The 144,179-nt window shown below is 42.4% G+C and overlaps 1 protein-coding gene across 3 annotated transcripts; it reads right to left on the minus strand.

Moving 5' to 3' along the window:
- Positions 1–1,075: 1,075 nt before the first annotated feature.
- On the minus strand, positions 1,076–116,489 carry MBOAT1 (membrane bound O-acyltransferase domain containing 1). 3 transcript variants are annotated; one of them, XR_004245735.2, is made up of 14 exons: positions 116,277–116,489; positions 52,796–52,941; positions 51,356–51,433; positions 44,105–44,200; positions 31,631–31,686; positions 29,159–29,213; positions 26,975–27,158; positions 24,868–25,060; positions 18,602–18,705; positions 15,445–15,509; positions 12,780–12,912; positions 9,867–10,018; positions 1,745–2,719; positions 1,076–1,132 (listed from the first exon to the last, which is right to left on the minus strand). XR_004245735.2 is itself a non-coding variant. In XM_032141110.2 (13 exons), the coding sequence occupies exons 1-13, from the start codon at positions 116,373–116,375 to the stop codon at positions 2,593–2,595; spliced, it is 1,488 nt and encodes a 495-aa protein (XP_031997001.1). In that variant the 5' UTR covers positions 116,376–116,489; the 3' UTR covers positions 1,406–2,592. The 3 variants fall into 3 exon arrangements, 2 of the variants coding, with proteins under 2 accessions (XP_031997001.1, XP_058288322.1); XM_032141110.2 differs by lacking the exon at positions 1,076–1,132 and having other exon boundaries at positions 1,406–2,719; XM_058432339.1 differs by lacking the exons at positions 1,076–1,132; positions 116,277–116,489 and adding an exon at positions 111,062–111,120 and having other exon boundaries at positions 1,406–2,719.
- Between the last annotated feature and the right edge of the window lie 27,690 nt (positions 116,490–144,179).

Consider the following 144,179-nt stretch of genomic DNA (forward strand, 5'->3'; position numbering starts at 1 on the left):
AAAAAAAACAACTACAATATTTTAGATTTGGCTTTTTCAAAAACAGAACGAGAAAGTGTATTTATTTTTAACTGAAAGCTCACAATCCAATAAGTATTTATTAACTGCATCTTATATTTAGGACAACCTGGAAATCTAAGGTAATAAAAACAGTCCCAATCTTCTGTCTAAATGTTGGTCCTCAATTGAAATCTTTTTCTATGGGTAAGTGGTTTTCAGAAGACAAAGGATGCTAATCAGTCTCCTGTGTGTTGTTCTTTTTATACAGAATAAAGCCTCATGTTTGTGCCCCAGGGCCTAACACCAAGTCTGACATATAACATCCACAAGCTCAACTCCTAGAGGTTTGACTTCTCCTCATTCCATAAAGAGTAATCAATTCTGGGCAGTCACTGGTGGGACCAATGGCCCCAGCTTGCCTAGGACTGAGGGCTTGAGAGAGTCCTTGGCAAACCAGGGCAGCTGGTCACCAAAGCAGACACCTCTCCTCTCATTATCTAGTTCTTCTTTCAGACATGAGGATACTTACATTACATACAGTGAAATCTGATCATCAATCAATTTGTAAATTCAAAGACTTCCCTGTAATATGATTACTCTACATACTACACACCAATGATAATATTTTACCATTTTTGCTAGTTTGCAAGATGTACATTTTTCTTGGTCTTGTACCTCAAACTATTCCTGGTGGAGACAAACTCTGACAGATTTTAGATACCTACAACCTCCTTCCCCTACCCACTATCTAAGATTCTTCCTGGGACAGCAAAGTAGGGTTGCCCCAAGATTTCCTTGTTAAAGTGGGGTGAGACTCATGCACTAGCTCACATATACTACTTCTTAACTTCCACTGTCCCAAATAAGGACTAAAGTTTGGGTTCTAGTGCTCTCCCCCAGCACCAGGACTGTTGACATGCTTTAGAGGAACAGGCACACCACATTCACATTTCACTATCCTAAGAGAAGCAGCAGTAGGACACCTTACGGAAAGACTCACAGCTGATGGTCTTCATGGGACCATCTTGGACACAAATCTCAGCTCCACCACTAATGCTGTGATCTTACGGCAGTTGGCAAATGTCTCTCTGATTCTCAGTACCCTCATCTGTGAAAGGGGGTAAAATCCTACCTGCAAAGTTGGGAATAAAGATCGGAAATTATACCAAAACACAAGACACCCAAGGGCCTGAAATATACCGTAAAACCTTAAGTTGGTGCACATTTGTTAAAACACACACACACACACACACACACACACACACAGGCTTCTGAACATCAAGTCTCTATTGACACAGACAAAAAGCAATTATTCCCATCAGAAACATTTCCTTTATATGGGAACATATTGTTTATTAAATAAGAAACTAATTTCTTATCACTGGATTTGAATAAATTTTCTCCTCCCAAGCAATCTGATTGACAGTATACCATTGCAGCATATATTTTCTTATTATCATCATTATTATTTCCCACAACATTTAATACCACGTTTCCTTCTCTCACATAGAATATTACCCAATAGAAGTCTCCAAAAGGGGCCATAGCACATTCATAACAAAGATAGAAGAGAAAACTTTCAATGTCTGCTTCCCAATATGATGATTCAACTGAAACAAAGCTGAATTTCTCAGCTTTGAAACTGAAAAAATGAAAATCAGCCCACGTGTACATCACGGCCAGCCATGATCATTAACACCTCCACGAAATGAGGGGAGAAAAGAGAGAAACTGCTTCTTCTTACCAAACTTCTATATAACTTCAAATTACTTTTAAAAAAATTTTCCTAAAAGGCATTCTGCTGCCTTTTTGAGGCATGAACATTTGGGTGTCTTCTCAAGACCATCCTCGGGCAAGCAGGTGGCGCCTGTGAAATGGAAAACATTCAGAAAACAGCAGCCCCTCTTCAGCTCAATGTACGGGAGACTTTCTGATTTCCAATCTTGGCTCAGGTCAGAAGAAAAAGGGGAAAGTTTACATTCCTGGAAAAAAAAAAATGCAGCCTATTTGAGGGCATGTCTGACTTTCAGTCCATGCACTAGTCCTCTTGGCTTGTAGAGTTTTCAGTGCCCTGAAACCATGATCCCTCTGCCTCCATGGTCCTCTGAGTGTAGTTATTATGTCTGCAAACCAATAATGTCACAAGTCAAAGGGTCTGGGGCTTCCCAGGGAACCACCATGTCTGAGTATATTCTGATTTGAGAAACATGTGACAAGTCTTCTCAGCACTCGCCTTCTAATTTTTGGAGCCGATGCCTGGGTTCCCAGCATCCAGGTCACAGTAGCTAGAAATCATGCTGGAAGGGCAAAAAGCCAGCAGCCTGGAATGGACTGTCTCTGCAGCTCTGGCACATTCTCCACACACCGCCACACCACTCAAATGTCCTATAAAATATCAAAACCAATAACCTGGACATGGCCGATTTATCTGTACAAAAAGGCTTTATAAAAATACTCCCTGCACTTTAAAAAAGAACAAAATAAAGATGCATGTAAACATCGCCTTTAAGCCACCGGAGGAACCCTTGAAGCCTTGTCATCTCATCTTTCGAACGTTCTGCAGTTTTGCTTGTTCCGCTTCTCTTGGAGGTATCAATCTGTTTTTCTCTTATTAATAGAGTTCAGAGTCTGAGGCCGCCTTTGCGTATGAGCCTGTGGTTTCATTGGCAGAAATAGTATTATCAGGAGACTTATGATGTGCAAATAAAAGTACATGGACCTGGGAATAAAAATATACAAAAATTATATTTCAAGTAAGGATGTAGATGGGAAACATCATCTAATTATATCACCTACAGTATGACAAGTGGGAGCACTGCTTTTGGCATTAGGAGACCTGTCTACACTCAGGCTTTCCTCAATCCGCTCCACAGATAATTCCCTTTGGTAGGTGAGCGGGTCACGGATAGACTGAAACCACAAAACTGGGCAGGGCAAACCAACTGGCTCATCTGTGGATACACACGGTACTGTCCCATTGATATAATAGGCCAACCCAGAGAATTAACCCCACGACAGCCAGACACCCCCAATATTCAAAGTCTAAGGACTCCCAAGACCAAATTCAAACCCAATACTGTCATATGACACTTAATGACATTTCAGCCAATGATGGACCACATTAATGATGATGGCCCCATAAGATTATAATAGAACTGAAAAATTCCTATCACCTAGTGACGTCGTAGCCATCGTAACATCACAGTGCAATGCATTGCTCACGTGTTTGTGGTAATGCTGGTGTGAACAATACTAAGCTGCCAGTTGAATGAAAGACTAGCACATACTATTACATACAATACATAGTACTTGATAATGACAATGAATGATTATGTAACTGGTTTATATATTTACAATACTATACTTTCCCATTGTCATTTTGGAGTATACTCCTTCTACTTAAGAAAAAAAGTTAACTGTAAAACAGCCTCAGGCAGGTCCTTCAGGAGGGATTCCAGAGGCACTGTTATCACAGGAGATGACAGCTCCATGCGTGTTATTGCCTCTGAAGACCTCCCACAATGGAACAAGATGTGGAGGCGGAAGACAGTGATATTGATGATCCTGATCTTGTGTAGCCTAGATGTGTGTTTGTGTCTTATTTTTTAACAAAAAAGGTTTCAAAAGTAAAAAAACAAAATAGAAAAAAGCTTACAAAAAATATAAAGAAAAATGTTTGTATACCTGTACCATGTTTTTGTTGTTGTTTTGGTTTTGTTGTTTGTTTGTTGTTGAGATGGAGTTTCACTCTTGTTGCCCAGGTTGGAGTGCGATGGTGTGATCTCGGCTCACCGCAACCTCCAACTCCTGGGTTCAAGCGATTCTCCTGCCTCAGCCTGCCAAGTAGCTGGGACTACATGTGCCACCACACCCGGCCAATTTTGTATTCTTAGTAGAGACAGGGTTTCCCCATGTTGGTCAGGCTGGTCTCGAACCCCCAGCCTCAGGTGATGCGCCCACCTCGGCCTCCCAAACTGCTGGGAGTGCAGGCATGAGCCACCATGCCTGGCCACCATGTTTGTTTTAACCAAAGTGTTTTATTACAAGAGTCCGTTTTTAAAATGTTTAAAGTTTACAAAGTAAAAAAAGTTACAGTAAGCTAAGGTTAATTTATTATTGAGGAAAAGTTTTCTTAATAAATTTAGTACAGACTAAGCGTATGGTGTTTCTAAAGTCTACAGTAGTGCACAGTAATATCCTAGGCCTTCACATTCATTCACCAATCACTCACTGACTCACCCAGAGCAACTTCCAGGCCTGCAAGCTCTGTTCATGGTAATACAGGTGTATCCTTTTTTATCTTTGCCAGATTTTTACTGTACCTTCTCTATGTTTAGATACATAAATACTTATCATTGTGTTCAAATTGTCTACAGTATTCAGTATGGTAACATACTGTACCGGTTTGCAGCCTATGAGCAGTAGGCTATCCCATACAGCCTCAGTATATAGTAGACTATACCATCTAGTTTGTGCAAGTACACACTATGATGTTCAAACAACAATGAAATTGCCTAATGCTGCATTTCTCAACATATCCCTGTTGGTAAGCAACGTATGACTACATCCTATTCCTTAAACACAATGCAACTAACACTTTAACCCATTGCTCTACTCAAATATAAAAGGTTCTTCTTTTGTGTCTTATGAGCCAGAAGAATCCCAATTTTGAAAATCCAGTCCATAACCCTAAAAATAACTGTCATCTAAATTAATAAAAAAAAAAACCAAGTTTTGCTTTTGATGTTTGTGGACTTCTATTGCAAAGCGTAGTATTCAGCAGTATGCACAATGTAGATATCCCACAAATATTGGGCATATCAATACATGCAAGTAATTAGAAACAGCTGCATTGGCACAACTGCTCTAGATCCATTTGGAAAGGTTCAACTTATACTTTCCCTAATGTTTTTTGAAGAATAAAGGAAAATAATGTTGGGAGGGAGGAAAGCACAACTGATTTATGCATCATTCCCCAACTTCTGTGATTACAAGGTCAGGCACATTAGAATCAGATAACTCACATATGCCCCGAAACTTCCCCATCTTTGGCAGGAGGAATGCCTCCCTGACAATATTTACAGAATAGTGAAGAGCTCAAACAGAAGCAAACATACATACATTCATTTATTCTTTCAATACGCATTTACTGCTTAGGATATGCAAAACAATAAACTGGATCTACAAAAAGGCATCAGCCTCCACCCTTTCCCATGTGGGAATGGAAACAAGACAAGTACATGATTAACAGCTGTTTAACCAGGGAAGGGGTAAGCAGCAACAGCAAGTGACCATCTAATTTACTGTCTAAACCAAGACATTATTGAGCATGGAAAAAGCGCTCCACAGATAAACACGGTGGTTTAACAGGTATAGACTGGGATTCTCATGGGCACACCCTAGCCATAGGGAACTCCAGCTTTCAAAATATGCACATCCAAAATATGTTATACTTTGTTCTTGAGCTTTGTCTTAATCTTTCATATGTGGCCAAATCTACACTGGAATAATTACATTAGGTAAAATCCAGCTACTTTGAGCATCATGTGGAAAACACCTAGTGAGGTTTAGTAACCTTTTCTGACATTTCATATTTCTCTAAACTTTTAAGGAATATTTCATCTATTATGGAAAGACTAAACTAACATTTATTGATCATGTCAGGCATTGACCTAAGGACCCAGATATAAAGATGAATTAGGCAGGGTTCCTGCTCTCAAGGAGTTTGCCATCTACGAAAGTTTCTACGCAAATTCTAACGTTCTGGCCAGGTGCAGTGGCTCAGGCCTATAATCCCAGCACTTTGGGAGGCCAAGGTGAGTAGATTGCTTGAGTCCAAGAGTTTGAGACCAGCCAGGGCAACATGGCAAAACCCCATCTCTACAAAAATAAAAAAATTACATGGGTGCAGTGGCACGTGCCTGTAATCCCAGCTACTCGGGAGGCTGAGGTGGGAGGATCACCTGAACCAGGAGGCAGAGGCTAGGGCAAGCTGAGATCGCAATTGTGCCACTGCACTCCAGCCTCGGCAACAGAGGAGACCCCAACTCAAAAAACAAATAGAAAAACAAATTCTAACGTTATTACTCACTGAATTTAAGAAAGAGTTATCCAGTTCAAGACAAAATGATGTATGTGAATTTGATTTTCAAAATGATTTCATAGAAAGGTTCTTTCATAACATATTTAAGTATTCACTTGGGCTCATTTACAACTTAAAGAAGTTAGACTGAGCACTCCAAGGCTGAGATCTGAAGCCACTCTAGACTGAACACTGACTACACCTAACAACGAAGTACAAGTGAAATTTCAATGTTAAACAATGAGGATCTACTGAGAAAAGGGTTTGCATACAACTGTGGTTTACTGCTAGCTACTGAATTTAGCCCAAGGGGAGGAACAGCTCTGGAACGCAACCAGGCCTGCCTTCACTAAAAAGCTATGCAATTTTATTTCTTCACCAGATTCAGGGATTTTCTTAAAAGATTATGAAAACACTGTTTGAGGTATAATCAATCTGGAATAGCCACTGGCAACATGTGGCTGTTAAAATTCTAATTAATTAAAATTCAATAAAATTGAAAATTCAGTTCCTCTGTCCCACTAGCTGCATTTCAAATACTCAATGGCCACACATGTTGGGTGGCCAGCATCTCAGATGGCACAGATGTAGAGCAGTTCTGTCATCATAGAAACTTCCTCTTTTTTCTGAGATGGAGTCTCGCTCTGTCACCCAAGCTGGAGTGCAATGTTGTGATCTCAGCTCACTGCAATCTCCACCTGCCGGGTTCAAGCAATTCTCCTGCCTCAGCCTCCTGAGTATCTGGGGCTACAGGTGCATGCCACCATGCCCAGCTAATTTTTTGTATAATTAGTACAGACAGGGTTTCACCATGCTGGCCAGGCTGGTCTCAAACTCCTGACCTCATGATCCACTCGCCTCGGCCTCCCAGTGTGCTGGGATTACAGGCGTGAGCCACCGCGCCCGGCCATCATAGAAACTTCTATTGGACAGAGTTGATCTAGACAGGAAACTTAAATTCTATAAATAACTAGAAACCAGAAAATACACTAGGTTGGATCATCTAAAATAGGCCTACTTGACCCAAAAAATGTCAACTCCTGTTTCATCCTAAACAAAAGTGTTCTTAAAAAAATATTCTGGGTTGATTTTAAAAAGAAGTGAAAAGCTATTTGATAATTTAATTCAGCCCCTTGAGTTCCTGCCTAGGCCTAGTTGTTACGCTTTAGTTGGTTAAACACAATATTATCACTAGCAAATCGCTTATTGTGATCCCCAAGCAGTAGTTTGCATCCAAAATAACTTCTCCTAAAGAACTTTTTAGTAACACCACTACTGATATTGCTATTAAGGGAACACTGAGTCTGAAACTCAGGTTTAACATTTAGCTGCTGTGTAAATTTTGTTACTCACCCTCTCTTGAGCCTCCACTTCCTCATGCGATAAACAGGGACACTGATACGTACCGCACCGCTCTCCTCAGCTCACCTCCCTCCACCTTGGATTCTATGTTCTGCCCACATTCACGTTTCTCTGGTCTTCAGTGCTCGGAGCTTCGTGCTACACTATGGGGGGCTGCATGACGGGGCTTTTCTAGGCTGTTTCCAAGTCTGGAGCACGGCCCACAATGCCCGCCTCGCCCACCGCACTCACACATACTGAGCCTGCTTCACTCCCACTGCACAACTTCCAGGACTGAGCTCAAAAAGATGACCCCAGTGCCTAGGCTGAGGCAGATTCCTGTTACATACTCTCTTAAAACTCTATACCATTCACTCAGAGTATGATCTCAGCATGTATTTATACATTTGTCAATTACTCCCTGTCTTTTCCATCAAGCTATCACCCCAGTGAGAGCAGAAATGATTTCTGTATTTTGCTTTCCATTCTAGCCCCAGATTCTAGCACAATGCCCAGCACACTATAGGTATTACATGATACTGAGTGGAATACAGGCACTTCTGCTATAACATGATCAATATATTCCTTAAAAATCTTGTATGAGGCAATATCAGGGGCTTAGAATACTAGGGCTTACAGGAAAAAAAAAATCATGTTAGAAATAGATAACTCAAAACCTAGGAGGAGTCTGTAACAGAAACAGAGCTCTAAAGGAGACAATTTGGACAGCCCCTGCAGACAGCTCAATGGCGCCAAAGGCTGCTTCTGGGTATGTTAAAAATGCAGAAGACAAAAGGGCAAATGTTGGCTTGAGGGCACTGACAAACGGGAATGAAATTGGAGCCGGAAGCACGTGGGGCTGCCCTAGGTGGGCACAAGGAGGCAGAAACAGTCAGAATGCCGGCTTGGGGATGCGCCTCTCGGAGGAGGGAGCCCCAGTGAAGGGGGCTCCTGTTTGAGGTGTAATCAATCTGGAATAACCGCTGGCAACACGTGGCTGTTAAAATTCTAATTAATTAAAATTCAATAAAATTGAAAATTCAGTTTCTCTGTCCCACTAGCTGCATTTCAAATGCTCAATGGCCACACTTGCTGGGTTTCTCATATAGGACTGAAATGCCTCCTACCTCTCTAGCAGCTGAACTGAGGGCTTCTTTTTGGCTGAAGCTTATAATTCTCTTCCCACTCTTCTGGCACCCCTTTGCATAGAAAACTTTGGGTATAAACCAGTACAGCTTCCACGTTATATTGACATAATTTCTTATCACCTAACTCATAGTATAAAAGCATATATTGTGACAGAATGGACTTCATTGATGAGTGTTATATGGTTCCCTCAACCTTCTCTTTCTATAGCCTCAAAAAAATCATCCCACTTATAGACAATGATACACATATTGAGTAGTAAAAAATTCTTCAATCCATTCATGACCCCTCCATCGGCTATAGGGAATTCCCAACTTAGGAAGAAGGTGTGTTTGCACTGTTTATTTCTAAGTAACTTTTAAAAAAATGATACGATGTTCCAAAGTTAACCTAGAAAAGCCTGTGCAACTCATTAAATAATACAAGGTAGCATTTATTGAGTACAGACTATATGCCAGATACTGGCCAGAGCCCTCTGCACATTTACCTCATTAATTCTAACATTACAGTACTAAAGACGGTGCTCTGCGGTGAATTTTCTTCTCAGCCTCATTTTCCAGTTGAGAAAACACAGGTAAAAGAGGTTAACAACTTATCAAAGATCACACACAATCAGTTCACAAGAGCATGTGCTCAACCACTTCGCAACAGTGGAGAAATACAGTTCATTACACATAACTGTGAAAGAATAAAGGTCAGCAATTAGAGGTTTGCAGTTCACCTGGAGCACAGGTGTTTGACTATAAAGGTTGGTCTGTGGTGCGAGCCTCCTCCTCCTCCAACCTCAATTCCACATACACCCCTCCAACACATGCAACTGGCAGCATAAACCCCCCACCAGCCTCACCAGGGAGCCCTTCGGCACATCACTCCATCAGGCAATGACAGCCTCAGCTGCACTCCCCGCTCCCGCCTCAATTTCTGTCCTGCTCTCAGACACCTCATAGTCCCCAGTACAGCCTACCTCCCAGGAGAAAGAGCTAATGGCAGCAAATTTACCCTCTGAGTTTTTAATCAGGGTCCATCCCTTGAAAATATACTGCCATGAGGGGGCCCCTGAGTGACATTCTGAACGGCTTAAGGGATATCCTGTCAACAGTGCTCATACGTATTGGAATTTGTACATTGGCATCTCCAGGACACCTATTTCCTCTTAAAGCTTCTATGGACATTTCCCACACTGAAGCCCCAGTTAGAAGTGTTTAGGACTGCTTCATTCAATTTACTGCCTCCTAAGTCAAACACAGTGAAAACAGAGTCGTTTACTAGATGGCAACTGAGAACAACGGAAACTTACTTGTATAAGCTGATGGTCGGTTCAACTGCCAACATCACAAAGGGCGCCACCGTGTAAGAGACAGCCAGCTGAGTGACAGCCCAGGTGCCTGCATCATACACAGCCTTGAGAGCTCTTGAAGAAAGGAAGTAATGTCTGTAGTTGTTCCTGACCTGCAGGCCAACACAGGCAACAGTAGTGAGGAGAGGGTGAAAAACAAATGACAACTTTTACTCTGTGCATGCAGATAGTATGCCACAGGAACATGGGCTACAGAAGATAACCAACATCTGAGTTGTATTTTTGACTACAAATACCTTCAGGACTCTTTTTTTTTTTTTTTTTTAAAGAAAGAGTCTTGCTCTGTCACCCAGGCTGAAGTGCAATGACGCAATCATAGCTCACTGCAGCTTCAAACTCCTGGGCTCAAGTGATCCTCCCACCTCAGCCCCCCAAGTAGCTGAGACTACAGGCGCATGCCACCATGCCCAGCTAATTTTAAAAAAAATTTTGTAGAGATGTGGGTCTCACTTTGCTGCCTAGGCTAGTCTCGAACTCCTGGGCTCAAGCAATCCTCCTGCCTCAGCCTCCCAAAGTGCTGGGATTACAGGCATGAGCCACTGTGCCTGGCCAACTTTTCTTATTAAAATAATAATAATAATAATAATACATGTTCACTGTAGAAAAATGGTCAAACTAAGCAAACCAAAAAAAATTTTTTTTTCTTTTTTAACACCTCTCAAAAGAAAGCATCACTTAAAAACTTGGCACAGAGCCATCCAAGCTTTTTCTATTCGTATGTATCCATGTTAATATTCTTAATGGTACCAATATAATTTCTACCTCATTTTTTCATTTAGTAATATATCATGCACTTTTTTCCGTGTCAGTAAATATTAATCTCCAATATAATTTTAAGTTAATTATGGAAAAATCAGCTTGTCTTCCCATCCCATTTTGCTATTATAGATAATTATGTGATGCATATCCTTGTAAATAAATCTCTGACCTGTTTCCTAGTTACTTCCTTCAGGTAATGATAACACAAATAATATTACTATTACTAATAATACAAGCAGCTACCATTTACTGAGTGCTTACTCTGTGCCAAGCCTATGCTAATGCTTTGCATGGCTCATCTCTGGTTGATTCTCTCATCAAGCCTATTATGTTAGCATCATGATTCCCATTTTACAGATAAAGAAACTGAGACTTAGGTAAAGAGACAATTCTTCGAAATGGAAAATGCTAGGTCGAAGGATACACTCATTTGTAGATCTTTTGACACGTATGACGAGACCTGCCTCTAGAAAGACCCCCAGTTTCCAGATTCAAGTCAAAGGCAGAGCTGAAAACAATGGGAAGGTGATAGGCAGGTCAGCCCCAAAGCAGAAGACGCATCAGTGCCCAAGGTTGCCTCTCAGCCCTAAGTTCCTCAGGACAGAGACCGGGGTCCACCCATTGAGCAATGCTGCACATCAGGTATGAGATTTTACCGGGTCACTTCTAGGGCCCAAAGACACTTTATGACTGCTGAGTTCAATCGCCTTCTAGACAAAATAAAAACACTGCTCTATCAACTCTCTCCTCTCTATCCCCTACCTAATTCGTTTGCGAATAGTGTTTCCAGGCCATCCAAAAGAAAAGCTCTACACAAATCTGAGCCTTTATGCCAGTTGAGACCACAGAGTAAAAGACACCTGAGGGAATAATAGTCTGGATATATTAGCACACAGAATTCTGAGTTTTATTTCTTAATTTGGCCTGACCACTTGTTCTTTAGTTTTCTTTTGTAATCTAAACAGTTACATGAACAGGAGAGAAGAAAATGTCTCCCCTGTTTTCTATGTACAAATATGTACAATATGCACTCAATTTCAAAAGTATACCAGCCAGCATGAACAGTAATCCACTTTGTTCATATATATATATATATATATATATATATATTCCAGCACACCTGTGTCTAACTAAAATGAGATCCTCAGGGGAGGGACTCTTGTCTTGTTCACTGTGGTAGCCCAGCGCCTAGAACACTGACTAGCATACAGTAGGGCTCCTGAAATCTTCAAAGGATAAATGAATTAAAGGGTGAGTAGATAGCTATGTGGGGGCTCCTGAATTCACATCCAAAATATGGCTCAATCAACGTCAATAAAAACTCTAGGCATCAGAAATAAGGAAGGCCACAATCACAATCAAAGACTAAAACAAAATTAAATACAAAACTCCTGTATTTGGCAATGAAAGCACTGAATCGCAATTACTTCTATGCATGTTCGTCTCCTTCTTGGAGGAGAGTTTTATTCTTTATTATCCTGCTCTACAACAAGCAAATTGCAGAACAATCTAGAGAAACTACAGGCTCTTGAAAAACCCTAGAGAACCAAATTTACAAAAGTCATAAACATATACTAAGCTAACTGTGTTGGGCATGTGAACACATGAGGTTAATCTCCAACAGACTCACTTTCCGTGGCCGCTATTTCACTGACTGCTCAAGAGATTTTGTGAGTTATTTCTAGGCTCGGGGCAATGAAACGAGAAATTAAGCAAAGTATAAGCAAATTGAAGTCCTATGGTGCCTACATTAATTAATAACCATCATCATCTGTAATTAGTAGACTGTTCACAGACTTTAACAATTAAAAATGTTTTCATCTCTTAGGGTACTAAACATCGTCCCTAAAATTGCTTTTTTTTTTTTCACAAACTACGAACATACAATGGTTAACCGTTTTTGTAATGACTCCAGAGGTTCCTACGTATTGCAGTATTTCTCTAATGGGAAGACTCTGGCATATTGTTTGATTTTTCAAAACATGACTCCCACCTTCACATCCCACCCCCAACCCCTACTAGGACCCAACAGATAACAAACATGCAGGCATCAGATTACTAGGGGGAAAGACCCTAGGCCTAAAGGACACTTACCGCTCTAGCTGCTAATGTGACAAGAATTCCAGTTAAGAAGGTAAAATAGTATCCAGGGTAGACACCATGCCACAAAGCAGACAGGATGAAGGTTAGCACCGTGGGGTACCATGGAACCCGCTGATAGCACACACTGTGAAGAGAGGAAGGAATAAGACACAGGTGAAACATACCAGAAACTTCTTTTTTTTTTTTTTTTTGAGACGGAGTCTCGCTCTGTCACCCAGGCTGGAGTGCAGTGGTGCGATCTCTGCTCACTGCAAGCTCTGCCTCCCGGGTTCACGCTATTCTCCTGCCTCAGCCTCTCCGAGGAGCTGGGACTACAGGCGCCCGCCACCACGCCCGGCTAAATTTTTTTGTATTTTTAGTAGAGACGGGGTTTCACCGTGGTCTCGATCTCCTGACCTCATGATCCGCCCGCCTCGGCCTCCCAAAGTGCTGGGATTACAAGTGTGAGCCACCGCGCCCGGCCAACGTACCAGAAACTTCTAAGCACAGCTGCTGCTTCTTGGATAAGACCATGCAGAAATCATTTGGTCCGTTACTGATGGGATGCCTCCCTAACCGTCTTCGGGGACTTGCAGTGCAATCCAAGTAGCCTGGACTGCCCTGGTTTCCTTAAGCATTACCAGATAGGCAATTCACAGCTCAGCCTTTTGAGGAGATGTTATACCTTTTTAGCCTCCATAGACTAAATGATCTGGACCCCCCACACTGTATCTGTTACAGGTCTGAGTGCTCACTTTCCACCCAACAGGAGTTCCTGCCTTACAGACGCTTACTCCACCAATGGCCTCATCTACTGGGGGTGCTTAAGTAAGTGCCATTGGCATTAACAATTTTGGAATCAGGGTCTTTAGAAATGAATATCCTTATTTAGTAAAAATTAATTTACCTTTCCCACCAGGCTCCTGTGCCATCTAACCTAATCGGCACCATCACCCTGTTCATCTCTTTTGGCAATGACTCCATCACAAAATCAATGTGTCAGTTATGTGACCTCTTCAGGTCTCACAGTGTCCATCAGATTTCAATCCATGAATCTGCCTTAAAGAGTCATACTGTGACAATCAAGAAAACGTCAGCAAATACCCTGAAGGTTTTTGGCTTTCTGATTGTTTATTTAAAAAAAAGTGATAGGGAATTTCCCCCCAAAACTCAGTCTAGGAATTGCCAATGGCACTCTAAGGAAGCCACCATCTGGTTTACTAAATGAGAGGACCCAAATAAAAAATAAAATTGAAATTCAAACAGTTAACACCAACCCAGCACTGTATGGGTGGTCAACAGTAACCGATTTAAACACAGACTAAGCACTATGGTGCTCTCTTCATAGGAAGAAAAAGAATGCATTTGGAGAGATGAACACAAGACTGAGACCCCATTTGGACACAGGATGACACAGCACATTGGGAGTACTCAGTCTATAGAAATAGAAGTTCCTGCTAAAATCATTTGCAAAATTAATTAATAGCAATAATGTTGAGGCCAAAATTTCAAGATGACTATGTACAGATCAATTATCAGAAAATACTGCATGAGTTTACTTTGGAGGAATTACTACACACTGTGTCTCTTCTCTTACCCCAGTGTTTTGACCCATGAAAGATGCTGCTTATCAAAACAGTGGAATCTGCTTCAAAGCTTAATATTTTTACACTCTCCCTGTATTCATTATGATAGGCATATCACTGGTAGAAGAGCTTGCTGCTTCAAGGACAGCATATTATTATTTCTGTAGTAAATAACGTTTTAAATTTTGGAACACGTAGGAAAACAAAAGGATAGGGAAATATCAACAAAAATATAAATTTTAAAAGCATAAACATCTGGGATACCATAAAGCATTTACTGCTAGGGGTGAACACTGCAATCATCAGTGATGTGATGCAGGCATTAACCTTCCTTGACATCTGAGCAATAGACTCTCCCTTTAGGTAAGAGGCAGCACAGTAGAGAGGTCAAGAATCTAATTCTGGGCCGGGTGCGGTGGCTCCCGCCTGTAATCCCAGAATTTTGGGAGGCCAAGGTGGGTAGATCACCTGAGGTCAGGAGTTCGAGATCAGCCTAGCCCACATGATGAAACCTCGTCTCTATTAAAAATACAAAAAATTAGCTGGGCTTGGTAGTGGACGCCTGTAATCCCAGCTACTCGGGAGGCTGAGGCAGGAGAATTGCTTGAACCCGGGAGGCAGAAGTTGCAATGAGCAGAGATCGCACCATTGCACTCTAATTTGGGCGACATAATGAAACTCCTTCTCAAATAAAAAAAAAAAAAATCTAATTCTGAAACTAGACCATTCGCACTTGTATCTATCCCTTAGCTGGGTGACTTTGGGCAAGTGACATAACCTCTCTGGGTCTCACTTTCCTCATCTGCAAAATGGGGGTAATGACCCCCAACATCTCATGGGATTGATGGACGATTAAACCAGGGCCTGGTATACAGGAATGGCAGCATTCAAGGATATAAAATAAATATGCTACATTATGACCTTCTCAAATCACTGTATTTCTACTTTTTCATTTATGGGGCACAGATGTTAACACAAAACTAGAGTGTCAGATGACATTGCCACAAGCAGACTCCCACCGTTCATCTACTGACTCCCCTCCAAACATATCCCAGTGCCCTAAGTAATGAGGTCGTTTTTGTTTTTCTTACCACTTTAGCCAAGTAGCTGTCTGAATATTCCAGTTTTCCAAGTACATTTTGAAACTTGTGGCAGTCTGGAAAGAAGAAAATAACACCTATCATTAGCTTTAAAAATACCCCGAGTAATGGAAAGTTCTCCCCAGTTTCCCTGGCAGCAGGTTAGATACGGTATTTCAATAGTGACTACTCACAGTCGAGAGCAAATCAGCTGTTCCATCCTACACAGGACAATTTTCTGCTGTTTATAAGATCCACTTTGCAACTAAAACTTGGCTTGCGAAGTCTCAATTTTTTTCAACATGTATTTTCAAATTACAAGAAAACTGAAGGAACGTTTTGTGGGTTTCCCTTCTACTCTGGTTAAAATTTTTTAAGCCATCTGAATTTTATAATTAAATATTCTAAAAAGGGATTTGCCCCAGGAAAAGTTTAATCATGGGAATTTGGTGCCTTCATGGGGACAACTTAAATTTAATCGTCATCTTTTCACTGCGTAGCCCTCTAAAACTAGGTCAGTCTTGTGCAGTTAACTCTATAAATAGCTACTCAGGTTCCAATGTTTCCAATTGTTTCTGGAATAGTAAGAGATTTTATGCATGAAGGCATCACAATACAGGAAAGGAAACAACTATCACCCAACTGGCAGTGACGCAAGCAAATCAACCACTGAAGAAGGGACATCCCACAATAACCTATAACCTGGGTTTTCTCATTAGGAAAAAAAAAAAAAAAGGTCTTATCCAAGTTCTAGTGATAAAAAGCATGATGCAGCCGGGCATGGCAGTTCATGCCTGTAATCCCAGCACTTTGGGAAGCCGAGGCAGGCAGATCACCTGAGGTCAGGAGTTCAAGACCAGCCTGCCCAACATGGCGAAACCCCGTCTCTACTAAAAATACAAAAATTAGCTGGGCATGGTGGCGGGTGCCTGTAATCCCAGCTACTCGGGAGGCTGAGGCAGGAGAATTGCTTGAACCCTGGAGGCAGAGGTTGCAGTGAGCTGAGATCGCACCACTGCACTCCAGCCTGGGCGACAGAACAAGACTCCATCTCAAAAACAAAAAACAAAAGAAACCATGATGCAAACATACAAGGATCAGAATTACTAAAGAAGGTAGAAAGTCTAAGTGCCACTTTTTTCTGAAGTGTTTTCAACCATAAGAAAATCATATATAGGCCACACATTGGCCTAATGTAATATGTTTGTAAGGGACAGAAGGAAGGAGGAAGGGAGAGAAAAGTAGGAGGAAGGAAGACAGATGTAAAATAGATCTTTTTATTGTGAGTTTTTATTTCAAAACCTCAAGGAGTTTTATTTATCTATTTCTTCTGCTAATAAAATGCTATAAGCCCAGCCTCAAGGTGTCTTAAACTAATCAGACTTCCTTGTTTTTCTTTAGCTCCTTATTCTATATCAAATGTATGATGAAAATGTAAACTTTCTCCTTCTGGTTTTCTTTTATAATAAGTACATAACTTAATGACTTAGCCCTTTATCCTGAAGACATGTCCACTGTGGAAGGATTCTGTTTTTTGGCGCATAGCTAGGGGGACTAGTAAGCAGCCGAAGGTCAAGGGGGACCACTCTAAAGGACGTTTACCCAACAAAACTCCAAGGCAGCCAGTCCGTGAGTTTGGAGGGAGAGACGAATCTTAGTGGGAAAAAGGGGAAAGTCATAACACACTTGAACTCTCTCTGACATCATCTATATAAAAAAGAGAAGCTTACGGATCATGTATACTGCTTTTCCAAAACTCAGATAGTTCATTCTGAAAGCTGGACCTTGTCCACTTACAATGTGGTCCATCCTGACCGGGGACTGCTTCTTGCCTCACATGCAGTGACCAATAGTAAAAGCATTATTTGTTCATTCAGAACTGACGCTGGACTTTGGCCATGCTCCTATAGCATCTGCCAAGGCTTTCCACCCACAGGAGACCCCAGATCCTCTAGGACTATACAAAAATGAGTGTTTTGCCCACAGTGGCCCTCGATTAATATCTGTTGAATCTGATTGACCTGAATAACCAAATAGCATGATGAGTTTAAGTTGAATATATGATGTAATTTACTTAGATAACAGTGGCATGCTTCTCTTTCTGCTTGTCTGCCTTTTGAAGTAGCGCTGTCTCAATGCTAAAAAAAAAAAAGAAAAGTGAAAATATAATCCTCCCTATAAATTCCACCATGTTTTGTAGCTAAAATGTAGATCACTTTTCCTCTGGAGGCCGTCCACATGCAAAAAGCCTCAGGCAAAAGATGTTGGGGGCTTCCCCCATGTCCCCTTCTGGCCTAGTTTCCACCCAATGTAGGTGGCAGGTGGCCAGTTTCCATCTATCTCTGGCTTCTTGCTCTACACACACAACCCCTCCTGCCCAAACTCTCCAGTGGACTCTGTCTGCCCTGTGGCAGGTGGAAAACCAAAACCAACAGCAAACATAAATCACCTGGCTAGGAACGCAATGCTACTGCATGTTGAGAATCATGCCCCTCCTCCCATTCAGCTGCAAGGGGGAAAGGGTCTGCGACCTGGCATTCCTGTCTACTCCGAGAGCTAGCAATGCAAAGAAAATCCAGAATGATGTGGCCCCAAGGAGACCACCTCTGATAATGACAGCAGACCAAAAACTGTGGTGCAAGAATGAAGACAGAGAGAAAAACCACACCATTATAGTGGCCTAAAAGTTGTACATTATGACAATTTTTCTTAAAAGTGAATGGATTATAAATGCCTCCAAAGGAACCACATAGAACGTTTGCAATATTGAAATCAAAATACAGGAGCTTCCAGTCTGCATTCATCACTGAAATAGGTAGAAAGAGAAGACAGAGAGATGACATTGGTACTTTCTAGTTGAAAGAACAGGAATGTAAACAACAAAAAGATTTTCCTGGCCCTTTTTCAGATGTTTTTGTGTCATTCTTCCTTGAACCATTAAAACTGTCAAGAAAGTAGATATCTTAAAAAAAAAAAAAAAAAAAAAAAAAAGACAGGAAAAAAACAATTCTGAGATGCCAAATGTCCAGGAGGCTGCTGAGCCTGGCAATCCCCTGACAGCAGCTTTTCTTCGGACACATGGATGAAGCATTCTGGCGATACGACACTCAAAGCAAACCATTTGCTTTCTTCACTATGGAAGTTGGACTTAAAAGCATTATACACTCACCTCAATTTTCCAGATGTTTAGGTTCGAAAGCAGATCCCAATGGAAATTCCCATTCTTATCCACTCCGCTGAACCCAAAGCCAGCTGCGTTATTCACTGCATCAGCTATGGTTTTTAAAGTAACACATTAGGATATGGAACAAGAGTCACATTGCTGCTTTTAAAAAACACTAAATATCTGTCTAGCTTCAAGATGGAGATACATGCAGTAGTGTCTTTGGAAAGGAACCCCAAAATGTAAAGGACCTGCTAACATTCTGAATCAGAAAAATATATTTGGCTGTTTGGTAACCTTGATTTTTATGCATTCATTGCCTTGCATTTAGGGAACACCTGCTAAGGTAAGAGGAAAAGAAGCTAGATGTCCATATAATGCAAAAATGAGAATAAACAAGAAACGAAGAACCAAAATGAATAAGTCAACAGTAGAATTTAGTGACCAACTTGACAGGAGGGGAGAAAAGAAAGGTGGTAAAAATAGATCTGAGTTCAAATACAGAGACAAGAAGAAACAAGGGACCCAGAAGAGGTCTCAGAGCCGTCACTAAAGATAGCAGGGCAGTACCTAAGAGGCAGTGCTAAATCAGGAGGAGAACGAGCTCCACAAGAGCGACTGGAGCTGCTCCTGGACACGTGAAGCATGACCTGACTGACGGCAGTGTATCAGTTGGAGCTGCCGAGATGGGGTTAATGAAAGTTTAGGTCCCAAGACAAAGGACAGAGCCAGAAATGTGACTCTGGGGCCAGCTGCAATGGAGGCCACATGTGGACAAAATCACCCAAGCCAGCCACCCATAAAGTCCCTTTAAAAGCTCCTGTTTCTATCTTTATCTTATGTCACTGAACTATAAGAGAATGTCCTCCTGCCGGGAATATTTCATCTCTATTCAATTCCTTAATGAACTCAACACACTTTTATTATGATGACCAAGAGGCTAATTGTCTCTTTCTACTTATTTTAAAATCTGTTAGAATATTTTCTAAGAAAAAATTAAAATGAACTAATCAAAATAATTAAGTGATAGCACTGTGAAATCCTAGATCTGGAGATCTTAGAGAAATCTTTCTTTTTCTATAAAAGTCCAACTCTAGATGGCCTTTGAAGAGCTGCTCTAAAGAAAAACAACCTGCCCTACGTCTGTCTCATTTATATTTGGCAGAGATGATGATTTAACACTGCTTATCTTATGCTTGGCTTCACTGTAAGATGATCTGGTTTCTTTTAGAAGAAAGCATGAAAGAGACCAAGTCCTTCTAAGTCATTCTCCCCTCGCCAACTGGACGGGAACCCAGTGGAGAAGAAAAAGACAAAGTGAGGGTGTGCCTGTAAGAAGTGGTTTTAAATGTGTGGGAACTAATTCATGAGTGACAGAGATCAACGACACTAAGGGCCTTGAGGTCTGTGTTGAGAACTAAAACCAGAGCCAGGCTGACCGTCACTGGGATCAGCATCACCACTTCTAAATTCCTTCTTCCACCTCCAGCCTCACTTCTGGCATAGCTGGTGAGACCTAAGAGAAGAGAATAATGATAACTATCTTTTCTGTGTGTGTGCGCGCGCGTGTGTGTGTGTGTGTGTGTGTGTGTGTGTTTTCAGTGCTTATTATCTTTCCAGGACTCTATATAATACTTTACAGGCAGTTCCTCATTTAATCTTCATAACAGTGTTGAGACAGAAGGTTAAGGATGGGCTCTGGGGGGAAATTGGACAGGTTTCTACCTCAACTCGGCAGCATACTACATACACGGGCCTGGGAGAAGAATCATCTAACTTCTAGAAACCTGCTCCCTTGAGCATAAAATGGATATAATAATGGTATTCATTTTAAAGTGCTGTTGAAAGGATTAAACAAAATTAAATATGTGTGCAGTGGATAGCTCAGTGCTGGCCCAAGTTAACACTCAAGAAAGGTTATTACTATTATTATTATTATTATGCTATTAAGGGGACTGAGGCTAGAGATATTAGGTAACCATTAAGATCATGTAACCTCTGGGAGGCCGAAGAGGGCAGATCACCTGAGGTCAGCAGTTTGAGACCAGCCTGGCCAACATGGTGAAACCTCATCTCTACTAAAAATACAAAACTTAGCTGGGTGTGGTGGTGGGCACTTGTAATCCCAGCTACTTGGGAGGCTGAGGCAGGAGAATCACTTGAACCCAGGGCGCGGAGGTTGCAATGAGCCAAGATTGCGCCATTGCACTCCAGCTGGGCAAGAAGAGCAAAACTCCGTCTAAAAAAATTAAAAAAAAAAAAAAACATGTAGTTTGTCAACAATGCCAGAGTCTCAATCCTAGAACTCGATTCCACAACCTGAGCAGGTAAGAGCCACACTGAAAGAGGAAAACGGTGAAAGGTTCCCAAGTACTGACTCTCAGAACTACACTGAGCCAGTTCGGAATCCCCACTCTCCCTAGCGATCCCACAGTCATTTATCCAAGCCTGGTTTTTGTCTCAGAGCAGTGACAGGCTCTAAGTTCACCAGTCCAAAAGCGGTTTTACTTGTACTATGCATGGCTCCAATCTATTATTACAGATACATTAATTTATACGCCCACCTGTTGGACTGTGTGGTCCTCAGAAAACAGCCTGGACTAAAGTTAAGTCTCACTAACTAGTACTAGTACTAAGTAGTAGGGAGAAAACAGCCAGGACCATACACTAAGTCCAAAAGAAATAGTCTGATTATTTGAATATAAACAGTATCTAGAGCTAGGCTAACACAGTGCAGCTCAGTGGAGACTCATCAAGAGGCCAGCTTTAAGGATTAAATTTATAATCATGTGTAATTAGTATATCAATTATATGTAAATGGTGTTTTAAAGAGAGCTGGAGAAAACAATTATTCAGTTAAGCAGTTTAAATATTCCCTGATACACTATTCATTGCTTCTTTATTGGTAAATAAGACAAAGGTTAATTTCAGACCAGCCCATGCAATCTAAACTATAACAAACTTCAAATTGAGGCCACACAAATTAATGAAGTGTTTCTACTGAAGCTACCCAAAAAAGATAAAGAAAAGGGAAGCATGGGAGGAGAAAAACAGCTAAGTCCACAGAGAAAGCTCTCCACAGGAAGGGGTACCTCTACATTGTACTGCAGATGTCTGGGAAACTCCCTGAAGGGTAGAAAGGTGCAGGTGCTGTCTGTTCCCATGACACTTCCCAGTCCAGGTCCCTCCTTGTCTTGGACTTTCCCTATGGGACAGAATGGCCTTTCTTTCCTCCTGAGATCAGGAGCTGATTTAGTCCAGAAGCTAGCCCTTAAGCCCTGGGATACAGAAAATGGGAGCAGGAGGATAGGAAAAGAAAAGAGAAAAGGAAGGTGGGTGAGGCAGCAGAAGATAGTAGGAGGGAATTAGATATATTCTCTCTCTCTCTGTCTCCTACACACACACACATACACACTCACTCAGATTAGAGGAAATTAAAACTATTAATTATTTGGCCAGGAACAGTGGCTCATGCCTGTAATCCCAGCACTTTGGGAGGCTGAGGCAGGTGAATCACCTGAGGTCAGGAGTTCAAGACCAGCCTGGCCAACATGGTGAAACCCCATCTCTACTAAAAATACAAAAATCAGCTGGGTGTGGTGGTAGGCACCTGTAATCCCAGCTACTTGGGAGGCTGAGGCAGGAGAATCGCTTGAACCCGGGAGGTGGAAGTTGCAGTGAGCCGAGACTGCACCATTGCACTCCCGCCTGGGTGACAAGAGCGAAACTCCATCTCAAAAAAAAAAAAAATTATTTCACATAGAAAAAATAAGCTCAATGATATAAGTAGGGTTCCAACCATAGCAGGTCTGATGCCTGCCTGCTAAAGAAGTCATCATTTGTTAACTGCAGAACAAGAAATAAGATAAAAGAAGACTACTGAACCGTCCCCAATGACCAGTCTGTATTCATCCTTTTCTCTTTATTCCTCTCACTGGGACACTGCTTGAAGAGTATTGCCTGGTGTCTGTATGTCTGTGCTCCCAACCATGCAACAATCTTGAAGGAGAGTCAACGTCCTACCTCTCGATTCCTCCTAGCACAGAATCTGGTACTCAACAAAAACTCCTTGAATTAAATTGAAAGTGTACAGAAACAAAATTTCCCTCACTGTAAATTTTACAAAAGCTCTAAGTCAGATCTCTCCAGCCAAATGTTATATAAATACAGCATTGGACTGAACTTATGCAGGAACATTTTGGCCCTTAAAAATAATTTGGACTGGGGGAGGAAGGAATGGGGAGTTATTCTTTACTGGGTACAGAGTTTCTGTTTGGGTGATGAAAAAGATCTAGAGATAGATGGTGGTGATAGTGGCACAGTATTGTGAGTGAACTTAATACCACTGAAGTATACCCTCAAAAATGAGTAAAATGGTAAATTTTATATGTATTTTGCCACAATGAAAAAAATTATTATTATTTTTTTTTGAGGCAGAGTCTTGCTCCATCACCCAGGCTGGAGTTCAGTGGTGTGATCTCGGCTTACAGCAACCTCCATCTCCCCAATTCAAGTGATTCTAGTGCCTCAGCCTACTGAGTAGGTGAGATTACAATAGCTGGGATTTTCCTACTAATTTTTTGTATTTTTAGTAGAGATGAGGTTTTGCCATGTTGGGCAGGCTGGTCTTGAACTCCTGGTCTGAAGTGATTCACCAGCCTCAGCCTCCCAAAGTGCTAGGATTACAGTCATGAGCCATTACACCTGGCCAAAAAAATAATAACTTTTATTTTTTATTTTTATTTATTTATTTTTGAGACAGAGTCTTGCTCTGTCACCCAGGCTGGAGTGTAGTGGCACAATCTCTGCTCACTGCAAGCTGCGCCTCCTGGGTTCACGCCATTCTCCTGCCTCAGCCTCCCGAGTAGCTGGGACTACAGGCGCCTGCCACCACACCCGGCTAATTTTTTTGTATTTTTAGTAGAGACAGGGTTTCACCGTGTTAGCCAGGATGGTCTCTATCTCCTGACCTTGTGATCCGCCCGCCTCGGCCTCCCAAAGTGCTGGGATTTTTTTTTAAAAAGTAATTTGGTACCTGCAAACTTTAATTGGAACTTAAAACTTGAAGGATGAACTGAGAGAGAAGAGGAACTCAAGCAATTAAGTGCTATTCCCTCATTTGTGAGATGTGGGCTGAACCCTCAGAAACCAAGTTTAATAATCTATTTTATTTAATAAGCCAAGTCACTGCTCACTGACATCAAGTGCAGGTCACTTGCAGCTAAGATGCCCAACTCCCATCCCTGAAAGGGTTCCAGTGTAACACAGACAGGGCTTCCATGCTTTATCAACACCCTTTCCCAGTCTCTAAGTACACAGATGGGTTTATAGCTCATGTTAGTAAAGCTTTATGCAACTGCAGTCTAAAATTGTTTGAAAGGAAAGAGATAAAAGCTTAAAATGGACCAAGTTATCATGAAGGAAAAAAAAAGGTGTGATAAAACCAAATGAAGTTGAACTTTCTACCTAAAAAAAAAAAAAAAAAAATCACTGAAGTCAGCTTCTTTCTAAGACATAAAAACCTAACAACACTTCCTTAAAGAAGTATAACCTAAATTACCATGTGTGTTGGTCAAATTAATTCAAGGTGCATCCTATATTACATAAAACACAGAAAAATTACAAGAAAGCCAGATCAAGGCTGGGCGCGGTGGCTCACGCCTGTAATCCCAGCACTTTGGGAGGCCAAGGTGGGCGGATCACGAGGTCAGGAGATCGAGACCATCCTGGCTAACACTGTGAAACCCTGTCTCCACTAAAAATACAAAAAAATTAGCTGGATGTGGTGGCGGACGCCTGTAGTCCCAGCTACTGGGAGGCTGAGGCAGGAGAATGGCATTAACCCAGGAGGTGGAGCTTGCAGTGAGCCAAGATCGTGCCACTGCACTCCAGCCCGGGTGACAGAGTGAGACTCCATGTCAAAAAAAAAAAAGAGAAAGCCAGATCATTCCAGAATTTCCCCTCAACTTTCCACTGCTTTACATGGCCAACTTTGATTGGTAGAAGGAGAAGCTTCCAAGTTTTGACATCTGTTAATAACATTGGGTTTAAACAACAGCCAGGGTGTTTTTCTCCTTATCATGGAGAACTGAGTTTATGGAGGGTGACAGAGAGGAGTGCTATGTTGGAATGTTAAAACTGACCCTGGCTCAACGGCCTCCCATTATGTGTTGAGCTTCTTTGATGAAGTGATCCAAAACGTCGTTCTGGCTAAGCCATTCAAGCAGTAGCATTTTTCCCTCATTCATTTATAGCTACTCCATCAAACTTACCTAATGTCCATGCAAAGTAATACTTGGGCTTTGAGGCTTGCATGACAACATATAAGTAGCAGAGTCGAGCCGGAAAGCTTGCTTTATGGACAAACCAGTCATCCACAAGGCAGGTGACAGGAAAGGTCTTCGTGAGCGTCAAAAACAAAAGGAGAGACACCAAGGTGATGCCCAACTTGTGTATCACAGCTCCCTGAAAATGGGGAAAAATCAGTGTCACTGTGCAGAAGGCTTAGGTAGGAAGAAAACAGCTTTGGCGTGGGCCTGTTAAGGACAACACTGCTCCAACAGCTGCCTGGCATTATTCCCCAGAAGGTGTGACAACAGGCATTCTTTCTCATGAGACAAATCTGACAATGGAGATTAGGTGCTATATTTAGATACAGACCATGCCTCTGACACTTGGGGGTTGAATGTATCTAGACTGGAAGAAAACCTCCATCAGCATATTCAATGAACAAAATGTAAGTACTTATATTATCCAAAACACAAGAGAAATGGATAACAGGGTGGCAAGTTTCCATCAAGAAAAACAAAAAACATTTGCACATTTGCCTTCTATTCCTGTGGCCAGCAGAGCCCAGGAAATGGGCTTGAATCACCAGTAGGGAAGACAGAGGCTCAGGTACAAAGGATTCTGAGCAAGTGATTGAATACCTGGGCCAGCCAGGACATGGGCAGGTAATGGGGAGCTCTAGAAAGCCTTCCAGGATGGTTTAGATGTAGTCTACTCTGGGGTTAATTATGTGCTGACTTTTCAAATTCCTCTGGACAGAGTGATTTTGCCCAGCTTCCCTGACATTTCAGGGAATGTCCTTCAACATTCAACAGAACTCTAGTCTCTGACTTCACACACAAAAAAGACTTTTATTGGTAATATGGGCATAGCAATAGCACTTCTCTCAGAGGGCACCTTGGGGTTTAAGTGAATGAGTATTTGCAAGGTCCTGTGAACAGTGCCTGGATCCCAGTTAAGTGCTTAGCACGCTCAGCCACAATTACAGCTATACCACTGATAGGCACCAGCTCATGGATCCCAGCCCTTTCCCAGCTGTATGTCTTGAACTAAAACACAACCGCACCACTTCACCTTATCTGTGCACAAAAATGCAAGCGTTTCCTTGGAGAGTGGCAGAAAGACTCTCTGATGACATTATCTTATAAATAAAAGCAAGAGAAGTGTGAAAACACTAAGGTGACAGATACTGCCTAGAAACGTGGTCACTTTGGTGTCTCTCACAGCCATGGTGACTTCACTCCTAGATCGTTTTGGTAAAGCAGATGAACTTGAGATACTTGACCAACCATAAAGTGCTGAGAACTGAACTATGTCAAAATATCTAAAAACTCATACCTAATTAATAAATCCCTTAAGTTTTCAAATACTTAACTCATATTCTTTGCCAAGGCGTTAGCACTTTCAAAATATTTAACTTGAATTATCCTCATTTCCTTCCTTTTCCAATTTTCACCACTCCTTTCATTAATTACAAATGTCCCTCAAATATAGGATATTTGATCTGAATAAATTTAGCGTATTTGTAAAGTTCAATGAGTTATCCTAATATTGACTAATTAGAGATTGATAAAATTCAGGCTAAATTTTAAAATACTATTTCAAAAAGTCATCTTAAATTTTCTCAAGGTCAACATAAGCAAGCTTTGGGCATGCCAAGGTAAAACTGGTTTCCCTTGCAATAAGTGGGCTCTACAAGAAAAACACAGTAATTCCAGTTCTGTGGTCCCCCCATCACCTTCTATGACATATTATCTTTTGCCTATACTTGAATTTCAACTCATAAGGGCAAAACACCCATAGTATTCAAACATGTTAACTCCACAGTGCTGGGCACCTTGTATGCACTAAATATTGACTGATGAACTGATTGCTTTCATTTTCCTAGCCAATGAGCTTCTCAGTAAAATAAACACCCATTGCTGCAAAATAGAACTGCTGCAAATAAGTAACTATACTGGTATTTTAAATAAATGAGAAAAGTTATTGGCCAAGCTTTCTGGTAAACTGTTTGGCTTCTTAATTAGAACCATTATTAGAGAGAGTCAACCCTCGCAGCAAAACCCTATTCTCTAGACACTAAAAACTTACTGTGGGAGAAGGTTCTGGCAAGCTGTGGAAACCTTTTTGCTTCCAGTTCACCTCCAGCAACTTCATGTGTATATGCTTCCCCTCAATGAAGGCTACATAGTCCTTGAAATTGTTACAAGGACCAGCTATGACACTCATGAAATTGAGAAGGTAACTTAAGTATTCCAAAAAAGAGGGTTTCACTCTGTGAAAATAAAGTAAATAAATTGAAAAGTCTTCAGTCTTTGCTTTTTCTTCAGAATCTGTAAATAAGCAAACACAAATGTTATCTCTGTAGATTCGATACATGACATGACCTTTCCTTGTTTTGTTTCTATAAAGTCAGCCGAGGAGAAATCTTGCGGAAAGGAAAGGTTAAAGAAGCAGGTGGCTCACAGCAGGCGCAGAACTCCATGCTGCCCTCTGCTGGCCGGACACAGCTGTAGGCACTCAGAGCCGGGCGAGGGCAAGTGCAACTCAGGCTGGGAAATGTCCTTATCTCATCAACCTTCCCTGTCTACAGGACAAAACGAAGGCAATAAACATAAAGCAGGGCGGAACCTGACCTAATGTTAGCGGATCGAGATGCTTCCAAATGGGAAAACTCCCTCCCGATTGCCAACATAAATACAAAACAAATGATGGGTGGAACCAGTTTCCACTGAAAGAGGCCACGCAGAAGAGCCGCAGTAGCAGCCTGTTGTCTGCTTTGGCAACCAGGCCTGAGTTCCTGAGTAACAGACCAGGGTAGTGGAGGGAAAAAAGTCTGTAGAGAACTGTTCTGTGTGGTGCTTGAATGGCATTTTGGAAGGCCTGTTCCAGCAAGATAGAATAAAGACTCCCTGAAATGTCATTGCTAACCAGTCGCTGGAATTATCCCCTATAGCAGGGGTCCCCAACCCCTGGGACTCAGACTGGTATTGGTCTGTGGCCTGTTAGGAACTGGGCCAACAGCAGCAAGTGAGCGGCATGTGAGCAAACAAAGCTTCATCTGTATTTACAGCCTCTCCCCATCACTCACATTACCGCGTGAGCTCCGCCTAATGTCGGATCTGCAGCGGCATTAGATTCTCATAGGAGTGCAAACCCTATGGTGAACCGTGCATGCCAGGGATGTAGGCTGCACACTCCTTGTAAGAATCTAATGACTGATGATCTGTCACTGTCCCCCATCACCCCCAGATGGGACCACCTAGTTGCAGTAAAACAAGCTCAGGGCTCTCACGGATTCTACATTATGGTGAGTTGTATAATTATTTCATTATATGTTGCAATGTAATAACAATATAAAGTACACAATAAAATGTAAGGCCCTTCTGAAACCATCCCCCCCACCACCACCCGCAACCCTGGGTCAGTGGAAAAACTGTCTTCAACTAAACTGGTCCCAAACAGGTTGGAGACTACTGCCCTACAGCATTTACACCTCCATTGTCCTTAGGAAAGGGCTGATTCATTAGAATCTTTCAATAGTGCTCCACTGCTTCCAAGTCCTAATTCTTTAATGCAGGAATGAAGAAGTCAATCTCCCCTACCACCTGGAACCTTCCTCAGTTATGCCAGTTGTCCCTGCTTCTGTCTAGCAGGAACCCCCCGCCCCTCCACCATGGCTGCACCCGATGTGCTACCCCACATGCCATCTTTACTCTCAGATCAAAGTTATTCCCCTCCCACTTCATCTCCAACACTCCCCCTTCCTACTTCACATCAACACTGGCAAAGCCACCTGCAGCCCTCCTCCTGTATTTAACTCAGCTATACTCACCTCTCCTGTCCTACTTCCTATCTTTTTTCAGAGTGGCATTTAATCACACTGACATTGATCATTCACTATTCTTTAGGACCCCCAAGACACATGCCCAGTAAGAATACTTCCGGAGTAAACATAACAACCCCAGGGAAGGACAGCCTTGCAGAGGTACAGTTCTATTTATTCTTTGACCTAACGATTCTACTTCTGAGACTCTATCCTACAGTTCTACCCTAACACATTTCAAAATGACCTAGTACAAGGTTATTCATCACTTAATCACTTGTAAAAAACAAAGACTGGTAACAATGCACATGTTCATCAATAGCAGATTCATAAAATAAACGATATTATATCCATAGAACAGAATTAATGTGCAGATATTTTTAAATGAGGAAAATCTCTAGATACTGATACGCAAAGGGCATGTTAATATATCGTTACACTTCACTTACTTGATAGCAAGTCGATGTTGTTCAGCAGAAAGGTCTTCAGCTCTTCGACCTAATCCTATGAAAAAGAAAAGAGTTTAGAAATAAGATGTTTGAAGTGAATTAGATGACAAATTATAAAAGGGTCTTATCAAAGTCATTTGAACAAGGTAATCTTTGTTTGCTTCATAAATCATAAAGAGTTCCTGTTTTTCGTTTTTTTTAATGCCCTGGACCAAAAGAGCTACCCATAAGTACATGTGTGAGAAGCAAAGTCTCTGCAGGTTCACATGGAAAGGGAAGGATTCAAAGGTTTCTCCTACTTAAACCGCACAGTACGACATGGATCCCAGAGAACCCTCCCCATCTGGTGCATCTGGGAGTTCCTTGCCACTTTGTATATGTCTTCCCTGATACATCAGAGAGAGCATGTTGCCTTTCACAGGCTGCCACAGCTTAAATACCTCCCTGGTTGCACTAGATGCAGACACCTACTACAAGCTGAGAGCCTGGTTGTGGTACATAATGGAAAAACAAAGAGGAGACTTTCCTCTTCCAAAAAAATAAAAAATAAATGGGGGAAATGTAATCTTGATTGTGGGAAAATTACAAAGAAATTATCACAGTTTTCTTCTTTTTATCATTCGTCCGTATCAGAAAAACTCCCAACCAAGTCACATCCATGTTTTCTGTGAAATGTACACACTGACTTAGAGTCAAAGAAGCTGAAGTATTATCTTAAAAGCAATATGTCAACTCTAAAACTGTATATTCAGCTACGGCTGAGTAGGGTGATCAACCATGAAGGCAATTCCACATCATGCCTAAGAGGAGGCAGAATATTTCTGGAATTTACTCGTTCCTCCCACACACCAGGAAAAAAAAAAAAAAAAAAAAGGCAAGTAAACATTTTGCTGCATTTAAGGGATGTTCCAGGAAATATGGTAAACTGAGAATGCTTTAAAAAGCAAATTTAGGCAACGAGGCTGCTTAAAAAGAAGAAAGAAGCAGTGTTTTTAAAAACTCATTTTATAAGATCTCATCAAATAGTAATCTCTGGCAATCCTAGAAATTAAACTGATTTTAACTATTGATTTCAGTTGCTAATGTCTATAACTACTATCAAGGGGACTTTCCAGCTACAAATAGAGTGACTAACTCACCGTGCTTTGCTCAGGACTCTCTGATTTTGGCACTGAAAGTCACATCTTGTGAAACCTTTTAGTACTGGGCAAATCAGGACAGTTGTTTATCCTAGAAAGACTCCATCCTTGGTATAAAACTACCTGGTTCTCTACAGAATGACTAAATTACCAAGTATGAACTAGGGATACACTGGGTCAAATGAAATTAAATCAGTTCACAAGCTTTAAGGAAAAATAAGGAAGCTAGCTGTCAGAGATAAATTTCAACCTGTCAACATTTTTAAAAAAGTCAATAGTCAAAAAGTGCTTGTTAGAGCAGTACAAATCCACAGAATATACTTTTACTAATTGCACCTGGCCTCTCTAAAGCCCATATTGAAATCTTCCGCCCAGCTGAAATAATCTTCCTCCTTTTCTTGGAACCCAGTTTGAACAATGTAAATCACTTTCTGGCCATTTTTAGGCAGTGCCTGAGTGAAGAAAATGTTCAGTTTTATACAAACAGAAGATTCTTCCTTTTCCCAGCTTTTTTTGTTGTTGTTGTTGTTGTTGTTGTTATTGTGATGGAGTCTCACTCTGTCACCCAGGCTGGAGTGCAGTGGCGCGATCTCGGCTCACTGCAACCTCTGCCTCCCGGGTTCAAGCGATTCTCCTGCCTCAGCCTCCTAAGTAGCTGGGATTACAGGCACGTGCCACCATGCCTAGCTAATTTTTGTATTTTTAGTAGAGACGGGGTTTCATCATGTTGGTCAGGCTGATCTCGAACTACTGACCTTGTGATCCGCCCACCTTGGCCTCCCAAAGTGCTGGGATTACAGGCGTGAGCCACTGTGCCTGGCCCTTTTCTCAGCTTTTTATAGGGAATTATCATTAGATAATTTTCCAAGCAAAAAAAAAACAACAAAAAAAAACACAAAAAAACAAAAACAAAAAAACCAACCTAGCATTTAAAAATGATTAACCAGCCAATACTATTTAATCTTTCATTAGCTTCTGAGCTTCTCAGAGATTAAACCAAAGCAAAAAGGATGTCATTTCAACAGATTTGAAAACAAAGGTCAGAGAGTGTCACAAATTAACTTAAATTTAAAACATTGTAAGGATAAACAGAAAACACAGAGTTCTCGGTACAAATACATCAGCAAATTTAGACTGCTGATTCCACAGGAAAATGGTGAATCACGCCTGGAAAAGTGAAAGGCTATGATTGACGAGGCCTGGAAATTTTGAACAAGACAAAGCAAGATCTGCCAGCATTTGTCCAAACTTTGGACAGTGTACATAGTATAAAAAGAAGCGCTCTGCATGTCAGGCTCACTCTGAGAACCAAAAGGAAGGTTGCTATTCTCACCATCATGAACTTGGAATGCCAAGGTTGTGATCTTTTGAGTGACAATCATCAGAGGCCTGGAAGGAAGATAGAAAATAATCAAGATTGGCAAGAAGGCCATTGATGTGGTCTGGCTGTGCCCCCACCCAAATCTCATCTTGAATTGTAGTTCCCATAATCCCCACATGTTGTGGAAGGGACCCAGTGGGAAGTAATTGAATCATGAGGGCAGTTACCTCATGCTGTACTCATGATAGTGAGTGAGTTCTCACAAGACCTGATGGTTTTATAAGGGGCTTCCCCCTCTCCCTTCACTCTGCAGTTCTCCTTGCTGCTGCCATGTGAAGAAAGCCATGTTTGCTTCTCCTTCTGCCGTGATTGTAAGTTTCCTGAGGCCTCTCCAGCCGTGAGGAACTGTGATTCAATTAAACCTCTTTCCTTTATAAATTACCCAGTCTTGGGTATGTCTTTGTTAGCAGCATGAGAACAGACTAATATAGCCGTTGGAAAGAAACTTTTATTGTATTTCTCCAGATGGTGGTTTTTTCATGTCAAAGCTTATTAAACAAAATACAAAAATAATGAATTTGAAATAAACCATTTTTATTTCCCTTCGAAATCACTTTACATAGGTAGCTATAACAACACTGAGTAACAAGATCACATTAGACACTCTTGTGCCATTACTTGGTGTGGCTACTGGACCAGCACCATCAGCATGCCCAGGAGCTAGTTGGAAATGCAGACTCCATTCCAGACCTAGAAAATGAGAATCTGCATTTTTTTTTTCACTCTGTTGCCCAGGGTGGAGTGCAGTGGCATAAACATGGCTCACTGTGGCCTCGACCTCCTGGGCTCAAGCAATCCTCCCACCTCAGCCTCCCAAGTAGTTGGGATTACAGGTATGTACCATCGTGCCTGGCTAATTTTTGTATTTTCTGTAGAGACTGGGTCTTACTGTGTTGCCCAGGCTGGTCTTGAACACGAGCTCAAGTGATCCTCCCACATGAGCCTCCAAAAGTGCTGGGATTACAGGCGTCAGCAACCATGCCCACCTAAGAATCTGCATTTTAACAAGATTGCCAGGGAATTCACTCGTTAAAACGTGAGAAGAGCTGGTTTGGGAGATACCTAATCCAGTGCCTGATTCCACCTGGATAGACAGGTACACGGGCTCCTTCATCTAAAAATGCTCTACTATGCTTTGTTCTATAAAAGGCAATTCTTCCATACACACAAAGTAGAAGATACATTTGTAAAATGCAGCTGCCTGTAAATAAACCATTTATTGGCCAACAATAATACCAACTTTAATTTGGAAAAGGCCATCAAATAAAAACTTGCCTGAGAAGTGGCACCAGTGTCAACAAGGCTGCCAAAGTATCTTAATGAGGGGAAGAAGAGTCTTTTTAACAAATGGTATTGGGACAATGAGATGTACACATGAAAGAACAGAAAAATCAATTCAAAATGGATCAAAGACCTAGATCTAAGAGCTAAAACAACATAACCCTTAGAAGAAAACTTAAGTGTAAATCTTTGTGACCTCAGGTTAGGCAGTGGTTTCCAAAAGCACAAACAATAAAAGAAAAAACAGATTAAATGAATATCATTAGAATTTAAATGTTTGTGCTTCGAAGGACACACACCACCCAAGAAAGTGAAAAGATATTTCAAGGAATGCAAGAAAATATTTGCAAACCATGTATCTGACAAGGGACTTTACTAGACTATATAAAAACACTCTTACAACTCAATAATACAAACCACTTTTAGGCCACATCTGACGTTGTCAACGACACTCATCCACTTCTCTATGAGTCTATTTTCTTGTCTCATTCCTCTCATCCTAATTCCCATTTTCCACCTCTTGAAAATAATGAGGATATATTTTAAACTATAAATATATGTAAATAAGATAAACTCTTTTGAAGAAAGTATCAACAAATACCCTTTGAAATCTTAACCACAATTACCCATATTTATATCTTATTTGCAATATCTTTATATCTTAAAGCCCAATGGCCAGTGTTCATTATTTGAAACAAGATTGCTAATGTTGTACATGAGGCTGAGAGAGGGAAAGAGAATTTGGCTGTGAAAGAAGAGAAGGAAGGTCATTTGCTCCACCAGATCTGGTGAGGCAAGTGTAGCAAGATGTACTCACAGATGACACCCATTTACACCATGCTCTTTTATACTGAAAACAAAATTGCTCTTGCAGAAGCATGAGGTTTTGGTCCTAGTAATAAGGGCGACATTAAAGCTTTTTTAGACCAGACTGTAACTAACCCTCCTGACAACAAGACTTCTGACCCACAACACGCAACACATAAAGAGGGCTATTTTTCTTGAAAGAGATTCACTCTAAGCATCACACTCAAGGTAGTTTCCAAACACGCCCTTCAAAGCACAAGAGTTTTCTTTCCAAAGACTTTTTGTCTTATTTTGCTCTTTCTGAATGACAAAAAAACCCTCTAGGAACCAGCCTTCCTTATACAAAGCCCAGTGTGCCAACCATGCTATTTGCAAACCAAGTAAGTTCCTATGTTCAATTGATAAAGAGATAAGATATGTCATGGTATTAGCCTACCTTTCTGTCTCTGTAGAAAGAGAACATTTGTTTTCCTCTATCTGGGGTTAGACCTAATGTATTCCATGATTGGGTGGCACACGTTAAGCAAAACATTTAGTAGCCTGATATTTACATGTGCTGTGGCCATAGAATGTACCTCTCAGATCTGGTGCTGTGGGAGTGAGCTGGCCCCATTGCTGCGATTTTACCCATGATCACACTGATGCCATGCCTCCCTCGGGCTGCTCCCAGCTATGACTGAGTGCAGTAGGGACACTTAGGCAGGCCCCTCCCTACAAACTGTGATCCTCATCTGTCCAAGAATTTTATCTCACTCAAGGACTCTCTACTGAATTTGCCAAAACTGTCTTAGAACTGCACTCCAATCCAAGACCTTTTTTCTTCTCTTCCTTCCCTTTTTCCTTCTCAGGCAAACCTGCATTTCAATCTGTTGGCTTTTCCAGTCTCATCCATTTCCCTCTCCAATTTCCCTAGCAGGCATTTCACCAAACAAATATCTTACATGCCTGTTTCCAACTTGGCATCTGCTTTTCAGAGAACCCAGACAAATGCAATACATAATACTGAATAGCTAGAGCAAAGTCAATAAATACTAATTATTCAATATAAAATCTGTACCATTGGGTCTATGTAAAAGCCATACTGTCATTCCTCAGAAAAGATGTCCTTTTTATAGAAAAAAAATTAGAAGCTATGGGTAAAATGTTGTCACACATCATCTAGACCATACTTTCAACAATATATTGCTTCCATTTTAAATATCTAAAGAAGTTAATTTAAATATTTAAATTTAACAATCTAAATAAAAAGAAACAACTCACATATTCACATATGACAGTGAGTTTGTAAAACACGATGAACTAGTAACTTGTAAAAAAGCTGATCTAAAAGCAACTAAAAGGAAAAGGAGTTTAGAATCTTCCTACATACTTACTTTTGTGCAGTGCAAGGAAAAGCACCATACTGTCTTTCTCAAAACAAGTTCTCTCTGAACACTTTTTAATTTGATGAATTTATTTAAACTTATGGACAGATCTGATATGAAAATTTACTTTGTCCAAGTTACTAAGACTCGAGAATCAAATCCTTAGAGTTACTGACTTAAGATAAAACTTAAGTATCATCTATGTCATACTTCAATCAAATCATAAAACAATCCTGAACACACTTATTGGTTTATGACTGGAATTCATGTTTTTTTTTTTTTTTTTGCAAAAAAATACAAAACTCAGTACAGGAGAACATACTAAAAGCACAGGAAGGACAAAAAAAAGGAGGAGATCCATAAATGGCTCCTTGATGCAGCCCAACAATTTCCTTAGGATTATGAGGCCTCCGAACTTGAGCTTCCCTCAGATTTTTACCTCTCCAACCTTGGATTTAAACACACCTGTCAATCATAGGATCCAAGGAAACCATCGGACCAACCTGGAGTTGGCTAGACTCCAGCATGGATGAAGTAAGGCTATTTTCCTTTTGTCCTATAAATTTTTTTTCATTATTAAAAAAAGCCAAAGAAAAATCTTATGTTTCTTCTTGAAACTAAGATCATTAGTCAAGACTAGACAATGAAATATAATAGAATAGGAAAAATTAAGAGAAAACAGGTAGCTGAAGATATGTTTGAAGTAAAAAGAAAGCTAGAACAATGCCAGCACCCCCCATTATTGCCTTCTGATACACTCTAGGCAATTCACCAGATGTGGTACCCATTCATTCATTCATTCCCAACATCAGCTCCTAACCAAAAATAACTTATCTTTAAAACATTAAACATAATCTTAGATTTGAGCAATATTTCAATAAAACCTACCGATTTTACCTTAATCTTTGGATCTAAAGTGGTAGAGTTCTGATGTCCCAGTAAAGGTAGGATGGGACAATGAGATAACCCAGCAATCGGTTATTGGTGTCAGAAAAGCCAACCAATCACACGTCTGGCTGGCCAGCATCGAGATGAACTGACATTCAAGCCTCTGATATTCTCCCAACAGGTAATTTTAGAACCAAAAGGCTCTACTTCGTATCTTTATTACTTCCTTTGTTTATAATAAAAATCCACTTGTGGTACTTGGACAGTAGAAAAGCAGGAAGTCAGGCAAGCAAGAAGTTTGGCAGGGGAAGAGAATGCAGGCTCAACAAACTTCCACTCAACAGCAGCCTAGACCACTACTGCCATCTTGCACAACTCCAGTGGGTGCCAAGATACAATGTGACTTGTATAACCTGTAGCTCGGACCTGGTGGCGAGGGACAGAGAAAGCTCAAGTAGCATTTCCTCACCTCTCTATTGCTTCTGCCTCTCCTATACCCTCCCCACACTCCCTGAATGACTGCAGAGGAGGAGGAGGAGATTACAGCTTCAGTGGAATGCTCCCAATTCCTATCAATTATGCCAGCATGAAGGGAGAAAATAAGCGACTCCAGAAGTTGCAGCAAAGGAAGTACATAGTTCTACCAGGCTTCCTAGGGATGCAACTAAAGGCAGAGATCACGCCTCTGGACTCATTTCAGTGTTCATTGGTATCTATTCAGAACCATCCAGGGGTGAATTAGAGTAGGAAAGCTTCTACTCTTTTAATTTCTCCAAAAATTTAACTTCTATATTTTGGCACTCAACAACAAAATCACCAATTCTCTATTTGAATATTCTCTATATTTGAATATACTTGGTATAACTTATGTCTGCAGAATTAAATTCCAACTGACTGTGTTAGTTATTGAAAAGCTGGCAGCAGCATGAAAAAGAAACATGAAATAAACAAATCTTGAAATCTCTTTGCAAATATCCTCTTTTTTCCCCTATTATAGAACCCAATTATTTGAATGTACTGGGCTGGTCAAATGGAGTGACCAGGATGTCATAAACCAACAGAGGAAAACATTGTCCACAGAACAACAGGACAAATGATCTCCATCACTAGCAAGAGGTACAGGCAAGTAATATTTCTATTACACCCAATTAAGGCAACAAGGAACACAAATGGCAGTTGTTCCAATTCTCCTAGCTTCAGTGCACCATAACCTTTTAACATGCATACAAATATACTGAAATAAAATTCCAGGATGTTCTCTCATTATTATAGTAATATAAAAGAGTAGAATGAGTATTAAAATCAGCAATACTGTTTTCACACTTTCAATATTTCCTTTCACTCTTTTTCTATACATGTCCACATTAAAAAGAAAAATGCAATCTTGGGACATGTATTTGTCTTGCGGTTTTTATAGTCTTTGAAAATATCATTTTCAGTGGAGGCATATTAGCACCATAATTTAATCATTCATCTCTTTTAGACCATTTAGGATGTTTCTGGTTTATCACCATTATTGAAAACAACTGAACATCTTTATGAATAAATTTTGATTTCCTTATGGTAATTAAACTCCTAGGAATGTATCCTATCATAGGATATGAACTTTTGATTTCCTTATGGTAATTAAACTCCTAGGAATGTATCCTATCATAGGATATGAACTTTTGATTTCCTTATGGTAATTAAACTCCTAGGAATGTATCCTATCATAGGATATGAACTTTAAAAAAAAAGTCTTGCTTGAAATTGATGGTGAAACTACCTTCCAGAAGAGTTATGCCAGTTTACACTCCCACTAGCAGTACATAAGAGTTCTCATTTCACAGTGTTTGCAACAACATGTGGGCAAATCAACCTGCCATCCTGAAGGGAGAGCAATCATCTGCCTGAATCTGGCCTACCATGGCAAAAGGAAATAAGAGTTCTTGCTGGGGCCCTCCAAAGAAAACTGGATGTGTACCCTTCTGTGAGCAAAAAGGAAGAATCAGTTTGCTCTCACAAACCTAAAAGGAACTAAGTACCAGCTGTATTACAAGCAATCATTGAGCTTCCCCCAGGAGAAAAGGAAATATTCTAGTGCTTTTAACAGCCCACATTCACAGAGAAAACATAAAGGACATTCACCACCTCATGTATTGATATGAATTGTATCAGCAGCACCAATAAAATTGTATCTTGTTTGTTTCCCTTACCATTAATTCCAGTCCAGTCCATGAAAACTTGATTACTCTTGGAATGAAAAATACAATTTCAAGTCCCAGAATAATCTAAAATACAAGTTTATGTGTTCTCCAAAATTAAACACACACACACACACACACACACACACACATATATGCTGTTTAACACAAACACTAACCTCATCCCATCCCATTCAATTCCTATCTGTGCTCTTATTCTGAAGGCATAATAAAGTATGCTAAACATTTAGGTCTGCATGCTTGCTCAAAAGAGAATGGCTATACATCAGCCTGCTTTAAAACACCAGGTTCAACTTCAAAATACTACTTCATCTCTTGACAAAATCCTAAACAAGATATTTCAACTGCAATAGTAGAGTTAAATCAATTCCATTCTGACGAACTTGTGGTTTGCTTGCATGCCTGTAATGAGAAGAAACACTGGTAAAGAATCTCTCTAATTGGCAATTTGTGATTTAAAACATTTTGTCAATTTCAGGTTGGTATGTAATCTCCATGGATGTTAACTGACATTACCCAGGAAGAGGGATTTTTGGTAGTGAGGGAGTGTGCCTTTATGGTGGTAGGGAAAAATAATGCTGCTTAATAATGATAAAAAGAAAAAAAGACAACATACCCTTCAAGAACTAGATAGTAGGGCCACTCAGTAACTAGAGAACTGAATCACGTGCAATTTTCAGGCAGATTTTTTTTCTGTATTATTTCCCTGACAACACTGTCGTTTCTGGTTCAAACATTCTGTAGTTTTGTGGGTAACATCAGAGATTTCTTAATACAAGGAGATCCAAAAAATGCCAGAGAATAAACATCTCTCGAGGACATTTATCAAGACTATGTGGCTGAAAGTGAGGTTGACAGGAACTGATTTCCATCCTTCTCTGGTGTCAAACCCCCAAATCCACGATGTTCAGAAGCACGTGACTGTTTTCCACAAATTGCCTTTATTTTTTCCCTTTGGTAACTTCAGAATTCTGACTCTCAAAATGATGTAGAAATTATTCAAGAGTTTATGGTTTTAATAAAACAAATGGAGATGTGACAAGAACAGCCAGAGATGCAGACGGTAGAGGCATCCTTATCCTGTATGATCAGGATCAGGGGACGATTTTAATTCATCAAAAGGTGGGGAATCATAAAACGATGCGCATGAGCTTCCTAGGGCTGCTGTGAGAAGTTACAAGCTGGGTGCCTTACAACAACAGAAACGTTCTCTCACAGTTCTTGAGGTTAAAAGTCCAAAATCAAGATACCTGCAGGACTGGTTCTTTCTGGAGGCGCTGAGAGAGAATCTGTTCCATTCTCCTTCCTCGCTTCCAGTGGCTGACGGCAACTCTTGAGCTCCCGGGCTTGTGACTGCATTACTCCAATGTCAGCCTCCATCTTGACATGGCCGTCTTCCCTCTATGCATGTCTGTTAGTCTGTCCCTCATGGCTTTCTTACCAGGACACAGTCGTACTGGATCTAGGGCCCACTCTAATCCAGTGTGACCTGATCTGTTTGTTTGGGTTTTTATTTTCTTTGTTTGTTTTGAGACCAGGTCTCACCCCGTCGCCCAGGCTGGAGTGCAGTGGTGTGGTCTCGGCCCTCTACAACCTCCACGTCCTGGGTTCAAGCGATTCTCCTGCCTCAGCCTCCCAAGTAGCTGTGGGACTACAGGCGTGCACCACCACGCCCTGCTAATTTTTGTATTTTTTTGTAGAGATGGGGTTTCACCATGTTGGCCAGGCAGGTCTCAATCTCCCAGTCTCCCAAAGTGCTGGGATTACAACTGTGAGCCACAGTGCCCTGCCCAGTGTGACCTCATCTTATCTTAACTAATTGCATCTGCAAAGACTATTTCTAAATAACAACATATTCTGAGGTGCTGGGTGGACATGAATTTTGGGAGGGCAATATTCAACCCAGTACACAACAATACACTCACATTTTAACCTTTTTTTTTTTTTTTTTTGAGACGGGGTCTTGCTTTGTTGCCCAGGTGGAGTACAGTGGCATTATCACAGCTCACTGCAGCCTTGACCTCCTGGGCTCAAGCGATCCTTCCACCTCAGCCTCCTGAATAGCCGGGACTACAGGTACACACCACCACACCCAGCTGAGTTTTAAATTTTTTGTAAAGATGGGGTCTCACTATGTTGCCCAGGCTGGTCTCAAACTCCTGGACTCAAGTGATCCTCCCACCTCAGCCTCCCAAAGTGCTGAGATTACAAGCATGAGTCACCGTGCCCAGCCTTAACTTTCTACACAAACTTAAAATATGTAACTAGACATTCATTCTGCAGTCTTTGCTCGCTTCTGTCTCCTATCACTGTGCCTGGTATACACAGGGTTCCCCAATCACTGCCTCCTGAATAAGGAACTAATGAGCCTTTGACACAGGACCAAAGCCTTTCCTTGGAGTGAAGATCTGCTGAAGGACGGCATCTCTCTCACATAAACCCCAGCCACTATCTCCAGGGTCATTCCCTTTAGCACAGGCTGAGAAGGTAAAAGAAAGTAAAGATGCTTGCAAAGCCATCTGAGTGAAGAATCCTTCATGTTTATACTTCCTTCCCCCAACCCCCAATCCTTTCAGCATTCTCACTCACATTTAATTCAATGGCAATTATTTTTAATAGACTAAACTTATCTTGGTGGCTTTCCAAGGGACCCAACCTAGATTCAGAGAAACTATTATCTCTCCTTTCACATTCACATATCATCAGCTTACATGTAAGTTGTGATGGTCAATTTTGTGTGTCAACTTGACTGGACTCAGGGATGCTCAGATAGCTGGTAGAACATTATTTCTTGGTGTGCCTATGAGGGTTTCCGAAAGAGATTAGCATTTGAATCCATGGATTGAGTAAGGAAGATCTACCCTCGTCAATGTGGAAGACCATCATCCAATCCTTAGAGGGCAGGAACAGAAAGGCGAAAGGAAGGACTCATTCTCTTTCTCCTTGAGCTGAGACATCATCTTCTCCTGCCCTTAGGTATCGGAGCTCCTGGTTCTCAGGCCTTTGGACTCTGGGACTTACGCCCCTAGTTCTCAGGCCTTCAGCCTCAGACTGAATCATACCACCAGCTTTTCTGGATCTCTAGCTCACAGATGGCAGATGGTGGGACTTCTTGGCCTCCATAATCACATAAGCCAATTCCCATAATAAATCCTCTCACATAAAAATCCTATTGGTTCTGGGTCTCTAGACAATCCTGATACTGATACATACATACAACCGCAATAAACAAGTTTGGGAATAAACACATGTAACACTAGCTCAAGCGGTCCTCCTCCTCCTCTTGCCCGCTCAGCATCTCAAAGTGCTGAGATGATAAGTGTGAGCCACTGTGCCCAGCCTAGAACCTCATTCTGTTGAGTGTAGAGAGCACAGACTGCAGACGAGGCAGGGCAAAAGGAAGGACAGCCAGTCAGGAAGGCGTTGCAGGCTTTGGGTGGTCCAGGGTGGTGGCAGTGGGCATAAAGGGCAGTGGGCGGATTCTAGTGACAGACAGGCTGTCGCACTGAGAGGACCTGGTGACACAAGGATGTGGGTGGTAAAGGAAAGAAAGGCTTTCTGGTACCTCCACAGGCACCTGTCTTGCATTTCCGTGCTCTTGCAAAGCCCTCTCTTCTGCCTGGAATATCCTTCCTCCTGCCTAGAATGCACAGTGTCTCTCAAACCTGGCATTTACCTAACATACTGGCCACTCAAAAGTTGTTGCAGAAATGAATAGCTGCTTCCTGCCTTAAAAAGAGAAGAAGATATATACAGGCAATAGGTATTAATGTCATTTCAGCCAGTCAGCAATTTTTGTTTAATATCCCAACCAATGTGGATGGAGGGACTCCAGTCTCCTGGAAACCTTAAAGAAAAGAATAGTAAATACTAGAGTATTTAATGCATTCATTTCTTGACCACCTATTAGGTGTCAAGAACTCTTCTAAGTATAAGGGGCTCTGGGGTGAAACCAAAAAAGTGGTTTGTTGATTGAATGCTATGGAGAGTTGCAATCCACATTTAGAGATTCCTTTTAATACTATACCTGCCTGGCTATTTTGTTATCATTGTTGTTCCCATGTTTTCCATATTTTACTAGCAATGCATGTTGGGCTTTTTGTTTTTTTGTTTTTTGAGACAGGGTCTCGCTCTGCCACCCCGGCTGGAATGCAGTGGCACGATCTCAGCTCACTACAACCTCCACCTCCCAGGTTAAAGTTATTCTCATCCTCAGCCTCCTGAGCAGCTGAGATTACAGGTGCCTGCCACGACACCCAGCTAATTTTTGTATTTTTAGTAGAGATAGGGTTTCACCATGTTGGTCAGGCTGGTCTCGAACTCCCGACCTCAAGAGATCCACCCACCTCAGCCTCCCAAAGTGCTGGAATTACAGGCATGAGCCACCATGCCGGCCTGCATATTGTTAAAACACAAAGTCTGTGAATTTCTTTCTGAAAGATTGAGAAAGCGCACTGCACAATGTGGGGGAGAGGGTGCACCACTGGAAGAAAAAAACAGGTAAAATCCCAAACGCCTGAGGGTAAGAAGAACTTATGCGTGAAAAACCAGTCTGAGACCAAATCACGGTCATAAAGATTTAAATGCAACCATCCCTGGGTCCTAAAACAACACTCTTTGCCTTCCTGAGCCCTTTGAAGGTGGGACAGTTGAGTTGCACAACTTGCAAAGTTCATGAGCCATGAGCGGTCACTCCCTCATTTCACTGCATGGTTGCCAACAACTCACTGAAGGATGTACAGTCCAACCTGAGTGGGGAGCTTGGGTTCTCCCTGACCTCAGGCTGCCCGCAGAGAACACAACCAAACTCCCAGGAAGTAACGTGGATAACAGGTCACACGTCACCAGGAACAGCTCTGCTGTAATGTTCAATACTCAAGATTAACAAAAAGTTGCTCCTGAACTAACCTCAACAGGGCATAGAATTCTCAGTGTTCCATCCACAGTCTTTACCGTGTGACCAAACAGAATGGGGGGGGCCCACCGCATTAAGGCCGTGGTGATAGAAAAAATGTTTACAAATTATCCTTCTAGTCGCTGAAGGTCAAGGAGACCTGGGGGCCAGGACAAGGGCAGCCACGAACACTCAAAGGGGTCAGGGTAGTAAGTATTTATCAGCTAGTATCAAAGAATTTCTATATTATTAACTAGTGAGAGATGAAAACCCTAACACAGGGATAGAAAACCAAATACTTCATGTTCTCACTTCCAAATGATGAGACTACGTGGATACATAGAAAGAACCACAGACACTGGAGCCTCTCAGAAGGTGGAGGATTGGAGGAGGGAGAGGATCAGGAAGAATAACCAATGGGTACTAGGCTTAATACCTGGGTGACGAAATAATCTGTACAACAAACTCCCACGACACAGGTTTGCCTATGTAACAAACCTGCCCATGTACCCCTAAATTTTTTTTAAAACTTTAAAAAAAGAGAGATGAAAACCAACCCTGAGTTAAGAACCTCAGAACAGGGGTTGACAAAGTTTTTCTGTAAAGAACCAAATAGTAAATATTCTAGGCTTTGCAGGCCACGTGGTTTTTCACAACTACTCAACTCTGCTGCTGTAGTGCAAAAGCAGTCATAGACAATACATAAATGAGTAAGTGCCTGGTTGTGTTCCAATATAACTGTACGAAGACAGGCCGCAGGACAGATAGGGCGCACAGGCTGTAGTTTGTGATTCCTGTCTTACAGCATAGCAGAGCCAGCAGTCCTACCAATCAATCAAGTCTCCAGCCTGAATCTTATTAGCAGTGTCTTACCAACTGATTTCACCAAGCACCAATGATTCTTTTGTGCACCCTTGATGTTTACAGACCCCAAGACACCAAGTCAAAGTCAGCAGTCAAACCCCTCTCCCTAAAGTAAGATACTCACCCAGAAAAATCCGTAGTGAGAATTCCATAGTGGAAGATGTATATTCGGCTGATGTGGCATATTGTAAGATATCCCATTGCTACAAAAAAGGAATATCTGAAAGCAAAAACATAGATGATCAGATTATTATGCATAGCAATAATGCACTCAATTAATGTTCCCCTCTTCCTCTCTTTCATCCTTCACATGCAATTGGTCACAATGTCCTATCTGGTCCAACGACATCCCAGGCCACCTCTCCACCCACTACTCTAGCTGAGCCCCTCATCTCTTCTCACCTGGACCACTACAGTGGCTGTCAGCCTTAGCTCCATAATGGAATGGAGCTTTGCAAACCACAGATCCCTGGGACTTGCTCCCAGCTATTCCTGTTTAATTCCTGCCACATCTGGTAGGTGTAATGGCAGTGCACAGCCAGGGCTGGGAATCACTACCTGTAAGGCCTCACACTCACGATTCTCCTCTTCACAGCCCTCATGTTTACATAACGATTTTTGTAAAGTACAAATCATCACCATACTGCTGACCACTTCGTCTTTAAACACTTTATTCTCTTCGCTTCCATTCTCCTGTTTTCTTCCCACCTCTCCGGTTAATTCCTCCAAGGCTCCTTGCTCAGCTTTCCTTCCTCCACCTACGCCTCAAGTGTTAGCATTTCCAAGCTCAGCTTGGGACCCTGCCCTTCCATGCCTCAGGCTTCAATTACCACTTACTCATGAGCATCCCCTGGCTTCCTTCAGAGATGTGTTCCTGACCGCCTTATAGTGTACACTAGCAATACACACACAAGCCACACAAACACACACATCCACATATAAGTACTTGTCAAATGTGTAATTATAAATATAGGTGATAAGCTGTGCAATGAAAGTTTATGTCTCCCTAAAATTCCTATGTTTAAATCCTAACCCTCAACATTAGGAGGTGGGGCCTTTGGGAGGTGTCGAGGTTATGAGGGCAGAGCCTTCATAAATGGGATTAGCCCTCTTACAAAAGGGACCCCAGAGAGCGCTCACTCTTTGTGCTATGTGAGGATACAAGAAGACGGCAGTCTGTAACCCAGAAGAGAGTCCTCACCAGAACATGCTGGAACCCTGATCTCAGATTTCCAGCCTCCAGAACTGAGAAATATTAATACATTTCTGTTGTTTATAAGCCACCCACTCTACATACAGTACTTTGTTATAGCAATCCCAGCTAAGACAATCTGATTAACACCCATCTCCCTGACCAAACTGTAAGCTCCATGAGGGCAAAGATGGTCACCTGTGCTTTGTTCACCATATTCACCTACTGTGTGTCAAATGAACAAACAACTATGTGACTGCTACTCTTCTTAGAAGTCTCCAGTGGATCCCACTATCTAGTGAAATTGCAACCCCTGAACACAGCATGCAAGGTGCTTCACACGCTAAGCTCTACCTCGCCTTTCTGGACTCATCTCCAGCCATGCTCCATGTTTACCTTACTCTCAAATGACACTGCACTGCTCATGTTCCACAATGAAACCCTATATTTTCAGGCAAGATGTCTTTCTGCATGCTCCTTCTTCTGACTGCAATTCCCATCTCCATCCAATAGCCTACCTGGAACCTGCCTAATTTTCAGATAAGGCTCAGCTCCAAAGTCACCTCTTCTATGTTACTTGGCTTGGTCTTACTCAATGCATCCCACCACATCTCCTGTTCCCCACCCCCAGCACCATTCATTGCTCCACTGTCTGTGTGTCTCTAGTACTACATGCAAACACACATAATTACAATATCAGAATTATTTGTGTATGCGTCTGTTTCTCCAACTCATTGTGACCTTGAACGTCCCCACCCTTGACCTGACACATGGGAGGGGTTCAGTTACTGCTAGTCGAAATGAACTGAAATGAATACATTACACATTTTAAGTGGTTCAGGAGCCCATCGGATATAGACATAAATTCAGAAGGTATAACTTTTAAATATATGCCATAAAACAGTGAATAGGTATTTTCTGATATTAAATTATACTGAAATCACATATTCACATTAAAATAACTCATGAAGACTAGATCAGCCTAAGGAACAGTAAAGTAGGGATAATAAAAATTCATTTGGTAGCAAGGGATAGCCAGACTTTAAATAGCATGAAGGAGTTCTGTAAACTCGAAATCACTGTGTAACTTTTATGTGCTCTTTACCATTATTTGCAAACAAAGTAGTTACTATGCAGAAAAGATTTTTTCTCTATTGTGGGTTCATCCTAAACCACTTCCAAACCAGGAAGATGGTCAACAATGCAAATGACTAACAGAAAATAACTCCCTTAGGAGTTGAAGCAGAAGTGGAATGAAGTTAGGCCTTGTCATCTCCAGCAACTGTTCCCTTTCTCCAGCCAGTTCATGAAGCTCAAGGCAGAAACACAAAGTAGACTCAAAAGATAGATTCTTCCAGAACCCACTCCAACGCAGCTATGCCTGCTGCTTCCCCTTTGTCCTCAACAGGAGTTAGATCTGTAACTTACCCTGGCCCACAGAAGAAAGAAAGCAAGTTCAACTCAATTGTAGTAAGACCCCGCCTGCCCAGGTTGGTGCCAAGTGCTGAGTCCCAATACAACAGGGCAACGCATTCGTGCCCTGGCCAAACCTAAAACATATAAGGAATCAAAAAGTAGTAGCAAGAACATGTATTCTACAGACTGACTGATATGGTTTGGCTGTGTCCCCACCCAAATCTCATCTTAAATTGTAGCTCCCAAATTCCCACGTGTTGTGGGAGGGACCCAGTGGGAGGTAACTGAATCATGGGGGCGAGTCTTTCCTATGCTGTTCTCATGATAGTGAGTAAGTCCCACAAGATCTGATGGTTTTGTAAAGGGGATTTCCCCTACACAAGTTCTCTCTTGCCTGCTGCCATGTGAGACATGCCTTTTGCCTTCCACCATGATTGTGAGGCCTCTCCAGCCACGTGGAACTGTGAGTCCACTAAACTTCTTTTTCTATACAAATTACCCAGTCTCAGGTATGTCTTTATCAGCAGTGTGAAAACAGACAAATACACAGACCAGAATGAGCTCAAATCCCAGCACTGGCAGAAGTAATCCATGGTGGGAGAAGTTGGCAAAGCAGTTATTCTCGGAAGGAGAGGTGTGGTAGAGATTGGCACATGAGGCCGGGCACAGTGGCTCATGCCTGTTATCCCAGCACTTTGTGAGGCCAAAGTGGGCAGATCACCTGAGGTCAGGAGTTCGAGACCAGCCTGACCAACATGGAGAAACCCTGTCTCTACTAAAAATACAAAATTAGCCAGGGGTGGTGGAGCATGCCTATAATCCCAGCCTCTTGGGAAGCTGAGGCAGGAGAATCACTTGAACCCAGGAGGCAGAGGTTGCAGTGAGCCGAGATCGCACCATTGCACTCCAGCCTGGACAACAAGAGCAAAACTCCATCTCAAAAAAAAAAAAAGAGAGACTGGCACATCAGACATGGTGGTAACACGGGTGTGTTCACTTTGTAGAAATTCATCAAACTGTTTACTTATTTACCTCTCTGAGCTTTTATTGTCTCATCTCAGAAAAAACCAAACTATATTCCATAGTGTTGCCCTAGAGTTAATATATTTGAAATAATGAAATATTAAATAACAAATTAAATGATATATTACATAATAGTTTATGTGTTAAAAATGAAATAAAGTATACTAAAAAGAGCTTGGCTTAAGACTTGGTACAAAGCACAGACTCCAGCATTGATAACTGCATCACCAAGTTCTCACACTAGGCCCTCTGCCCCAGGAGACACAAGCCATGTTCTGCTCTAGTTGGTTCACGTAGGGTAAACTGATGCCTGTGACTTCTGCCCAACGTGGCTTGGGAAGGAAACACAGGAGGTATCCCCAAAACTCTCTAAACAAATGCTGAATAACAGTCCAGAAATGGGTTAGTTTTGGCCAGGCATGGTGGCTCATGCTTATAATCCCGGCACTTTGGGAAGCAGAGGCAGGCAAATCATGTAAAGTCAGTTCAAGACCATCCTGGCCGGCCGGGCGCGGTGGCTCACGCTTGTAATCCCAGCACTTTGGGAGGCCGAGGCGGGCGGATCACGAGGTCAGGAGATCGAGACCACAGTGAAACCCCGTCTCTACTAAAAATACAAAAAAATTAGCCGGGCGTGGTGGCGGGCGCCTGTAGTCCCAGCTACTCGGAGAGGCTGAGGCAGGAGAATGGCGTGAACCCGGGAGGCAGAGCTTGCAGTGAGCCGAGATTGCGCCACTGCACTCCAGCCTGGGCGACAGAGTGAGACTCCGCCTCAAAAAAAAAAAAAAAAAAAAAAAAAAAAAGACCATCCTGGCCAACATGGTGAAACTCCATCTCTACTAAAATTATAAATATTAGCTGAGTGTGGTGGTAGGTGCCTGTAATCTCAGCTACTTGGGAGGCTGAGGCAGGAGAATCACTTGAACTGGGGAGGAAGAGGTTGCAGACGAGCCAAGACCACGCTATTGCACTATAGCCTGGGCAACAGAGTGAGGTTCCATCTCAAAAAAAAAAAGGGTTACTTTCATATGGCAGCAAATACTAATCTTTCCCTCCTCTTCTCAGCCATGTAGCAGAACTCTTATCACTGATTCAGTGAAGTAAAGAGGAGAGCAATTCACACAGAATCATGACATCATGGTACTGAAGGGAACTTGCATTCAAACTGCTGCAAACACAGCATTTTGCAGGTGGGAAATCTGACATACGGAGAAGCTGCATGACTGGTCCAAATTCACACTGCTAGGAGGACCTTGATTTCCTGAATCCAGCCTAGAGCTCTTTCCATAAACAGGAAACAACATTGAGATTTTTTAAAAATTTACATTGAGTTCATCCAAGGGGAATTGTGAAACAATTTCCACTTCGGCAATATTGGCAGCCACAAGAGCAAACCAAGAGGAGCATCAGTCAGGCACGGTGGCTCACACCTGTAATCCCAGCACTTTGGGAGACTGAGGCAGGCAGATCAGGTGGTCAAGAGATCGAGACCATCCTGGCCAACATGGTGAAACCCTCTCTTGACTAAAAATACAAAAATTGGCCAGGTGTGGTGGCACACACCTGTAGTCCCAATGACTCAGGAGGCTGAGGCAGGAAAATCACTTGAACCCAGGAGGTGGAGGTTGCAGGGAGCCAAGATCGCACCACTGCACTCCAGCCTGGGCAACACAGTGAGACGCTGTCTCAAAAAAAAAAAAAAAAAAAAAAAAAGGAACATTTTGTGCTGGCCTCTTTCCTTCTTGGTCTGATGGCAGAGCCCCCTGCTACCACAGTAATACTGTGGTGGCACCATCATACCCTGTCTGTAAACCACATGGCTCTGCCAAGGCCAGAGTATTCCATTCCTAGACACTGGAATTGAACACAGTGAACCTAGGCCTGATATGAAACAAGTGTGCATGTCAAGTTCCTGACCCTCTGAAAAATGGACCACATCCCATCAGCATCACACAAATGTGGGAAGAGCTGACAAGTTACAATTTGTAAGGAAGTTGGGAATGTGCTATACAGTTGCACCAACATTATTATTAATCATTTACTATGTAATTGCTTCCAAAACCAAGTTTTGGAAAAGCCAAGCCTTTTCATCCTCTAGTTAAAAAATAAAAGCTTTTATAATAATTTTGTCATCATATGAAACATTTCCAAAACCTGTTCTTTCCAAATTAGAAAAATGGATTTCCTATTTCTTTTCTAGAAGAAGTGACACTATCCCCTTCAAGCAGGGCACTGAGAAGAGCGATGATTAGAATTCAAATTTTCAGAGCTCCTTTGGATTCTATGTTGAATGACTATAAAATGTAAAAGCAGGAAGAAATATTTTCCCTGGGAAACCAAAAATGTGTTATAACTACAAGATCATACAATGAAAAGTTAAATGTCAATGTTTTTAAGAAGGAAAACTATTGTGCTAATAGTGATCAATCAAAAGCCTTTCTGAAGCTGAAATAAGGCACCTGCTTTTCAGAGAGGCCGTCAGAAGCCATAAAAGGACAAATATCTTTTAAAAGTAATTCAGTCATTCATTCCATAAATATTTATTGAGCTCTTACTTGTGCCAGGTATTGTTCCCAGCTTGGAGGATACAACAGGGAAAGAGAGAGAGAGAAATCTTTGTTTTCATAGAACTTACACTGCAGCATTCCCAAAAGGCAGAGCTAACCCTGAGTTTTCAGAAAGACCATGTGAAACAGAGACCACGCAAAACAGATACCCAGGTATCTCAGTTGGTTATCAAAGCATTTTGCCTCCAAGGTAGACTTAAACTACTTCTGTACTTTGAAATCAAAACATCATCGTAAAAATATTTCTTTTTTAACAGTTTTAGTGTACACATAGAAAGTATACAATTTAACATTTATATATTTGACATATATAGATACTCAGAAAACCATCAGCAGATTCAAGAAGGTGGAGACACCCACTGCCCCCCAGAAGTTTCCTCATGCCTCTTTGTGATTCCTTCCACAGCTCCCTGCACCATCCCAGTTAACTTGTGAGCTTTTGTCACTATAGATTAGTTTGCAATTTCTAGAACAGAATTTGTGTGGCTTCCTTCATTCAGCATATTTGTTTTGAGATTTATCCACATCGTTGCGTATACTGATCTTTCATTATTTTCTTTTTTTTTTTTTTTTTTTTTGACAGAGGAGTCTCCTTCTGTCACCCAGGCTGGAGTGTTGTAGCACAATCTTGGCTAACTGCAACCTCTGCCTCCTGGGTTCAAGTGATTCTCCTGCCTCAGCATCCCCGAGTAGCTGGGATTATAGGCGTGCGCCACTACGCCCAGCTAATTTTTTTTTTTTTTTTTGTATTTTTAGTAGAGATGAGGTTTCACCATGTTGCCCAGGCTGGTCGTGAACTCTTGACCTCAGGCAATCTGCCCACCTCTGCCTCCCAAAGTGCTGGGATTACAGGTGTGAGCCACCACGCCCAGCCTTTTCATTATTTTCATTGTGTTGAACATTTGAGTTGCTTCCAGTTTCGGGCTGTCACAAATAGAGCAGCCTAGTCATGACATATTCTCTTCCACCTGAGGCCCAATTTGCACTGATCTTTTTCATAAAGCCTTCTCTGAAGACCCCAGCCTTTGGGGTTCCCCATCCCTCCTGATATTCTAGATAAACTAAGATATACCACTTGTGGAAAATGGGTAAGGTACATCTTTACACTGGAAATATATTTCAAAGTTCACACACACAAAAAAATCTCACCTTGTATTGTTCATTCCCGGTATCTTACCTGTGAATATTGGATACACTAGCAGTGACCATGATTGCATAGCACATTAACACCAGCACAAAAAGATGCACAGAGTACCTTTAAGACATAATAGGTAGGGGGAGAAGTAATGAATATATTTCATATGAACACACCTATTGGTCACCCAAACTGTGAATCCATCACTACCCCCGCCAAAAACACAAATGATCAATGATCAGTAACTCGTGTTTATGTGACAGAAAATAAACCAAATATTTTTCTTCTATGTAATTAAGATGCTGTATCTTAAAATGACACAAGGAACTCATGACACAGTTTGCCAACTGCAAGGCTAATAATGTCAGGAATCCATAAATGGAACGCTTACACTTTTTTCGCATATGCAGCTGAGAGTCCAGAGAGATGAGTTCTTTCTTTAAGACTTTATTTTTTAATGGGCTTCCTCAGATACCAAGACTTCTACCTGGTGGCTGATTTAAAATGCTCATCCTTTCTCAGATACTTGTTGAAGGAATAGGGGCAGAATTCTAGTATAATACCCAAAACAAATTCACAAAATTCCTGAAGGTGTACTTCTAAATATGTTGGTCTCCAAAGCTTCTTCCCTAACACCTTTCAGGGTATTTGGCCGGCTTACTAGTAGAGGAAAGTACAACTGACCAGCTTTCCCAGTTAAAGAATGATTCACCTTCCCCAAGATCTGCACTAAACGCATTGTTCTACTCTGGGGAAATCCAGGACTTACACCCACGACTCTAGCAGTAATGCAAGAAATACACCAACATCTACAATAGTTAGGAAAGGTTCCTTTTGGGAAAAATTAAACCTTACAGCATCCCATTTACATGACTGGGAGGGATCTGTAGAAGTCTAATTTTAAGAAAAAATGGGCTGGGCATGGTGGCTCATGCCTGTAATCCTAACACTTCGGAAGGCCAAGGCGGGTGGATTGCCTGAGCTCAGGAGTTTGTGACCAGCCTGGGCAACACGGTGAAACCCCGTCTCCACTAAAAAAAAGACAAAAAAAAATTACCTGGGCATGGTGATGTGCACCTGTAATCCCAGCGACTCAGGAGGCTGAGGCAGGAGAATCACTTGAACCCAGGAGGCGGAGGTCGCAGTGAGCCGAGATTGCGCCACTGCACTCCAGCCTGGGTGACAGAGAGGGCAATTAAAAAAAAAATTAAATTTAAAAAAAAAGAAAGAAAAAGTGAACTATACTGCCTTCCAATGGATGGTCAATTTATTGGCTCTTACAGTAAATAGAGATTCCAGGTTCTTACAGTAAATGGAGATTCCTGCAATGTCCTCATTATCCTACTATAAGGTATTTACAATATAAAATTTTACAATACATATTTTATAATACCGTCTATTTCTTGCTTTAGTGCAATTCCAAGGACATTGCCACAAAACATCCAAATGACCAATATTAGAATATATGAGGCTCATACTCACCAGCCGAAACAAAAGATGACAAAATAGATGCCAAAAATGGTGGCAACCGCATGCCGGACATCAGAGCTGGTTGTACCAGGACGTAAATAGATGCGAAACCAGAAAGCAGCAAACAGAGCAACAAGCTGGCATACCACAAAATTCACCTGTGGCAGGGGAAGAGAAAATAAAAACCTTTGTGTGAATTTCCTCTTGGTTTTTTGTTTGTTTGTTTGTTTTGTTTTGTTTTGAGACGGAGTCTCGTTCTGTCGCCCAGGCTGGAGTGCAGTGGCGCAAACTCGGCTCACTGCAAGCTCCGCCTCCCAGGTTCACGTCATTCTCCTGCCTCAGTCTCCCAAGTAGCTGGGACTACAGGCACCTGCCACCACGCCCGGCTAATTTTTTTTGTATTTTTAGTAGAGGCAGGGTTTCACCTTGTTAGCAAGGATGGTCTCCATCTCCTCACCTGGTGTTCCACCTGCCTTGGCCTCCCAAAGTGCTGGGATTACAGGCGTGAGCCACCACACCCAGCCTTGCTCTTGTTTTTTGCAGATTTCCACATCTAGAGGCTTCTCAGACTTGGATTTGTTCTTTCTCTCCAATAGATTGTTTGGAGGAGGAAATGAATATAACAGAACAAGATAACTATACCCTCGTGTGGTATAAGATGTGACAAACCCAACAGTTTCTTCTCTAACCTTTAAGACTGGCCAAGGTTGCTTTCCCACCCACAAGCAGGGGGCTTTTCATGGAAACAGCCTAAGCTCTGTTTAGTGGGTCTCTTTTCTCACCCCCAGCAGGACCCTAAGACAAAGAGGGTGTTCTTTTAGAGATGCAAAGTTTGACCAAAGAGCTCCCTTATTTGGTACCCGGGAAATCAAATTGTTCTCCAAAGTGATCACCAGTTGTTTTCTGACTCTGCGAGTGACTCACATTCCCTGATACTGGTACTAAACCCATTGTTCTACTCTAGCAAAATGCAGGACTTACAACAATGTCTCATTTTAAACTGGCATCCAATAAACAAGACCATTTCTCAAATTCAAGGTGTGACACTGAAGATCTACAAATAGTGACACAGCCCTGCATTTAACATCCAGTGCCAAGCCTGTCCAGTTATGCAGGGTAGACACCAAATTTCCTTAGAAAAATCTCAGGGGTCTACCTCTTGAGAATATTGTACCTAAAAGAAAACATTTAAACATTTCCTGAAATCTATAGAAAAGGTCATCCGATTTTAAAAAACAATAAGCAAACATGTACATCTGCAATTTATATTTACCCAAATCAAATTCCAAATATATTAAGTAGTTTAACCATTCATTAAAACTAGAAAAGTAACTTAAACTCTTCAAAGTATTCAAAACTGAAACCTCAGTATGAATTCACTTTTAGAAGGCACTTAATTGAAAAGAGACCAAAGACACAGACACAACTTCAGCATTGGTTATTTCATGCTTCAATAAACTGCTGCTGATAACAAAACTCATTAGGGCTGAGCTGGGAGGTAGGGCGCAGACACCAGCTTCATTTGAGCTCATTTTGTTTGCCCAATGAAAAACAATACTTTGGACCCTTCGTAACTCGTAGAAAATAATCGCTTTCAGAAAATGTTTGTTTTGATTTTTTTAATGTTGACTGTTGGCCAGGCGCAGTGGCTCACTCCTGTAATCCCAGCACTTTGGGAAGCCGAGGCAGGCAGGTCACCTGAGGTCAGGAGTTTGAGACCAGACTGGCCAAACATGGTAAAACCCTGTCTCTGCTAAAAATACAAAAATTAGCTGAGCTTGGTGGCAGGTGCCTGTAATCCCAGCTACTTGGGAGGCTGAAGCAGGAGAATCGCTTGAACCCGGGAGGCAGAGGTTGCAGTGAGCTGAGATTGCACCACTGCACTCCAGCCTGGGCAACAGAGCAAGACTTCGTCTCAAAATAAAAATAAAATAAAATAAGATAAAAAGTAAAATAGAAAAGTTGACCTTATTGAATTTCACCTTTCCAAAAAACCTGTTCTCACCACTGCCCACCTTCACTTTCTATCGTGAAAGACAGAGAAGCGACTTGTGAGCCTGTCCTGCGTGATTTGGTCATATCTTTTCATCTAGGCTGAATGAACAGCCAATGAACATGCACAAACACAAAACGTATATAGAAAAAGAATCACCATAGCAAGGTTCAAGACTCACATTCTCTAAAACTGGTACTCAACCCATTGTTCTACTCTAGCAAAATGCAGGACTTACATCAACGTCTCATTTTAAACTGGCATCCAATAAACAAGAGCATTCCTCAAATTCAAGGTGTGACATTGAAGATCTATAAATGGTGACACAGCCCTGCATTCAACATCCAATGGCAACTGGAAAATCCAAAACTTATAATTGGTGACAGATCACATGTTCTTTCATTCTCACAGCCCAGCCTGCAGCCACAGAAGAACTCAGGAAAGTGGCCACAGGGAAATTTCCTGCATTCTTTTTGATTTGGCCAGAATTATTGAGCATGTGCACATGAGGAATGATTTGGAGGATAGAGTGTGGTTCTCAAGAGTGTAGTCCCCTGACCAACAGCATCCATGTACCCTTGGAAACTTGTTAGAAATGCACGTTCTTGGGGTCCACGCTAGACCTACTGAATTAGACATTTCCTAGGCGGGATCCGGCAATTTTTGATCTAACCACCCCCAATGCCCAGGTGATTTTGATGCACACTCAAGTTTGAGAACCACAGGGATAGAAGAGAAAGAAGGTATGTTCCCTGCCTTCAAGGATCTTATCATCTAACTGGGGAAACAACACAATTAACCTAAAAGTAATTGTGAAATAAGAGTAAGACATGGTCTCTACCCTCAAATCAAGAAGAGAAGACTTACACGCTCTGGGCTTCAATTCCTTTATTTCTAAAATGTGTGCTTTGGGGGAATTGGTGTCTAACGTCTCTTCCAGGTCTAACGGTCTCTGATTCTATATCTAACCTGTATTTAAAAAAAAATTAATTGGGAGGCCAATAGGCTGAGATGGCTCCAGTGCCTTGGGTTCCCACATAAACAAGCCAAAACCTAATTCAGAGGGAATAGTCATAGCCCAGAAAAACAAGCTTGACCAATCAGAAACTACCAACTAAGCTCCAACTAGAGGCTTCACCAATCAGAAACTACCTACTAAACTCTAACTAGAAACTTTACCAATCAGGAACCACCAAATAACCTCTAAGTAAGGGCTTTAACTCATCAAATATTTTCTTGGGTTTTGCTTCTTTGAACACCTTATAAAAGTTTTCCCCAATCCCTTTTGGTGGAGCCCAAAGTGCTTGCAGTCTGGTGTTGCCTGACTCATGAACCACTGAATGTTCAAATAAATGCTTTAAAATTTTAGGGCCGAGCGTGGTGACTCACGCCTGTAATCCCAGCACTTTGGGAGGCCGAGGCGGGCAGATCACAAGGTCAGAAGATCGAGACCATCCTAGCTAACATGGTGAAACCCCATCTCTACTAAAAAAAAAATACAAAAAATTAGCCAGGAGTGGTGGTGGGCACCTGTAGTCCCAGCTACTCGGGAGGCTGAGGCAGGAGAATGGCACGAACTTGGGAGGCGGAGCTTGCAGTGAGCCGAGATCGCGCCACTGCACTCCAGCCTGGGCGACAGGGCGAGAATCCCTCTCAAAAAAAAAAAAAAAAAATTAATGTGCATAAGTTTATCATTTTACACCAGAATCCTTTCCTTGACTGTTCATGGTAAATGCCTAAACTCAAGACTTCTTCATGGATTAAAAGCTGCCCTCTACGTACAGACTCAACCTGCTCCACCACCCTCTCCCCAGGAGGGAATCCTGGATGGCCAGCAGAGTGCTCCACGGCAAACTGCTCTAAAGCAAAAGTAGAAACACACAACACTGCCACGTAGTTCTAGCAGGAGGGTTCTAGCAGATATAGGATTGCTTTTCAGTGACAACACGTGTGCATCTTATAAGGTACAGGCTGAACCAGACTGAGATGCCACTTCACAGCTATTAGTATGGCTATTATATATTTTTATAAACCAAACAGAAAATAGTAAGTATTCACAGAGATGTGAAAACATTTGAACCCATGTGCACTGCTAATGGGAATGTGAAATAGTGCAGCCAGTATGGAAGACAGTATGGAAGTTCTTTGATATGCTAAACATAGAATTACTAGATGATCCAGCAATCCCACTTCTAGGAATGAGCCCCAAATAACTGAAAGCAAGGTTTTTAAGAGATATTTGTACACACATATTCATAGCAACATTATCACAATAGCCAAAATGTGGAAGCTACCCAAATCAATGGATGAATAAACAAAATGTGGTATACACATATAATGGACTATTCAGCCTTAAAACAGAAGGAAACTGATACATGCTACAACATGTATGAACTTTCAATGCATTATGCTAAGTGAAACAAGCCAATCACAAGGTACAAATATGGACAAGTATGCTTCCACTTACATGAGATTAACCTAGAGTACCCAAATGCAGAGACAGACAGTAGAATGGTGGTTGCCAGAGACTAGAGAAAGAAATAGAGTTATTGTTTAATGGGTATGGAGTTTCTGTTTTGCAAGATAAAAAGAATTCTGGAGATGGATGGTGGGGATGGTTACACAACAGTGTAAATGTACTCAGTGCTACTGAACTGTATGATTAAAATGGTTAACATAGTAAATTTTGTGTTATGTACAGTTTGTCACAATTTTTTTTTTAAAGTCCAGGATGGAGTGTGATATGAATTTCTTTGTGTTGGCTGGCTCATATCTACACTGGTGGCTGATGGAGAATATAACCACCTCTGCAGCCAAGTGCAGCTGGCTCCTATCACAATTCATATAGGCACATAGTTCGATTTTTGTTCCTTTCCTCTATAAAGGGTCAACAAAATCAGAGGCCTGATCTTTTAGACATACATCCTGGAATTGTTTTTGATTTGATGATAGATGGGATCTGCTTCAAATAATCTAACGGGATCTAATGGGGATGGGTGAATGGGGTGAGTAGAGATCGATAGTTCTCAACTGAGGCTCATGTGCTCCCACGGGGACATTTCTGGTTGCCATAACTAGAAGAAAGGGTGAGTGTACCACTGGCATCTAGGGGACAGGGATCCGCGATGTTGTTAAACATCCTAAAAGGAACAGCATAGTCTCCCACAACAAAAAAATTTCCAGCCCAAAACGTCAGTAAGTGCCGAAGTTAAGAAACTCTGGTGGAACAGTTAGATGAACCAGATTGGGTATGGATTGGAAATTGTTGAAGCTGAGTTTTGGGCACATGAAAGTTCATTCTACTAATCATTCCACTTTGATGTATATTTGAAATTTTCTATAACAAAGCCTTTTTTTAAAAAATTACAAAACTCTGGAAAGCAAATTACTGACCTAAGATGATACAGATTTTAAACTCTGGTGATTCCAAGCACTTGAAACTGAAAAGTTCTTTTTATCCACATCAGAGAAACACTTAAGTTAGGGAGGTAATATACGTAAGTTAAGAAACAAACTAAAACAAAAAATGGGATGTCTTAAATAGGAAAAGAACCACCTTTTATGGAATGATCAACTACCCATTAAGAAATGAACCAAATCATAACAAATACAAGAGAAAAAGACCTATCTTCAGTAATAATTAACTAATTGTGATCTCCCATCCTGTGACCAACAACACAGCAAGTGGTTATAAGCAAAAAGTCAACATAGAGTCAGGCTCCCTGGCTACAAGACCTAGACCCACCACTTAGTGGAGAGTTACAAAAGCTCACTTTGTCTTGGTCCTCGTCGATAAAAGGGAGGTAATAATAGTAGTACTACTTCACAGGATTGTTGTAAGGTCTAAACAAGTCAAAAATGTAAGGTCACTAAAAACAGTTCCTTGCACTAATAAGCACTTGCTATTAATATTATTCTACATCTACTAAATTAACACTTGCATACATTGTGCATAGAATAAATGCATTAACTGGTAACTACTGCTGAGCTGTTAAGACCTTGCTTCCCCAGCCTCCTCCCTGCTTGCCTTCTACCATCTCCTTTTCCACCCAACATTTAGACAGCAGCCTAAGTCTTTTGTGTCCTTTCTTCCATAGGGAGAGGCAATATACCCTGGGACAAAGAATCAATCTCTGGGTTGCCAGCTCCTAAGCCAAGTTCTTTGGGTTTTTTGTTTTGATGTGTCTGGTTGTTTTCTTTTATTTTGTTTTGTTTTATTTTGTTTATTGAGACAGAGTCTCGCTCTGTCACCCAGGCTGGAGTGCAGTGGTGCGATCTCGGCTCACTGCAGCCTCAACCTCCCAGGCTCAAGCCATCCTACCACCTCAGCCTCCTGAATAGCTGAGACTATAGGTGTGCACCACCATGCCCGGCTAATTTTTTTTTTTAGTTTTGTAGACAGGTTTCACCGTGTTGCCCAGGCTGGCCTTGAACTCCTGGGCTCAAGCAATCTGCCTACCTTGGCCTCCCATAGTGCTGGGATTATAGGCATAAGCCACCACACCTGGCCTCTAAGTCAAGTTTTATAAACCTGAAGTAGAGACAAATCTGAAAGTCAAATCAGTTTCCAGAAATTAGGGGAAAATCTTTTTTTCTTTTTAATTCTAAAAGTTTGTCTTCATAAATCAAAAGCAAAGCTGAAGAAATTAACACAAAGAGTTTGTACCATAATTATGGAGGGAAGGAAAGCCCTGAATGATGGAAGGGCTAGTTTTCTGCACAAAAGGAGACAGCAAGCTTGGTCCACGGGCTGGAGGAGGGATGTCTCCAGTTTCAGTGGGGACAGAATGGGCCCTTAGATACATGTGTGAAGACTCACATGACACATGAGCACAAAGGCACTGAAACCATAGAAACTGATGGTCTCCCTCAGGAAGTCTAGGATGATGGAGGTATCCCAGTTGAAGAGACAGTTGCCTGGCTTCTCAGAGTGCAGCCAAGGGAGGTGGCCAGCCCTGCAGGGAAGTGCTGCTTCTGAGAGGCTGAGTGGCTGTCAAGGTACACAGACCCGGGTACTTCACAGCCTCTCTCCCAGGCTCTGGGAACAACCAAGGGGCAGGATGAGAGCTGGCGGACCTAAAGAGGTCTTGAAATTGGATGGAGGAGACCATCAAGTGTGAACCATCCACTTGGAGCCATAGAAGGAGCTGCAGGAAGCAGCAGACACAAAAACAAGAGGCCAACGCCAGGACCACAAGGATGTGCTCCACCAGCGCAGAGGAGAGCCAGGCCCCAACAGCAGGACCAGCTGCTCTTGCCAAGGCCAGGAAGGACTGTAAACTCCTCAGGGCTTAGTTCCTCCCCAGGTGAAGAGGTGCGCAAGCCTTCAATGTAACCAGCCCTACACTGGAATGGGTTGCCTAAAACTGCCCATGTAGTGTGAAAGCTACATTAAATTTAGTTGGGAAAAACTTAAAAGTTACATTTGTAGCATCCTGGGTCTGTGGCTGTACATTTCAAACCCACTACTATTGCCCTTATGGGAAATATGCACGAAAATTCTGTATGAAAAATATTCATCTCAGCGTGATTTCAAGTAGCAAAAGGAAGAAGGAATTTAAAAGTTCAACAATTAGTAAAGACACTGGTTAGCACAGGAAGCATAAAGGACATGCCCTGCATCACTGTCCCTTTTTGGTATCATACGGTAGTGTTTGCTATAAGCCATAACTTCCGACTGATTCTTGGAAATTCATTCATTGGGTAATAAAAAGCTAAATGCTGAAAAAATATTGAGGCATTATTTGCAAGACAAAATGATGTAAAAGCAACCTAAATAGAGGACAACAGAAGGATAGTAATCAATGGTAAACCCATTCAATAGGAAAGTATGCCATCATTAAAAACAGGTATTATAGGCTGGGCACAATGACTCCTGCCTACAATCCCAGCACTCCAGGAGGCTGAGGTGAGAGGACTGCTTGACACCGGGAGTTTGAGACCAGCCTGAACAACACAGCAAGAACCCCATTCCCCCCCCAAAAAAATAAAAAATAAAAAAATTAGCTGGGCATGATAGTGAAAGCCTGTAATCCTAGTTACTTAGGAGGCTGAGGCAGGAGGATTCCTTAAGCCTGCAGTTCAAGGTTATGGAGAGCTATGATCATGCTACTGCACTCCAGCCTGGACAACAGAGTGAGACCTTGTTTCTTTAATTTAAAAAATGGGCAGTTTATAAAGTATCTGCCATAAAATGAAAAACATTTGAGATAACTAATGAATAAGAAAATATAAAAATATATGTATATTTATAACTACGTAAAAAGGGTAGCATATAGAAAATGTTGCAAAAATAACGTGTAAAATGGAATACGACTATTTTATCAGGATGGCAGGAATCTAGGCAAATTTTTTTGTAAATTATTTTCATCATTTGGAAAGGTAAAATTACATGTAGAATTGCCCACACATTCCCTGCACTACCTATGCACACTCACATACACAAACTGTGATACTCTAAGAAACTTATAATGCTTATGACTGGTATCCCCAAAAAATCCTCATTTAATACTACTTACTGTATCCTCAGTGTTGCAATTCTTAGCACCCACTACAAATAAAGTTTAGGGAGGAGTTGGGTATAAATGGAAGATGTTACACTGTAAAAAAATAACTCATCTTAAAGAAAAAAGACTTTTTATAGACAGCAAAAGAAACAATGTATAACAGTTAACAGTAACAAAAGTAACAGTCAAGAGTAACTATGTGGGTGGCCAAAGAAAATGAAAACATGAGCCAGCCTGCAGTGGCTCATGCCTGTAATCCCCGAACTTTGGGAGGCCAAGGCCGGCAGATCAGCTGAGGTCAGGAGTTTGAGACCAGCCTGGCCAACATGGTGAAACCCTGTCTCTACTAAAAACACAAAAATTAGCCAGGCGTGGTGGCATGCACCTGTAATCCCAGCTACTCGGGAGGCTGAGGCAGGAGAATCGCTGGAACCTGGCAGACACAGGTTACAGTGAGGCAAGATCATATCACTGCACTCCAGCCTGGGTGACAGAGCAAGACTCTGGCTCAAAAAAAAAAAGAAAAAAAAGGGAAGAAAATGAAAATATGTACCATGATTACTGGCCTAAAAACAACCACATTAACCAACAGAATAGGACAGAGAGTCCACAAATAAGCCTACTCTTCTATGTCCGTTGATTTTTGACAAAGGTGTGAAGAACACACGATGTAAAGAGGATGGTCTCTTCAATAAATGGTGTCAGGAAAACTGTATAACCACATACAGAAGAATGAAAATGGACTTTTATCTCATCCCTTATACAAGAATCAACTCAAAATGGATTAAAGGCTGAAATGTAAGACCTGAAACTATAAAACTGCTAGAAGAAAACATAGGAGGAAACTACATGACACATGACACTGGGCAGTGATCTCTTGGATTTAACCCCAAAAGCACAGGCAACAAAAGCAAAAATAGGTAAATGAAAGCACACCAAACTAAAACAGCTTCTGTGCAACAAAGGAAAAAATTAACAGAGTAAAGAGGCAACCCACAGACTGGGAGGAAATATTTGCAAATCATAAGGGGCTCATATTCAAAATATACAAAGAATTCTAACTGCTTAATAACAAGAAAATAAATAATTCTAATTACCAATGGGCAAAGGATCTGAACAGACCTTTCTCAAAAGAAGACATACAAATGGCCAGCAGATATGTGCAGAAATGCTCAACATCTGTAATCATCAGAAACATGCACATTAAAACCACAATGAGACAACACCTCACATGTGTTAGAATGACGATTATCAAAAAGATGAAAGATAACAAGTGCTTGGAGAGCTTGTGGAGAAAAGGGAACGCTTGCACACTGTCAGGAGAAATATAAATCAGTGCAGCCATTATGGAAAATGGTATGGAAGTTCCTCAAAAAACTAAAACTAGAATTTGCCACATGATCCAGCAACCACACTTTTGGGTACATGCCCGAAGAAACTGAAATCAGTATGTTGAAGAAATATCTGCACTCCCACGCTCACTGCAATTCTAACTCAGGGGTCCCCAACCCCCCGGCCACAGACCAGTACTGGTCCATGGCCTGTTAGGAACCAGGCCACACAGCAGAAGGTGAGTGGCAGGTGACCGAGAGAAGCTTCGCCTGTATTTACACTACTCCCCATCGCCTGCATTACCATCTGAACTCCACCTCCTGTCAGATCAGCAGCAGCATTAGATTCTCATAGGAGTGCAAACCCTATGAGAACTATAGCCAAGATATGGAAGCAACCTAAGTGCCATCAAGGGATGAATGGGTTTTTAAAATGTAGTCTAGATGCACAATGGAATACTATTCAGCCTTTAAAAAGCAGGAAGTTCTGTCATTTGCGACAACATGATACACCTAGAAGACATTGTGTTAAATGACAGAGAGACAAATACCGTATGATCTTAAATACATGTGGAATCTAAAAAAGTCGAAAAAGCAGAGAGTTTAACAGTGGTTACCAGAGGCTGGGGGTGGAAGGAAGCAGAGGAAGAAAGGGTAGACATTGATCAATGGGTACAAAGTTACTGTTTGAGGTGATAGGTTATGTTAATTAGCCTGATTCGATCCTTCCACAATATACACATGTATCAAAACATCACACTGTACCCTATAAACATACACATTATTTGTCAATTAAAAATAAAACTTAGAAAACATATGTATCGTGATGTTCCTTAATAAACCCTTCACATTTAAAAGGAATATATGCAAAGTTTACTTTTCTACTGATCCACTCCCTCCAGAGCAGCAAATAAAGTTGCATTTTCATTCGTGACATCCAGCAATGTGCTCTCAACAATTAAAGTATTGTGTGGGCCTTTATGCATGAGGGGACAGTAGAGCATAGCTATTTTGATCAGATTCTTACAAACAAGCAAGGCTGACATAGCTCAGATTCAGCAAAAGCTCAATTTCCACAGCTCTTGCAAGATTTCAAAGTCACTGCAAGGAAATAAAATACATGCCCAAGTGTTTGACTTCTTATTTCATCAAACCACAATCAAACTGTGTTGCAATTTTCAAACACAAGTCTTAAATCTACTCTAATGTGCTGCTAGTAAGACATTATTTGGGGATTTCTGTTCCATGGCCTTCATACTCTTCTAACAAAACAACACACTTTGCCAGGAGTTAAAAACACTGCCTTTCTCCTAATCAAGGATGCAAACAGGCTATTTTTAACAAATAGCAAATATTAACGGTCCAAAAGTATTTCCCCTACTGCAGTGGTTTACCAGTGGCTCACCAATGAGCAACAGGCAACTGTCCAGGCCTGGAATGTCCAGTGTAACAAACTAAAAGGCTTCTGTACAACAAAGGAAAAAATTAACAGAGTGAAGAGACAACCCACAGATTGGGATAAAATATTTGCAAATCCTAAGGGGCTCATATTCAAAATATGCAAAGAACTCCAACTGCTTAATAACAAGAAAATAAACACTCAGCAACACTGCCTTATACGCTCCAAGGCAAAACCAATCAAGTTAAACAATTCCTTATTTAATAGCAAGCCATTCTTCCACCACAAACAGTACTCTTTTGCATTGCCCCCTACAAATAAATGTAGCTGGGAAAGAGTACTAAAAATGCTATTCCTTCCTGTACCACAGAACAAAAAGTGACTGTAGAATACCCTTGATTTACTTCACACTTTCAAAGGGATCCTTTGTTACACTTTCATTCCACACTCCTCAGAATGTCAGCAGGAACTATTTTTAAATCTCTAAAGAGCCTTCTTTTTCCCAGTTTGTGGATAAGCAAATATTATTTAAGACTGATAATCAATGTACACAATTTATAGCCCCAAAGACCTCTAATTCAGGGGTTCCCAACCCCGCCGGCCACAGACCAGTACTGGTCCATGGCCTGTTAGGAACGAGGCCACACAGCAGAAGGTGAGTGGCAGGTGACTGAGAGAAGCTTCATCTGTATTTACAGTCACTCCCCATCGCTTGCATTACCACATGAACTCCACCACCTGTCGGATCAGCAGCAGCATTAGATTCTCATAGGAGTGCAAACCCTACGGTGAACCATGCATGCCAGGGATGTAGGCTGCCCCTTCTTATAAGAATCGAATGCCTTACGATCTGTCACTGTCTCCCGTCACTCCCAGATGGGACCATCTAGTTGCAGGAAAACAAGCTCAGGGCTCCCTCTGATTCTACATTTTGGTGAGTTGTATAATTATTTCATTATATATTACAATGTAATAAGAATAGAAATAAAGTACACAATAAATGCAATGAGCTTGAATAATTCTGAAATCATCCCCATCCCCCACCCCCACTCCATGGAAAAGTTGTCTTCAAAAAAAACCAGTCCCTGGTGCCAAAAAGGTTGGGGACTGCTGCTCTAATTGATATTGTGCCTTGTCATAACAATAAATGCCGTTTATCCAGTGCCCACTGTGTTGGGCACAGTGATAAACCTTCCATAAATGACTCCACTGAAGCCTTACCACACCTTAGGAAATAGCTCACTCCCACTTTACACAGGAGGAAAATGAAGAACAAAACGGTTAAGTGCATGGCGCAAGTCACAAAGTCAGGGAGTGGTAGAGCCGGGGTTTCAAACACAGCCTGAGTTCTCTTTTGGTATATTCCCCTGCTTCACTTTAACTCCCAGCATTCTCCCCAGAAATAATAGCACTCAGGGAGAACTTAGGAGTGGCCTGTATTCATTTTCTAGGGCTGCCATGACAAAATACCAAAAACTGGAGGGTGGGGTGGGAGGCAAAAAACAACAGAAATTTATTTTCTCACAGTTCCGGAGGCTGGTATCTGAGATCGAGGGTGTCGGCAGGGTTGGTTTCTTCTGAGATCTCTGTCCTTGGCTCCAGATGGCCGTCTTCTCCCTGTGTCTTCCCTGTGTGTGTGTCTGTGTCCTAATCTCTTTTTACAAGGATACCGGTCATCTTGGATTAGGACCCACCGTAATGACTTTCTTCACTGCTAAGTTATTAAGTAATAACTTAATGACTGCTTTGAAAGCCCTGTCTCAAATACAGCCACATTCTGAGGCACTCGGGGTTTAGGGCTTCAACATTTAAATTTTGGGGGGACACATTTGGCCCACAACACTGCCCAATAAAAATCCTCTACTCAAACCCATGGAATGAAACAGACTTCATTTTCTTTGCACCTACATACAGCTAGGAAGCAGGTAAGACTCAAAGCAAAGGCTGCATGGGATGCTGGGAGCCTCGGAGCCTCCCATCTGCCTGGAGGTGCCTCAGCCACTACAAACAGCACCAGAGAGGGTTCTCCCAGCTCCTGTGTGTGTCAGGAGCTTGTTAACCTATAATGGGTACAATGGGCTTACACATGCTGAGAAAGTTCATTATCCTTTGACCTTTGTTTTAAACATACAAGTTTTAAAGCAATAATAATCAGCATTTATTAAACACATATTATGTGCTGGAGTCTCCACAAATGTTGGCTGTTATTCTGCATACTTCACATCTACTGTCTCATTTAATCTTCTTGACAACTCTCGGTGTGCTACTGAGAAAACGTGCACAAAGTCAATGGCCCCAAAACCCTCAGCTGTAGGGCAGCTCCATTAGTCAAACTAAGAGGCTTAGGTTGCCTGCAGTGGCCTCTCAAGATCTCATTCTTGTACAAGGGAAAATCTGAATTAAACTGATAGAGCTGAAAGTCCTTTCCAACAACTGTTCTTTGAGGCACGTGTAAACCTTCTGTCTGTAGTTTGTATAGTCATGAACCAAGCTTCTTTCCATCAGTCCAGGGTACATCCTCCAGTCCCTCTAGAATGGGATAATCCCTCCTTTAATGCTCAGAGAAAGAGGCCTTATACACTTGGTTAGAGATTAAATTGTACAGGGAGACTTTTGGCTTACCTTATTCTGCAAATATGATGTCAGGTGGATTAGTTATGATTTAGAACGAAAGCCCTTTAAAAACTTACTCCAATGGCTGAAAGGTGGAAAACGATTGTGCTGTCTCTTTAGGCTTCGAGGCAAGAAAAAATCCTGAAGTACATAGGTGATATCTACATATTTCAGCCTGCCTCCCATCCCATAAATCCAATCCTTATGATTCTTGGCCCAGCAGGCAGGGAAGACTGTATAAAACTCAGGACCATTTAGGACTCTTAAAAAACCCTGTCCACAAGCACGCTGTTACTCCCCACCTCTGGAAATAAAACATTCCCATTAGAGTTAATTCCACTGTTAACCAGTTAAAAATGTTAATATTATTCATACTTTATTGTTAATAATATTAACATTGGCTAGCATTAATGTGCGGACTACCTCCCAGGGACTGTTTTCATTCCTTCCGCCTGTAGAATTCCTTTTATCCTGACAACTTTTGATGTGCTTTTAGGCTTCCATTTTACAGATATGGAAATTCAGTCATGGAGAGGTTAGAAACTTTACCCAAAATCATACACCCAGTCAGTGGCGACGCTGGAATTTAATCTCAGGGAGTCTGGTTCTACTCAGGCACAACCTTCTCGCATGATTCAATATCTCACTTTCCAGATGAAGAAACTGGAGCCCCGAGCCAGTACGTGACCTGGCCTGGCACACAGCCTCTCAACATCAGAGTTAAAACCAGAACTCAGGTGTCCTGACTCCAGTCCAGCATGCCTTCTGATGATTCCCCAGCAGCCCTGGAGGTGGGGTGGGAGTAAATCGGGGTACAGAGGGTCAGAAGGGGCCCATCGAGAAAGAAGAGCCTGAGTAAAGAATTCTGGGCCTCCATAGGGAGTGAGGGGCACACACTGCTGAAGGGACCCCACTGAATAAGGAGGTGGAATGTTAGGGGGTGATTTTCTAACCTTGACTGGGGCCCGGGATGTCAAGTTTTATACAGATAGAGATCACCACCAACGGCATGTTTGTATGTGCATGTGTCTGAATAATGTGTGTGCATAATATATATTTTTAATATGTGTATATACTTATATTTACTGTATAATGTATATGTACGTATAAAATCTACATATAATATAAACATATGTATTTATATAGAATGTATGTGCATGTACACACACACACACACACACAAACACACCCCATATATATGTAACCTGAAATTTTTCCTGTGGCTCAGGTCCAACCAGCTGGGCCTGGAGTCACTTTCTTTCAGTCTGGTTCCATCATGAAAAGTAACCTCAAATAAGAGATCACAACCACTTACAAGGTTAAGTGGGTATGTGGGATACTAATAACATCTACTTTACCAGATTGTGGTGGGCACTAAATGGAACGTGAAAGTACTATAAAGGTACTTTACACACTACTTTAAAAGAACTATAAAGCTTCACAAGTATTAGACAGGCTACAAAGTGTACGGTAGCTAACTAGCAGAACCTCTCAAGATAGCAGCTCTCAACACTGGAATCAACCAAAGTTCTGTTTTTTTGAAAAATTTAAATTTAAAATGACTGATTTTAGAATCCTAATCCAGATCAGAATTTGGGAGGGGTTGGGCGGATAAGGCATCTTTTAAAAAAAATTTTTTTAAGTTCCAAGGTGATTTCAATATTCAGCCAGGGCTGAGATCCACAGCTTCAACTTATAATGCCAACCGGGAAGAAAGAGGCAGTTTAGTGAGTGTATGTTAGGGTACAGACAGTCCCTGACTTATTTATGATGGTTCGACTTACGATTTTTCATCTTTAAGATGGTGTGAAAGTGACTTGCATTCAGTAGAAACCAAACTGAGTAGCTATATGACCATTCTGTTTTTCACTTTCAGTACAGTATTCAACAGATTACATGCGATACTCAACATTCTATTATAAAATAGGCTTTGTGATAGATTATTTTGCCCAACTGTAGTGTTCTGAGCATATTTAAGATAGGGTAGGCTAAGCTATGATATTGATAGGTTGGGCATATTAAATGCATTTTTGATTTTTCTGATATTTTCAACTTAGGGTGGGTGTTTTAGGATGTAACTCCAGCGTAAGTTGAGGAGCATCTGTAATTAAAGATTTAAATCAGGCATAAAATAGACAAGAGAAGCTAAGACTATTAACAATTACCTGGTCCAAGCCCCTCATTTTGTGGGTAAGGAAACCGGTCCATAGAGGGGAAAGGTTACTGTGGCCAGATTCTCCTGACTCCGTGGTCCAATATGCTTCCACTTTATAAATGGATTCAAAACTACATGTATAACATTAACTACAACATCTGTATCGCTTGCTACTTTTTTGAGAGCTTGTCCACATGTACCGGCTGACAGACTGGGACTGCATCTTGGCTCTCTAACATTCCCTTACCACTCCATACACCCTGCTTCACGAACCTGCAGAGGGGCTATGAGAAACTTTTGGCACACTGTCTACCCAACTCTACGCAGAAGGCTTAAAAATGAATAGTGGACTGGGTGCAGTGGCTCATGCCTGTAATCCTAGCACTTTGGGAGGCTGAGGTGGGTGGATCACTTGAGGTCAGGAGTTCAAGCCCAGCCTTTCCAATATGGTGAAACCCCATCCCTACTAAAAATACAAAAATTGGCCAGGCATGGTGACACACACCTGTAATCCCAGCTACTCAGGAGGCTAAAGAAGGAGAATCACTTGCACCCAGGAGGCGGAGGCTGCAGTGAGCCGAGATTGTGCCAGTGCACTCCAGCCTGAGCAACAGAGGGAGACTCTGTTTCAAAGAAAAAAAAAGAATAGGGAAACCAGTTTGGTTAGAATAGGTAAAAGTCATCTAAGCTAATTAACCTAACATCCTATATTCCAAAGATGGAATGAAACATACAAGAACTGCAGGTCCTTCTTCCAGGCATCTAGGAGAAGTACATACAAATGAAGTCCATTAAAAGAAGCCGTAGAGTTCATTTTTAGCTAATTTCATTTTATTATAAAATTAATGAATGCTCATTTTTAAAAAATGAACAATACAGAGATGTACATGAAAGAAGCTCACAGATCCCTCATAATCTCAACCTTCTATATCTACCATGCATCTTCCTTTTTAGCAGATGGAGCATATACTTTAATACTGTTTTCTATATTTACTTTCAAAATCCAAAAATATACCCATATGTATTGATTTCTCCTTTACTTTATCATAACCATGGTATAAAAACTACACTGTAACTTGTTTTTCATTCAACAAAAGATGGACATCTTTCCAAGTCAACTCATATTGAGCTAGCTTGTACTTTTTAAGGCTGCATAATATTCCACATAATATGGCGGGTGTGGTGAACTTTCCCCATGCCTTAGATTTTCATAGACAGAGGGTTATCTTTACTCCATCCCCTAGGAGGGAAAATATGGAAGGAACATTTCCCCTTTTTCTCCACCCTAACTCCCTCCCACTCTCCTCCCCAGGGAAGGAGGAATGACTTAATTAACCAGCTGCTAAATTGAGAAGAGGCACTGAGCAGGCCCAGCTCAGGCCTTTGGGGACTTCTCTCTTTGGGAGCCAGCCTGCCTTTAGACAAAGGTATTCTCTGTTCTGTGCTCCCTGCGCAGAGTTGTTGCACATAATGTTGTCCTGCCTGCAGTGGTCTTGGAGTGTCTGCTCAGCAGCATCAGTAATTGGGTGGCCAAATCAGTGTCACTCAAGGATAAAGAAGTAGGAAATCTGCCAGGCGTGGTGCTATAATCCCAGCACTTTGGGAGGCCGAGGCAGGAGGATCGTTTGAGCTCAGGAGTTCAAGACCAGCCTGGGCAACAGAGTAAGACCTCATCTCTACAAAAAATTTAAAAAATTACCCAAGCATGGTGACTTGCACCTGTAGCCCTAGCTACTTGAGAGGCTGAGGTGGGAGGATCACTTAAGCCCAGCAGATCAAGCCTGCAGTGAGCTGTGATAGTGTCACTGCACTCCAGCCTGGGCGACAGAGTGAGACCCTGTCATCAATGAAAGGAAAGGAAAGGGAAAGGGAAAGGGAAGGAAAAGGAAGGAAAGGAAAGGAAAAAGGAAAGAAAAGAAAAGAAAGAGGAAACCCATTGTGGTCAATCAGCTTTATCATTAATGAAGATAATGATTTGATCTCCCCCATCTGTCTCTTGGGTCTTATTTCCAAATTGGTTCCACATCTAGGAGGAAAGCAGAGTGTTGTCTATTAGTTGCCCGAAACTCCAATACTATGGATGTGACATAATTTACTCAACCATTCTACAACTTCCAAGTTATTTTCAGTTTTTTTGCTATTACAAATAGCACCATAAAAATTATTGTATCTGTATCTTCATGTACTGGTAAATGTATGTCTATAAGATAAATTCCTAGCTTGATCAAATAGTATATATTTTTTAAATTTTATAAATACCACCAGATCACATTCTCTAAAAGTTAAAGCAATGTTTTATTTCCCCCAATAACATGTAAGAGTATGTTCTTCTCACCCTTGCCAGCACAGGGTGCTGTTAATCTGTTAAATTTTTTCAGTGAGATTGTGAAAAACTGATACTGCATTAATTTTAATTTGCGTTTTCCTTACTGCTGGTTGAGTGCCTTTTCATTTATTATTGGCTTTGGCCAATGAGTTTATTACCCACTGAACTAACGTTTCTAAGTACTTGTTATAAAAAGGGTGGAGTTACCCAGATTAATTAGATGCACAGATTTTAATCAATGGTAATTGAGAACTGGTATAAAGTTAAGAGAACAAGCTATGAGGTTAGACTGCTTGAGATAAAGTCCCACCCTAACCCCCTAGTTGTACAACCTTAGCCAAATTATTTAGCCTGTGTCTCCAATTCTTATTCTATAAAATAGGAATCATGTAACTACTCTCACAGTATTAAGTGAGTTAATACATGTCAAGTGATTAGCACAGTGCCTGTCACAACATTAACTGTACAATGCATGCTAGATATTATTAGTATCTCTTTTGTTCCATCAAACTCTTTACCCAACACAGTGGCAAGGAGAAAAGCTCAAAGACACTAATTAGAGTTGATGAATTTCCCTGCACATCCTCCAGTAAGAAGCATATAAGATGAAAAGACCTCCCCAGAAACCCTACCTGGCCTACCAAATGCATAATAAGTTCCAACATAGTCAAATAACTGATGTGTCCTAAATCTAAAAACGCAATTAGCCCATCTTCTTTCTCAAATGAGATTTGGGCTGTTAATTGTGCTTTAAAGAGGCCACATTCATTACTCATTTTTTAATCTCTTATTTATTTTAAAATTCTTAGACATATACATTTGAAATAGTAAAAATTAATTTAAAAAAAGCCCAAGCAGCATGAATCAATTATGCTCTGATGCTATAGTGTCATGTTTCTTATTAAAAAGTAACTCTGAAATAGCCAGGCATAATGGTGCACGCCTGTAGTCCTAGCTACTCGGGAGGCTGAGGCAGGAGAATCACTTGAGCCTGGGAGGTGGAGGTTGCAGTGAGCTGAGATCATGCCACTGCACTCCAGCCTGGGCCACAGAGCCAGACTCAAGAAAGACAGAGAGAGAGGAGAGAGAGAAAGAGAGAAAGAAAAAGAAAGAAAGAAGAAAAGAAAGAAAAGAAAAGAAGAGAGGAGGGGAGGGGAGGGGAGGGGAGGGGAGAGGAGGGGAGGGAAGAGGGGGAGGGAGGAAGGAAGGAAGGGGGGAAGGAAGGAGAGAGGGAGGGGAGAGGAGGGGAGAGGAGGGGAAGGGAAGGGAGGGGAGGGGAGTGGAAGGGGAGGAAGGAAGAGGAGAGGAGAGGAGAGGAGAGGAGAGGAGAGGAGAGGAGAGAGGAGAAGAGGGGAGTGTATTTGGTTATTTCATATCACTAAGGAGGCAGTAAGTATAAATATCATCAGGGTTTTCCCAATGGGTAAAATAAAGAGGTTAAATAAGGTCATTTAAAGAGACAGAGGAAAACAGATGAAACAGATTCCCAAGTAACTAATGTCTTTTCCCAACAACCTATGTTGTCTCCTAAACAACAAAAACAACAACAAAAACTGTCTTGAACAGTTATTTTCCTGGTGGACTTAGGTAAAAACTTTATCAGTCCAAAGTGATAAAAACGTTATCACTCCATAGCCATATACACTCTCCTATATACCAATAATACTACTTGCTATTTAAGATGCTGCCATGAGTAAGATCTCTGGGGACAATGGAAAATGCAGAACCAGGGCTATATTTTCTTATGCAACACCCCAGGGTGTGACCAATTATCTCAGAGTGCATTGTGAAATTCTCAAAAGTCTCCAAACAAAATTAATTTTAATTTGGTTTAATTTGAAAATAAAACACACTGCCATTTAGCTTTTCCAAAACAGAGATCTTATGGGGCAGGCTGGGATACAGCACAATTGTCACAACTCCAAGAGTACAGGGACCCAAAGTTTGGTGACCATTGTGCAATGTGGGACTGACGAAATAGGAATATCTGTGATTCTGCCTGGTCCCTAGGAACTGAACTATTTTGAGCTTCTATTATGTAATCACCTTCTCCAAAATATGTGTGTCTATTAAAAAGGAAACTCTGATGTGGACCAAGAGTCAAAGTAACTACAATTCTCCGTTCAAAAAAAAAAAAAAGAAAAAGAAAAAACTTTACCCTACCCAACAGCAAACTAGACAACAGTTTTCAAAACTGGGAAACAAGTTACCAATTATAGGTTTTAAAAAACTTAATAATAAACACGTTTTCCTGTGGTGCCTATTCTCCCATCCTCCCATCTCTTGATAATCATAGGAGGAAGGAAGGGGGAGAGATTTGTATCTTTAAAATTTAACCCCGCAGAATCTCTAGTTATACTCCATTTTTAACCTCCCCCTTGTGCCATAAATGGCAACATATCCCTAACACGCCACAACTACTCCAGCCAAGTCATCGACTGCCTCCTTGCTTGCAAAGCCAATGAACAATACCCAGTCTTGGCCTGCCATGATCTTTTGGCAGCCTGTGACACTGCACATTACTCTCTGCTCTTTCTTCTTGAGTCCCTGACACCACATTCCCACGGCTGTCTTCTCTTACCTCTGACCAGGCTTATCCCTCTCCTTTGAGGGTGGTCCCCCTGTTGCCCACCCCTGCAATGATGGTGCCCTTCTAGGGGTAATCCCAGGCCAGTGTCTCTGCTATGCCATGTTATATGCCAAGGTAACCTTTCTCGCTCCTATTCCTCCAAATACCATGCCTTCCAAATCTTGATCTCCAGCCCAGATGTCAATCCTGAAGACATACAGTGAACCCTAAGCATATAGCCTAATGCCTACAGAAATCCTCACTTGCATAAACCATAGACACCTAAATTTCTCTGTCCTTAACAGAGTTCATCATCTTCCTCCTTGACTATTCCTCCCCCAGGTCTCTTAGCTAACAGTGGGGTCGTTCAACCAGCCAGCTGTTCAGGCTAGAAACTAGAGTTGTATCTCCCTCTTAACACCCCATTAAATAGAATCAATCATCTCATATTATTTATTTTGCCTCCTAAGTCTATCTTAAATCTATCCATTTCCCTCCATATAGCTACCTGAATTCAGGGCACCATTCATTTCACCTGGACAACTCTAAAAGACAGCTATGCCTCTGACTTTGCACAACCCTCCTGCTCCTCCCCCTTAGTCCTTCTGATCTCAGCTTAGAAGTCACCTCCTCCAGGAAGCCCTCCCTTCTGCCCAAGTGCAAGATAGGTGATCTGCTGCAGTGCTGTGGGAACACCCTCAACTTCTGCAGTCACAGCACTTCTCACTCTGTATTGTAATGACCTCTTTACCTGGGCAAAAAACTTCAAGAAGGCAGAAACCATATCTATCCTTTTCACCAATGCATCCAGAGTGCCTAGCATATATTAGGGTCTCAATATTCTGAATGAATGAATGAATGAATGAATGAATGAATGAATGAATGAATGGTATGCTCAGGAGCAAGGGAAACTGGCCAGCATGCTAGGGAAATTTTTAAAAGGTAGAAAAAGGAAAGATAGAGCAGAGAACAGGTAATAAAGGCCTCTAAAGACCGTGCTTACTATTTATTCTGTAGGAAATATAGTTTTGGTAACTTCCTGCTGGCAGGGATTTAAAAAAAGAAAAAGGAAATACAGTTTCAGGCCTCTACCAGACATTGAGGAAACCTTTACAGAAAGGCTGATGTGTAAGAATGGAATGTTTTAGAGCTATAGGTGACTTCAGTAAAAGTGTTCCTCTCTAATATATAGGTGTCATTTTAATAATCAGAGTTAGGTTTAGGCTGGGTGCAGTGGCTCATGCCTGTAATTCCAGCACTTTGGGAGGCCGAGGCAGAAGGATTGCTTGAGCCCAGGAGTTCGAGACCAGCCTGGGCAACATAGCAAGATGCCATCTCTACAAAAAACTTAAAAAAAAAAAAAAAAAAAAAAAAAAAACTAGCCAGGCATGGTGGTGCACACCTGTAGTCCCAGCTACTCAGGAGGCTGAGGCAAGAGGATCACTTGAGCCTGGGAGGTCGAGGCTGCAGTGAGCTATGACCGCACCACTGGACTCCAGCCTGCCAAGACCCTGTCTCAAAAGAATAATAACAATAATGATGGTAATAATTTTAAGGTTATTTCATGTACATCTATTGGAAATGATTAATTCAGACCCAATCTGATGATCTCTTTCCAATCAAATCCTCACTCCCAACTTAATGGAAAACATTATAGCTAACTCCATTTATCCAACCCCAGCAGTAGCACTGACAGCAGAAAATCATTTTACATCCTTATAGAAGTAAAAAGAAGCCAGGCGCAGTGGCTCATGCCTGTAATCCCACTACTTTGGGAGGCCAAGGTGAGATAAATGCTTGAGCCCAGGAGTTCAAGACCAGCCTAGGCAATAAAGAAAGAACCTGTCTCTACAAAAATTAAAATAATTAGCCAGATGTGGTGGCGCTCACCTGTAGTCCCAGCTACTTGGGAAGCTGAGGCAAGAGGATCACTTCAGCCCAGAAGTTCAAGGCAGCAGTGAGCTATGATCACACCACTGTACTCTAGCCTGGGAGGCAGAGTGAGATTCTGTCTCTAAAAAAACAAAAACAAAAACAAACAAGAAGAAGAAGAAAAATAAAAGGAAAAGAGAGAGGATAGTAAGTATAATGTGACTGATAGAAACAACTGTAAAAAATTGATTCCTAGGGGCCAGGCACAGTGGCTCAAGCTTATAATCCCAGCACTTTGGGAGGCCGAGGCAGGCGGAGCACGAGGTCAGGAGACTGAGACCAGCCTGGCCAACATGGCAAAACCCCATCTCTACTACAAATACAAAAATTAGCTGGGCATGGGGTGCCTGTAGTCCCAGCTACTCAGGAGGCTGAGGCATGAGAATCTCTTGAATCCAGGAGGCAGAGGTTGCAGTGAGCCATGATTGTACCACTGCACTGCAGCCTGGGCAACAGAGCAAGACTGTCACAAACAAACAAACAAAAAAATTGTTGATTCCTAGGGATGGCTAAAGTTTCTCATACTATCTACACCCTCCAAATCACAGGAGGGCCTACTGCCTTGCTTCCTCAACTCTTGCTCTTAAAACCAAACAGAATGTGAAGTCAGCCTTTTTGCCTGCCCAAATCTGTAGTTAGCAAATACCCTAAGTTTTTGTGCGCTTAAGGTTTTTTTTCCAAAAAAGACAATTCCAAAGAGAAATACAATGAAAAGGCATGCAAGCAAATAAATACAAAATATGTATATGCACATATAACACTGATCTACACAGACCATCAATAGCATATTTAATAAATGTTTCAACATGACAGCATGCTCAAAAATATAGGGGGTAAAAAGACAGAAAGCATGCTTTAGCTTCCTTGGATGGGGATATGAGTTGCCTCAGTGTCCCCACCAAATCTTATGTTGAATTGTGATCCTCAGTGTTGGAGGTGGGGCCTGGTGGGAGGTGGCTGGAATATGGCCATGGATTTCTCGTGAATGGTTTACTGTCCATCCCCTTGGTGCTGTTCCCGTGATAGTGAGTGAGTTCTCACAAGATCTGGTTGTTTGGAAGTGTTTAGCATCTCCACCCTCACTCTCTCTTGCCACTCTGGCCACATGACATGCCTTTTCCCCCTTCACCTTCCACCATGATTATAAGTTCCCTGAGGCCTCCCCAGAAGCTGATGCCGCCATGCTTCCTGTACAGCCTGCAGAACCATAAGCCAATGAAGCCTTTTTTTGTTTTGTTTTAATAAACTCCCCCCTCTCAGGTATTTCTTTATAGGGAAATACCTGAGTGAGAATACCTGAGTGAGAATGGACTAATACCTGAGTGAGAATGGACTAATACAGATGGATTCTATGAAGAAAATGTGAGTTTTCATCCATATCACACGAAACTGAAACTTGCGGCCTCTGAATAATGGAAACTGGTGTCTTCTAGACGTCTGCATCCATGAAAGAAAAAAAAACTTCTGGAAGTTAATCTAGAACTTAAATCTCAAAATTCCATGAATCATAAAAATTAAAACAGGTTTTTAATAGATACCACATTGAATGGAAATATTTGATCAGAAATGATTAAACCCTCATTTTGGAAAATACCTGAAATAGAGTCAAAATACATTTGGCTGTTCATGAATAGAAAGACATATAAGAGATTTATGAAGAAACAGACCAGAAATCAGACAACTTTTTAAATCTGAGTACTACATGCAGAGCTAGGCAGTGCAAGTATTTCGGAATACCAGGTTTAAATAAGACAGGGCCAGGCACAGTGGCTCACTCCTGTTATCTCAGCACTTTGGGAGGCCGAGGCGGGTGGATCACTTGAGGTCAGGAGTTCGAGACCAGCCTGGAAAACATGATGAAACCCTGTCTCTACTAAAAATACAAAAATCAGCCAGGCATGGTGGCAGGTGCCTGCAACCCCAGCTACTCTGGAGGCTGAGGCAGGAAAATTGCTTGAACCAGGGAGGTAGAAGTTGCAGTGGCCGGGATCATGACATTGCACTCCAGCCTAGGCAACAGAGTGAGACTCTGTCTCAAATAAAGTACAAAGAAAGGAGAAAGAGAAACATGTAGGGAATGGGAAATAAGTACGAAGAGGAAAGACAAAAAGGATGTGGTAACAGTTGGTTCCTCACGAGACAGTTATAAAGCTCAGATAAGGTCTTAGCACCGGCTGCACAGTGTAAACAATAAAACCTCTGGACAGAGTCTAATTACTTTTCCAATTGAATGTGAGGGTCTCATGGACAGAAACATAGTGGTTCATTACTCTGGATCCCTGGCACCTAGCACAGTGCCTGGCACATACGAAGTACAATCCTGCGTCGCTTAACAATGGGAATACGTTCTGAGAAACACGACATTAGGCAATTTCGTCATCATGCACACATCATAGAATGTACTTAAATCAACCTAAATGATGTAACGTACTGCATACCTAGGCTAGATGATAGAGCCTATTACTTCCAGGTTACACATCTGTACAGCATCTTACTACACTGAATACCGTAGGCAAGTATTTGTGTATCTAAACATAGAAAAGATACAGTAATAATACAGTAGAAAAAATGTAAAATGGTGCACCTGTCCAGGGCATTTACCATGAATGGAGCTCGCAGGACTGGAAGTTGCTCTGAGTGAGTCAGTGAGAGGGTGGTGAGCCTAGGACACGAGTGTACAAGATTTTTTTGTTTTAATAAATTACAACTTTTATACAACTGGCAGTGTGGTAGGTTTGTTTATACCAGCATCACTACAAACACGTGAGCAATGTGTGCTATGACATTACGACAGCTAGGGAATAGGAATTTTTCAGCTCCATCGTAACCTTACGGGACAACTATAGAATACATGGTCCATCATTAAGCAAAACGTCGTTATGTAGTACATGACTGTATTTGAAAACAGTTCCACTCACAGGATCCACACTGATTGCAAATTGTATCAGCTAACCAATTTTCGAAGAGGACTTTTCAAAGCAAAAAGTTAGTTATGACTTCTTAAAGTTCTTTGTTATTTTCACATCTGACATTAGGGGTACCTGTCAGAAGTGAGGCAGTATTAGTCACAAGAGGCAAATTAATTCACCCTGGATACACCATTTAATAAGACAGTCAAGAAAGAAAGTTTGTAGAAAAGCCACTGCCTGGTAAGATACTGAAGGCAGAATGAAGACTTCTGCAGGCAAGCAAAGGAAACAGAAACACCTCAAAAAACATTCTCTCTCCTAAGTGCTGATCTCCTATAAGATCCCACAAAAGAAAAAAAAATTAATTACTAAAAATAATACAATGAGAAAGGATCAAGAAGAAAAATTGTCTTTAGCATAGACATTGCTTCTTTTTAAGTCAAGTATTTTAAGCTCAGTTTCTTTTTCTCTTAGAGATGGGGTCTCACTCTGTTGCCCAGGTGGGAGTGCAGTGGTGAGATTACAGGTCACTGTAACCCTGTAACCTCAAACTCCTGGGCTCAAATGATCCTCCCATCTCAGCCTCCCGACTAGCTAGGACTAGAGGCATGAGCCACTGAACCCAATTAATCTTTTAATTTTTGTATTTATTTATTTTTTTGAAATGGAGTCTCACTCTGTTGCCCAGGCTGGAATGCAGTAGCACGATCTCGGCTCACTGCAACCTCTGCCTCCTGGGTTCAAGCGATTCTCCTGTCTCAGCCTCCTGAGCAGCTGGAACTACAGGTGCATGTTGCCACACCTGGCTATTTTTTTTTCTTTTTTTTTTTTTTTTTATTTTAGTAGAGATGGAGTTTCACCGTGTTGTCCAGACTGGTCTCAAACTGCTGAGCTCAGGCAATCCACTCGCCTCAGCCTCCCAAAGTGCTAGGATTACAGGCATGAGCCACTGCACCTGGCCTTTTTATTTTTTTGTAGAGACTGGATCTCACTATGTTTCGTAGGCTGGTCTCTAACTCTTGGGCTCAAGTGATCCTCCCACCTTGGCCTCCCAAAGTGCTGGGATCACAGGCATGAGCCACTGCATCCAGCAAATGCTCAAGTTCTTTAAAAAATATATATACTTTTCTCTTCACAAGAAACTGAAGAAACAGTATCACCTGCTGACAATGATATATACAATTAAAACAAGGTGGGGCACAGTGGCTCATTTCTGTAATCCCAGCACTTTGAGAGGCTGAAGTGGAAGGACTGCTTGACGCCAGGAGTTCAAGACCAGCCTGGGCAACAAAGTGAGAACCCGTCTCTACAAAAAGTAAAATAATTAGCTGGGCATGGTGATGTGCACCTGTAATTCCAGCTACTAAGGAGGCCGAGGCAGGAAGATTGCTTGAGCTCAAGAGTTCAAGGTTACAGTGAGCTGTGATTGTACCACTGCAGTTAATCCTGTGCAACAAAGTGAGACCCTGTCTTTAAAAAAAAAAAAAAAAAAAAATTACAACCTATATCATACAGGCCAATAGATGGAATGACTGTCTGCAAAGAGCTATTCAGAACTTCACCGTGAGAGCCTGTGCTTCCGTTTCTGTTTGAGTTAATACAATATAGTGTCATGGCTATAAGCACAGGATCTGGAGCCTGCATGGATCCAAACCTGGAGTCCACTACCCACCTTCTTCTTCTAGAAAATAGACGTATGCCCTACCTCATCAAGTATTTGTGAGTTTTTAATATTTTAATATGTGTAAAATATTAATACTGATAACAGTGCTGGCAAAGGACTCTCAAAGTGTTTGTTATGATAATGATGATGATTTTTACTTCAGAAATAGCTAATTTTTTATTTTTTTGAGGCAGTCTCACTCTGTCACCCAGGCTGGAGTGCAGTGGTGCAATCTCGACTCACTGCAACCTCCGCCTCCTGGGTTCAAACAATTCTCGTGCCTCAGCCTCCCTAGCAGCTGGGATTACAAGCACGTGCCACCATGCCCAGCTAATCTTTGTATTTTTAGTAGAGGTGGGGTTTCATCATGTTGGCCAGGCTGGTCTCGAACTCCTGACCTCAGGTGGCCTGCCCACCTCAGCCTCCCAAAGTGCTGGGATTACAGGTGTGAGCCACAGCGTCCAGCCTACTATTCGTTTTTATTCCATCTCAAAGATTATAAAGAGGTCTAGCTTCATAATCATTCATTATAATTATGGTCAGAACTCCACAATTTACACAGCTACTTCATACATATTAAAAACACTAAATATTTCATAATGGTCTAACCTACCATCAAGAATGTCCTGCCTACAGTCAGTACCCTGAAGAAAACAGCACTAAAGACCTCCCAGGGTGGTGTTTCAACAATTAAACATAGGCCAGAACTTTGTCACCTTTGCCAGTGCTTGGCCTTGCATCTTCAGGAAGGTACATTTTCTCCTGATTCATTTTCTTAAGCAGCCAACAGATGGGTTTAGACCTATCTTGGGGATGATAACAAATATATCTATTTTAAAACCCACCAAGGTCCTCAGATATGGACAATAAAGTGAAGCACAGCATCTGGGGTTTTTTGTTTGTTTTAATTCATTTTTATTTTTTGTAGAGACGCAGTCTTACTTTGTTGTCCAGGCCAGTCTTGAACTCCTGGGCTCAAGAGATCCTCCTGCCTCAGTCTCCTAGAATGCTGGGGTTACAGGTGTGGGCCACTGTGCCCAGACAAAGCACAGCATTTTGATTTCTGTAATCTCAGCACTTTGGGAGGCCGAGGTGGGCGGATCACGAGGTCAGGAGATCGAGACCATCCTGGCTAACATGGTGAAACAGCATCTCTACTAAAAATACAAAAAATTAGCCAGGCATGGTGATGGGCGCCTGTAGTCCCAGCTACTCTGGAGGCTGAGGCAGGAGAATGGCGTGAACCTGGGAGGCAGAGCTTGCAGTGAGCCGAGATCACACCACTGTGCTCCAGCCTGGGCAACAGAGTGAGACTCTGTCTCAAAAAAAAAAAAAACAAAAAAAAAAACTTGGCAAATGTTTCCAAGGCATTATCCTAAAATGTCTGCTTTCTCTGACACTTTTCTTTTCTCACTTTTGTCTCTTTCCCTAAAGCTCAGCCTAACTGCCACCAACCCCTACCACCTCACTTCCCTCTTTCCCTTTACTCTGAAGCCCGTTCCCCTAAATTCCTCCTGGTAGAATGGATAACTGGGGAGACTCCCTGGCATTGAGTGTCACTAGCAAGACTCATGTCCCACAGGTACCTGAAAGGTTCTCAATGCTCTGTTCTAACATTAACGTACTCTATCCCCATGTGGAAGGAAATGTACTTTAGTTTTATGTGTAAACCTCTTAGCCCTATACAGTATACAATTAATTTTTTCAGTGGCGTAAACTTAAAAAATCTACTACTTTGGAACCCCACTAAGCCAAGATGCAACTTTCTGTCTCCTACTGTGGTTTTTTTCTATTTCTGTTTTACATTTAAATTGGAGCATTCCAAGTATAAGCGGAAGTCACTTTCTGCTGCTACTAGTTAGTCCCCAGGGATATAAGTTCTGTGGGCAAGGGGGTTGGAATTAGGCAGAGGGGCACTCAGGAAAGTTGACGAAGTTGATAAATAAAGTTGATAATAAAAAAAGTTGATAAAAATAAAACATGTTCATAAATAAAACATGTTGATAAATAAAAATAAAACATGTTGATAAATAAAAATAAAACATGTTGATTCAATGAATAATCCTCTAAGCTGTCCCACAGAACACCACTTCCCTTTAGAGCATAGGCTAAGCTTGCTATGGCTACCAAGTTCAAAGAAGATCTCATCCTTGCAATCCTTATCAAACGCCAATCCCTGGAACACATGTTAGAAAAGCATCATAGAATTCTGGGAAATAAAGATTTTAAAATTAATAGTTATTGTTATTGTTGTTGTACTAAACATGACGGTCCTTCCAGGAATACCTCAAGTACACCTGGAGTCAGAGCGAAGACATTCATTCCCTGATTCTGGACCAGCCACCAACTAGCTCTGTGACAAGCACACCATGGGATGCAATCATTGTCTGGTACAAATTGAACATCAGACAAGTCATCTAGTCCCTGAGGGGCTAAGCTTTCTAACTAGGAAAATCAGAAGATCGTATTAATGATCCATAAGATTCTAACTCAAAAATTCCTATAAATGTTTTTAATGGTTTTTTTTTTTTTTTTTTTTTTTTTCAGCTTTTAAGTTCAGGGATACCTGTGCAGGATGTGCAGTTTTGTTACATAGGCAAATGTGTGCCATGGTGGTTTGCTGCACAGACCATCCTATCACCTAGGTATTAAGCCCAGCATTCATTAGTTATTCTTCCTGATGCTCTCCCTCTCCCCACCCCCACACCCCACAAATGTTGGCTGTTATTCTGCATGCTTCAAGTCTACTATCTCATTTAATCTTCTCAACAACCCTCAATGTGCTACTGAGAAAACTCACACAAAGTTAATGGCCCCAAAACCCTCAGCTGTAGGGCAGCTCCATTAGTCAAACTGAGGTGCTTAGGCCGCATGCAGTTGCCTCTCAAGATCTCCTTCTTGTAAAGGAGAAAATCTGAATTAAGCTCCATTGTGTGCTGTTTCCCTCCCCCCCACCCCCACCATGTGTCCATGCGTTCTCATAATTCAGCTTCCACTTATAAGTGAAAACATGCAATATTTGGTTTTCTATTCCTGCATTAGTTTGCTGAGGATAATGGTTTGTAGCTCCATCCATGTCCCTGCAAAGGATATGATTTCATTCATTTTTATGGCTGCATAGTATTCCATGGTGTGTATGTACCACATTTTCTTTATCCAGTCTATCCAGTCAACCTAAATGGGCAGTAAGGTTGATTCCATGTGTCTGTTGTTGTGAATAGTACTGCAATGAACATATGTATGCATGTATCTTTAAAATCACTTACATTCCTTTGGGGATAGACCCAGTAATGGGATTGCTGGGTCAAATGGTATTTTTGCTTCTAGGTCTCTGAGGAATCACCACACTGTCTTCCACAATGGTTGAACTAATTTACACTCCTACCAACAGTGTAAAAGTGCTCCTTTTTCTCCACAACCTTGCCAGCATCTGTTGTTTTTTAACTTCTTAATAATAGCCATTCTGACTGGTATGAGATGCTATCTCATTGTGGTTTTGATGTGCATTTCTCGAAAGATCAGTGATGCTGAGCTTTGTTTTCATATGTTTGTTGACCATATAATAGAAGCAGGAAGGCTATCCCACCAAACATCCACTCCTCCTCAAAATTCAGCTCTCCAGAACACACACAGGTGTCTAGTAGGTACTGGGGATTTGCCGGGGGTTGGATTAAAGAAATAAAACAACAGTAATTTCCCCACAAGAACCAGAAAAAGGCAAGCTCTGAAACTTTCCCTCCTTTAGGTGACCACTGTAATTTGCTTCTGTCAGCCTACTGCACCCATGACATGTCTGTCTTCTGCCACAAGTAACTGTGGATATGTCATGTCCATTACTAGCCTGGCTCTTCTCTGAAGAGGACCCTTACCCAGTAGACCTTCGCCTTGCCCAGAGAACAGACACTTTCATGGGCTCTTTTCAACAAACCCTGATAGCTCTTGATGTCCTCCAACTTGCTCCTATTTCCCCTTCATTCCTTTTCCCAACCACTTCCACTCACCCTTGCCCTCATTACTTGCCGTTTTCCCCTCCCTCAGCCCTGCTATGTTCCCTTATTGGCTCACCCCTGCCATCTCCTGAGGGCCTACCCAGTGGGGACTCTGGGGCCTCTCGGACAGCTCGCTAACCCCTTTCTTGCTCTAATAAACACCACGGCTCTGCATCACTCATATCCTACTCTCTGACCCTCATGGAATGAGCTGCTCCATTTTTTGGCACTCAGCTCAAGACTTGTCTACACTTGAGGAACCTGACAACAAAATCCCACTTTGAGCTGCTCTTAACCTCATGAGAATTGCTGGACTTTAAATATGAATTTCTGGCTTTTAAATTTGACACCATCTCTCTCTTTTACCACTTAGCAAATACCAATTACTTGATACTTTTGATGTTTTACATTCAGAGACATACAATGTATCCATGGGCAAGTGCATTTAATTAAAACTTTCATTTAATAAATGGCATCTCACGTAAACTTGCAACATGTTTTCCAACTGGAGACCTAGAAAGGCTTAATTAGAACTTAAAATTTAAGAATTAAAGAAAGTGAAATAACCAGGAACCAGTTTGATTTAGCCTAAGCTGAGTTTAATGAGACATATAATTAAAATAGAAATACTAGCAAATGATTACCTTGAGCCAATCAGTTTTAGGCAGTGCTAATAGCAGGTTAAAAATAGAAACAGGATGATTTCATCTTGCCTACTTCTCAGCTGCCAAAGTACTTGCCTGTTGAGGGCATTTCCCGTCTTGTGGCTGCAGTGGGGAGAGATGAATTATGAATGACAATCTGGCCACAACTTCAACTGTTATGGTAACTCCCCGCTCCCCAGGTACCACCCTAAGATGAGGAAGCCCAGGCCACCTCTGGATGGCCAGAGCATCTCAGAAAGGATAGAACCACCACAGGTGGAGGAGGAAACGCCATACCCTGGCCCACTTCACCTGCCCAGGGTGAGACCTTTCCTTTCTTAGATTTCTTTTCTTTCTCCTCCTATTACCATCTCCCTTCTGCCTTCTTCTTCTCCTCCCCTTTCCACCCCCACCTGATTCTATTTTCTCCTGCTGGCCTTTGCGTCCATCTGTTTTCTTCTTTCTTGAACTCCAGTATGGATGGAAAGTAGTCACAGACTCATTCAATTAAATAAAAATTCCCAGAGAGCCTCTCTCTGACTTCAGGGACTGTGCTACACCGTACCGTGCTTACAAAAATGGCAGAAGCTTTGCTATCCACCTTCTAGAGAAAGAAGTAAAACAAGCACAGCAGGCCACTTACACATAAGGCGGCCTCGGTGCCCACGTGTGTGAAACACACACCCTGTGGGCGTCCAAAGGGGAGGGTGCACGCCTGCATGGAGACCAGATGACGAGGGAGGGATCATTCTAAGTGGAGACTGTGTTTCCCAATATACAGCACTATGAAAGGGCAGGGTATATATGTTTATAATTTAGTGCCTCTGAATAATGAGAGAGTAGTTTACATCTATAGTAAATTTAAGGAAGGGCTACCAGCACACAGAACTTCTCATAGACAACACTATGGGATACCAGAGCCTGGGCTCTGGAGTCGGAACAATTCTGGTTTAAATCCCTGCTCATCTACAAAGATCACAGGATAACCTACGTAGATGCCTGGGTCACCCTGGATAAATTGCTCAAATTCCTTGGTTATAAAATAGGCATATAATGCCTATTTCCAGAGTTGTCAGGAGAATCTGAGTAATGCATGGAAAGTATTTGACATTGTCTTAGTCCATTCAGGCTGCTATAACCAAATATCTTAGACTAGGTAACTTGTAAACAACAGACATGTATTGCTCACGGATCCGGAGGCTGGGAAGTCCAAGAGCAAGCAGACTGGTGTCTGGGTGAGGACCCATTCCTCATAAATGGCACCTTCTACGTGTCCTTACACAGCAGAAGGGCCAAACAAGCTCCCTCCAGTCTCATAAAAACACAAATCCCACCCAAAAGGCCCACCTCTTAATATTATTGCATTAGGAATTAGGTTTCAACATATGAATTTTGGAAGGACACAAACATTCAGACCATAGCAACATCTAACAGACTGCTAATCTTCCTCCTGGGTCCATACATAATTAAGGACTTCTCATTTCTGGAATATTGGGAAGAGACTTTCCTCTATTCTCTCCCTCAGTCTGCCCAAGGGAACGGAATGAGTGACTCTGAGAAACCCTTTCTCCCAGGTGAGCAATGTGTTGGGTCTGTTCTCTGGCCTCTTTCCTAAGCTGCCAGCCCACAGACTGCCCCTTGCCCCTTCCTTCTGCCCCCAGTGAGCCAAACCCCTGTGACACTGTGCAGCTGCTCCAACCACGGCAGGGGTAAATCAGTACCATTCAGGTTGCAGGAGCTCCTCCCTTAAACCAGGTCCATATTGACATCTCCATTTTAGCTTCCTCCACATCAAAGTTGATATCTGGGACCCTGGCTGACACCTGTGTGTGTTTTCCAATTGATTGTCAACTCATAGGAGAGGGTGACAATGGAACTCTCAAACCCCAACCATTATTATAACTATGGGAGATGACAGGGAATTTTTCACAGATAGACACAGTTTCAGAAAACACAATGGAAAGGATTGGCAGTACATGCATAAAAAGAAAGAGTAATATAAAGTGCTCTTCAGACAGAGAAGCTCCCCTAGCCTGATCTCCCACTCCTCTCCAGAGAGGCCAACCTGTAGCCACAGAGAACTCCCTGTCCTCTGAGTCACCTCCCCTTCATGACTCCCTCACTCAAGGCACCTGGCAGGCTGCCCTGTCCTCCAGGCTGGAAAGTAACTAAAATAAACTGTAACCTAATCCATGGTATGATCTACCTGGAAAAAAAAAAAATGTGTTTACAGAAAGGAGAAGTCTGCAAGGATTCTACTAAAACAAACCAAAAAATAAGTTTACTAAGACTACGTGAGGATATCCCCAGCCCTCTACAGGTGAGCAGGTGCCACAACCAGCTGAGTCAGGTACAGCCACATGACACACCTGGGTGCAGCTGACCCGCTTGGCTCAACCACCATGACTGTGATGCCCACCCAGCTAACTCCCTTTGCTTCTGATTATACTTTGAATCTGCCAGGAAAGTCTCCTAGACAGGATATAAAAGCAATGGCTAACCAACATCAGTATTTTCATCCTGTTTATTAGCTGTATAAGTCAAATGAAATGGATAAAATGGCATTCCGTCTGGTTGGTATCCATCTCTAAGCCCTGCGAAGTGTTTAAGTCCACCAACAAAAATCAGATTACTTAGCAAAGCTAAGGACAGTACCCAGAACAGTTGTGACTGCACAAAAATATTGCTGCTGGCAAAACCCTGCCCAAAAGGCTTGCCAGCCCCAAAATGTCATTGATATCTCTTTGTATTAGTCTGTTTCCACACTGCTGATAAAGACATACCCAGGACTCGGAAGACAGAGAGGCTGAATTGGACTTACAGCTCCACATGGCTGGGGAGGCCTCAGAATCATGGCAGGAGGCAAAAGGCACTTCTTACATGGTGGCAGCAAGAGAAAAATGAGGAGAAGTAAAAGCGGAAACCCCTGATAAACCCATCAGATCTCATGAGACTTATTCACTATCATGAGAATAGCACAGGAAAGACCGGCCCCCATGATTCAATTATCTCCCCCTGGGTCCCTCACATAACCCGTGGGAATTCTGGGAAACACAATTCAAGTTGAGATTTGGTGGGGATACAGCCAAACCATGCCTGTCTTCCATTTAAATTTAATGGTATTTTAACAATGCATGCAGTCTTTGGACAAGAACTCAAAGCAAGAGGGGCAGGAAGAGGCAGGGACCTGCATCAGGCCCACCCATGAGGGGAGGGTATGTGGGGAACGACCCAGGTGCCAGCGCTGATGTGGAAATCCAGCCTGGCTGGCAAAGCTAGTACAAAGGTTGGCAAAACCCCTAGTCCCCATGCAGATGGGGTTGGTAAGTGGGGACAGGTGGAGGACAGGACACTAAGGCAATGTCATGTCACAGCAGGTGGACAGAGAACAGTGGGTGATTATCTAGTGTAGCCCACACTGGCAGACAGGTGGGCAAGGGAAGGACAATGACCCTTGGGAGTGGATCCTAGTCACTAAGCCAAGGTTCAGACTACACCTCAAGCTCTTGAAGGATGACAAGCCCCTGTATGTCTATAAGCCCCAGATTTTGTGGTGAGCAGTTAGCGTGTCCCTCCCCAACCATCCTCCACCAAATGAACCATGGAGGACACAAATCCAGCCTTGCCTCTCCCAGGCTGAAAGCCCTTTAGGTACACCCTCATTCCCTACAGAATGGAACCCTGCCATCATCTTACCATTCTCCCTCTACTCCCTACCTCTCTCCCCTTTTTAGGAAACCTTCCCCTTATCCTTACTCTCCTGCCCCCAACCCCTGAGCACACACACATGCTGGGCTAGATGTCTGCCTCGAACTACCTCTGTACCACCTCTATACTACCTATATGTACCTAATATTATAACTGCAGTGTGTGTGTGTGTGTGTGTGTGTGTGTGTGTGTGTGTGTGTGTGTGTGTGTGTGTGTGTGTGTGTGTGTGTGTGTGTGTGTGTGTGTGTGTGTATTCTAGCTAAATTTGAGTTCTCTGAAAATAAGGACAAGTTTTCTTCATCTGTGTAAGGGCAGGCATAGTGGCTCACACCCATAATCAGCACTTTGGGAGGCTGAGGTGGGAGGATCGCTTGAGGCAAGGAGTTCAAGATCAGCCTGGGCAACATAGTGAGACCACATCTCTACAAAAAAAAATGTTTTTAATTAGCTGGGCACAGTGACACATGCCTCAAATCTCAGCTACTCAGGAGGCTGAGGTGGGAGGATTGCTTGAGCCCAGGGGTTTGAGGCTACAGTGAGCTATGATCACACCACTGCACTCCAACCTAGGTGACAGTGACAGAGCAAGACCCTGACAATCAATCAATAGTAAATGTGATGGTTAATTTCATATGCCAACTTGGCTAGGCCAAAGTACCCAGATATTTGGTCAAACATTATTCTAGATGTTTCTGTGGAGGTATTTTTAGATTAAATTAATATTTAAATCAGAAGAATTTAAGTAAGGTAGGTTACCCTGCATACTATTGAGGGGCCTCATCCAATCAGTTGAAGGCCTTAATAGAAAAAGACTGACCTCCCTGGAAGAAAAGGGAATTCTGACCATAGACTGCCTTTGAATTTGAACTGCACATCTTTCCTGGATCTCCAGACTTTAGACTTGTCAAGCCTCCATAATCTTTTGCTCTCTCCACACTTATATACAAATACACACATACACACCTGGTTGGTTCTGTTTTGTGTGGAGAATGCTAGCTAATATCTTAAGCCTAGCACCCATGACAGTGTCCAACATATGGCAACAAAAATTTATTTTATTCTCTAGGGTCCAAGCACTTTCCATATTTTTTCATGCCACCTCTTAACAAACCTATAAGGCAAGTATTATTACCTCCACTTCACAGATGAAAAGACTAAAACACAGGGGAAGGTTTGGTAACTTGCTCAAGGCCTCATAGGTAGTTAATATCAATTCTACCTGCCGTCTCCCATCAATAAATGATTTGGGGCCAGGTGCGGCAGCTCATGCCTCTAATCCTGATGCTTTGGGAGGCTGAGGTGGGAGGATCACTTGAAGCTAGGAGTTCCAGACCAGCCTGAGCAACAGAGCAAGACCTCACCTCTACAAAAAATACAAAATATTAGCCCAGCATGGTGGTGTGTACCTGTAGTCCCAGCTACTCAGGAGGTTGAGGCTGGATGATCGCTTGAGCCTAGGAGTTTGAGGCTGCAGTAAGCTATGATAGTGCCACTGTACTCCAGCATGGGTGACAGAGTAAGGCCATGTCAATCAATCAATCAATCAGTCAGTCAATGATTTGGGAGGAAAACAACGGGAGTAAGAGGGCTGAATTTTGCTGAAAGCAAAAGTCTTGCTTATATGCAACGTGTAGGAACAAAGAAAGCAGCACAAGGAGGCAGTGTCTTCACCTGCTTACGTGCGTCATCTCCAATAATGCTTCTGGTATACCTATTGACTGGGTCCTCTCTCTCCACTCTACAGCCCCAGGACTTAAAAACCCATGTGCCCTGGGTGTTGTCACCTTTCCTGGAGTCCAGGGTGAGGGAATCAAAACCAGAAAGAGAAATGAGAGTGTGTGAGATCTTATGTAGAATGGAGAAGAAACTGTTGCCTTGAACCAAGTTGACTAGCAAGCTCTTCCCTGGGGCTAGTAGGTCTCTGAATCTGGAGGGTCCCTAACAAGGCCAGCCTGAAATGTCGCCACTTTGGGGCAGAGTCCTGGGGGAGCCTTTGAAGAAATAGCACATATGGGAATATTTTATCAAAGGTACGCCTGTGGTGATGTAAAGAAATAAAAACTGTATCTAGGTCTGGGACTTAAGACAACTACATGAGAGAGAAAACGTGTACTTCTGAAAGTAAATAAACTAACCAGAAATTCAGAGGAAAAGCCACAGAGACTTGGGTCAGGCTCAGTGATCAATTTCTAGTTAATTTAACAGGTTCTACACTCTGCCATGGAGAAAGCAAAGCATAAGCTGTGGGCATCTGAGCCTTTCAGCTTTAAGCAAAACCTGCAGCCTATAAACACGGTTAACGAAACAAATTTACCAAGTTAGGTGGAAACGTTTATTGCAAAGTTAAACATATTGGGATAAAAATAACCTTTTATGTTTATTCCTCTAAAACATCTTTGACTACCATGACTTGCTCGTTCAGATATTAAGTCCTCCCAAAGACATGAGACAGGATTCCTAAACTGCCTGGAATGTTTAAACGCCGACCAACAGCTCTACTGGCACTAAACGAATTCAGATGTCTAGCCTTCTTCCTGTGCCACATTTACTGATTCTGAAGGGTGAGGAAAGTAGCAAGCATGCCATCTTGGAAAGAGCATGGACTTTGGTGCCAATCAGCTTTGCCTTGGGCAAGGAATCTAATCTCGAGTCTAGGGCTCATCTATAAAGTGAGGGAGGGAAAAGGATTATTATTAGGATAATTCTCAAAATTCCATAACAAGATACACACAACACATCCTGCACAAGCATCTAAATGGCCCCTCCACATGCAACTAATGCACATGGTGGGTGTTCATGGGGAGTGTGCCCCAGGGCAAGTCTCTGCTGTGGTTTCAGAGAGTTCACTTTCTCCTTCCCACTTTCCTACTGAAAATAGTTTCAAATTCTAGTTTTACAAATGTAAAATCATTTACAAAACCAGAAAAGATTCAGCTATCTCGATTTTCAACAAAGAAGAGAAGGAGGAAAAGAGAGTCACGTCACTAAGTGGTAGACCCTGGATTCATTAATATGAAAGAATAAGTCAAAAAAGAATAATGCCTATGGTCAGGTCAACAAGGGAAGGAGGCCGGTGGTGCACACCTGTAATACCAGCACTTTGGGAGGCCAAGGCAGAAGGATCACTTGAGGCCAGGAGTTTGAGACCAGCCTGGACAACAGGGTGAAACCCCATCACTATCAAAAATACAAAAATTAGCTGGGTGTGGTGGCACATGCCTGTAATCCCAGCTACGTGGGCGGCTGAGGTGGGAGGATTGCTTGACCCCAGGAGGTCAAGGCTGCAGTGAGCCAAGATTGCACCACTGCACTAAGTGACAGAGCAAGACCTTGTCTCAAAAAAAGAGAGAGAGAAGTGTAAGAGGGCGCAGGTTTTCTACCTACGTTTAAAAGTAAAGTTACAGCACTATATGGATCATGCGTAAGAGGCAACCCTATGAACTACAAGGGCATCTAACGAGAAGGATCAGAGGGTATTCAGAGATGCCTCAGTCTTTGTAGAGACAAGAAACTGCAGGCTAAGAATGCTAAATAACAAAACGCATACGTACACACAAAAGCTGGCTTGGCCTTAGAAATAGAAAGTTGCCTAATCATCATGGAAGACATGAAATTCCCATGTGAGCAAAAATTTAGAACGAGTCCCTAAAGGAGTAAATGCTCAGACAAACCCTACCATACACAGCATACTTACACCCTAGAAAATCCTGCTTCCTCCTAAAGACCCTCAGCATATTCCAGGTAGTTCTGTTACAGTCTCACCAATGCACCACAATGTAGTAGTTTCTCATTCTGAGGTATTACGCGGAGTTCTTTATCTCACGACCAAGAGAATTAAGGAGTGTGGACACAAAGGGTGAGGTGGGAGTGAAAGTTTAACAAGCAAAAGAAGAAAGCTCTCTGCTGCACAGAGAGGGCCCAGAAGAGGGTTGCCATTTTTATAGTTGAATGCAAAGCCTTTTATAAGAAACTGATGAGGGCTGGGTGTCTCATTTGCATAAGGTGTGAATTTCTGGTAGCTCCATGTCATCCTCCTAATGCACATGCGTGCCGTTAGTTTGAGTTACTCCGTATTGCTTTGTTCCCCTTACTGCATATGTATCAGGGGACGGAACTTTCCATTGTGGGTACGTCTGGGCAAGTCACCTGTGTAGTCTTTCTCATCTGTGCGGCCGTGGGCATGTCTTAGGCAAGCTCCCTGTGCAAGTTTCCTTATCTGTGCCTGCAGGTTGTTCTTTTGTTTGAAAGAACTCAACCAAGGACCCATCCTAAATGCATGCCTGACCAGTTTCTTCCTTTCCCACCTCTCAGTTCCTGAGGGGTAGATTCCTTCTTTATATTCCCTCAGAGTCTTGGAATTCTTAGAAAATTCCAACTAAGAAAGATCACACACAGAGCCCAGGAACCCATGTGTTTAAGAGCTGCCCAGAAGATCCTGATGGTCATCACTGTTTTCAGAATCAGTGCTGTAAATCATGGACATTTTGCACCCCCTAAAAATGCCTTAGGTCCTTAGGACATTTTGAGACTCATCTACCATTTGATCATTTCCATCTACCTGGCTCCTTCTGAAGGATAAATTGGGATAAATTAATTTTCACATTTTCACTTATTCTTCAGTTGAATAAAAAACATTTTGAAATACACATACATTGTGGAATGTCTCAATCGAGCTAACTACCATATGTATTACCTCACACACATCATTTATTTGTGGTGAGAACACTTAAAATCTACTTTCTAAGTAATTTTTTTTAAGAGACAGGGTCTCACTATGTTGCCCAGGCTGGAATGCAGTGGCTATTCACAGGTGCAATCATAGCACACTACAGCCTTGAACTCCTGGGCCCAAGTGATCATCCTGCTTCAGCTTCCCAAATAGCTGGGATTACAGACATGCACCACTATACTCAGGTAGCAATTTTCAAGAATACAACACATTATTATTTTACCTATCATCACCATGTTGTGCAACAGATCACTTGAACTTACTCTTTCTGTCCAACTGAAATTTATACCCTTTGAGCAACATCTCCCCACCCACCTTCCCAACCCCAGTTCCTGGTAACCATCACTCTACTCTCTGCTTCTGTGAGATCAACTTTTTAAGACTCCACTTCCAAGTGAGATCACATGGCATTTGTCTACCTGTGTCTGGCTTATTTCACTTAGCATAATGTCCCCCAGGTTCATCCATGTTGTACTAAAGGGCAGGATTTTCTTCTTTGTAAGGCTAAGTAGTATTCCACTATTTATATATTACATTTCCTTCATTTATTTGTTGATGGACACTAAGGTTGATTCTATATTCTGGCTATTGTGAAAGCTCTACGTTTTTTTTTTTAATTTTTTCTTTTTTACCTTTCTCGAGAGAGTCTCACTCTGTCACCCAGGCTGCAGTGCAGTGACGCGATCTCTGCTCACTGCAACCTCTGCCTCCTGGGTTCAAGCGATTCTCCTGCCTCAGCCTCCCAAGTAGCTGGGACTACAGGCACCCACTACCACGCCCGGCTAATTTTTGTATTTTTAGTAGAGATGGGGTTCCACTATGTTGGCCAGGCTGGTCTTGATCTCCTGACCTCATGATTCACCCACCTCGGCCTCCCAAAGTTCTGGGATTACAGGCATGAGCCACTGTACCTGGCCGCTCTAAGTTTTTAAATATGAAAATACTATGCTTGTTTAAAAAATATAAATGTAAAAATTAAAAAGTAAAAGTTTTCTTCACCCTCCCCAGTAAGCCAGGTGATTGAGAGAGTCATGGTCAACATAACCTCCGTCTTTATTTTAATGACTGCCATTTCAGAACTACTTAGATAGGAAGATAAAGTATTTTTACGTTTTAAATTTAATGGGACATGAGGTCATAATACACACTGCTCTACCACTTGTTCTTTTCACTCAGTATGATGAATACTTTTCAATGTGGCCTCATTTTCTATAATACTTGTATATAATTCCATAGCTTGAGTATACCATAATTAAATCTATTCCTCTACTGCTTCACATTTAGGAATCTTTCTATCTTTAAGTGCCCACTGAGAAAGGCCACTGCTTAAACCACTTACTTGTCTGTCAATACTAAAACAAGAATCGTTGTAGACTGGCAGCTGGATAAAAAGCAGAACTTCGGGCAGATAGGTAGGGACATCAGGCAGCCAGGAAGTAGTTTCTGTCAACGGCAGTCATCACCAGACAGCCTCTGCCTGACCACCACCAGGGACAGGGGATTCATCAACTCCAGCAGTGATCAGAACTGATCTACACAAATCTCATTAATAAGGAACTCTACTTTATGATGAGTTGAAACCTACCTTCCTAAAGTTTCCATCCATTAGGCTTAATTCTGCTAAGGACACAGAATAATTATTCTCCTCAAACAGCCAATAATTGCTATCATATCTGCTGTGGTTTGAATATGTCCCTCAAAAGTTCATGTGTTGGAAACTTAATCCCCAATGCAACAGTGTATGAGGGCAGAATGGATTAATGTCATTACTGTAAAATCCAGGTTAGTTATCTCGAAAATAGGTTGCTATAAAGCAAGTCTGGCCCCTGGTGCCTCTCTGTCTCACATACTCACTTCCACCTTCTAATTTCCACCCTGGGATGACCCTTGCCAAAATGCTGGCACCATGCTCTTGAACTTCCCAGCCTCTAGAACTGTGAACCCAATAAACATCTATTGTTTACAATTTACCCGGGCCATGGCATTGTGCTATAGCAGCAGAAAAAGACTAAGACAATATTATATTGAAGGTTTTCTCTAGTTTAACATCCCCCGCTTCCTCCAACAATGTCTCCTCATAAGAAATAGGTTCAAGGCCACACTTTCATGCTCACTTTCCTTTGGCTATATCTCAGTTTGCCAGTGTCCCTCCTAAAAGCTAACACCCAGCTTTAAGCCACTGAACACTTGGGAAAGTTACGACTTGACCAGCACAGAGTGGACCACTGTGGCCACCTGCCTGCCACAGTATCACCTGCTGCAGACAGAACAGCAAAATAAGTCCTCTGGGTCATTTCACCACATTGGACAAGCCCAACAGGGCAATTGCAGAGATGAGATAACCCATGCATTTAGCTCGATATAATAATATAGGACGCACTCAATTTTAAAAAGCATATTTATAGCTTTTATAGCTATATTATTGCACTATAACTGGAAGTTGAAGGTAGAAATGCTCCCACATGATAGAACAAATAAGGGTACCTATGGCCCATACCTTTTCAGGAGTTATGCATATTTTCCTTTACATTGGAAGAGACAGAAAGAAGTTATGTCTTTTACATGTCCAACCAGTTGGAAAATAAGTAAACATTGTGGCTCAGCATCTGTTTTAGAAGACAACTAATTCTTTTTTTTAATTCCCACAGATGAAGCCACTCAAGTGACTAAGAATACACCCAAACTAACAACCTCTCATTCCACTGATAAGAACTAACGTTTACCTGATAAAAAGTCATTCCTTTGCAAGGTTCTTTCACACTTCCTGGGTACACTAAACTTATTTGCATTTCAGATTAGATTTCCACCCTCCCATTTCACAACAGTCAAAAATTTTCTTTCCATCTGTCATCTATTTCTCACTTATTGCCTCCTTCTGCCTCATCTTTTCTGCCCTAAAGTAACTGAAGTAACTTTATCATCCCCTTGTTATCCTCCAAGTTGAGTCTCTTCTTTCTCTTCCAGCTACTAACTAAAAACCAAATTTTCCTTCCAAACACCACCCACACCCTCCTCACTGCCCAGGCATCCTATCTATTCATTAAGAGACTCCCAAGAACACATTTAAGTCCAAGACATGTCAGTGGAGTCTGACAATTGTCCAACTTAGACCTTCAGAAATAAAGTCCTACAAGACAGAAAATGTGTATTTCTGACATTCAGTGCTGTAACAATGAAGCCTCTTTTCTACTGGCTTCAAAAATCTGATGGGGCTGACAACGGGAAATAACAGGAAACAACGCCTATCTGTTGCCTAAAGAGCGCACTAAAACCTTTCCCACGCTTCCCCAACCTCATTTGATATTCATAACAACTCCTTCATGTAGGTATGATTAGCTCATTTTGCAGATAAGGAATCAGGCTCCAAAAGTTTAAAATAGCTTGCCCAAGGTCACACACTTAATAAATACTGGCTCCAGGCCTAGATCCCAGCTCTTCCTAGTCCTATGCCAGTGTTTTTCCCATTACCATAGCAAGGTGAGCTCACAGGACACACCTCAGGAGGAAACGCAAACATCAGTCACGCAACCTGGATCTGAAGATTGGTCTACTTTTATTCAGCTGGTATGCTATAATTTCTTTTTTTTGAGACGGAGTCTTGCTCTGTCGCCTAGGCTGGAGTGCCATGGCGAGATCTCAGCTCACTGCAAGCTCCACCTCCCGGGTTCACGCCATTCTCCTGACTCAGCCTCCCGAGTAGCTGGGACTACAGGCGCCTGCCACCGTGCCCAGCTAATTTTTTTGTATTTTTAGTAGAGACGGGGTTTCACTGTGTTAGCCAGGATGGTCTCGATCTCCTGACTTCGTGATCCGCCTGCCTCGGCCTCCCAAAGTGCTGGGATTACAGGTGTGAGCCACCGCGCCCAGCCTATAATTTCTTATAAGCAGATTTTTGCATGGATTCTCCTGGCTTAAACAAGATAGGCTTAGAATGATTCTGTAATAAGGAGAGACTGAATCTGGTACCTGAGAGGCAGAATAGTATTTCCAAGGTCGGAACTTAATGAGAGGCTACCTCGGTGAGCAATGGTATATGCATGAAGATTTTCATTTGGGTATGGCTCTGATGTTTGATGTTATGGGGAGAGAAAAATATTTCTCTTATTAGAAAACCATTCATGAAAATTACCTGTGAGGAGCCTAAAGAGTCAAGAGGAACCAAAAATCCTTTATCTGTTTTTTTTTTTTTAAAGATGGAGTCTCGCTCTGTCACCAGGCTGGAGTGCAGTGGCACAATCTCGGCTCACTGCAACCTCCGCCTCCTGGGTTCAAGAGATTCTCCTCCCTCAGCCTCCCAAGTAGCTGGGACTACAGGTACCCACCACTACACCCAGCTAATTTTTGTATTTTTAGTAAAGATGGGGTTTCACCATGTTGGCCAGGATGGTCTCGATCTCTTGACCTCATGATCTGCCCGCCTCAGCCTCCCAAAGTGCTGTGATTACAGGTGTGAACCACCGCTCCCAGCCAATCCTTTATATCTTTACTGAAAATGAATTAGAATACATGCAAAGATTTTAATAAAGCTAAATTTAAAAAATAAATAAATCGAATCACAAACATATAACAGTATAACTGCATATGACCTCTCCATTTTCTGACTAGAAAATTCTCTAAATGGACGGCCTCAATGTCTATTTCTGACAATATTGTAAGCTCAATGTTTACATAAATTGCACAGCCAGCGATCCTAAAACAAAAAAAAGCACTCATTTTTAAATAAACTGCATTTTTAGAATAGTTTTAAATGTATGGAAAAATTATTAGAATAACACAGAGTTCCCATACATTCTGCAACCAGTTTCTTCTATTATTAACATCTTCCATTAGTATGGTATATTTGTCACAGTTAATGCACCAGTGGTGATATATTAACTTTATTCAGATTTCCTTAGTTTTTACCTAATTCCAGGATTCCATCCAGGTCACCACACTGCATTTACTTGTCACATCTCCTTAGGCTTCTTTGGCTGTGGCAGTTTCTCAGAATTTTCTTGTTTTTTTTTGTTTGAGACAGAGTCTCGCTCTGTCACCCAGGCTGGAGTGCAGTGGCGCGATCTCGGCTCACTGCAAGCTCCGCCTCCCGGGTTCACGCCATTCTCCTGCCTCAGCCTCTCCAAGTAGCTGGGACTACAGGCGCCCGCCACCACGCCCGGCTAATTTTTTGTATTTTTAGTGGAGACGGGGTTTCACCATGGTCTTGATCTCCTGACCTCGTGATCCGCCCGCCTCGGCCTCCCAAAGTGCTGGGATTACAAGCGTGAGCCACCGCGCCCAGCCCTTATTTTTGATTACCTTGGCAGTTTTGAAGAGTACTGGTCAGGTATTTTGTAGAAACCCTCGATTGAGATTTGTCTGATGTTTTTCTCAGAGGCAGGGGTTAAGGGTTATGGGTTTTTGCAAGGAAGACCACAGATGTAAAGTGCCATTTTCACCACATCATATTAAGGGTAACACACTATACACAGAGCTACCACCATTGATGTTGACTTTGATCACTCAGCTGAGGTAGTGTCTGATAGGTTTCTCCACTGGAAAGTTATTCTCCCTACTCCCCTTTCCATACTGTACTCTGGAGGGAAGTAACTATGCACAGCTCACATTTAAGGAGTGGAGAATTATGTTCCACCTTCTTAAAGGTGAGTGTCTACATAATTATGTGCAATTCTTCTGCAGGGAGATTTGTCTATTTTCTCTATTTATTTGCCTATTCAATCATTTATTTATATTGGTATGAACTCACAGATGTTTATTTTATACTTTGAGTAATAACCCAAAATTTCTATAACCTATAGATTATAGATCTATAATCTAGACTTTTTTTTTTAGACAGGATCTAGCTCTGGCACCAACACTGGAGTGCAGTGGCTCAATCATGGCTTCACTGGAACCTCTGCCTCTCAGGCTCAAGGAATCCTCCCACCATAGCCTCCTGAATAGCTGGGACCACAGGCATATGCCACCATGCCCGGCTAATTTTTACATTTTTTATAGAGATGGGGTTTTGCCATGATGCCCAGGCTAGTCTCAAACTCCTGGGCACAAGTGATCTGCCTGTCTCGGCCTCCGAAAGTGCTAGGATTACAGGCATGAGCCACCGTGCCAGCCTAGACTTCTCTATCTAATCTATACTTCTATAATCGAATGCTTTTTTATTTTGTTGCTCAGATTGTTCCAGCTTTGGCCACTGACAGCAGTTTCAGTTGGCTCCTATGTCCATTTGACATACTCTTATGACTTTTGGTCTTTCTGTTGGAGTTCTTCCACACACTCTACCATACAAAATGTTCCAGGTTCATCTTGTATATATTCTGGCCCAATCCTAGAATCAAGCATTTCTCCAAAAAGCCTGGATTTTACTGAAAAATGGTCTTAGAAACCAAGATCCAGGCTTAAGTGTACTCGTTGCTAATGGAATGTCACTTCTTGTAGACCTCTCAGCTGACAGGGAAATAAATTGCCTGTGTGTGTGTGTGTGTGTGTGTGTGTGTGTGCGCGCGCATGCACACTAATCCTTGAATATACACAGATCTATAAGTGTTTATATGTAACCATCTGTATCTACATTAAACTAAACATGAGTTCATACTGATACACTGATGATTTTCATGCACCACCAAACTGTCAGAAAATAAGAAGATTCCTCAGATGCCAGAAATGCAAGAAAAAGCAAAAATCAGAGAGACAAGCATGCCTGGAGCTGGCATTTTTCCCTGGGGTATATACCCATCCAGGTGGCCTAGAGTTTCGGCAAAGGAGACAAAGCAGGCAGAGAAGGGAGAGGTGGAAGGAAGAAATGAAGGTTGTGCATAAAGCTAAGATTTATCTCGAAGCCAGGACCCCTCCTAAATTCTGAAGGGAGACACCTCACAGGCATGAGGTCCTCCCCACAGAGGGAAACAGCAGATGTATTCTTATTTGGGCCTTGGCTCTGGACAGAGGGACAAAAAGTACAAAGACTCCCCTGAGAATGAGAGTTTGGGGGCCTAAATTCACATGGCCTGTGTGGCCAATAAAAATCTAAAGCAGCAAATGCAATTTAAGTGAGCCTGGATTGGGAATACCTCAGCTGCAGAAGCCCAAATTCTATCAAAAGGATTCCACTTTAAATCTGGTCTCAAAATATTCCCACAGATAACGCACAACAGAACATAAGCACCCAATCAAAAATCACCAAAGACCCTTGGAAATTTAAGAAGCTAGTCACAAAGACCACATACTGTATGATTCTGTTTATATTAAATGTCCAGGAGAGGCAAACTGAGTGAGAGAAAGTAGATCAGTAGTTGCCAGGATTGACAAAGAAGGGGGGATAGGGAGGTAGAATCTGGGAGGAAAGGAGGACTACTAATGATCCAAGGTTCCTTTAGATGGGATGAAAAAGTTCTAAAATTCAATACCATTGTCACAATCTTGTGAATATACTAAAAAAACAGTGAACTGGACTAGGTGCAGTGGCTCACGCCTGTAATCCCAGCAATTTGGGAGGCCAAGGCAGGTGGATCACCTGAGGTCAGGAGTTTGAGACCAGCCTGGCCAACATGGTGAAACCCCATCTCAACTAAAAATACAAAAATTAGCTGGGCATGATGGTGCATGTCTGTAATCCCAGCTAATAGGGAGGCTGAGGCAGGAGAATCACTTGAACCCAGGAGGTGGAGGTTGCAGTGAGCCAAGAGAGCACCACTGCACTCCAGCCTGGGCAACAAGAGAGAAACTCCATCTCAAAAAAAAAAAAAAAGTGAACTGTACACTTTAAATAGGGGAATTACAAGGTAAGGTATGAGATCCCAGAGTAGAAAGAAGACATTAACGGAAAAATTGGTGAAATTCAAATTCTGAAGTTTAATGGTTATATACCAATGTTGGTTTTGTAGTTTTGACAAATATACCATAGTCATGTAAGATGTTAACACTGGGGTAACCAGGGTGAGATGTATATGAAACCTCTCCATACTATCTTTACAATTTTTTTTTTTTTTTAAAAAGAGATGGGAGTCTCACTATTTGCTTAGGCTGGTCTCAAACTCCTGAGCTCAAGGGATCCTCCTGCCTCAGCCTCCCATGTAGCTGGGCTTAGAAGCACGTGCCTCCCGTGAAAGGAAAATAAATTTCAGGACCCCAGAATCACTAAGCCAAAGGGAAGTCAGACTGGGAACTGCATCAGGTAAACCTGCCTCCCATTTTATTCCTAAATAAGATAGCTACAAAGATAAAAAAGCTACATACCACCCTCACAATCTGCCCACAAGGAAATTCCTCGTGGACAAAGGACAGGCAGAACTCAAAGCCATCCCTCTGCCCACGTGACACAAATGCGTACCAGATGGCTTCCTCTGCCCTATGGTTTCACTAAGCCAGACTAAGCAAAAGAGACTGTTCCTCTACGCTCCCCTCACATGTAAATTGTGTATTCAGTGAAAGGCTAATCAGAAACTCAAAAGAATGCAACATTTGTCTCTTATCTACCTATGACCTGGAAGCCCCCTCCCCTGCTTCAAGTTGTCCCACCCTTTAGGACAGAACCAATGTACATCTTACATATATTGATTGATGTCTCATGTCTCCCTAAAATGTATAAAACCAAGCTGTGCCCTGACCACTTTGGGTAAATGTCGTCAGGACCCCCTGAGGCTGTGTCACAGGTGCGTCCTTAACCTTGGCAAAATAAACTTTCTAAATTGATTGAGACCTGTCTCAGATATTTTGGGTTCACATTCCACACCTGGCTATCTCTACAACTTTTCTGTAAATCTAAAAATATTACAAAATTAAAAGTTTATTTTTTAAAAATCAGCTGGCTGATCACAGTGGCTCATGCCTGTAATCCCAACACTTTGGAAGTCTGAGGAGGGTGGAACACTTGAGGTCAGGAGTTTGAGACCAGCCTGGTCAACATGGTGAAACCCCATTTCTACTAAAAATACAAAAAAATTAGCCAGACACGGTGGCAGGTGCTTGTAATCCCAGCTACTTGGGAGGTTGAGGCAGGAGAATCGCTTGAACCCAGGAGGCAGAGGTTGCAGTGAGCCGAGATCGTGCCACTGCACTCCATCCTGGGCAACAGGGCGAGACTCTGTCTCAAAAAGAAAAAAGAAAAGAAAAGAAAAGATCACCTAAGAATGTGCTCCATCTAATACGAAGCAAATAGCAATCTTTTAAAATCCTGCAAGTCACTTCTTGAAATGCCCGTGAGACCCTTGGTACTTTCACTTGAGGTAAAGAAGGTTCATTGCAAAATAACAGAACAAAGGTGCTCTCTAAAGACCATCAAGTACAAGACCCTCTTCAGGAAATGAGATGCATTAGTGGCCCACCCTATCTATCACTGCCTAACTAGCATTTTCTAGTCTTCACTGATGGTCACTCTACCATCTTGTGACTTTTCTTGGTCAATTCGTTGACATTTAAGTTCATTTCCTTTCGTTTAGCAATTTTCAGCCTAGTTGTTCTTGTAACCATTTTTCTTGCTCTTTTCTAACTTCTCCAGTTGTTCTAGAAACTTTGCAGCAGGGAACCAAATCTGGACACATATTACTCTAATAAACATTTGAAGGTTGCCAAGTATACAAGAGGTTTTTCAGCTCTCATAAAAAGTCATAAGCAGTCAATTTCTAAACTGTTTTATAGCCCACTAGCTTCCTCAGGATTCTCTCTGCAATTTCAACCAACTAAGATAAACAGCCATAATTCATTATTCATTGTTAATGTTAAATCAAGTTTAGCCTAAAGTTGCCTCCTTACATATTTTAAGTTCAACCTAAATGTTCTTCTGTACATCGTAAACTTTAACAAGTGGAGGTGTAAACAGACCGTACCTACATACTAGTGTCAATCACCGAGTTTTGGCCAATCAAATGTAGCCAAATGTTCAAATCCTCTTCAAACAAGGCAAAGGCCAACCTGTAACCAATCCAGCTGTTTCTGTACCTTACTTCCGTTTCCTGTACTTCACTTGCTTTTTTCTGTACATAAATCTTCCACCATGTGGCTATGCTGGAGTCTCACAGCCTACTCCGGCTTGGGAGGCTGCTTGATTCGGGAATCATTTATTGCTCAATTAAACTCCTTTAAATTTAACTTGGCTAAAGTTTTTAGTTTATCATTAAGATGAAACAGAGCTTCACCCTCTATCTTGATGAAATGATTGTTTTAATATACAGCCTCACTTTGCCCTTCTTTTAAACTAACAAAACTGGTAATGAGATGAATATATTTCTAAAGACACTCTGAATACATCTGCAGAAAGAAAAAAACCTGTGTACATCAACTTTTGCACCACAGTAAAACTAAATATGAAACTGGGTAAACTTTAACTCAACAAGACTGAAAGTACCAAAAAAAAAAAAAACTTTAGTCTTTTACTTCCTTTTTGTAAACTCTTTGCCAGTCTGTATACATGAATAAGAAAGAAGAAAACCCTCTTTTTGTCCTCCTTTCCACAATTTATATAAAGTGGCTTTCTGAATTTAATTCTGTATAAATGTTCATTTGCCTCCTTTTTGTTGAATAATATGCAGGGCCAGGTGTGGTGGCTCATGCCTGTAATCCCAGCACTTTGGGAGGCTGAAGTAGGCAGATTACAAGGTCAGGAGTTTGAGACCAGCCTGGCCAACATGGTGAAACGCTGTCTCTACTAAAAATACAAAAATTAGCCAGGTGTGGTGGTGGGCACCTATAATCCAAGCTACTTGGGAGGCTGAGGCAGGAGAATCGCTTGAAACCAGAGGGCGGAGGTTGCAGTGAGCCAAGATCGTGCCACTGTACTCCAGCCTGGGCAACAGGGTGAGACTCTGTCTCAAAAAAATAAAATGATAAAATAATACGCAGGTAAGTTAACATTTATTGTTTGGAGACAATGAGCAATTATCTTTTACTAGAATGCAGAAAGGAGGCTATAAACACCTCAACATCCCTAATGGACAAAAAATAGAAGCTCTTTGCAAGATCTTTCTGCCAGAGTATAGTTCACATGTTCCTAAGGCATCCTGGCCTTACTCTAGGTGAGGTGAAAGAAGATAGAAGATTCCAGAGCCCCAAAGATCAACTGAGTTCACCCAACATGCGCTGAATTGTACACATTTCATTTGGAGAAATAAGAAAGCAAATTATACAGGTGCAATCTTTTTAGCTAAGTCTGCTGAAATTGGAAGAAAAAATAGTCTTGGTTTGTCATCTTTACCTTCAAAATGTGTTATTTTACAAGCTAAAACCAACCCTTCTGCACTAAGGCTGAAGGTCTTGAAATTCCAGAGCCAAACTGGTCTTAAAGAGCACTGTTTCCAGGAGATGGGGATATCAAAAATTCTGGAGAAGTCTACTGCCACCAGGCCAGTAGGAGGCAGAGCCATTTTAAAACCTAAGGCACAAGAGATGAGGGAATAGTTAATGTCCCTTACGTCCATGTCCCAAGTCACTTCTCTCCATTTAAGGGGACATTGGAAACGAACCCCAAGTCTTCTGCCTCCCCCAGCTCATTGCTCTTCCCCTCACGGGTCCCATTGTAAGTAGCACTCTGGGGTGTCCATATTCCTGGGGAATGTGAGCAGAGCAGGCAGTGTCACCACGGAAGGACCCCTCTCCAACCCTCTCGCTCCCCCAATACCATAACTTTCAGCATTTGCTAAATGAGTATCTGCGAACATATCCAAAAAAGGAGAAAGGGTAGGGTGACCAGTCCCCCACCAGGTTATTTAAGGGTGTATGTCCGCTGCTTGAACCTTGAAGGGTGGGCCGTCAGCCAAGGTCATGGTGCTCAGCCAAGGAGCAGGTGTCCCTGAGAATCTAAACATCCCAGAGAGTATCTGCGAACGTATCAAAAAAAAAAAAAAAAATACACAGTCGCATCACTCAAACACAGGAGGCAAAAAGCCAGAAAGTCATCTCAAAAGCAATTTAGACACAAGAGGTGATGAGGGTCTCTAGAGCTATCCTGCTGCCACCCATGAGTGTCCCATATATAAGTCCTAATAAATTCATCTACTCGCCAAGTTGGACTTGTCTGAGTCATTCTTTGGTCTCTCAGCTCCTTCCCAGTTTGTGGAGGAGTTATAATTCCAGATTTTTCTCATAACACAAAGCCATGGCTGGAAGAACAGAAACAAAGCCTTCAGAAAAGGCAGAAAGGAAGTTCAAAAGTCACCAGAGCTCTGTACATACAGACATGAATCAATCCCTAAGAGACACTGTTAAGTTGAAAGGAAGAAAGGAAGGGAGGGAGGGAGGGTGGGAACCATACGCTATCACTTATGTCAGAAAATAAGACAAAAAGATTCTGAGCATATGTAGACATAGACTAGCTCTGAAGTCATGCAACTGAACCATGGAAATCTGGCCAGCTGGAAACAAGAGAAGCAGGGGTGAGAGAGACGGACCTTTCCTTATATCCCATTTTCTGCTTGTGACTTCGATAGTAAGTGCCTGTACTACCTAATCGGATAAGTGATTTTTTTTTTTTTTTTTTGAGATGGAGTCTCACACTGTCGTCCAGGCTGGAATGCAGTGGCGTGATCTCAGCTCACTGCAACCTCCGCCTCCTGGGTTCAAGCAATTCTCCTGCCTCAGCCTCCCAAGTAGCTGGGACTACAGGCATGCATCACCACATCCGGCTAATTTTTGTATTTTTAGTAGAGATGGGGGTTTCACCATGTTGGCCAGGCTGGTCTCGAACTCCTGACCTCAAGTGATCCACCCACTTTGGCCTCTCCAAATGCTAGGATTACAGGGGTGAGCCACCCTGCCCAGCCGGAAAAGTGATTTTTGTTAACTGTATCAATATAAAATAAAAGCTTTAAAAAAATCAATAAAAAATAAAAATTTAAAAGAATGTAATAGATAAATAAAATAAAAACAGAGAGCAAAAAGTAATACCAGGGCAGGGGGTGGGGGAGTCTTAGGAACAAAGAAGTCTCAATCTAGTGACACTCACAGTTAAACCACTTCGTGTAATTTCATGAAATGACTTTTGAGTTTAGCAACTTCCTGTAAGCCTTAGCAACCTTTTGCTGTGTACCTTTGCTGACTCATCTGTTTCAAGTCAGCCACAGAATGATGAATGAGACAAAGTTAAAAAATAAATAAATAAATAAATAACAGAATATTTTAAATGTTTAATTCCTTGTTTGAAATAAGAGTTTAGGACAACTTGAACACAAACTTTTCAAATGTACCCTTGCTCTTCTCCAAATTACATTAGAACCTGAGTTCCCTGGTTTTCCTTTTGTTTTGTAAATAAACCTGAGAATGGAATATTTATAATAAAATGATAGTTTGCTGGAAATCCCCAGCAATATCAGCCCAGAAACCTTCATTTAACTTTAAACTCTTCAAGGTGATTGTGGACTTTCAAATCCATCTCTCATATTAGTCAGTTTTACTAAAGCATAAAAGAAGATTAACCCCTGATAACTTAAAAAAATTAAAAACAGAGCTCCACTAATATAAGGAAGTTGGTAAATGATTTATCAAGGGCCTTTTTTTTTTGATAACTAAAAATCACATTGCAAATAGGTTAATGAATTAATCTTTTTGCAGATAGTTACATTTGTTAAGCCCAAAGAAATAGTTATCTTTTAATAAAGCACATTTTTAACCAGTACAAACAATTTGGAGTTACTTTTCCCACTCATGACTCTCTATCCTTGTGTTTGCCTGGCAAAACTACTAGAAATTGACATTAATGAGACTGCAGTAAGTTATCCCTTTATCTTGTTTACTAAAAGAGCTGACTTAAAATAGAAAGCCTTTGAAAAGCACACACAGCCACTGTTACTAAGTGACATAAACTGAATTCTTTATACAAGTCACTGGTACAAAAGATATTTCCAGATTTTATCTCTTTAGATATAATCTTTTCATGAAATTTTCCTTTATAAATGTAATTCCTGGCTGGGTGTGGTGGCTTCTGCCTGTAATCCCAGCACTTTGGGAGGCCAAGGCAGGAGGATCACTTAAGCCCAGGAGTTCAAGACCAGCCTGGGCAACACAGTGAGACCCTGTCTCAATAAAAAATAAAACTAAAATAAATAAATGTAATTCCAAGGCCAAGCTACAGAATACTTGAGAGTATTTGACTATATGGCATCTTTCGTATGTATGACTTGACTTTAGACTGCTAAAGGAAATTTCTACATGTTCACAGAAATCTGAAACAACTGGGCCAAAAAAAAAAAATTATACTAATAGCTGCATTTATAACTGGAGATGATGAATATATCAACTGCACACAATGAAAATGGGAATAGAGTATGTCATCTTTAAATAACTCAAGATAAACATTTCATTATCAGCAACTGAGCCATGAATTAACTTTCAAATTAGAAATTAGTCCCATTTAATCTGATATTCAGGTTCCAAATAATAAACAGGCCTAATTCAGTTGGTAAAAAGAACTGGCTCCCAATTTTATCTTAATTAAGTCATTCATTCAGATCCAAAAATGTAAATAAAATTCCATTTCAATTCAACAAACATGTATTTAGTTCCTACTTTGTCCTAACCATACAAAGATGACGAAGATTCATCTTCAGTGGTGTTAAGTAAAATTAGTAAGGAGCAATTATTTTTGACCGAGCTCCTGCACTAGGCCCCAACAGACCAGACCAAACCAGAATGGAGTCACTGGTGCCAGGAGCTATATAAACAAACAACTTTACAATGGGCCTGTTTAAAACGACAACAACAACAACAACAACAAAAAGAGGAGATTCACAGCAACCAACAGAAAAGGGGCCCAGTCTACCTGAGCCAGCATAAGGAAGTCCCATCTTTTTTAACCTTATAAGGAAAGTAACTTTGCTTCTTATTCTTTGCTTCTGCTTTCCTCAGCCTTTTCTACCTGTAAAGTCCACCTCTTAGCTCAGCTCCGCCTTGCTGTTTTACAGATGGGATGCTGCCTGATTCATGAATCACTAATAAAAGACAATTAGATCTTTAACTTCAACTTGTTGACATTTTCTTCTTTGATAATGATCACTACCCACAAAGAATGTGACTCTCTTCTCTTCCTCCTAGAATATTCTGACTGTCTCACCTGACCCCTCTCTCCTCTAATTTCCCTCCTGCTTCTAAAGTAGCTGCTCCCAGGAAGTTCTCCCCTACCACGATCTCAGGAGCGGCCCAGAGATGCCAAGGCTCTGTGTACTCTGGCAATGGTGTGTGCATTGAGCACATGTATTTCAAGGCTTACAGGCAAACAGCAGTTTACCAAGTAGCTACATGTTTGTCTCACAGAAGGCACAGATAACTCACTAATCTCTGTATCTCCATTTAGCCCACTAGCATACAGTGCTCAATAAGTAACTATGGAAAGAAGCCTCTCAGAGTCAGGCAGGACAGAGAGACCAATAAATATCTAAGACGTAAAGTAAAAGGCAGAGCAATGTAACATGGATAGGATGCTATGGAGAAACAGAGAGAAAGAAGGCATCCATTTGGCCCTGGTGGGGAGGGAGGACTGGGTTACAGAGGGAAGACGAAGAGAGGATTTTAGGGCCCAGCCTGAAAACAGGAATTGAGGAACAGGATGAGGAATAAACCTCCAAGGAGAAGGAAGTGTGTGTGTGTGCAGAGGCTGGAGGGTGTGAAAGACACACTGTGTTTGAGAGATAGGAAGTGAAGAGTTCACTGTGCTGAAAGCACAGCATGCAGGGAAAACGGTGCTGGGGTGCAGTGCAGCAACCAGGAGCACAGCCTCCAGTGACAGACCTGAGTTCGAGTCCTGCCTCTGCCCTGTCCCAGCTACAAGCAAGTAACATAAGCCCTGGGGGCTGCTTCCTAACTTGAAATTTGGGGAACAGGCTGGGTGTCATAGCTCAAAACTATAATCCCTGCATTTGGGGAGGCTGAGGTGAGAGGATCGTTTCAGGCCAGGAGTTTAAGACCGGCTGAGCAACATGGCAAGACCACATCTCTATAAAAAATACAAAAAAATTAGCCAGGTGGGGTGGTATGCACCTTTAGTCCCAGCTACTTGGGAAGCTGAGGCAGGAGGATTGCTTGAGCTCAAGAGTTTGAGACTGCAGGGTGCCATGTTCAAGCCAGTGTACTCTAGCCTAGGCAACAGAGTGAGATCCCATCTCAGAAAGAAAAGAGAGAAAAGGGAGGAGGAAAGAAGAAAAGAAGAAATTTGGGGAAAGAAGGAAGAAATCTGGAGAATAACTTTTAGTGCTGTATTAACTGAGAGAATGTATGCAGAGCAGTGCTGACAGCATAAGCATTCAATATATGGAGTTGCCAGTGTCCTTAAGCCAGAGAGGTAAACTGAGGCCAAGCTGTGAAGAACCACCTCTTGTTCCACGACAGGAAGGCCTTTGCTTCAAATGCCAGGGAATATATGGCCATACCTGTGATCTCTCTGTCCTCCCTTCAATTATTGTCAAATCTAAGCCACTAGACTGTGACACCAGCCAGCAGTTTCCACTAGGCCAGCCCATCTTCTGGACTTATCCAGAATCCCCCAGCATGGAGACCACCCATCTTCACACAGGCTCTGAGGGACAGTCCCCAACTCCACCAGGCCTGTCCTCTGCAACTGTGTGGACCTGGGGGTTTATACCTCACCATGTTACCCCCAACACATCCACATTCAATGCCCTCAGGCTGCTTCCAAAAGGCCCCCCCACCTGCCAACAGCAAGCTCTTCAGAACCACAGAGGAACTTTCCACCACATGAATGTGCAGCTCCAGGAGGGACTGCAAAGCTCAGAGTCAGTCACTGGACACCACCTCATCAGGGCTCTGAGACCTTAGGGGGCCACCCTACCTGCCCAGACCCCTCCCACTCCTCCCCAACCCTCACTCGTGGCTCGCAAGCTCCACTTCTCAACTTGCATCCATGTGCTGCCCCTAACTTCCTTCTCCCCCTCCTCTGTGACTCATCTTCCCACTGCCTTCCTCCCTCCACTGCTGACCTTCTTCACAAAGCCCGCCCCTCTGTTCTCATTTTACCACCACGACAGCAAAGCCAAGGTCAGAAGCAGCAGGTCAGGGCTTTTCCAGACCCCCCACTGCTGCTTTGCACTGTTTTCTTTTTTTCTTTTTCTTTTTTTTTTTTTTTTTTTTTTTTGAGATGGAGTCTCACTCTGTCACCCAGGCTGGAGTACAGTGGCACAATCTTGGCTTACTGTAACTTCCCCATCCTGGGTTCAAGTGATTCTCCTGCCTCAGCCTCCCGAGTAGCTGGGACTGCAGGCATGCGCCACCACACCTGGCTAATTGTGGTATTTTTAGTAAAGATGGGGTTTTGCCATGTTGGCCAGGCTGGTCTCGAACTCCTGACCTCAGGTGATCTGGACACCTCGGCCTCCCAAAGTACTGAGATTACAGGCGTGAGCCACCAAGCCCAGCCGCTTCATACTATTTTCCTTCCACTATCCTCATAGGAAAGCTTTCCTCCCTCCAGACTCCCTCACACTCCTAATATTATGTGAGAGGATGCAGGCAGAGGCATGGGCTGAGTGCATGACAGACAGCAGGCCGAGTCACACCCCCTCTACTCCCTCTTCCTGCTCTCAGAATCTGCCTACCTCTGGTGACTCCTCCGTATTCCTGGACATCTTAGGGACCTCATAGTCTTCTCCACCACAACTCCCCAAATTCACCTGGGTACCGTCAATGTCAAGAGGGACAATCCGTCAACTATAAATACCCCAGTTCACCTGCTTGCTACACTGAACAGACTTTCACCCCTACCCTCAGGTGCACACCCCGATTTTCATCATCACCCAGAAAGACTTCACTAGAAATCCTTCACTCGCATATCCCAGCCCTCCAGCTCTCTCACTTCCTCTGCACCTGCCCCTCCACGACCCACCATCTCAAGAAATTTTCCTCTTCACTCTTATCACCACCAACTACTTGTCAGCATCTTTCAATATCCGAGCTTCTTAACTTCCCAACAACCCTCTCTGAAAATTTCTGTTTCACTTTTGTTTCTGAAAGGAGCTGCTGAAAGAAAAAAAGCACATATTTGTGCATATTCATCCATCTAAAAATGTATAATTGACAGGTTAATTATACTCAACGGCTCATTCAGTTGACCTTGTCAGTGCTCTCTCAATTTCCCTTAAATACTTCTCTAACCCTGCACCCATCCGCAAAACCCCTGCTTCCTCCTCCATCCCTACCTCCTTCAGTGAGGACCTTCCGTACCCCTTCACAAAATGAAAATCTTTTCACAGCTTAAACCCTGCGATGTCCTCCCTTGACTATAGTAAGGGCTCTCAAACTTTAGTTGGCATAAGAATCACTCGGGAAGTGCCCTCACACCCTGATATTCAAATTCAGCAGGACAGGGCGGGATCCCAGAAACACCCATGGCAGAAGATTCTGATGACAATCCATGCACCATATTTGAGGAGATAGGATTATCAGGCCAAATCCAGCCCACTGCCTGTTTCTGTGTGGCCTACATGCTACAAATGCATTTTACATTTTAAAGGGTTAAAAAAAAAATCTATGGAAGAACATTTCAAGACATGTGAAAATTACATGAAATTTAGATGTCAGGATCCATAAATAAAGTTGCATGGGAACTCAAGACTTGACTACAAAGAGACTTTAAATTAGTTTGGAATTAAGCTTACAAACCCAGCAAGATAACTAACAATATAAGGTAACATTTACCAAGCATCAAATGTAAACAGTAAATTCTGCATGAGTCCAGCATGTCCTGTGGGCATCCTTTCTCTGTTCTACCACGGCACCATCTACAAACCTGTACAGTGCCTACACAGGTCTGTGAGCATACACAGCCTATATACTTATATGGGCCTTTTGTTTCCTCTAGAGTATATAAGCCCTTGTAGGATGGGGACCTTGATTTTTCCTCATCCTTGTATTTCTACCACATGGCCAGGTACCTGGCACTAATAGCATTAAATAAATATTTAATTGATTTAACAACGACTGGAATGTGAGCTGAGCTTTTAATGAAGGACAAGACTTAGATAAGAAGAGAACTGAAGCCTGGGCTTTGCAAACATGGCCAAGGGAAGCAACCAGGACTGACAGATCCAGGTAGGTAAAGAAACTCTGTAGTCGGCCGGGCGTGGTGGCTCATGCCTGTAATCCCAGCATTTTGGGAGGCCGAGGCAGGCGGATCACAATGTCAGGAGTTCGAGACCAGCCTGACTAACATGGTGAAACCCCGTCTCTACTAAAAATACAAAAATTAGCCGGGTACGGTGGCGTGCTCCAGTAATCGCAGCTACTCCGGAGACTGAGGCAGGAGAATCGCGTGAACCTGGGAGGCGGAGGTTGCAGTGAGTCGAGATCGCGCCACTGCACTCCAGCCTGGGTGACAGAGCTAGACTCTGTCTCAAAAAAAAAAAAAAAAAAAAAAGAAAAGAAAAAAAAAAGAAACTTTGTAGTCATGGGCCCAGGTGAAATAATCAAACTCACTCCTGGTATCACCATTAGTCTGGAATGCCACGTCTTTAAAGCTGGTCTTCATTTATCCAGACTTTTAAATGGTGACACAAGCTTACATTAATAATCCTAAACTTTCGCTGTTCTAATCTCAAAATTATTTCCTGGATTCTTATCTCCTGGTCTATTTTCCCCTCGCCCCTTTTTCTGCTGATGCTAAATTAGGGGGAAAAAGAAGTACCTCAGAGAGTCCTAGTGTAACACTGAATTCATACTTCATGCACACACACACAATTTGGGGGCACCATCAGGTAAAATAGCCCAAAAATGCTTTGGTGGTGGGTAGAATTTCCAACCACCAAATTGGAAGTTCCTTAAAGCCTGGAAACACTTTCCATTTCAGCTTTCACAGCTCCTAGGACATAATGACATAACTGTGCACTACACAAATTACTAACATCAACATTATCATATCTGTTTTGGCAACTGAGTCAGTCTTGCAAACCTTTAGTTTAAAGGCACATCAAGTTACACTCCACAACCAAAACAAAGTGGGGAGGACAGGAGCAGATGATTCCTTGATTCCCCCAAAACAGGAAAGAAAAGTGCTTGCCCAATTTATCCTGTGAAGGTTTTCACTGGAGTAATCCTACTACGTACCATAGCTCCGTATTTGCTCACTGGACAGGGGCCCATCATTTAGAAATAAAGTTTTCAACAAGCTTATCTTTGAAGCACCTATAGAGGCCCCTAAGTCATCATCCCATTTCCTGTATTCTGCATCTGAATTACTATGCTCCATTTGTCTCTAATTAAGGGAGATAATTTTATATTTCACATCTTTAGGAGGATGTCAGACCAATCAAAATCCCTGGAAACAAAAACCATAGACTTTTCCTGAGTATAGTCTTAACCACACACAGGCTTTCCTATTTAAGGATGCCACGAAGTTAACAGAACAGATAAATGGAAGAATCAGATGAAAAAGAATGAATAAAGAGTTCTTCACATACAAAGCAGAATGCTTACCAGGTATTTCCATTTTTGCTGATAATAAACTACTTGACACAGGATCCAGAGGCTAAAGACATTCACAGGAGTGCAATCAATCAGGAATTAGGATGTTAAGACATTAGGAAAATGATTCAGTGTCCTTAAGAGGCAAAAAAAAAACTATTTGAGTAACTTGAGATAATTATTTTATAATTTTGAGCATATCCCAGGCCAATCAAAAGTCACTCTCTAATGGGACAGGAGCAAACACGTATCAAGGCCTACACTCTTATCCTCAGGTTACCCCCTAGATCTGGCTCCACCTTTATCTTCCCTATCCTGTGCCACAGGAGGAGCCCCTGCAGGCTGAGGCCAGTAACCCTTGGGGGCCACTGTGAAGAGATGGAAGGGCTACAAGGTAGGAAGAAGGGCTGAGGTTCTCTCTCTGATTCTTCATGACCTCCAGGCAGGTCCAACTCTCACAAATGGCAATGAAGTTCCTCCACTTTCCCCTCCAGCTGCCCCCTACTTCTGATCTCAGCACCTCAACATCCTTTGTTGATTCCCTTAAACTTGCACATACCCCTCTAAGTAATTCATTCAAGTCTGTTCATTTCAGCCAGTGGGGTTGGTTCCTGTTTCCTGCAAGGACCCTGTCTGATACAAGAACCTTCCTAATGTCAGGCACTTTACATCATATAAAATTTCTCAACCTCAGAATGTAGGTCTTATTGTCATCTCCCATTTTACACGAGGATGCTGAGGCTCCAAGAGGGTAGAGTACAAGCTGGCAGTCACAAAGGGAAGTTTGCTGGCAGAACTGGAATTGCACCCAGGTCAGTCTGACATCTAAGCCTTTAAAAAGCCTTAAAAATGTGAAAGGGAAAAAACACACAAAGCTTCCAAACTCGCAAGCCACAACGTAGCCTCAAACGACCTTATTTATGGTTTGGGGATTTTCCTTGGGCCTAAAATAAGCTAGCTCGGGCACTGCCTTTTAAGTGCTTCTTCCACCAAGGGTCATCCAGACTCACTCCTGCTGGAGGGTGGTCAGACTGACCTAAGAGCTAAGAGATCTCAGGTGCTCCTGGCCATGGCAAACATTTCTCCTTCGGTTTATCCCAGAAGTCTCTCCCTCCCTCCCTCCCAGTCTTAAACATCCCTAAGGCTCTTTGTTCCTTTTTATGAATTAAAACCAGAATTACCTTTATAGGAAAGTAGGGGATGCAACTGAAAGACGTTAAAAACATTATTCTAGCACCTCCCAGACATAACTTGCTGTGGTCCTTTAGCCATACAAAAAGCCTTCCTGGAGTCTTTCTAGCTGTGTAGAAGAGCTTAGAAGAGAAAATGCAATTAAAATACCTTCTGATAGGGAGTGGAGAGGTAAGTACAAAACAAACTCCCCTTAAGGAAATTCAGCTGAGTTTTATTTAATTTCAGAACTAAAGAATTTGCTATTATGTCTGCCTCTGCCTGGGTCCCTGGGTTTATTTCATCCTCAGCAGAAACTAAAGAGTAATTTACAAAAGCACAAATGCTTTGGCACCTGAAACTCTTCCTAAGTTTCTGACTTTCTGGATTTTGCAACTGATGAGAACGCAAAGGTCGCATCAGGTGGACTTCTCAGTCAGGTCCTCAGAGTGAGCCAGGTACGAGGGTGGCTCAGTAAACAGGACCCGAATAAGGCAAATGTCCAGGTCTCACTTTCTCATCGCTGAAGGGGTGTGCGGAAAGGGCAGCAGGTGTGCTGTTGTTAAAAGGAAAGGAAAAGGAGCACTGGTGAGAGGAAGGGGAAGAAAACCAGGCAAAAAGCATGAAACAAAACAGGAGCGCAGTGGGTCCTCCCCGAGCATGCCCTGCCCAATTCTATTTAAATCAACATTTACTGACTGGGTCACTACTAAGTATCCCGCAGATCTAGCCTGCAGCACCTGAAGAGACAAGGAAATGAGTTAAGACGGGCTTCATCTTCAGGAAGGTTTCTTGCCAGGAGTCACTGTTGTTGCCATTTTTAATTTTAATGGTTGTAGATAATTCCTGGACAGTTCAAATAACTTCACTGGGGCCCCTCTCCTCCCCCTAACCTGTCCTACTCAAGCTCCAGCCCCAGGCACATGAGCCAACCGAACCCTGGGAAAACCAAAGTGTCCTTGTGTGTCCCGCATCACACACGGTACAAAATAACTGTCACCCCTGAACAAGCCTCGCCGCAGAAGTCTAAAACCCAGGTCTTGCATTCAATATCTATAAACTACAGTCTACAGATTAATCGCGCTTATTTTTTAAGTAGGGTCATCTAAATTGAAAACAATAACGACTTGAGGACACTGATGAAAGAAACACTGGTTTCATTTATCAGACTACTTCAGAACTTGATTACAGGAAACGAGGCAATCCCAAACTTAAAGAAAAAAAAGTTCAGTAGAACTTGCCGCGCAGGCTGTACCAATATTTTTTCACACTTACAAGGAGAAAAACACTAACACCAACTCAAGCAGCAAAAAAACAAACCAAAAAAAAAAAACCACAAAAAAACCCAACTGTCTAGTGTGTGGCTATAAAATACGCCATGGAGGCGGAGGGACGGTGGATAACACTTTCGCCCGCCCCATGCCCGCGATCGCTGGGGAGCTGGGGTCGCTGCGCTCCCGGCCCGCAGTTACCTGGTCCAGCGGGATGCCCAGGAGCTCGCTGAGCGGGTGCAGGCAGGTGGAGCCCGTGGTGCGGTAGGAAAGGCTGGACGGCTGCGGCTCTGCTGCCATCCTGCATCTTCGGGAGGTGGCTGCCCCGGTCCCAGCCCGCAACACCCCCTGCTCGGCGTCCTCCCGCTCGGGTGCTCTTGGGTGGTTGCCCCGAGGGGCGCGCGTCCGCCTGGTTCGCGGGGGAGCGAACGGGAGGCCGGGAGACACGAACCGGCGCAAACTCTCGAGGCGCAAACTTGGCGTTGGCGCTGGCGCTGCAGCCACGGGCGCCGTAGGAGGGCCGGGCCGAAGGCGCCCCGCTTCCCGCTCCCTTCCTCTCCGCGCCCATTGGCCCGGCTGCTCGGGACGGCCCCGAGAGGAGGGAAGGAGGGAGGAAAAGTGGGGACTCCGAGCCCGGCCCCTGAGCGCCGCCCGGCCCGCCCAGCCCGGCCTGCACCGAGGCCGACCAGGAGAGGGAAAGCGACGCCAGCGGGCGCCGCCGCCTGGCCCTGCAGCTAGAGGCGGGACGCGCCTTTCCTCCTCCCGGGCTGACCGTCCTAGCCCCCCGCCAGACGCAACGACCTCACCCAGCGGGCGCCTTCCACTAGAGAGCACCACCCACCCCGCCCCACCCTGTTTTGGTTTCGCCGCGGCAGTCGAAGCGGCTGAGTGGCTGCGTTTCCCTTTCAAGCCGTAGAGGGTTCCTCAGCCAGTGGCTGGAAGCTGGAGAGACCGTGCGCTGCTAGCGAGCGCCGCAGCCACCAGACTCCCTACTTCCTTTACCCTCCTCTGCGCTAGGCATAGTTTCCTACATCCTGATCTGACATGTTCGGTGTCACACAAGCAAATATAGCTTCGGGTCACTTCCGTCTCTGTGGAGTGAGAATTATTTCACCTCTGTAAGAAACGGTGTTTACTATTATACTATGTGCATTCTGATAGGTCATTTGCATGCCACGGGTCCTCAAAAAGGGTGCCTTGCTCCTTAACTTGTCTGCCCCCAGACACCCACGCATTACTGTTACTTGGAAAACTTTTCCAAGTTATTGCTAGGTTCTGAGAAACATAAAAATCTTTAAGATCCTTTTCAGGAATCGCTAGCTGTTGAAAAAGGGTTTCAGGAAGGCAATATTCCGGGCTGCTGGGTAGAAAACCAAAGAAAGTGAGCTCACGTGGCCCCCAGCCTCTGCCGGGTAAACCGGTATTCGATCAGACAGGCAATGACTTTCGGGGCAGACTTTATCAATGCGGCCTCCAGCTTCAAATTAAACCGAAGGCCTGTCAGGCACTGGCAACAACTTACTCTCCAAGACTCAGGCCTCACTCTTGCCTTCTTCAGGAGTTTTATAACCATCAAACTGCACTGAGCATTAAATTACCAGGCCAGAGTTTCTCAACCTATGTCCCCTAAGGAGGAGGAAAAAAAAAAATTATACCACCACTCCCACAAGCTAACCGAATGGAGATGTCACCACCAGATGATAACCTCTACCACTCACAAGCAAACCCACACTACAGACAGACACACGCACACACGCACACACGCACACAGGCATATACTTGAGGATCACTAGGCTAGATAGGTTTATTTAATATCATATAGTCCTGGAAAATGACCAGCATTGGAGCAACATTCATCTTATCTGGAGCTAGATGACAGCTGAAGTGAGGTATATGAGAGCAGACGCAGCTTTGTTTAAAAGGAAAAAAAATCAACACTCAGATATGAGTTGCTGGAAAACAGAAGTAGGTCAGTTTGGGAAGTATTTCTGGAGCAAGTGCCTCAAACCCTTTATAATTTTCACAAAGCTATGCCTTTCAGACTTCAAAGAATAGTCCTCACATAGGCTATATATATATGTGTGTGTGTGTGTGTGTGTGTGTGTGTGTATATATATATTTATATATAAATATACTAATTTATAAATATATGTATTTATATCTGTAAAGTTGTATATGTACATATATTAGCCTTACGCAGGTTTATATATACATATATTACACAGTTTTTATATATATATTACACAGGTTTGATATATACATATGTATATATGCATATGTAAAATATATACATATATTAGCCTTACACAGGTTTTTTTCTCCCTAACAAAACACAGTTCATAACCTAGTCTAAATTTTTCTTTTAAAAATGGCCAGGTGCGGTAGCTCATGCCTGTAATCCCAGCACCTTGGGAGGCCGAGGCGGGCAGATCACCTGAAGTCAGGAGTTCGAGACCAGCCTGGCCAACATGGTGAAACCCCATCTCTACTAAAAAACAAAAATTAGCCAGGTGTGGTGGCAGGCACCTGTAATCCCAGCTACTCGAGAGACTGAGGCAGAAGAATCTCTTGAACCTGGGAGGCGGAGGTTGCAGTGAGCCAAGATCGCGCCATTGCACTCCAGCCTGGACAAGAGTGAAACTCTGTCTCAAAAAAAGAAAAAAAAAAAAAAGTTTGTCATTGTACTAAACTATGCCCAGAGAGGTACACTTTCTCAACTACTGTGTCTACTTTCTAGTTTTTCCATCTCCCCTTCTGCTCTTGTATTTCACTTGTCCCTGCCTTGCCTGCTGCTTTGGTTCTCCTGTGATCTGGGGAGCTCTATAAATTGCCATAGAGTCACTCGGCTTTGGCAGAGTGCCTAAGGAGTTCCTAAAGAAGTAAAGTATTTTTATTTTAAGCAGATAAACTCCATGCCATTCTATCCTCCACACCATTGTTTCAGAGGCACTTTCCATACTTCCTACTTCTTTGACAGTGTTCCAAATAGTTACTATTGCCAAAGAAGTGTCCTATGAATAACAAAGTGTGATTGAAGATAATGTTGAGTACATAAAGACAGACAAAAACCTGTGCTACCCAGATTCCATGGTTGGCTGCAGTAAGAAAAAAGAGCAAGCTGGGGCTTTGCCTAATGCCCTGGAGCCGCTGGGTATTGGGAGATGCTTGGCCCCACCCTCCCTGTCCTCTACCCTAGCTCCACCTTGGGTGTTGTTGCTGAGGTCACTGTCACCTTAGGCTTCAGGGAGCTGCACAGTGTTAACCCCTCAACCCAAGACTTTATATTTGCCTTGGAGACCAATTGGAATCTCCCTCAACTCTTGTATTTTTCCCTTACTCTCCACTCTGTTCTGCGGCCCGCTTCCCAGGGCCAATGATAGTACCAAGCACAACAGTGTTTTGGAATGAATGGGTGGATAGTTTCCTGGCAATCTATGCAGCCAGCTGAACTCATGACTGTCTCTTCTCTTCTCACTTAAGTCCTCATGACCCAGCTTGTTGTTCTGAGTCTGCGTGGGCTTCCGTCAGCACATTAGACTGGCCAGCTCTAAATGCTGAGTGTACAGTGAAATGTTATTTATAGCACTAAAGTAGGTATTTACCCCTATTCATTAGGCTCTCTTCTTATACTCCTAATGTATCATTGCTGCAACTTTCATTTCATCTCTAAACACTTTTCCATCATTATTGGTTGATCTCCTTGAGTATCTTGTAAAGTAAGTTTTGATATTCACAGAGATCACAAAAAATCTACTAATAAGCACTTATGTCAGTTTCAAAGAAGGGGCCATCAAAATTAGCTAACCATAGGATTTGTTTTGTGTATATCCTTTAGAAGAAACCTTCCCGAGATTACTGTTCGGGAAACAGTGCTCTTGCTTATGAAAATGGACTCAACGTTCAGCAAATATTTATTAAAGAACTATTATTTATAAACACTGTTCTAGGTGCTTGGGATACACATCAATTAACGAACGAAATCATTCCCATCACAGAGCCTACACTCTGCCAGGGAAAGACATCAACAAAAAACATTTAAAATAATATTATGATGTTAGATGATGATAAGTGCATAGAAAAACAGAAAAGCACAGCAGAGTAAATACTGCAGCCCACATGTTGCAGTATTTAATAGGGTGGTCAAGGTTGGCCTCATTGAGAAGGCCACATTTAATCAAAGACTGGAAGGAGGTGAAGGAGTTAACCAAATAGATTTCTAGGTAAAGAACATTCCAGAAAGACGAACCATCTAGAGCAAAGGCCCTACAACAGGAGCAGGCTGGCAAAATGGAAAAACATTTGTCTGGCCAGTAAGGCTGGAGCAGAGTGACTGAGGACAGAGAGAAAGGAAATGAACCCAAGAGGTATGGGGAGGCAGCCCATGGGAGATTGGGGCCATTGCAAATGGCTTGAGCTGTTCCTCTGATTGCTATGGGAGTTATTGCTGGGATATGAGCTGAGGATTATATATTATATCTGGTTTATATATATTTTTTTAAATCACTCTGGCCACATGTTGAGAACAGACAGTGAGGAAAACAAAGAGTGAAGCAAGGGAACCAATTAAAACGCTATTTCAGGACTCCAGACAAGAAACTGGATTGGGAGGAGTGGGGATGGTAACAGGAAAGAAGGTGAGAAGTGATGAGCTTCTGGCTACAAATCTTGGGTGATAATGTGTCTTGGTTCGTTTGGGCTGCTGTAACAAAATACGTTAGACTAGGCCGGTAAGGTGGCTCACGCCTGTAATCCCAGCACTTTGGGAGGTCAAGGCGGGTGGATCACTTGAGGTCAGGAGTTCGAGACCAGCCTGGCCAACATGGTGAAACCCCATCTCTACTAAAAACACAAAATTAGCTGGGCGTGGTGGTGGGCACCTATAATCCCAGCTACTTGGGAGGCTGAGGCAGGAGAATCACTTGAGCCTGGGAGGCGGAGGTTGCAGTGAGACAAGATCGTGCCACTGCACTCCAGCCTAGGCAACAGAATGAGACTCCATCTCAAAAAAGAAAAAAATATATCTTAGACTAGGTAATTTATAAACAGAAATTTATTGTTCACAGTTCCGGGGGCTGGAAAGTTCAAGATCAAGGTGCCAGCAGATTCAGTATCTAGTGAGGCATTGCTCTCAGCCTCAAAGAAGGCACCTTTTCTAACTGTGTCCCCACTTGTCAGGAGTGAACAAGTTCCCTTGGGGCTCTTTTATTTTATTTTTTAATTTTTATTATTACTATTTTTTTTTTGAAACAGGATCTCGATCTTTCACCCAGTCTGGAGTGCAGAGGCACGAGCTCAGCTCACTGCAACCTCCTCCTCCTGGGTTCAAGTGATTCCCCTGCCTCAGCCTCCTGAGTAGCTGGGATTACAGGCACCTGCCACCACACCCGGCTAATTTTTGTACTTTTTTTTTTTTTTTTTTTTTTTGAGATGGAGTCTCCCTCTTGTTGCCCAGGCTGGAGTACAGTGGCAAGATCTCAGCTCACCGCAACCTCTGCCTCTCAGGTTCAAGTGATTCTCCTGCCTCAGCCTCCCGAGTAGCTGGGATTACAGGCATGTGCCACCACATCCAGTTAATTTTGTATTTTTAGTAGAGACAGGGTTTCTCCATGTTGGTCAGGCTGGTCTTGAACTCCTGACCTCAGGTGATCTGCCTGCCTCAGCCTCCCAAAGTGTTGGGATTATAGGCGTGAGCCACCGTGCTCAGCCTTGGGCCTGTTTTATAAGGGCACTAATCTCATTCATGAGGCTGGAGCCTTTATGACCTAATCACCTCCCAAAACCCCATCTCTTAATACTACGGCATCGCAGATTATGTTTCAACATAAGAATTTTGGGGGAACGCATTCAGACCAAAGCATAATGACTATGTCCTACCACATTGGAATTATTGCCAAAAATAGAACTAACCCTACCCACTTTGGACTCCTTTTATTGCTTTTTCTTTTTTTTCAACCTCTGCATGTAGTATTCAAACCTTTATTGCTTAGAGTCTTTTATTACAAGAGGAGGCAGAGGGGAGCCAACTTAATCACTTACATGCTTTTGAGCATTATACTTTAAAAGTTATTTCAGTTAATATTAAACACAGTAAAGGAGAATTATCTCACTTTATACCTACCAATAATTCAAGACATTTTCCAGCATATTCATTTGCTAGCATCTTTGGTTAGCATATTTATTTATTAAGTTGAAGTTGACAGAGGCATATTTTGCATACTGCTTGTGCAGACACATACGTCTCCTAGATCCCACCAAAGCCACTCTGTCTTATGGAATTCAGATAAATTAACCCAAGCCAAAGATTGTATATTGTATGCAAAGTCCTCTGCCAGCTGCAAGATTTTACCAATGCCTGGGCATTTCTCTCATCTAGACCCCTGTTCCTGGTCCTTCTGGGTCCTCACTTGCTTCTCTCTTTCCCACCATCCACATTTAGCATCTGTGTGTGACCATATATTAAAGATGTAAAAGGACCAGGGAATCCATGTTGCAGACATTCAAAAGCCTTAACATTCCATATTGGATGTCACTATTTCTAAAAGATGCTTCGGCATCCCTTCTACCAGCAAATTTTGCACTTTCTCCTTTCTCTGTAGGTGCAGCCCCAGCTAGGTCCCTTGGTTACTCCCTCTCACCCTATTCTCTTCCTCACTCCTCTCTGCTTTCCTCTATACCTAAATTCTTTCATGTTTAATTTAAAACTACTAACCTATCTCTTTGCCTACCAAGCTGCTTAAAATCCAGCCCCTAAAGGAGCCTATTGTTTTCCTCCATAAACAAGACAGTTCTGAAAATTCTGCTACTAGTTGTGAACATTGTACATTTTCCTCCAACTCTCACACTGATAGAGTTCAGGTCATATCCAACAAAGCATCTTGGCATTTGAGAAGATGACAGAGGCAGAAGGTCACTCTCACTTTCCCTTTACCTTTCTTTGCTGACGCAGGTCATAAAACCTTCATTCAAGAGGTGCCCTCCCTGAACCTGGGAGAAGACACAGGGACACAGAGAGGAATCTGAACGCACGTGACTTGCTAAGTTCCCCCAGTTTATTTCCATTAGATCAGACCCCCTTTGACCAATCACACTTCCACAGGACTATCCACTTCATCAAGCCTAAGCATAAAAACACACAGGTTTCCCTGTGTCTTTGGGTCTTTATTTCTTAAGGCTCCTGTGTCATGTATAACTTACATTAAATAAATGCAGATGCTTTTCTCCTGTTGATCTGTCTTTTGTTATAAATGCCTCAGCCATGAACCTAGTAATGAGTGAGGAAAAGAAATCCTTCCTCCCCTACAGTGCCTATAAACCCAAACTTCCTGGGCTACAGCGTTCATGTGTGTAAAATAACACTGCCCCATGAACTTTGTAGATTTCTTTAAACTTTATTTAGTGAGAGATATATCATATGTGTAAGTGTAATCATATATATAATATAAACAAAAATAGACTATTAGTTTAATAGATTTAGTAGATTTTTTAAAACTTTAGTGAGAGACATATCATAATAATATATATAACTTAAACAAAAATAGCGTGTTAATAACATAATATATATAATTTGTTTGTTTGTCTGTTTTTTTAGATGGAGTCTCACTCTGTCGCCCAGGGTGGAGTGTAATGGCGTGATCTGGGCTCACTGAAACCTCCACCTCCTGGGTCAAGCAATTCTCCTGTCTCAGCCTCCCGAGTAGCTGGGATTACAGGCGCCTGCCACCACGCCCAGCTAGTTTTTGTATTTTTAGTAGAGACGGGGTTTCACCATATTGGTCAGGCTGGTCTCAAACTCCTGACCTCAGGTGATCCACCCGCCTTGCCTCCCAAAGTTCTGTAATTACAGGCATGAGCCACTGCGCCCAACCAATTGTGTGTATATATAGGTGTGTGTGTGTGTGTGTGTATATATATATATATATATATATATAAAATATAATTTAAAATAGTCTAATGGTCTATTAACCTGGCATGGTGGCACACACCTGTCATCCCAGCTACTTGGAAAGCTGAGGCTGGAGGGATGCTTGAGCCCAAGAGCCCAGGAGTTTGAGGCTGCAGTGAGCCAAGATCATGCTATTGCACTCCAGCCTGGGCAACAGACCAAGACCCTGTCTTAAAAAAAAAAAAAAGTCTAATAAAACAGACACCCATTTTAAGAAGTAAAACATCAGAAATTCCATCCACAGTGTTCTTCAAGCCAAGCAAGCACCCCCCCCCCCCCGCCCCTACTGCCCCACGTACGCAAGGACTTTCTGAGGGCACATAGGCATCAAACATTAAAATGGTTGGTGTTAGGAATCTACTAGGAATTATTAGATACCCCAATTCCATATATACTCTTTCCTGCAACCGATTTGCCTGACAACTCCTGAGTTCACAATATCTCTCCTTGCACTCGACCAAGGCATTCATTGTAAATCTCACAATAGAACAGGGGCACTGGGTGAGAACTGGCTCAGCTCCAGATGATCCCTGTCTCCTGAGGGATTAAGTAAGGCCCCATAAACCTACAGGACATTCTGTGTCTCCCATTTTATACATATTCCTGTAAAGGGTCAAGCATGGTTTTTAGAATTGAGTATCTGGGGCCCTGTTAAGATGTTCTGAATTCAGACGTATGATGGTGACGAGGACAAAGGCGTGGGGGATGACTATGAAAACGTTCACCTCTTCCTTCCCCAGCCCATTTTCAAAGAATGAGGAAGTGTCCTGGGAGAGAAAACAGAAAGAGAGGGGATAAGAAATACTCAGCACTAAATACTTGGGCTTTTATTTTCTGTATATTTAAGTAGAAGAACTTTTCAGCTATGCTCAATACTTTCTTAGGATGTGTCATTTACTGGAAATAAAAACATCTTGATCAGCTGAAACAGAAAGGGTGATTTTGGTTTTTTTCAATGTAACTGGAATATTTTTGGGAACTGCCAAAATTTTCATGATAACTTTGGATAAAAATCCAAAGATAAAACTTGTATGGAATTTCTTTCAGCTTTGGTATGTGTTATTCAATGTAGTAATTAAAACCTATTTTAGCAATTAAGAAATGTTTGTAATTAAAGTGATTTTTCATTTTATCTCATCCTATAAAATGCTTACCATTTTCTATCTCTATGAATAAAAAAATTTTAAATAAAGTAACCCCTAGTCCCTGCAGTTCTTACCAGTGTAAACTTTTCTTTGTTAAAACCATTTTCTTACCATTTTCTACCTCCTCTGAATAAAATATTTTTAAATAAGGTAATCCCTAGTCCCTGCAGTTCTCAGCAGTATAAACATTTATATTTGTTAAAACCATAGAAAAAGCAAAATCATTATTCTTCTCATCAAGAGATGTATTTCCATTAAATTTTACTTTTTATGTTTAATGATTATCAATATTTAGAATGTTTTTATGGATTTTTGATAAAATGTGTACTGATAATAATTATAAAGATAACTCAAAGAATTTTTATCCTAGAGCTTTCTAACTTCAGGAAATGAGATAAATGTTAAGAATTACAATTATATGCATATTTTGTTTGGAATAAATATGATGGTGTTAACAGAAGACGTTCAACCATAAAATGTATTATATTAGGATAAAAGTCTATGGAGAAATAGACTAGAAATAGGATTCAAGTAGAATAGAAGAAGAATTACTTTTGTAATGCTAAAGAGCTTATTCATGAATGTTTTCCACTGTTGGATGGTAGTAGTATCAACTTACAGTTTTAGATTCCATAGGATACTATTAAAAGATATACAAGGTTTATTTTAAAATTTATCTATTTATTTATTTTCAGAGACAGGGTCTTGCTCTGTTACCCAGGCTGGAATTGCAGTGGCCCAATCATAGCTAACTGCAGGCTCGAATTCCTAGGCTCAAGCAACCCTCCCACCTCAGACTCCGGAGTAGCTAGGACCACAGGTGCGTGCCACCACAACTGGCTACTTTTTTAACTTTTTTGTAGAGATGGGGATCTCACTATATTACCCAAACTGGGCTCAAACTCCTGGGCTCAGACAATCCTCTTACCTCGGTGTTGGGATTTACAGGCATGAGCCACTGCGCCCGGCCTATTTTATTTTTGAATGTCAATATTTGCAACATGCTAGAATTTACATTCTTTGCAACAATTGCAATTTATGATGAAAAATTTTAGATGTTGACTTTAAAATGTAGGAGCAAATACACAGTTTTTCAAAATTCTTTAAGGGAGAAGTGAGCAAAATGTTCGAAAGCCAGTACCTTTATAAAACCTTAGATGCCCCTTCTCACTGTGTCACCATCTTCCTAAAGCAAAAATGATTCGAATTTTGTGTTATTTACTTTCTTCTTTTTGTAGCTTTATCTCATACGTATATATATCTCTAGGCATATATTGTTAGGTTTATCTGTTTTGACTTTTGTATGACTCCCCTGTTACTTGTCGGTTTTCTTTTTACTCAATATTACATTTGTGAGAGTCATCCATACAAGATATGTTAAAATAGCTTAATCATTTCCACTGCTGTATAATATTCTTTTGAATAAACTATAACACAATTCATTTAACAATGATTTGGTCAATTGACATTTGAGTGGTTTCCAGATTTCTAGTTTTATTTTTTATTTTTCATTATTATTATGTTTAGAATCAGAGTCTCACTCTGTCACCCAGGCTGGAATCATGGCTCACTGCAGCCTCAAACTCCTAGGCTCAAGCAATCCTCCCACCTCAGCCTCCTGAGTGGCTAGGACTATGGGTGCACACCACCACACCCAGCTGAGATTTTTAGTTTTAAAGAACAATGCTGTCATGAATATTCTTGACTGCTGGTAACCAAGTACAATAATTTTTCTGTAGTATATACTTAGGAGTGAATATTTCTGGGTCATGGCCTGAATGCACATTCAACATTACAAAATAAGGCCAAATTGTTTTCCAAAGTGATTGTACCAATTTAACCTACCTCTAGCAGTGTGTCAGACTACAGATGTCCCAGATTCTCACTAACACTTGGTATTGTCAGTCTTTTTGATTCTTGCCAAACAGGAGAGAGTGAGGTGCTTTTATTATTTTTTATTTGTATTAATGAAGGCAAACATCTCTCCATTTGTCTCTTGACCATTCATTTGTCTTCTTCCCTGAAATATGTATTCATGCCTACGTTATTCCATAATTTTTATATTTTGTCTATTTCCTTATCTTTTCAGGTCTAGTGCAGTGTAATTGACAAACAAAAACCATATATTCAAGGTGTGCAACCTGATAATTTTTAGAACATATTGGTTTATCTGACAGTTAATTTAATGTGTCAACTTGATTAGGCTAAGGGATGCTCGGTTAGCTGACAAAATATTAATTCCTGGGTGTGTCTGTGTGTTTCTGGAATAGATTCGCATTTGAACTGGTAGACTGAGCAAAGATCTCCCTCACCATTGTAAGTGGGCATCCTCTAAACTGTTAAGGGCCCAAATAGAACAAAAGAGAAAAGGAAGGGCAAATTTGTTCTCTTTTATTGAGCTGGGACATCCTCTTTCCTCTGCTCTCAGACATCAGCACTCCTGGTTCTTGGGTTTTGGACTTGGACTGGGATCTATACCATTGGCTCTCTGGTTCTCAGACTTTTGAGGTTGGACTGGAACAACATCACTGGCTTTTCTGAGCTCCCAGCTTGCAGACTGTGGGACTTTCTAACCTCCATAAACATGTGAGCCATACTTTCACAATATCTATCTATCTATCATCTATCTATCTATCTATCTACCTATCTACCTATCCACCTATCTATCCATTCATCCTGTTGGTTCTGTTTCTCTGGAGAACCCTGACTGGTATAGTTGCCTAACATGTTTTCTGTTTTGTTTTGTTTTGAGACAGGGTCTCACTTTGGTACCCAGGCTGGAGTGCAGTGGCATGATCACAGCTCACTGCAGCCTCAACTTCCTGGGCTAGAGCAATTCTCCCACCTGAGCCTCCTGATTAACCAGTACCACCGGCACACACCCCCACACTCAGCTAATTTCCTTTTGTTTTTTTTTTTTTTTTTTGTAGAGTCAGGGTCTTGCTATATAGCCCAGGCTGGTCTCAAACTCCTGGTCTCAAGCAATCCACCTGCCTCAGCCTCCCAGAGTGCTAGGATTGCAGGTGTGAGCCACCACACCCACACCTAACATATTTTAAAGTTTGGTTTTATATTTAAGTCATTGGCTAATCTGGAATTAATTCTTGGGTATGATATGAGGTAGAGATCACATTTAACTTTTTTCCATATAGATAATCATTTTTCCCAGAGCCTTTTTATTTTTTTCTCCCCCTTTTCCCCCATGATCTACAATTCCAGTTTTGTCCTATATCAAGTTTATATTTATGCATTGATCTGTTTCTAAGCTCACTATTTTATTCTACTGTTTGTCTACCCTGAGCTTATATCCCAATGTCATAATGACTACACATGGGTTTTAAGTCTTGGTATCTGGTGGGACATGTTCTCTGACATAGTTCTTTGGGAGCATATTAACTGACCTGGGATGTTCCTCTTCCACATACATTTTACAACCAGTTCGTTGATTTCATGAAAAACTCCATTGGAATTTGGTTGGAATTTTACTGAATCTATTTCTCAATTTGTGGAGAATCAAAATCTTTATGATGGTTCTTTTGCTCTTTTGGTCCATAAGTATGATATTTCTCTCCACTTACTCAAATCTTTTTTAAGATTTTGAATAAAGTTTTATAATTTTCTGCATAAATATCATAATTTTTATTAGATTTATTTCAAAACTTTACATTTTCTGTTGCAATTATAAATGCTCTCCTTTTTTTTAAACATTACTTCTTCTGTTTGTTGCAATTTACTTTTTTTTTTTTGAGATAGGGTCTCACTGTGTCACCCAGGCTGGAGCGACGTGGTGCAATCATATCACACTGTAACCTCAAATTTCTGGGCTCAATCTTCCTATCCCAGCCTCCTGAGTAGCTAGAACCACAAGGGCCACACCAACAGGCCTGGCTACTTTTAAAAAAAAAAAAATTTGTAGAGATAGGGTCACGCTTTGTTGCCCAAGTTGTTCTTGAACTCCTGGCCTCAAGTAATCCTCCTACCTTGGCCACCGAAAGTGCTGGGGTTACAGGTGTGAGCTGCCACACTCAACCTAGACTGATAAATTTCTTCTTATCCCATTAAACTGGCTAGGCCCTCTAATACTTTTAAGCAGAATTTGATAAAGACATAGTCCTCCTTCTTGGAGTGCTTCACTGGGGGAAATAAACACATCAGTATTGTACAGTGTGACAAGATATAGTCACCATTTGTATAAGGTGTACAGAAACTGAGGCAATATTTAATTCCTCCTTAAAAAATACGGATCAGGTCCTGCTATGTGCTTATCATTGTAGCTTAAAAGTACAAACTCACCAGGCGCAGGGCTCACGCCTGTAATCCCAGCACTTTGGGAGGCTGAGGCAGGCAGATCACGGTGTGTCCAGAATTGGTGGGTTCTTGGTCTCGCCGACTTAAAGAGTGAAGCCGCGGACCCTCACGGTGACTGTTACAGTTCTTAACAGCAGTGTCCGGAGGTCGTTCCTTCTGAGGTTTGGAGTTTCTCCTTTCTGGTGGGTTCGTGGTCCCGCTGGCTCAGGAGTGAAACTGCAAACCTTTGCGATGAGCGTAACACTCATGCTCATAAAGGCAGCATAAACCCAAAGGCAGAAAGTACAAAGCTTCCACACTGCAGAAGGAGACCAGAGCCAGTTGCCACTGCGGGCTCAGGCAGCCTGCATTTATACTCTTATCTGGCCCCACCCACATCCTGCTGATTGGTAGAGCCGAGCCGTCTGTTTTGACAGGGTGCTGATTGGTGCATTTACAATCCCTGAGCTAGACACAAAGGTTCTCCATGTCCCCACCAGAGTAGCTAGATACAGAGTGTCCATTGGTGCATTCACAAACCCTGAGCTAGACACAGGGTGCTGAGTGGTGTGTTTACAAACCTTGAGCTAGACACAGAGTGCTGATTGGTGTATTTTTGATCCCTTAGCTAGACATAAAGGTCTAGCTAAGTCCCCACCAGCCTCAGGAGTCCAGCTAGCTTCACCCAGTGGATCCGGCATGGGGCTGCAGGTGGAGCTGCCTGCCAGTCCCGCGCCGTGCGCCCGCACTCCTCAGCCCTTGGGTGGTCCATGGGACTGGGCGCCATGGAGCAGAGGGCAGCGCTCGTCAGGGAGGCTCAGGCATGGCAGGCTGCAGGTCCCGAACCCTGCCTCGCAGGGAGGCAGCTAAGGCCTAGCAAGAAATTGAGCACAGCAGCTGCTGGCCCAGGTGCTAAGCCCCTCACTGCCCGGGGCCGGTGGGGCTGGCCAGCCACTCCGAGTGCGGGGTCCGCCGAGCCCACGCCTACCTGGAACTCGTGCTGGCCCGCAAGCACTGCACGCAGCCCCAGTTCCCACCCGCGCCTCTCCCTCCACACCTCCCCGCAAGCTGAGGGAGCCAACTCCGGCCTTGGCCAGCCCAGAAAGGGGCTCCCACAGTGCAGCAGCGGGCTGAAGGGCTCCTCAAGTGCCGCCAAAGTGGGAGCCCAGGCAGAGGAGGCGCCGACAGCGAGCGAGGGCTGTGAGGACTGCCAGCATGCTGTCACCTCTCAACGAGGTCAGGAGATCGAGACCATCCTGGCTAACATGGTGAAACTCTGGTCTCTACTAAAAACACAAAAATTAGCCGGGCGTGGTGGCAGACGCCGGTGGTCCCACCTGCTTGGGAGGCTGATGCGGGAGAACAGCGTGAACCCGGGAGGCAGAGCTTGCAGTGAGCTGAGATCCACCATTGCAGTCCAGCCTGGGTGACAGAACAAGACCCCATCTCAAAAAAAAAAAAAAAAGTACAAATTAACATTTTACTAATTGAAGTCAGTTATATAAGGATTCACAATATTTATTTATTTTGAAACAAGAGTTTCGCTCTTACTGCCCAGGCTGGAGTGCAATGGCGTGATCTCAGCTCACCGCAACTTCTGCCTCCCCGGTTCAAGCGATTTTCCTGCCTCAGCCTCCCGAGTAGCTGGGATTACAGGCGTGCACCACCACGCCCAGCTAATTTTGTATTTTTAGTAGATATGGGGTTTCTCCATGTTGGTCAGGCTGGTCTCGAACTCCTAATCTCAGGTGATCCGCCCACCTCGGTCTCCCAAAGTGCTGGGATTACAGGCATGACCCACCATGCTTGGGCACATTCACGATATCTTACAACAGAGGTAGAAAATTGCTTTTGAAATAGGAAGACAGATATAAAACCAAGAATCATTTTATTTAGTGAACATAAACCTATAACGCTCTTACCCAACATTGACCCAGGCCTTACAGACACAATGTTGTGCAGACACTGTCCCTGCTCTTGGTTATTAACTGAGTAGGGGAGAGGGGGGAGTCTATTTAAAGACTGAAAAGTCTTTGTGTCAACTGGTTTTTCCAAGAAAATAACAAACATATGGGACTCGTGTAACCCATGACAGATACTATGGAAATACCATATTGGTTGAAATTTTGCTCGTTATTGATTTAAAATCTGCCTTTCTGACGGAGGTTGCAGTAAGCCAAGATCGCACCACTGCACTCCAGCCTGGGTGACAGAGTGAGACTGTGTCTCAAAAAATAAAATAAAAATAAAATAAAATAAAATAAAATAAAACAAAATAAAATAAAATCTGCCTTTCTGAAACTCTTAATGACTATTCCTAATTCTGCCAAAGAAAAGAAAATGATAAAATATATTTTCTTCCATTTGACAGTAATTAAAGTACATGAAAGACATTTTTTCTCTCTCTCTTCTAAGCCTTCGTTTTCCTTGGCTGAACCTCTATTTTTTCAAGAATGGGGTGATGTTAAATCCTGTGCTCTCCTAGCCACCCTCCTCCTGAGAGCCCATTGTTTATCCCTGTCTCTCATGAAAACCATCCTTCAAAACTGAAAATTATCTCCCAAGTGATATGTAACCAGTGCAGAGTAGATGGAAACCATCATCAGCTATTTGTGGAAGTTAAAAATATCCCTTTCAGACAGAAGTGAATTTCCATTAGTTCATTTGGTTCCTCAGTGTAGAACTCAGATCTGTCTTTATGTATTTCAGGAAATCAGATTTCAATTTAATACAAGTAAGAACTTCTACTGCGAGCCTTTTTCACACAAATAACTGTTAGACCACGTCTCCCAATCCTATACTTACCAACTAGTACTTACCGTTTATAGTCATGTTTTCATTATTTCTTTTAGTTGCAAATGACAGGAATCCCAATTCAAATGTTCTTAGACAATTAAAAAGAAACCAGGAAGGAGATTTACTGGCTTTTACATAATCCAGTCAGATAACTGGAAATCCAAGGGCATTTACCCTTCAGACGCCTCTCAGTGCAAGCCCTCAATGTTTTGAGGATTGGCCTTTTGACATCTTCCGGGTTTCCTTTCCTCTGTGAAGGCTCTGTGCTCAAGAAGTGCTCCCCTTAAGGTGGCAAGATGGCTGCCTGGAATTTGGGGTTAGCACCCTACCCTCTCAGCAACCAGAGTGATTCTGTCTTCCCAAGAGAAATCCCAGGATGGGGTCTCATTGGCTCTGGGCGGGTCTCGTAACATCTCTGAACCAAGCAAGGGATGCACCTCTCTAATTGGCCAGGACTGTACCATATGCCTGCCCATCCATGGATCTAGAAATTGAATTAGCTCAACCCAATCTCAACCCAATCCTTTTAGACCAAAAGTGGGGGAGGGGAATTTCCTAAAAAAGGGAGAATGATTATTAGGCTTTCAATAAAAACAGATGTCTATTTCAGCTCTACATTTTGGTTATATGAACCCCTATTAACTATTTTTCTAATTCCCATTAGAAATGGGAATCCCATTTTCCTAATTCTAATGTCAGTGTCTTCAATAGCTCGGTCTACGGTTTTGGTTAAATCATTTAACCCCTCTGGGTTAATTTACTCACTAAAATGAAGGAGAGAAGAAAGTGAAATAATCCTAAAGCTCTTTTCACTCTCAATTCCCTCATTTTGTGATATATGTGTCAAGTGAGTGGAGGGAAACAAGATTTAAATGTATTCTCTACTGAAAACAATGATCATATTAACATTCCTGTGGCTATAGGGTTTTTCAGGTGTGCTAGCTCCCTGGGAATCCCTAAATTAAATTCTAGAAATTGTCATTGAGTGCCTACAATCAATTAATTGGCAAGCACTCTTATAAATGGAAAAAGGCTCTTGGGAAGTATTCAAGAGAGGAATTCTGATTTCGTAATTGCAAATGATCACCAAAAAAGAAAAGAAGATGGGAATCTAAAGAAATAGCTTTAATTGCAGGCTCTATTAAACTCTGATTTTTCAAAAGATACTCAAGAAAGATAGGAGGAAGAAAAAAAAGCAGAAGGGAAAAATGATATTGACCTGTAAGAAATACCAGGAAGTCCACAATCCAGAATAATTTGAGGCATGCCTTGTGAGATATGGCACGGTGTGTGAGAAAGACAAACAGGTTTGGATTTAGAAGAATTGCATGTACAGGTTGTCTCTGCACTTACTGTTTGCTGGCTGCAGAAACCTGAGCAACCTACTGGCCCATCTGAGTCTGTTCCTCCTCTGTAAAATGGATTTAAAATTAAGGATCACATAAAATTAAGCCCCTGACACTAAAAAGTCACTCAATGGACTCTCCTTCTTTCTTCAGTAGGCCTGACCTTGTAAATATTTGTTTCAATGACTTGTCTAAAATCATAGAGACATTCCCTTGATGCCATAAATGATACGAAATTAAAGGGATAGGAATTATATTAGACAACAGTTGAAGTCCAGAAAGATCTTCTATCACCAAGAGTCCTTCAGCCTTTGTGTTTTGAAACTCCTGTTTTGGAGATAAGGAGATCAAGTAACTTGCATGAATTTATATAAAGCAAATAAGTGGCAGCATTGATCTTTGGCATCCCTTAAACATTTGGAACCTCAGTTGCCTCAACTATAAAATTCAAATAATTATATTTACCTATTTTATACATTATTCTGAAAAGCAAATTAAATCTCTTTTCAGAAAACTTAAAATGTAAAGCACTGCATAAAACTGCTCATTCAGGGATGCTATGTGCAGATGTGCATTGCACAAACGGCTGCATAGAAGGGGACACCGTTCACTTCATAGACATAGATTTGTATGTGTAGTGCAACAGCTTGCTGATTGACGGCAACAAAATGCCTCATGATACAAAATTGATAATTAACAACTTCCAACAGAAGAAAATGTCTTGAAAAGAAAGAGCCCTTTTTTTTCCTAATTTGCACAAAAGTACCTTAAAAGCTAGCAATGTCCCTATGGTTAGTTATTACAATTAAGTCCAAAACACAGAATAAATATTATACATAAAAACTATAGAGAAGAGGCTGGGCACGGTGGTTCATGCTTGTAATCCCAACACTTTGGAAGGTTGACATGAGAGGATCACTTGAGGCCAGGATTTTGAGACCAGTCTGAGTAACATAGCAAGACCCCGTCTCTAATATATATATATGTGGGTGGGTGTGTATATATATATATATACTCTAATATATATAATCTCTAATATATATTATATATATATAAATTTATGTATATGGCACACACCTGTAGTCTTGACTATTTGGGAGGCTGAGGTGGGAGGATCACTTGAGCCCAGGAGTTTGAAGCTGCAGTGGGATATGACTGCGCCACTGCACTCCAGCCTGGACAACAGAGCAAAACCTTGTCTCTAAAAAAATTTGTTAAATAAATTAAAAACCATAGAGAAGACTGTTTGTAAAAATCATAACTCTGAAAATAGAATGGGCAGTGAGGTTCCTGTCCCTTGAGGTATTCAAGTAAAGGCTGACTCACCCTTAATAAGAATATTATATTACAAATGTCTAGATCAAGTGAAAAGATGGAATTAATAATCTCTACAGGAAAGAGAGTTAACGCTTATTAAGCAACTATGTGCATAGGTGCTAGAACCTTCACATACTGTTATCTCATTGAATTCTGATAAGAGTCCTTCAGCCTTGGTGTTTTGAAGCTCTTGTTTTAGAGATGAGGTGATCAAGTAACTTGCACGAATTCATACAAAGCAAATAAATGCCAGCATGGAACTGTCAGACTCTGTTGGTTTCCTACAGCTGCTATAATAAATTACCACAAACCTAGTGGCTTAAAAACAACACAAATGGGTCGGACGCGGTGGCTCACACCTGTAATCCCAGCACTTTGGGAGGCCAGGGTGGGTGGATCACTTGAGGTCAGGTGTTCGAGACCAGCCTGGCCAATATGGTGAAACCACATTTCTACTAAAAATACAAAAATTAGCTAGGCATGGTGGCATGCGCCTGTAATCCCAGCTACTCGGGAGGCTGAGGCAGGAGAGTTGCTTGAACCTGGGATCCAGAGGTTGCAGTGAGCCAAGATCATGCCAGTGTACTCCAACCTGGGCGACAGAGTGAGTCTTGGTCAAAAAAACAAACAAACAAAAAAACCACGAATGTATTGAGAGGTGACAGCGTGCTGTCAGCCGTTGCACCCTCGCTCGCTCTCAGCACCTCTTCGGCCTTGGCGCCCACTCTGGCTGCACCTGAGGAGCCCTTCAGCCCGCCGCTGCACTGTGGGAGCCCCATTCTGGGCTGGCCAAGGCCAGAGCCAGCTCCCTCAGCTTGCGGGGAGGTGTGGAGAGAGAAGCGCCGGCGGGAAGGAGGCTGCACGTGGCGCTTGAGGGCCAGCGCGAGTTCCAGGCGGGCGTGTGCTCATGGGGCCCCTCACTCGGAGCTGCCTGCTGGCCCGCAAGCCCTGGGCAGTGAGGGGCTTAGCACCTGGGCCGCCAGCTGCTGTGCTCGATTTCTCACAGGGCCTTAGCTGCCTCCCTGCAGAGCAGAGCTCAGTACCTGCAGCCCGCCATGCCTGACTCTCCCCGCCCCCGCCGTGGGCTCTTCTGCGGCCTGAGCCTCCCGGGTGAGCGCCGCCCCCGTTCCACGGCGTAAGGTCCCATCAACTGACCAAGGGCTGAGGAGCGCGGGCGCACGGCACGGGGCTGGTGGGCAGCTCCACCTGCACCCCGGTGCGAGATCCACTGAGTGAAGCCAGCTGGGCTCCTGAGTCTAGTGGGTACTTGGAGAAACTTTGTGTCTAGCTAAGGGATTGTGAGTGCACCAATCAGCACTCTGTGTCTAGCTCAAGGTTTGTGAACACACCTGTCAGCACCCTGCGTCTAGCTCAGGGTTTGTGGATGCACCAATCAGCACTCTGTATCTAGCTAATCTTGTGGGGACTTGGAGAATCTTTGTCTAGCTAAGGGATTGTGAATACACTAATCTGGTGGGGACTTGGAGAATCTTTATGTCTAGCTAAGGGATTGTGAATGCACCAATCAGCACTCTGTATCTAGCTCAAGGTTTGTAAATACACCAATGGACACTCTGTATCTAGCTAATCTAGTGGGGACATGGAGAACTTTTGTGTCTAGCTCAGGGATTGTAAACACACCAATCAGCACCCTGTCAAAACGGACCAATCAGCTCTCTGTAAAACAACACTGGGCGCTCTGTAAAGTGGACCAATCAGCAGGATGTGGGTGGGGCCAGATAAATGAATAAAAGCAGGCTGCGGAGCAGCTTCACTCCTAAAGGCAGCAAAACCACCAACCCACCAGGAAGAAAGAAGAAATCTAGACGTGAAGGCTGCGGAGCAGCTTCACTCCTAAAGGTAGCAAAACCACCAACCCACCAGGAAGAAAGAAGAAATCCAGACGTAAAGGCTTAAAAGCTGTAACATCGCAAAGGTCTGCAGTTTTGCTCCTGAGCTCAGTGAAACCTGGAAACCACCAGAAGGAAGGAACTCTGAGCTTCAGGAAAATATCCAGACTTGCTGCTTTTAAGAACTGTAACAGCATGAGGGTGTGTGGTTTCATTCTTGAAGTCAGTGAGACCAAGAACCCCCCAATTCTGGACATATTATACAGTTCTGAGGTTCAGAAGTCAAAAGTTGGTTCTACTGGCTTAAAATTACAGTGTCAGCTGGGCTAACATTCCTTTCTGTGAGGTTCCAGAGGAGAATCTATTTTCTTACCTTTCCAGCTTCTAGAAGCTGCCCACAATTCAGGATTCTCAGCCCCCTTCCATCTTCAAAGCCAGCAGTGGTTGGCAGAGTCTTTCTCATCTCAACGCTTTGACATTAACTCTTCTGCCTCTCTCTTTCAGAGCCCTTCATGCTTATATTAGGCCCACCTGGATAATAGCCCTACTCAGAGCAGCTGATTAACAACCAACATTCCAGCTGCAACGTGAAATTCCCCTTGCCCAGGAACCTAACATTAACAGGTTCTGGGAATGAGGACACGGACATCCTTGAGGTCTTATTTCACCTCCACGAACTTTAAAGCCTATGTTCTTTTGTTTGTCATACTACCTTCTAATGTCTGTAACATCTTTTCCAATTCTGAAAGTAAAAGTCATGGTCCCTGGTCTTGAGCTTCCAGAGAGGTTAGGGTGGTGAGACCAACCTGAGTACAGTGCAGTGCTCAGTTCAGGTCTGTCAGTGAAAAGACCTGTGATGGAAACCACAGCTGTACTCAGTTTACAAATTCCCTCACTATGCAAATCTAATGCACATCTTTAGTTCTATCATCGCTGTGGTCATAAGACAACTTGCTGTGTGGATACAAATGGAGAGGGTGTAGAACTAACTGATTTGGGGGTTAGGTTCAAGAGAGAAAGTGATGTCCCAGAGGCGGAGGGGGGGAAGGGGCCGGTGTTGAGAAAGTGGCAGTAAGGTCCTGTGAGAGACGCTGAGGGGCACTTTGGAGGGCAAAAGAGGTGGCCACAGAGGCGTCAGAAGAACCCTTTCTTAGTACCAATGCCTCATGGTCAGGCCAGAGCCTGGAACCCTCTCCATGGTTTCTGGCAAGAAGCATGCCCTCAAAATTCAAAATGCTTTTGCTTCATTCCTTGTGAGCCAGCAAGTTTAGAAAAGGGGCCTTCCATAAAGACTAAAGCAATCGCTGAAATTCTTAATGATGTTATGAGAACCGTAAGGTGAGCACTTTGGGTGGTGGTGGTGAGAGTAAAGAAGAATTCCATGGTAGAGGAAACAAAAAAAAAGGGGGTGGGGGTCTAAAAAGAGAACAGGCCAGGCGTGGTGGCTCACACCTGTAATCCCAGCACTTTGGGTGGCCGAGGCAGGTGGATCACCTGAGGTGAGGAGTTGGAGACAAGCCTGGCCAACATGGTGAAACCCTGTGTCTACTAAAAATACAAAACTTAGCTGGGTATGGTGGCACGCGCCTGTAATCCCACCTACTCAGGAGGCTGAGGTGAAAGAATCGCTTGAACCCAGGAGGCGGAGGTTGCAGTAAGCTGAGATTGTGCCATTGCCCTCCAGCCTGGGCGACAGAGCAAGACTCCGTCTCAAAAAGAAAAAAGGGAAAAAAAAAAAAAAAAAAAAAGAACAGTCAACTAGGAGAGGCTCTCCCCAAGGCTCTTCCAGCCCTAGGTTGACATTTTGCATCCCCAAGTCAGGAGTATTTTAAAAGCATTTTTATCACAGTGGTGCTCGGCTACTGCAGCATCAAAGCAGGTTTAGACACTGCCAGGATCAGAATCATATTGAGGCACTTGTTAAAAATGCGGACTTGGAAGGTGGTGGGGGTGGTCTTCATGTCAGACCTTCCCAATCAGAATGTCTAGAGTTGGGGACCAGGAATCGTCATCTTAAACAAGATCCTAAAAAAAAAAAAAAAAAAAAAAGTTGAGCGCCAAGCTGGCACATTTTCTTCACTGCTAGAGAGATTAAAAATAAATTAGCACCTCATCATCAGGTGAAGATCAAGGAACTAGGGCAAGAGGAAGAAAATGTGAGAAAAAAAAAAGATTTCTGTTTCCTGGTACTGTGACCACGGCAGACAGCAGCCTTGAGAACTGCAAATGTTGTTGCTAACAAGCATTTTAGATTCCCTAAACTGTCTGCTTTCAGACTCAAAATTTTGTGCCACTGAATATTTGGTAAGCAACAGCTTACTAAGAAGATAGGGACAGGGCTGTATTTTGCTCCCTTAAATAATATTAATTGAATTATTGTATCATCTATAGCTGTGGTAAGAATATGTATTCATTGCAGTGGGAAGAACTATCAACAGTGTCTAAAGGGAGCATGTTCCCTCAAGCATGTATTTGCCTATTCACTGATGGCTGTTATAATTTTAGGCAAATTATGAGAAAAGTAACCACATGGATGCACACTGGGTACAGCTAAAAAATTTTTCAAATAAAAAAAAGCAAGGACAAATATCTAACTATGTCTGCCATTATTGATCTTATTCCAGATGGGCTTCTGGATGTGGTTCAGGGTTCAAACTCTCTTGCTGAGTGAACCCATCTTTATTTAAATAACCTTTAAACACTCAACACTGTTTTTTGTCACTCTCTGCATGGAGGAATACATGCACCACACCTATCTAGAGTATTTTACCTCTAAAGGGTGTGGCCAAGGCTACACCTAAGTCTTTTGTGTGTTCAAGCTAAGTAAGAATTCTGTGGCTAGAGACCAATTCTTTTCATTTATTTGAATGTTTCATCAAAACTAGTTGAGCTACATGTGTGAACTGAGGGTATGGGCATTTAATGGAGACTGCTTTACAAGGCTGGAGATAAATTGCTATTTCTCTCTCCTCCTTTCACTTTAAATTTCATTTTCTTAAAAGATCCCACCTATTCTTTAAACTTTCAACCCCTGAGTAATTTGCTCTCCAAGAGAAATTTTTGTTTAGGTGTGTCTTGCCATAAACCAAAGTTCACACCCTTAGCTATTCGTCAGAATCACCTAGGGAGCTTTTAAAAAATACTGATGCCAGGGCTGTAGTCCACACCAGTTACATAAAAACCCCCTGGGGTGATCCCCAGCAAGATATAGGCAAGTTTATTCTAAAAGGTATACGGAAACAGAAAGAACCTAGAATAGCTAAGATAGTTTTTGAAAAAGAATAAAGTAGAGTCACTCCAACTACCATTAAGGCTTATATAGTTATGGTAATCAAGACAGCATGGTATAATGGAGGTTTAGATACATATGTGATCTGAGAGACCAAAATATCAACTAAGACAGACCCTAAGTTTAAGGAAACAAAAGTTACCTATGGGTTGAGGGTTCGGGGCCCAGCGGCCATGGCAAATTTCTAAATTCCTACAGCTACAACAAAAACCACACCCTTGCTAAACTCCCTAACAATAGGAGCTACGATGTTGTATTACAGCCCAGACCACGGCAACTCTAATTGGACAGAGGAATGGCCTTACATTCTGATAAGTAACAGCAGTCCTTATAGAAGTGATGCACAAACTGTCTTTGTGTACTATAATTCACCTTTAAAGGGCCAAATTCCACTTAACTTTAATGCTAAGACCCCGCCCCAAAGTGAACATGGATCGTTTGTAACATATATTTGCCCATTGTGCATGCACTGTGCTCCCCTCATAAATATGTATAGTTTTCCCCCCAAACTTTCTGAGTATGTATGACTCTAATGTGTGATACAAGCCTTGTGAGGCATAAAACTCAACCTATAGTACTTTCCTCTTCAAGGAGAGAGCAGCTTCGGCCCACATCAAAGACTGTTTCTTCCTGGTTTGCAAATCAGTATCACCGATAAAGCGCTCCCTTCTACTATTCAGCCATACTGGTGATCTTTTTGAGACAGGAGAGTTCCCTTGGCCTCTTCTCAGGACTTAGAAAGTGGATGGCTTTTTTACTCGGCCACTGCGCCCAATCCCTTATGGGAGGGAGCACACAAGCTGATGGGTGCAGGAACCAGAAGGAATGCTGGAACCAGCCAGTCGCTCCTCTCTGGTGGGAGCAGGCTCTGTGCAGGCCCTGCAGCGGCGTCCAAGCATGTTACAATGCTCTTTTAGCTCTGCCATCCAGGAGGGGGTGTCTGCAACCCCCGGAGCCCCAGAGGGGATGTGTTATGATCAGTGCTCTTTTAGCACTTTCCATCCACAGACGGCTGTTAACCAGCTCAGTGGAGGGTCAGGATGATAGCCTTTGACACCTTGTCCTCTTGATACCCAAATTTTTGTCCAGTGGCATCCAGGAAGAATTAGGTCACACAAACAAATTGAAGGGTGGTGAATGTGGAGGACTTTATTGAATGGTGGAAGTGACTCGGCGATCAGGGGAGCTGGAAAGAGGGTGGAGCTGGAAGATGATCTTCCCCTGGAGTCTGGCTGTCTCCACTTAAACTCCTCTCCAACTGAGAGGTGACAGCGTACTGGCAGTCCTCATAGCCCTTGCTCGCTCTCGGCGCCTCCTCTGCCTGGGCTCCCACTTTCGCTGCACTTGAGGAGCCCTTTAGCCCACCGCTGCACTGTGGGAGACTCTTTCTGGGCTGGCCAAGGCCAGAGCCGGCTCCCTCAGCTTGCCAGGAGGCCTGGAGGGAGAGGCGCGGGCGGCAACCGGGGCTGCACGCGGTGCTTGCGGGCCAGCGCGAGTTACGGGTGGGCGTGGACTCAGCAGGCCCCGCACTCGGAGCGGGGAGCCAAGGGCCCTGGGCAGTGACGGGCTTAGCACCTGGGCCAGCAGCTGCTGTGCTCAATTTCTCGCGGGGCCCTAGCTGCCTTCCCACGGGGCAGGGCTCGGGACTTGCAGCCCGCCATGCCTGAGCCTCCCCCGCCACTCCGTGGGCTCCTGCGCAGCCCGAGCCCCCCTGAGGAGCGCCACCCCCTGTTCGACGGCGCCCAGTCCCATCAACTATCTAAGAGCTGAAGAGTGCGGGCACACGACATGCGAGTGGCAGGCAGCTCCACCTGCAGCGCAGTGCGGAATTCACTGTGTGAAGCCAGCTGGGCTCCTGAGTCTGGTGGGGACTTGGTGAACTTTTATGTCTAGCTAAGGGATTGTAAATACACCAATCAGCACTCTGTATCTAGCTCAAGGTTTGTAAACACACCAATCAGCACCCTGTGTCTAGCTCAGGGTTTGTGAATGCACCAGTTGACACTCTGTATCTAGCTACTCTGGTGGGGACATGGAGAACCTTTGTGTCTAGCTCAGGGATTGTAAACGCACCAATTAGCGCCCTGTCAAAACAGACCACTCGGCTCTCTGTAAAATGGACCAATCAGCAGGATGTGGGTGGGGCCACATAGGAGAATAAAAGCAGGCTGCCCGAGCCAGCAGTGGTAACTCGCTGGGGTCCTTCTCCACACTGTGAAGGCCGTGGCTTTTTTTTTTTTGGAGTCTATAATAAATGTTGCTGCTTGCTATTTGGGTCCACATTGCTTTCATGAGCTGTAACATTTACTGTGAAGGTCCACAGCTTTACTCCTGAGCCAGTGAGATCATGAACCCCACCAGAAGAGAGAAACTCTGAACATGCTGCCTTGAAGAACTGTAACATTTACTGCGAGCGTTCACAGTTCCATTCTTGAAGTCAGTGAGACGAAGAACCCACCAATTCCGGACACAGAAGCAGGTCTCCAAACGTCCGGCAGCCTCTTTTCTCAATGTTTAGATGCTTCTCTCTTCTGTGTGTCTGCTGAGTCTGAGCTTTGGGGTTCTTAACAGGCACAGGATAGGAGGTGGGACAGGCCAAAAGGCAACATTCAGGAGGGAAAATGAATAGTTTTCACTTTAGGCAGCAGGTCCAGGCTTGAAGGTGGAGCCATCGCTAGAGACCCCATCCCCCCATTCTACACAGTATTTCCCTGCCTCCTGTCTGCATCATTTTGAACAGCACATGTATCAAGGGAACATCAGAGATAACCCAGAGTGAGACCCACGTAAATATGCTCAAGTGATTTTTTAATGATTTTTAAAATTAGCACATAATAATCGTACATATTTATGGGGTAAAGTGTGATATTTCAATGCATGTGTATGTTGTGTAATGATCAAATCAGGGTAATTAGTATATATCCATCACCTCAAACATTTATCATTTGTGTTGGGAACATTCAAAATCCAATCTTCTAGCTATATGAAAACATGCAATAAACTGACGCTGATTTTTGACAGATTCAAAAACAATTTATTCAAAAAAGGATAGGCTTTTCAGTAAATGGTGCTGGAGCAACTGGGCCTACTTAGGCAGAAAATGAATTGAAGACTAGACCTCACATCTTACACAAAAACTAACTGAAAACATCACAGACTAAACACAAAATATAAAACTGTAAATCTGATTTAAAAAATTAAAAAAGGGGCTGGACATGGTACCTCATGCCTGTAATCCCAGCACTTTGGGAGGCCGAGGTGGGCGGATCACCTGAGGTGGGGAGTTAGAGACCAGCCTGACCAACATGGAGAAACATCGTCTCTACTAAAAATACAAAACTAGCCAGACGTGGTGGCACATGCCTGTAATCGCAGCTACTCGGGAGGCTGAGACAGGAAAATCACTTGAATCCAGGAGGTGGAGGTTGTGGTGAGCCAAGATGGTGTCATTGCACTCCAGCCTGGGCAATAAGAGTGAAACTCTGTCTCAAAGAAAAAAAATAAATAAAAGATATTGTGAATGCTGACTTCAATTAGTAAAATGTTAATTTGTACTTTTAAGCTACAATGATAAGCACATAGCAAGAGGTTGCAGTGAGCTGAGATTGAGCCATTGCACTCCAGCCTGGGCAACAAGAGCAAAACTCCATCTCAAAAAATAAATAAATAAGTAAATAAATAAAATTTTAAAAGAAGAAGAAGAAAATCTTCAAGACCTAAAGTATAATTCATTTTTACTCACACAACACTTCTGACACCAAATGTGTAGATTTTTTCCACACCACCAATTCTCTGACTCCTTGGACACCAACTGGGTGTCCAATTATTCCATTTAATTCTGACACCAACTACCCAGAGCAAGCATTAAACTCCACAGATAAAGGACTCAGTCCCACAAGACTGACCTCGCTTTAGATGTGTCAGGAGACAAAATTACAACCAATTTTAGTTATAGATCTAATTGGCTTTTATTTACGATTCATGACTGGGCAGCCTTCAATTTAATGATATAGAATGAGAGCTCCAACCAAGCAAGAGCAGAACAGTGTTATTTTGTTTCGTTTTGTTTTGTAAGATAGAAACAGGAAAACAGAACAATAGAAAAATAACTAATTGATTAACTTGAGATAAC

This window comes from Hylobates moloch, unplaced genomic scaffold, assembly GCF_009828535.3.
Source record: "Hylobates moloch isolate HMO894 unplaced genomic scaffold, HMol_V3 SCAFFOLD_20, whole genome shotgun sequence".
Classification (NCBI taxonomy): Eukaryota; Metazoa; Chordata; class Mammalia; order Primates; family Hylobatidae; genus Hylobates; species Hylobates moloch.

Coding starts and splice junctions, on each gene's coding strand:
- MBOAT1 (XM_032141110.2), bottom strand. CDS start 116,375: ATGGCAGCAGAGCCGCAGCCGTCCAGCCTTTCCTACCGCACCACGGGC. Junction 15,510..18,601: donor TAAACATCTGGAAAATTGAG/GTGAGTGTATAA, acceptor TCTTCTTTCCAG/ACTGCCACAAGTTTCAAAAT. Junction 10,019..12,779: donor TCACATTAGCAGCTAGAGCG/GTAAGTGTCCTT, acceptor GTTGGCCTGCAG/GTCAGGAACAACTACAGACA.